This window comes from Thamnophis sirtalis, unplaced genomic scaffold, assembly GCF_051295495.1.
Source record: "Thamnophis sirtalis isolate CommonGarterSnake01/CBP01778 unplaced genomic scaffold, rThaSir2_p1.2 scaffold_7, whole genome shotgun sequence".
In the NCBI taxonomy this organism is placed as follows: Eukaryota; Metazoa; Chordata; class Lepidosauria; order Squamata; family Natricidae; genus Thamnophis; species Thamnophis sirtalis.
Window position 1 is genome coordinate 82,547,347 of NW_028261387.1, and position 144,179 is coordinate 82,691,525.

Consider the following 144,179-nt stretch of genomic DNA (forward strand, 5'->3'; position numbering starts at 1 on the left):
GGGTACTGCTTCAGCAGTTGCTGGACGCTACCCGGCCTCCCATTGGTTCCCCGTTAAACGAATGTTGTATAAATACCTTGGCGCGGATTTTGACATTTGGAATCGCTGTCAGCTCCTGTTTTGCTTGCAATAAATCTTGTTGAAGTCCTGGCTCTCGCGTCGTTCCTGCCTTGATCCTCTAAACTGGCGACGAGGGTGGGATCCAGCGATTCCCGAAGCAGAGCCTAGGACAGAGCGAGAAGGGATTCAGCCAGCCGCTCAAGCCGCGTCAAACCACCGGGGCGCGAACGCTGAATTTTTTTTTCTCCACTCCCTATCTACTCTCACTTGAACTGTCAAATTTTTTTTTTGGCGAACATGGCATCCGCCTTACCACCCTTCTCACCTTTCAGATCTGCTGGTGAAAAAATGATTTCATTTTCTTCCAAAAGTTCAAGTCTAGAAGCTTCCAGAAGCTATTCCCCCCCCCAAAAAAAATCTGTTGAGATTGACTTGTTCCTGCCTTATGAGGAAACCACAGAAAGTTCCAGAAAAACACCAAGAATGCATGTCTGCTCTTTTTGAGGGAACATAAACTAATCTAGATCTGGGAGGCCTATCATTTTAATAGATGAGCTCCTCTATCTTGATTGAATTCCACTTCAGCAATTTATTGTCCCTTTTCCAGCTCATCCCCAAATATGGGGCTGCTGTCATGGGAACCACCCCATTATGGGAGATTTTACCCACGTCTAATGCTTTATAATATATGTATAAAGACAGAAGGGAGTCCTAAGAGACACCCTGTAATGACTTCTGTTTCGAGGAGCAACTGTTTCCAAGCAACACCATCTGAAATCTACCTGGAGATAGAGTTGAATTGCTGCAAATAGTGCTTCTTATTCCTAAATATTCTAGGTAGATGGATTGAATGCCATTAAGAGGTTGAGAAAAGCTAATACAGTTGCTACTTTTGTTGATCCCCAAACAAAGATGATCCTTCAGGCCTATTGTAACAAACTCAACCTCTCAAGCCAGTTTTAAGTAGATCAAAATGTTTACTTCCTCTATGACTGCCAACACTTGGGATTGTCTATGTAAGATAAGTGCCTGACCCATAATTTTCTATTTTTCCTTAGATTCAAAAGAGGTTTCTTAGGCATTCTTGAGCACAGAGGCATTCTACTATTCTGCAGAGCTGTTTTATTAACTAAGACATCTCAAATAACTTTATGGGTAGAGTTTACAAACCAGGCTCAGGAAACATCAAGTGTTTTTAACATGTTTTTAATATCGGTTCTGTGGGCATGGCTGGGTGAGCATAGCAGGGGAAAAATACTGCAAAATCTCCATTCCCTCCCCACTCTGGGGCCAGCTAGAGGTAGTATTTTCCGGTTCACTGAACTACTCAAAATTGGTTCCACCACAAAACCGCGGTCGACTAAAGCGCGCTTGACGAAACCGCGTACCTGACGTCATCACAGCACGACGAAAAAAGCATGCTGTGAGCGCTAAAGCTAAAATTAACCCCTAAACCTAAACCTAACCCCCCGAAACCTAACCCTAAACCTAACCCTAAACCTAACCCTTAACCTAACCCTAAACCTAACCCTAAACCTAACCCTTAACCTAACACTAAACCTAACGCTAATGCTTAACCTAATCCTAAACCTAACCCTAACCCTTAACCTAACCCTAACCCTAAACCTAACCCTTACCTTAACGTGAATCGGCTTGCTTTCAAAGTGCTTTATAAAGCGCCCTTTTTTCTCCGCGGTCGCTGTTGTCGCGCTGCTGCTGATGTCAGCGATGCGCTTTAATCGGGCGTGCTTTAGTGGACCGCAGTTTTGTCGTGCCACGCTCAAAATTTCCACTACTGATTTTCCAGAACCTGTCAGAACATGCTGAATTTCACCCCTGGGTGGAACACACCTCTCCCAATGACCTGTCCATATTTTTGGGTGTCAACACTTAAATTAATCCATTGATGCGCAGTCCTTAAGTGCTCTCATGAGCCTTGCCTATCCTGTTTTCTGTTTCTGTAATAATTAAGGATAATTTGAAGAGGGGAAGAGATGGAGATGCTGTGGATTGTTGAGCGGCAAAGAGAAAATAAGAAACCTTGAAAGGATCAATCTCAGAGGTGTCAACCTCAATTTCATTGAGGGCCGCATCAGGGTTGTATTTTATCAGGGCATCCGGGAGTGGTGGTGGTATCCCAGGGTGGGCATGGCCAGCTTGACGTCATTCATTTTCAGCCATGATGGTCTCCTGCAGCCCTCTGCCAGCAAAAACAGAGCTTGGGGAGGCAACATGCAGTCTCCCTGGACTCTGTTTTCACTGACAGAGGGCTGCAGGAGGCCATCGTGGCTGAAAATCGACCCTGGGCAGACCGAGTGTAGCCCTCCCAAGCTCCATTTTGACTGGCAGAGGGCTGCAGGAGGTTGTTGTGGCTGAAAATGGAGCATGGGCATACCAAGCGCTGTGCTCCCTGTTGAGGACTCGGAAAGTCCTCAACTTAAGACCTGGTGGCTAGCAACAAGCCAGGCGGCGCCCTGATTGGCTGGGGCGCGGCGTCGCTTGTTGCTAGCCGCTAGGGGCGCACTCATTGGCTATCCCTCCTTGACAGCTCCGTTTAAATAGCTGTCAAGCAGGGAAGGTGCTGAATTGCCTGTAAATAGTTACCTTGATTAAACCGCTTGTTCTGACAGTCCTGGCTCCAGTCTCGTCCTTCCGTCAATCCTCAAAACTCCCAAGCTCCCTTTTCGCTGGCAGAGGCCCCACATGCCAATCTTTTGCTATTTCCAGGGCAGCCCCTGGGCCAGATCTAAGCGCTCCTCAGGCCAGATTCAGCCCCCGAGCCTTGAGTTTGACACCACACCCCTGATCTATCTCAATACAATACATTGCTTATAATAAACCACGTTTTGCTTTGCCGATTACAAGTGCTATGAAATATCTGCAATGAGAGATCACAAATTGGAAGCCAATGACAAAATATTTCCCTTGGTTTTATTATACAAATGCTGTTCCTGATTTACTTGTATCAGGTACATCATTGTCATGTGGGCGTGTTGTCATTGTGGTTTGCCGCAGAATCTGCTGTGAAATGCTATTATCTATGATGGCTGGGTATGATGTACAGTATTCAGATATCTTTCAAAAAGCCAGTTTGTTCCAGTGGCTAAGGCACCAGTCAAGAAATCTAGAGGCCATAAGTTCTAATCCCACCGTGAAAGCCACCTAAGGGGATTTGGGGCCAGTCATTCTCTCTCAGCCCAATTCACCTCACAAGGTTGTCGTTGTGGGGAAAATAGAAGGAGGAAAGTGTTCATTGCCTTGAGATATTTATAAAAATAACAAAAGTGGGCATAAATAAATAAAATAATAAATGAATAAATAATTTTTAAAAAGGTACTGGTTTCTGGAGGTTTCAGCAGAGAGTTTCAACTGAAAGGGAATCACACATTTTCTGAGCCAACCTCTCTCCACAACTTTGTTTTAGCTAAAATCTTGGCCTTGGTTGTAATCCAGATGACTTCCCATGCAGACATTATGGTCTCTGATTTATCACAGAGAATTATTACCTCAATAATTTAATATAAGAAGGAACATTCCAGGCAAACTAAGGTTTAATAAAGCAGAAATACAAATAAAAGCATCAAGATTAATACCCATGAGGTAGCAAATGAATCAAGTGTTTACGATAAAAAGCATGCTACTGAATCCTAGAGATGTATTAAAAAAAAATATTGGGAGAAACCAAGTAGCTGCAACCTTTTAATATAGCTTACTCATATATACCACATGTACCAGAAGTTATTCCTGTCTGGTGTTGCTAGCCTAAACTGTATGAATAATTTGCTAAATTTTAAGTAACACCAAGTCTACATTTTTTCCAATCTTATACAAAATGCTTTTTGCTAACTTTGTTATTCTTCATACCATCTTATTTGCAGACTCTAGCATATGCTGGCCAGTTGGTCGGTCTTCTCTGGCTGTTTTCTATGACAATGAAGGGTACAAGACTATCTCATCTAGTGGGTATTTAAACATGTAGAGATTTTTTTGGTAGAAAGTACCACTTTTTCCTGCCACAAGATAAGGTAGCATTTGGATGATCATAGCTGAAAATTGGGTCTTATGAATACAGGTAGTCCTCCAGTTATAACCGTTTACTTAGTGATGGTTCAAACTTACAACAGCACTGAAAAAAGTGACTTATGACTGGTTTTCATACTTAACAACCATTGCAACATCAAAATGTTAAAAAAAAAACAGACTCATTTTTATGACCATTGCAGTGTCCCAAGGTTATGAGATCCTCTTTGGCAGTATTCTGACTAGCAAAGTCAATGGGGAAGCCAGATTCACTTATGTTATTCACTTAATAACTGCAGGGATTTACTTAACAACAGTGGTAAGAAAGGTTGTAAAATGGGAACAAATATCATTTAACTGTCTTGTTTAGCAACAAAAATTTGGAGGTCAACTGTGGTTGTATGTCGAGGACTACCTGTAGTTGGTTGGCTAAACACAAGGATATCCCTGAACTGGAGACTAAGGTGGAAAATTGAAGAAAAATGCCTCCCCCTCTTATGGTTGGCAAGAAAGCTTTGATGAATCCATGAAGGCCCTCCAAAGATTATCTTGATTTGATGGCACTTGATATCATCTTCTCTGATAGCTGGTTTTCTAGAACAGCGCTTCTCAGTCTTTTCTTTAAATACCTTTTCTGGCCATGGACTATAACCATGGAAAGGGGTGGGTTGCTGTTGGCATTACTGCTGGTTCCGTGCGCCTGCAATTTTGCCAATGGAGGCAGCACATAACTCCCAGATGGTCCTGGCTCCCTCTCTGCCTCTGATGCAGAGCCCTCGTCCGAGCCTTCCCCAAGACTGGGCCCTGTTCCACCCCAACCTCTTCACTGTCCGACTCTGCTGCCAGCTCTGCAGGCCACCAGCGACCACAACACTACCTGGCAATAAGACATTCAAGATCAGAAGACGAGAAAGAACGTCTTTTTATTTGTTCTGACCTTTTAACATGACTTTCCCCCTCCCCCCTGTCTTTGTATCACTAAGATTGATGAAAAGTTCAGGGACCTCAAAAGCTTGCATGCTCTTTTCTTGATTGGTTATAGTACAGTATAGGATTTCTTCAGATGTGCCAGTTTGCTAAAACACTTTATGGATTCAGCACAGCTATTTTTGTTTTCTGTTGGGCTGCCCCCCCCTTTTATTTTGAAGGTGGAATATTAAATCTTATTTTATTGGTTATTTTATCCTCCCTGGAAATGGAGTGCTACCTTCTCTATCAGACAGTCGGATGCATTGATTTCATTTTAATTTAGTTAGTGTACACACTCTGTTATACTGCAGGTGGGAAAAATGCATTTTTTCCCTCTTTGAAACCGGCAGCTGACAGTATCCTTAAAGAAATTATTCTGAAATGCCTTGACAAGGCAGAATGGAAATTGGGCAGACATAAAGTATCCTTGCAAGTTCCGCCTTTGAGTCAGTTCTTCATTCCTGGTGATTGCCTGGACTAGCCTCTAAAGTTGGCAAGGTTTCCAGAAGTGGTTTGCCATTTTGACTTCTGGGGAAGAAATGGTGGACTGAAGATGCCTCTGGGAAAAATAGAGTTGATGCAAGGGTGGGCTTCAAAACTTTTAGCAAGGAGTTCTCTGCCCGGTTGCTGGGTGGGCGTGGCCATGGTGGGCGTGGCCTAGCCAGTCTTCTGCACCACAGCTGGGGTGTTTTTGTGCCCTTCCTGGGCTCCAGAGGGTTTTTTCAAGCCTCCGGGAGGGCGAAAATGGCCTCCCCAGGCTCTGGAGGCCGGAAATGGGCCGGTGAACTTCCTGAACTTCTAGTAGGCCTGTTTTTTGCCCTTTCCGAGCCTCCGCATGTGCCCTGCACTTACCTGCATCCAAAATGGGCCACGTGGGCACTCCTGGGAGGGGCAGGGTGGGTGGGGCCAGCCAGGAGTGGGATTTGGGGGTGCTCTGAACTGCACAGAATCTTAGATAGTGGTTCTCTCGAACTCCTGTAAACCTCCAGCAGTCCACCCCTGAGTTGATGACCATGGGTGGAATGAAGAGCCAGAGGGTGCACCGACTCTTTGATAATTCCCCTCTAAATAAGGAGAGGAGTTGAGATTGCCCACAAGTGCTCCAGACAGCTGCCCTTTGCAAGTAGATGGCAACAGACTGGTCTTCAGTGGGCTTAGAGCTCTTGGAGATGAGGGAATAGCCATCTTGCTCAAACCACAGTTGGTGCCTTTGAAAGAACATTAAGCGTGCATACTTCCTTTTCTAAACACATTTGGAAATTGCTTGTTAACAGCTTTTAAGCCATTAAGAAGTTTTGGATTTGGGTAAGACGTTTTATCGCACTAGGGTGATTTCCTTCAATCCTTAAGTGAAAGAAGTTTTGGCTACAAGTTTAAGAACTTACTTTTTTTCTTTTTGAATAAATGGCAAAAGGGTGATTAAAACTTTGATTTTAGAAAGTTAGAATGGACTAAGGGCCCAAATACATTTGAAATAAGATTTTGGAATTAACTATAAAGAATCATTCCTATGGGAAAAGGCTTCTGCTTTGATTTAAAAAATAATAATAAGATTTTAAAAATTGGACACTAAATGAAACTAGAGAGAATTAAATATTATAATTAAAGAAGAAGAATATCCAAACTTGACTCACCATGACAGAATGAAGTAAACTATTTTAATATTGGGCAGATACTGAAGCATAGTTTTGAACAATGAACTCAGAAATTAATTTCAATAGTATCTGCAAGATTTTAAATATGGTTTATAAGTGAAGGTTATTAAGGAAGAGAACAAGTTCTACCTGAAAGATTCAGACGGATTTGAAAGTGGATTGAAAAGTTTCAAGCTACAAGAATGATGTGGAACATGTTATTACTCTGCACATACCAAAAAAAACCCATCTAATATTTTAATAATTAAAAGGGATTTACAAATAATAAACCAAAAGAATAACCTAGGTAATTTTCCTATACTGAATTTACAAAAGAGATTTGCTTTGAAGAATTTTGTGGGAAGGAACAAAGAAAACATGAAGAAATAAAATTCTAGGGCATTGCTTGAAGATACTACCCATCAAGATTGTTAAAACTGCCATCTGTCAGAAATAGTATAGGTTGGATTAAATGACCTACAACAGTAAAGCAGGAGCAGTGCAGGGGGGACGTACACACGTGCCCACTCCCATAACTCTATGCATCCTCCCCCACACATGCATGTGTGACCTCCCATCCCCCCACACTCCCTCTGCTTTTGGCACACAATGGCACGGTGGACCTGCTTTCACCCTCCCCAGGCTCCAGATCAGGGATGGGTTTCAGGCGGTTCGCGGCGGTCCCCGCGAACCGGTTGGTCGGCGAACCCGGAAGTAAGTAACTTCCGGGAACGCCGAAGGATCCACCCGCCCGCCCGCATTTCTTACCCGGTTTTGACGAGTTCTGCGCTTCCACGCATGCGCAGAACGCATACAGCACCTGCGCGATCCTCCAGGAGCAGCTGGAGCATCGCACAGGCGCTAGTACGCATGCGTGCACTGCGCACGTGCACGAGGACGCCGCCGGCCCCGTTCCAACCGAACCGGTTGGAACGGGGCGAGAAACCCACCCCTGCTCCAGATGCTTTCTTGGAGAGCCTGGGTAGGGCAAAAAAGGCCTCCTTCCCTGGAGGCCTCCGGACGCCAAAAATGGCACATTTGCCAACTTCAGGAAGGCCCATTTTTCGCTCTCCCCAGGTTCCAGAGCCTTTCTAGGAGCCCGGGGAGGGCAAAAATGGCCTTTCCCATCCCCCAGAGGCCCACCGGAGGCCGGAAACAGCCTGTTTCCTGACTTCAATACGCGGATGACACACAGTTGTATCTGTCCGCCCCGTGCCAACTCAATGAAGCGATGGATGTGATGAGCCAGGGCCTTGAAGCCGTTAGAGACTGGATGGGGGTTAACAAGCTTGTACTCAACCCAGATAAAACCGAGTGGCTGCTGTGCTTCCCTCCCACTAATTGGTCAAGTGTTCCATCTCTCAGGCTGGGGGGTCAAATACTACGCCCCTCAGATAGGGTCCGCAACTTGGGAGTCCTCCTGGACCCACAGCTGACTTTTGAACACCATTTGTCGGCTGTGACCAGGGGGGCATTTGCCCAGGTTCGCCTGGTGCACCAGTTGCGGCCCTACCTGAACCGGGAGGCTCTCACAACAGTCACTCGTGCCCTTGTGACCTCTAGGCTGGAATACTGCAATGTGCTCTACATGGGGCTGCCCTTGAAGAGTATTCGGCGATTTCAGCTGGTTCAGAATGCGGCCGCGCGAGCCATCGTGGGTGCACCCCGTTTCACCCACGTAACACCTATCCTCCGTGAGCTGCACTGGCTGCCTGTTGATCTCCGAGTGCGCTTCAAGGTGCTACTTGTCACCTACAAAGCCCTGCATGGTATTGGATCTGGGTACTTGAGAGACCGCCTACTGCCAATTACCTCCACTAGGCCGATACGATCGCATAGATTAGGCCTCCTCCGAATTCCATCAGCCGGCCAATGTCGGCTGGCAACTACCCGGAGGAGAGCCTTCTCGGTGGCTGCTCCGACCCTCTGGAACGAACTCCCCGTGGAGATTCGTACCCTCACCACCCTCCAGACCTTCCACGTAGCCCTTAAGTCCTGGCTGTCCCAACAGGCCTGGGGCTAAAGATTTCAACCCCACTCGAATTGTATGACTGTTGTGTTTTTAATGATGTATCGTTTTTATGTCTGTGACTTGTTTGTCCTCCCTCCCCTTGAGTTGTGAGCCGCCCTGAGTCCCCCCAGGGAAAAGGGCGGCATACAAATAAAGCATCTCAATCTCAATCTCTCAATCTTCTGGTGGGCCAAGAAGGCCCGAAAAACAGCTGGCCGACATGTGCATGCACGCTGGAGCTCAGCTTGCATGCTCATCAATATGGCTTGCCACCCGGCAACCTACAAGACCCCTTCCAACTCTGTTAATCTGTATCTAAAACTATACTCCCCCTGCAAAAAACAGCCCACTGAGAAATGGGTAGAAATAATGGTGAGGAAAGGAATATCCTGAGAACTTAGGTGAAGAGAATAGAACGAAATCCCCCGGAAGATGGGCTACCGGGCCACCTTGGAATTTTTTTTAGCAAGAGCACCCTTTGTGATTTTCCCCTCTTATATTTCTTATTCTGATAATTGCAAATACTATTGGACAAGGGCTGTGATCTCTTGTCTGTGTATCTGCCACAGATGGCCCAGATTTGGAGAGTTCAGTTTAGTTTGATCCAGGAGGATTTGCATAGCCAGCTGTTTTTGAACTGCTTTACCATAAAATTGTTCGTGCTTGTGCTCAGTGGCTGCAGATTGTCTTAATGAATTTCATTACTGCCCCCCGGTTTACTTTTTGTAAAGAATTTTCTGTACTGAATCTCATACCCTGTTCTTTAATAAGAAAAATATGAGATTTCCTCTCTGCTTTTTCCAGACAATGCAGAATTCAAATGTGTTCCAGATATTTCATCCTTTCCTTGTTCCAGCCCCATAACCTTTGAGGCTGGATAGTTATGCCATTTTTAAAATATTTTTTGCAACCACTAATGTTTTTTTTATTAACTATGTTACCTAGTTTGGGTAATGAAATGCCTGCAAGAAAACAACAAAGCTCAGAGAGCACCAAGCATCCCCCCTCTTATCTCTCTCTTTATTAATACAGACACTTTGTGGGTTAAAGTCGCCTTCATTAGATGCCCTGTAAGAATTGACTTCTTACAGGGCATTTTTATTGTTATTCTAAACAGAGTTGGAAGGGACATTGAAGGTCTTCTAGTCCAACCCCTGCTTAGGCAGGAAACCCTACACCACATCAGACAAATGGATATCCAACATCTTAAAAACTTCCAGTGTTGGAGCATTCACTACTTCTAGAGGCAAGTTTTTCCACTGATTACGGTAATTGTTTTAACTGTCAAGAAATTTCTCCTTAGTTCTGAGTTATAGTTATAGTTTTATTGATTTGTATGCTGCCCACTCCCGAAGGACTCCGGGCGGCTTACAATAAAACAAGGGAGGGGAATAATACACAAACAACATTAAAATATACAACAGTCACAATCTCCGGGGGGCTGAATATTACGAGAGCTCCCCGGCCTGCTGGAGCAGCCAGGACTTAACAGCTTTGCGGAAGGCCGGGAGGATAGTAAGGGTCCGGATCTCCACGGGGAGATCGTTCCAGAGGGCTGGCGCTGCAACAGAGAAGGCTCTCCCCCGGGGAGTCGCCAGCCGACATTGGCTGGCAGATGGAATCTGGAGGAGACCTAACCTGTGTGATCGAATTGGTCTATGGGAGGTGATTGGCTTCTCTCCAAGATTAGTTTCCACCCATTGCTTCTTGTTCTACCCTCAGGTGCTTTGGAGAATAGTTTGACTCCCTCCTCTTTGTGGCAACCCCTGAGATATTGGAACACTGCTATCATGTCTCCCCTAGTCCTTCTTTTCATTAAACTAGACATACCCAGTTCCTGCAGCCATTCTTCATGTTATAGCCTTCAGTCTTCTAATAATCTTTGTTGTTCTTCTCTGCATTCTTTCTAGAGTCTACACATCTTTTTAATCGTGGCGACCAAAACTGGACACAGTATATCCAAGTGTGGCCTTACCAAGGCATTATAAAGTGGTATTAACACTTCACGTGATCTTGATTCTATCCCTGTTTATTCAGCCTAAACCGTGTTGGCTTTTTTGGCATCTGCTGCTCACTGCTGACTTATCTTTAAATGGTTGTCCACTAGGACTCCAAGATCCCTCTTACAGTTACTACTATTGAGCAAGGTACCACCTATATTGTAGGTGTGCATTTTGTTTTTCTTGCCTAAACTTTAAAGGTTCCTCAAGACTGGTTATTATATTTAATAATTAATTTAACCCTTTTATATCTTAAGTATGATAAGAAAACTATGCATATTTCAAACATGGTTGCATCACAGATCTGTATGGAGACTTTGTATTACTGGCAGATTCATTCTCAAATGATAAATGAGAATAAATAAATAATAAATGAGAAATGAGAATAAATGGCCAGGATAGAACTGGTCATTTTTAAATCAGTTAGTAGGCAACAGATAACGCCTACCTTGTCTTTTTAATAAATAAACAAAGGCATCAATAAAAGCCTGCAAACATTTGAATTTTCTAGTAACAATTTTAATGTGATCGCTCTGATTTGATCACAATAGGAAGAGACAGGGAAGTGGAAGGAAAAAGCTAAAGATCCTCAAATGAACTACAATTAGAATAAATAAGTTAATTGAAAATAAACCAAAAATGAAGACCCCCCCCCTCAAAGGTTAGATTCAGTGGATAACGGGTCACTTTTGCTGTCAATTTTCTGTGTTTATATGTTTCTAACTGAAGATGTGTCAGGCACAAAGAATCAGGACCATCTGTTAGATTGCAGCATACAACATTTATTCAAACCTACACACATAAGAATTCAGTCAACTAAGGCTCAGCACTAAATTGGCACTATGTAATGGTCAAAGGAATTCAATGGAGGGGGGGCTGCATTTGGATAGTTTGCGGCAATGTAAGGACTCTAAGCTGATGACATATTTAACTCCGTCCCCCAGCTCTACCTGTTCTTCCCCTACAAGTGTTGACAGGGAACAAAAGTTTTGAACTTCTGACCATCAAACATTATCTTCTCAGGACAAGAGTTGTCATCTCTACGAATACCATAATGTAAACCAGGAATGCATGTTTTCAAAAAAGAATGCACATTGTGTATCTTTTCCATACACAACATATCCTAAACGAGCATATATTCCAGAGAGTGGATTACAGTTTATTTGAAGAGGACAAATATCACATAATCTGATCCACTGAAATGCTCTGTTATTTTTTTTTAATGCAAAAATCATAACCAAGTTCTTTTTTTAATTTGTTCAAAACATGGATGGTGTATCTATTAACCATGGTGGGCGCAGTGGTTAGAGTGCGGTATTGCAGGCTACTTATGCGGAGTGCCGGCTGCCAGCAGTTCGAGTCTCACTGGCTCAAGGTTGACTCAGCCTTCCATCCTTCCATAAAATGAAGACCCAGATTGTTGTGGGCAATATGCTGACTCTGTAACCACTTAAGAGAGGGCTGTAAAGCACTGTCAAGCGGTATATTATTCTAAGTGCTATTGCTATTTTGTAGAGAAAACCGGTTTAGGTGAAACAAACCAAAAAAGGGAAGGCAAGCAATCCAAAGTATTGTAAAATTTATTGTTTTTAAGTATTGCAGCTTTTTAAGGATAGAATGACATATCATTGCCACTATTGGTTACTGTTACACAAGAAGCATTTTACAAGAGTTGTGGAAATTGGCATCAGAGTACATATTCATACAAAAACAGCTAAGTATAGATAAGTACTGCATTGCATGTGCTGTCTTTTGTTTACATAAGGTTTTTTTTTTAAGTTGAACAAAAATTCAGGATACAGGACTGCATATAATAAACTTCAAAGCCAAAAGCAATGCAACTGGAAATTGAAGAAAATATTAAAATACAATGAAATGTGACTATAAGGCAGGCAAATCAGGACTTTTAACGTAGTACTCCATGAGCTTCTATATTACAGCAAAATAATCTGAAAGCACAATTTATGGAAAAGTTTAGTTTTTCTTCCCCAATCCTTTTAGTTTGTGTATCGTATACAGGGGAAAATTGTGTGCATGTATGTTTGCGTGCATAGTGTTGCACAGGTCATACTAGAGAATACAGATTCTCATCTTGGCTAGAAAATTTTATGCTACATATCTAGCTTTTAAATTTGATTCTTAAAGAAGGAAAATTGTGGATTTTTTCCCCATTAAAGGTATCATTTCATGAATGTTTTTTCCCCAAAATTCAGCTGTAAGTAAAAAGATATTCTCAAGGGTGATATTTTTATTCTTCTCATCACTTATGACCAATTTTCACATCCTACCTTAATAAATCCAATTTCTAAATCTTAAGATTTACAAATGTAGAAACTGTGAATCGTGTATAATTTTAAGAACCTGCTCAAACCCGCCACTATTATTTCCAAATCCATTATTCTCCATCACAAGAGTTGTTTTCCACTGGATTTGGTCTTAATAATGCTTTTTGGCTTTCTTATGTACCAGGAAATATTGATCTTTTTTCTAAAATACAACCTGATTTGACCGTTAAACCTTTTAACAAATAAGCAGGTAGATACAGGTTGATAAATATAAAGTAAGCCTATTTTTTCTGCCATTCAACTTTGCTAATTTGACCTCTTTCTGAGCTGTCAGCCTTCATTCTATAGTCAAAGGCTAACATCTTATTGGTATTTTGTCAAATAATCTTTTATAATTCTGGCTTGTTGGTCAAGAAAGATCCAGATTCATAGAACTTAATGAGCGCCCCCTCCCCACCTGGCTTGGTTTTCAAGTTAATGGGAAAGAAGATAATTTCATAATATTCTTCTGTTTTTGATGAAAAAAGTCTACTCTGTAAAGTACATATAAAATAATTCTTAATATAATTTCTATCAGGAGTGAAAGAGTGTTGGGATCACGTTTGCAGGACTGGAAAAAATACAAAAGTTTATAAAGCAAGATTACCGGCTTATTGGTGCAATGGACTTCATCACAAAATTATTTGCAATAGATGCGGAGATGAAAAAATATGGTAGAGAAAGGTGAACTGATTCGGGAACCTTTAAAGCAGGTGTGAAAAAAGGAAGCCCAGTAAATAGGGACTCCTTGTTCAAGTGAATTCAGGTTTTTGAATTCCTATGGTCGCACTTCTATTAAGTGCGAGGGACCCAGCAGAATTCCTAGAATTGATTCACAATTGGTCAAAAATCCAAACAATTGCAGAATTGCACGGCATGGGAATAAATTATTTGCGATGATCAAATGTCTGCTTTCCATGTAGCAATGCTTGTCAGAAGAGGCAATGGCTTAACAACAACCTGTGAAGTTGCATTTGTGTTATGTTAAAATACACACTCAGCTTCCCAGGTTTTTTTTAGTGAAAGGACAAATGGGGTAATAGATACTTTCATGGCTGAGGCCCAAATACCTTGAATGGGGAGAAGATGTCCATCTCAATAAACTATTTTAAAGAGAGATCTCACTGAATAAGAATACACTGGGGCCTTCTTAACCCAAGATAGATGTTGAAAGCCCAAACGGGCAAGTCAATGGATGGATCTGCAACAATCATGGATATTAACAATGTGGTTGGTTGAGTCAACTAAATACTCCCATGGGAAGTATGGACACAAGGGGAGGAAGAGAAGATAATTAGCAGCTCAGAAAAAAATAAGCAAAGTTGGACATTTCATTTTGTCCTGGTGTAATAAATCCTATCTGTTTTCTTTGTTGGAAAAGATGCCATCTTTTTTTTTCTGATCCTGCTCTTGTCTAGTTAATAGAAGCTGACACAGAGAAGTGGAACTAAGTATTTTTTCTCCCTCATACCACTTCATCCCAATGATGGAAAAGTCACTTCTTTTCTTCACTGCTATGTATCAAGTCTTCTGATAAACGTAGAGAAGAGACAGGAACAAAGTTGGCAGCTGAGTTTTAGAATATCAGAAACACTTGTGCAAACTACTCCTTCCACCTCTTTACGATTCCTATTTATCCCTTTCTTTCTCCTCCACTGTTGCGTTTCGTTTGGCCAACCTCACAAGGCAAGTGAGGAAAGTTTGCTTCCACCATATTATGGGGGAACAACCCTGGCAAACTTAGAAAGGCTCTGGCCAACCGGTCATGCCCCCCCCCTCCACCCATGCCATTGCACGGCCATGATTGTAACGTGCACCCAACGATGCCAACTCAACACCAGTCCCAAATTTTGGTTCATTTTGTACAAGGCACTCCCGTGACTTAGTATCTTGCAGCCATGCTGATGGTTCTTTAATTATGGTAGAGAATTTAGGCATTGTATTTATGTATACAGGTGTCTAGTAAAAACCACAGATCCAAGGAGGGAGAAAAAAGTTTTTAAAAACCCACAAAAATTACTGTTTACTAATTTTGGCTCAAGAGGGTTTCTTTTGGTTGACACTCTTGATTATATTCTCTACCACAATTTTGCTACCTACTAGGGTAGGATATGTTCATAGCAGGTATTTATGCTACCTACCAAGCACATGGCAAAAGATGAGCAAAGAGTGCTTCATGTAAATAAATACATTAGACTGGATGTAAAGGAATCAAGTGTACAGACTTAAAAAAAAAGAGAGAAAACTTGAAATCCCAGGATTGATCGAAAAGAAAAGTGACCATACTATGGAAGTTCCTATCACTACCAATGATAGAATCTCCCCCTCTTTTATTTATTTTTGCAAAAGAAAAAAAAAGGGAGGCTTACTGTTTCTTTTAATAAGGCACTAAATAGACATGTTACATAAAGGAAAGATACATTTTTTAAAAAGTCTATAAATTCTTTGACTTTCACAGGAAGATAAGAGTTATTCCTTTTTATCTTTTAAAAAAACTGCAAATTGGAGTTGTTGTAAAGCTATTATTAAGGAGCTATATAGAGGGAGGTTGAGGTTGTCTATTCCTAGGTCCCCCCCCACAAAAGGTGGCATTTTCTTAAAATGTTCATTTCTATAGTTTCATTACAATCCCTTTAATATATATATTTATATATTTATATATATAAATAGCATCCCAAATTATTTAAAACTTTAAAACACGTCAGGTTGCTCTCAAGACTTTCTTCTTCTTCAAGTAATACAAAAATCGCATAAAAACAAGAGTTATTGCCTTTATATCTTTCATTTATGTTACCTTCCTAGTTAGCATCTGGCAAAAACCAAATTACACCTCCTTGTATACACATACAGTTCCCTCTGCTAATTAGGTCTGGAACGGTGTAGTCATAAAGTTTGCCAACTTCTCAACTGGGGCCCCCCGATAGCTGTTCCTTGATCACAGGGGTTCCAAACTGGGGTGGGGTGTGAGACGATATTCCAGGGGGTATGAAAACTTGGGTTTAGATGTTTCAAAATTATAGTGTATAGGCATAATTATATGCATATCATTATCTATTTTTGTAAGGGGTGCGAGAATATATCAGAAGTGTTTTAGGGGTGCGAGGTATAGAAAAGGTTGGGAACCCCTGCTTTTATCAGCAGCTAAAGATGTCCAGTGAGCTCAACGGCCTTTTTTCACAGTTTTGATCAAAGGCGGATGATATAATTAGAAACAGGAATATTGATACCCTTTAGTGATCAGCAAAAATCGAGATAGTTTGGAACTGGAGACACCGATGGGCCTGTTCTCCTCAGTCTGTGCAAATAGGGTGAGATCAAGTTTCTAACCTCCACTCTGTTCAAAGCTCTGCTGTCTACCCAGGATGGCTTGTTTTTGGAAAAACCGACTACCTTCCTAGTTAAAACTTAAAACGTTGTGCATTGTCTAGAGAAATCCAGAGATTGATAATCTGGAAATGTTTAAACAATTTCTTCTTCTTCCTCTTTGTCATTTATGCCTTTCACTTTCTGTTACTCAAATCATATATGAATTAACCATATGGATCAGTGGTGGGTTGCTAATTTTTTACTACTGGTTTGGGCGTGCTCCTGCACACCCTCATGACACTTCTGCGCATGTGCAGAAGTGTTCCCGGCAGGTGGGCGGAGGCTACCGCTACTACCGGTTCGCCTAATCCGGGCGGAACTGGCAGCAACCCACCTCCGATGTGGATTAAAAAACAACCAAGCAGACCTTTATACCTTAGAAAAAGGGTAAACAAAAGACAAAATGGTTTATCCAAAGAGAGGGAAGGAGGGAGGGAGGAAGGGAGAGAGAGAGAGAGATCGAGAGCGCAAGACAATGCTTTAAAGAAGCAGATGACATGAGCTGATTTGTTGGTTTGAAGGTTAGATGCACCCTTGATCCAAAAGGATCCAGAAAGTAGGTGCACCCTTGATCCAAAAGATCCTGATTGCAGATGGCAAACACAGGACAACATTGCTAAGAGGGTATAGATTTGCTTCTAGAAACTGAACATGATATCTTTTGCCTTGAATACATCATGGTAGCTGAAACATTTCCATCTACATGTCTCCACTATTCCCCAGCTGAAATAAATAAAACACGGTTAACAATCAAGGGCAGCAGTCAAGAGAGGAAGGTAATTCGACAAGGGTGATCTTCAGGACCCCGTCCTTTTCTTTCAGGATGGAGTGACACATGAAGATAGATGGAACTTCGGACCATGAAGCACAGGGCTGCCTGCAATTTCCTGAAAACCAACTATTAGGCCCAAGTGCCCGGCGCTATTGTGAACAGTTAAGTGGAATGCTGATTTAGTGGGGGATTAATGTCTTCCCTAATCTTTTTTTTTAACCCTGCTTTTTTAGTTTGAACCTGAAATTTGGGGCGAGTGGTTTCTTTCCTCCACTTAGCAGGATGCAAGGTAGAACTAGCAAACTGCATTTGGCTAATCTGCAGACTCAGATTAGCAGATGTAAAGAAGGACAAGGCTCATCTTCCTTTAACCGTGGGATAAACGAAAAGTATTTTAGAGTCAACTCCATTTGTGGACCCAAGAGGACAAGCGTAGGCTTGTCACTGGTCTCTCCTCCTACTTAAAAAATTATAAAAAATTGTTTAAAGCAGCACAGGGACCATGGCTTTGCCATGGGAGCAACCTTCACTGATAAAATTTACTTAAAATCTTTGCAAAAAGCAGGGTGGCTGGACCATGTTGTCAGGAACACTATGAATCTCAAAGGCAGGACTTCTGAATCTTAATGTTCCTTCACTCCTTTTATTATCTTAAGCAGAGAGAGAGAGAGAGCCATATTATTTTGTTATTAAAAAATAAAATGATGACAATTAAAAGCCAACACCCGGTCATTAAAAAAAAGAAAATAATTTAATGACCGGGTATGCTTTTATGGCTTTCCTGAAATTAACAAGACAATAAAAACAGAACAGCCATTCCAATTTGCCTTTTGGAGGGCTTGATTTTGCAAAACCTAGGTGCTTCAAAGTTCTGGAGCAGATAAGTAGTTTATCTACGCAAGAGATCGCCTTTGGTTTCAACCCTGAGACGAATTCTACTCTAATAGAAGAGGAGAACAAGCTGTAGAGATGTCAAGGGGAGAAGGTCTTGCTTAGACATTGTTTTAACTGCCCACCAGCCCAGGATGAATGGCTCTCCAGCCCAACTGGGATAACGCATGGTGCTTAACATTTTGCACGATTAAGCTCTTCATTTTTGAATCCTTATTTTTTTTTTCATGCTTTCAATAGCCATAAATCAATTTCACATGATAAATGTTCCCTTAAAAAAAAACAAAAAACCACAATGATTTCATAGGGAATGTAGGATGATGTAAGCATTATGCTGCTTGACAAGCCTGGGAATGAACACCCAAGTGCAAAAAAATAAAAATAAAAATAAAACCCAGTACAAAGAAAATACATAAGCATCGGATCAATGGAGAAACATATACTCACAGGTGTAGAAATGGCCTCTTCCCCTTTTGAAGCACACCCTCAAGCACAGAGGGGGAAACTGTGGGGCTTGGGCGCAATTTACCTTGTTCATTTCTTTTAAAGGGGCAATTTTTATACATGCTCGGCCCCTTCACAGTTAATGAAATACATGTATATATGGTGCGTTCTAGTCTCTTTTATAGGCATCCGTCTGTACTTGTCGATCGGTGTCAAGGAACTACCAGAGGTCTAAGAGAGGGTCATGTGACTCTGAAGAGTTAAAAAAAGAAAATTTCGCACAAGATGCAGTCCTTCTCCCCCCCTCCCCCCATGACTCTGTTCAGACCTCAATGTAATTTCCTCAACAGTTTTATGGTAGACAGGATATAAGAGATTTCTAACCAACACAAGCACTGACACATTTATATTAAAAAATAGTGCAAAATTTCAACATTTATATAAATAATTCTAAACCCCTGCTTTTGTTTTTTTTCTTTTTTTCCTATTGTTTTTCTCTTTCTCACTTTTTTTTTTTACAACGCCACACATGCTTTCTTGAGTTGGCTCTCAAAAGTTGCCATGTTTTATATTCTAAGTTCAGAAAAAAAACCACAACAAATCATTCCCCCCCCCCTCAATAGGCCTCTTCTAATATAAAAATACTCCTGCTTCCCACCCCCACACACATACAGTTTCTCTTATTTTTTTTTAATATATATATTTATATATATATTGCAGATTTTTAAACAAATGTTTTTTGTGCAAATATTTTTTTTTCAATCTTTAAAGTTAAGTGAAATAAAACAAAACAAGTCGTAGCATCCACACACGCGATTCAACTAGATACAAAACTGGGGAAAGGGAAATGGAGGAGGAGGAGGGGGAGGAGGAGGAGGAGGAGGAGGAGGAGGAGGAGGAGGAGGAGGAGGAGGAGGAGGAGGAGGAGGAGGAGGAGGAGGAGGGGAAGGACTGCTGTAGATTTATTTAGAAAGGGGAAAAAAATAAAATCAAAATCTTCCTATCAGAGCTCAACAAAGAAATGTTTTTGCAAGTTTTGTTGGCTTGTGCATTCAGACCAAACATAACATGTAAATATTTATACTACACAGAGGTGGAGAAGGGCATTTGGTTTCACCCCTCCCCCGCCTCCCCGTCTCCATATACTACCCCCCTCCTATTTATCAAGAAGTGCAGAGTGTTTCCTTTCTTTTTTCTTTTCTTTCTTCTTTTAAAAAGGGTGCCCTTTCTGTTTGTCCTTCTCTTTGTTCCACATTGTTGTGCTCTCGAGATTGCTGATGGGCGAAGGCGAAGGGAACGAAGGAACCCCACTGTTGTTCTGCTGGTGCTGGAAAAACGTAGATCCCGGGAAATGCCCGATGACCTCATTGTACGTGGGAGGAGGCCCTTCCATTCGGCTGTTGCTCCCGTAGCAGGTGGCACTGATGCCCGAGTTGCTGCTCGGAGGGCAGGGCCCACCGTAGACTGAATTATCTATCAGGTCACTGTCAAAGATGGTTCTGTTGGGAGGGGCTCGGACTGACTCCCTGTTGAGTTCCATTTGCTGCTCGGGGTCTCGGAGCTGCAGGGTACAGGGCCCCTGATAAGGAGGCGGCTCTTCTCCATCCGACAGGGAGATGGTAGGGGGCAGGTCAATTTCGTGCTGCATATAAGGGTAGGTTGGCTGGAATCTGTTGAAGCGGTCTCTCTGCAAAAAGGATGGGACTGCTAGTCTGTCGGTAGGCCTTGGTGTATAGACTTGCTGCTGGAGAGGAGGAAGAGGAAAAATACATGAGGTTGCCATGCAAGCCAAGGAGCAGGACTTTATCCACTATTTCATGTCCGTTCCTTACCTCTGTTACACCATTTCCTGATACTGTGCTTTCCGAAGGCCATAAGCTGCCATCCTAAAAAGTGGAAGGAAGACAGCAGGTTTTTAGAATAGAATAGAGAATGGAATAGAATAGAGAATAGAACAGAATAGAGAATAGAATAGAAAATAGAGAATAGAATAGAACAGAATGGAGAACAGAATAGAACAGAACAGAGAATAGAACAGAATAGAGAATAGAATAGCATAGCATAGAATGGAGAATGGAATAGAATAGAATGGAGAATAAAATAGAATAGAACAGAGAATAGAGAATAGAAGAGAGAATAGAATAGAATAAAAATGGAATGGAATGGAATAGAATAGAGAATGGAATAGAATAGAATAGAGAATACAATAGAATAGAATAGAGAATGGAATAGAAGAGAATACAGTATAGAATAGAATAGAGAATAGAATAGAGAATAGAGTAGAATAGAATAGAGAATACAAAAGAATGTAACTTTATTGTCACTATGAATGTACATTAATAGGTATATATTAAAATGAAAATTCGACACATTTAGCTCACAAAGGGTCACCACCTCCAATATAATTTTGTATTTATTTATTTTACTTATTTTTATTTTATTCATTTTATTTATGTTTTGTTTTGTAATGTTTATATAGTGTATATTGGAGGTGGTGATCCTTTGAGAATCAAGAGGTTTCACATGCAATCCTACACAAGGTTTATATTACCAATTTTGTTTTTTAACATCCCCCCCCCACTTTTGCAAAACGTAGGGACAAATATTTGATCCTGCCTATTGTGGAGAAGTTTGAGGAACACATCTGTCCATTTTGCACTCTGAAGAAAAGTCAATTGTCAGGCCTGGAAGCCATATTTTGCATGGGGGGGGGTGTTACGTGGAACCCTGACATCAATGATATTGAGCATAATGGGTCAAGAGACTATAGTTGTCTTAAGAGTGGAAGCTGGCAGAACAGATTCTTGTCTAATGATATTTCAGAAGGTTTTCAATGTGACAAAATTCAAACTGTGTTTTTCATAGGTTTAAGATCTCTCTGAGTTGCAAAGGAGGGGTATCACATTAGTGCTACAACCTATTTTAAAGCACACGCATATTAAAAATGATAAGCATTCATTAGTAGTGTGTGGCTTTCAAATCCAAATGCTGATTTAGGGGAAATTAAGGAAAGTGAGTGATTATTTATTTATTGAACTCTTCTGGCAAAACTACTCCTTTTCAAAAAAGTATTTTCAAAATACACTTTGATCTGCAACATACTATTGAGGGCATTGTTAAAAAAAATAAGAAAATAACCACTGATTGAAATATCTATTTAATCTTGTTATTCTTCAAGGGTTTCAAGGTGACATCCCTGTATTTTCTCTATTAAATCCGCATAGTAACCCTATAAAGTTGATTAAGCCCAGCCAAAGGGAAACAACTAGTCATCGAAGACAAAAAAAATCAACACAATTCCATATTCATCTTGCTGCTTTTTTTCAATATATTGGTTAAGTAATCAGGCCTTTATGGTAAACTATGTTTCTATCATTATTCTTTATTGGTGGAAGCCAGATTTCAGCAAGACAGCTCAATCCATGGCTTTTATTGAGACTAATGAGTATCAAGTATCCTTTGTTCTTAACCTCTTGTTAATTAGCAGTAGAAAAGACACAAAAAGAAATGAGTGTGATTTCCTTCCAAATTCTCCATTTCCCTATTATTTCTGTCTCTTCTTTCACTGAAATGCACTTAATGCTTTTTTTGTCAGGGACTGGGAAATTCCTATTGCAATTCCCCCCCCTCTAAGAATTTATAAGACAAAGCAAGCATTTTAGTGCATATTTAAAAGCTTAATCCACATTGTTTCACCTTGCTCTTCATGAATGTCTAAAACAGTTCTTCCCAGCCGAGCCCTGTTGCAATTCAAATGCATTTATTGGTCATTAAATTTAAGAGGACTGTCTAGAAAGTTGTAAATCACAAAAGAGACTCTTCTCAGGAGAACTGGTTAAAATGGGAGCTGTGGAATACAGTAAAGACAATTAGTTTTAGAACTTGGAAAAGCCCAAACGCACTGGAATCTAATCATTTATACTCCTTTAAGCTGTGTCATTTGCTTGCAATTTTCATATTCTAGCTCTATAGGATTATAAACATTAGATGTGGATTTTCCCTTTATCCAAATCTGAACTTCCCCAGGGGAATTTCATCAATGAGTTCTCGGCTTCTTCATTCAGACTTCAGGATCTGCAGCATATTGAATCAAGTATTTGCATGGCCACGCATGCCTTTAAAAAGAAAATGAGCAAAAATGAAAATTGTACCTCCAGTTGAAACCAGAAGAGGGGGTGACAAATTTATTGGTGTGCATCTAAACCAAACTACCTGATAATTGGCAATTATCACGCAATAAGGGAGTTATACAAACTTTGCATAATGAATGCAAATTGGATAGAAACTCCCAAAGTTATAAGTAGCAAGAGATAGGATGCTAATCTGTTCAGATCAGTAGAGAGAAAAAAGAGTGTTATGTTATATCCTGTTCCTGTCTATGAAGTTTTACCTGACTTCCCCCAAACCAATGTCAACTCTGGAGGGATGAAAAAAAAATTCCTCTATTTTTGCACTCTGATGGTTTCAGTGCCTCATGTAGGCAAAATAAGTTAAAATTAAGACGGCTTCAAAGGTGAAAGTATGCCGTGCCAGCTTGTCTTGCAGTATATTTAGGCATTAAATGCCTATCGAATGCATTCTGTTCCATTGTGTTTTAAAACTCTGCTCTGCACTCATAAAGCCCCAAGGCAGTGCTGCTACTCTAAGAAGGGGAAAAGAAGTGATTTATATGGAAATGAACCACTCCAGATGTTTTCCCCTTCCTTCTGTTTTATGGCAAATCTTATCACAAAAATGCCTCTGTATACGATAAGGGACTCCTTTGAAGTGAAAGATAACGGATTGCCAGCATTGATTTCATACGGCGTATTAATCTGGTTGCAGCATTTGACTGATGTAACTAATAAAAAAAATCCGTATTTCAGAAAGCTGTTGTGAGCTGCTGCAGAATTACAGATTCAGGTGGGACCTGAAATTTGGTTTCTCTTTTTAATTTAACATAAACAATAACCAGTGTACTAAAAATTAGGGGGTGCACCTTCAGATGGTAAGAAATACACTTGGTGTTTCACCAAGTGAAGATTCCATTAACAAAAGAAAAGCAAAGCAAACAAGCAATGCATTAATGCATGAAAATTTCCAGCAAAATTATTCCATTAACTTCTTTTTCAGGTTAAGGTTCCAGGGAAGTCATTTTACACTTGTATAGAGATGACTGTCTGATTTGTTTATTAATTCATATCCTGTTTTCCAGAAACTGAAGGCAGCCTAAGTAGCATTTCTTGCAATTTTCTCCCAAACAATACGCCTATAAGGATAGGCTACATGGAGATGCAGTGATTGGCTCAAAACCACCCAATAAACCTTCATAGCTCAGGGTAAACAACTTTTCCAAGTCCTAGTTCAATATCCTAACTAGGATAACTGCAACTTTGTGAAACCCACCGCAAGCTGAATCAGGGCCCTTCTGCTCCATGCTTCATGTTTGTCCTTTTATAATTCTAAAGTGGATTTCTAGATTCCAGCCAATTCTAGATTTACTGAAGAGTAGCCCAATGTATGTATGTGGCACTCACTTTCATGAAGACAGGCATAAAAACTTGTCTCAAACAATATGTAATAGTAGCTTTCAAAGGGTGTTCATGCTCAGACCAATCTTGGTCTGGATCTTGTGTTTGGAGACATCACAGGCTGAGTTAAAAGTGTGATCCTCCACCTTCCTTGAATTGGACAAAAATGATTATTTGCTCTTCCCATAGCTGCTCCCTGTTCTGTTGCATCTGTCCTCAATTGCTGCTGATTATGTGTATCCTGATTATGTGTGTGCTGTGCATAATACAGAAAAGGATTAGTTGAATTATATGGCTTGGTTAACCTTCCACTTCAGCACATCACTAGCTGAAAGGACAAACATCTGTTCTTTGGTGTTTTTTAAAAAATATATTAATGTTTTATGTTGTAGTTTTTATAGTTTGCAGCAGAGGTGGTATTCAGATGGTTTGAACTGGTCCAGACAAACCGGTAGCTCCAACGATCAGCTGGCACCGCCTACCCGCCCTATCCTGCCCTTTATTTTCTGCTTTCTAGCTCATCTCAATCTCGTGGCACAGCTGATTCCCCCCCCCCCCCCGCTGTTCTAGTTATCGTTGCTGACTTGGAAGGTAAATAGCTGAGCTTCTAAATGCTCTATTTTCAGTGCTGCCAGCAAACACTTTTGGCGCGCATGTGCACGAAGCAGGAGCAAAGTGTGTGCTCACCAAACCAGTTGTTAAACCGGCAGTATCCCATCGCTGGTTTGCAGGCCAGAGTCACTTTTTTGTAAGATGGGTAATCATATAAATTGTATGGATGGATCTGTCAATTATAGCACTGCAGCAGGTATAGAGTGGGTCTGATTGCAGGCATATCTGTTATCTCAAAACCCTAGCTGGCTTCTTATCTTACATCTATTCCGGCATCACCATACTTCAATAAGATTAAGCCATAGATTGAAAGGGAGCCCAACCAAAGTCAGATTTTCCTCTCCTTCCTTTCCCCTCTCTATAAAGGCTTCCTTTATACTGACTTACAGATTCTTTGGGATTATATTTTGGAAGCAATGGGGTAGGTAGGTTTTGAATTGGTTCACTCAACGGTTACACTATTTCAGCCATGCGCAAAACTAGCAAAGAGCCAAGCCAGCAAAGCTGTCTAACACTACTGAGCAATTCTGATACACCCCCCCGCTTAAATTTACTACCTACTGATTGTTCCCACCATTCTACAGGGGATGTAAAATCGTCACATCTATTCATCATATTTAGCTGATAGACAAGGATTTGCTGGAGAGAACTGTTTGCATGAAACTACAGGAGGGTGGCCAAAGAAATACAAAGGGAACATTTGTTTGCTCTATCACCCTTATGAAAATCAAGAGAGTTGTTGTGTTTAGAACAGCACAATGACAGACAACGGGGCTGATCAGAGGTTGCACCAGAGGCCCCGAAACAGCTAATAACTGCCTCACTGGTCCCAGTTACAGCTGGTCACCCAACATGCTATCTGATATAATGGGTGACAAAAGCAGGCTTGATGCACCTTGCAAGCTGACATTGGATGCTGCCACCTTAAAGAGGAAAACAATTCTTTTAGCAAGGATACAGCAGGGAATAATTTAAGCTTGTCTCACTTAAGAGTTGAGGTTGAGATGAAGGCAGTATCATGCAGATCTGGGCAGGAAAAAAAACAGGGATCTGAAGGTATGAGGACCCAGATTGTTGGGGGCAATATGCTGACTCTGTAAACCTCTTAGAGAGGGCTATAAAGCACTGTGCAGCGGTATATAAGTGTAAGTGCTCTCACTATTGCTCTGTTTGTGCCCTGGTTAGGCGCAAGGAGGAAAAACGCCTTTGATGTAAGTCAAGAAAAACCTTGTTGGGTTTACGAGCCTTGAAACAACATCAGGAACTTGATGTCTGGGTCTTCTCATCATGTCAGGTAGACAAGGGGACACGCCGGTCAAGATTAGCATGTAAGGAAGACGGTAAAAAGTTTCCTCAAATGGAAAGCTATACGTGGCAATTAATAAAAGACTTAGTCCTGAATCATTTCGAGCATATAAATTCACGAACCCTGCTGTCCCTTGGATCAAACTACACTGCCTGAATGCACAAAAAAGGCTGTTTCGAGCATTTTGGCTAGGTTTTTGCATGTGAAACAGCTCCGTTTCTGGTGTGAAACACACTGTTTGGGGCTTGAATTTCTTCCCAAATGCTCCAAGCAGTCAATCCTGCATTCAGAACAGGAGTTTCTCCCCTCTCCCATAAAATTCAAGTTGCGTGGGTTAAAGATCTGCCTGATAACAGTCACACACCTACTAGGCAGAGAGGACAGAGTCACAGTTAAACATAAAAATGTTTATATTTCATCATCCCGTGGCAGATTTATTAAGTAGTGAGTATATCATTGCCTTCTGCTCCCTGGTGTCTATTTAATTTAGCAGTGAGGAAAGCTATTGCATTATTCCATCTGCTTCTACAGTTCTTTAGGCTGATGTCAAGCTGACAGTCTTGTGTGGTGAAGGCAGTTAAAGGCTGCCACTGAGTTGAGAAGCTGAGACTTTTTGACCTTCTCTTTTTCCTTTCCATTTTTTAAGAGCTTTGTGCCTCCTCTACACACTGCTTTTGATCTGGATGAATTAATCCAGATTAAAAATTCTAGAACCAACCTTACACTGGTTCACATCTTAAGTCAACATTATGTCCCACTCAATTGTGACATAAAATTAAATCATCATCATCTTCTTTTAAAGACCCTGTAATCCCTGAGCTGAGTCTTTACTGGCCGGATGCCCTTCCTGTCACTAATGCGGAGATTGTTTAAGCAGATATATTCTCATTGTACACACAGAGAGAAATATCTGCCTCTACCTAGGATTGAACTCAGAGCCTCCTGATTGTGAGGCGAGAGCTCCACCTCTAGGCCACCATGCCACTCTGTAACATAAAATTAAATATAAATTGAAATCACATACAGGAGAATAGCACCCTTTGGGCTCTGATGGATTCCTGCATTACTTCGTTGTATAGTTTAATTTAGTTTATTTCAATTCATTATTAAGAAACTTATTTGGTTAATACGGTGGGGTTTTTTTGGGGGGGGGAGGTGGGAGATTAGAAATCTATGTGCAGGAGGGATGATCCACAAAAGAAGCCCACTAAAAATAAACATTCTAAAAGGGGAAAAAACATAGTAAGGTTTGGGATAAATTATTATAATTAGCTTTTAATAGATGTCATCTTTATAAAATCGTAAAGTAAAAAAATGCCCCTTTGAATGTAAATAGGCAAAACAGAAAATATAAAATTAAAAGGGCTACAGAGGGAAATTCCTGGTGAAAGCGGAATGGAGCGAAATGGAGCAGTGGAAGAATTTTATCGTTCAAAACCCCTTCTGTCTTAGAAGTGGGGGAGCCATGCTGTTTTGCAAAGCAGCTTTCTGGGGGTGCTTAAAAGATAAGTGCCCTTATAAACACTCCATGGATAACAGTTCTTGCTCATTCTTCTCTCACCCATATCAATGTGTGTGACATGTAACATAGGAATCTAAAGCTTTGTTCAGATAAGTCATTCACACTGTCCACAGAGATAACCTATTTGCCACCAAGCAAATATTCACAAGTGGGATGGGTGGGTGGGTGCTCTTGGCATATCCTGCCTCAAAGCCACAACAGAGTAAATGATACTTTTTTTCCTTCTGTTTAGACATCCAAACAAATTCTTAGCTGTATCAAATATAGGAGGTCCTTGGTTAATGGCAACTCATTCAGGACTGCTCGAAATAATTAAGCCTTGAACAAGGTCCAGCTGTTGTAGGACCTTGTAGTCATGTGAATGCTATCCCGGCACTTGCCAATCAGCTTGGATTTCTGACCATTACAACACCCCACAGTCCCGTGATCGTGATTTGCAACTGCCCTACTGTTTTCCCACAAGCAAAATCAATGGGGAAGTCGGCAGGAAGTCAACAGTTGTGGTTACATGAAGTCTTCAGTTAATGACCTGTGGAAATTTGCTTAGTGATGATAACTGAGGATTGCTAGAACTGCCAGCGCTAGGCGCTCTGTGTGTGTGTGTGTGTGTGTGTGTGTGTGTGTGTGCAGCATTGGTATAAAAAAAGGTTACTATCTTTCACCTTTAATATTTTAAGGGCATCGGGATCTGCATCATGCATTGGAGGAACGAGGAGACGACAGGCAAGATGGCAAATGGAGCTTCAAGGTGCTGTGCTTGCCATCTTGCCTTTTCGGACATCTCCTTCACCCCATCCTCGTGGACCGTAACGGTTGGACGGGCTGACAAATAGGAAAGTCTTAACGGATAACAAAATGAATTGGGGGGCCCCAACCTCCTTACCGATGATAGGTTTTCTTCTCTTCTCCGTCCTTGGCTGGGCCGATGGATGAAGGACCTTGCAGAAAGTTTGTAGTGATTCAGCAGGCACGTGATGACAACCACCATAACCATCATGACCACCACAATTATGATTATCTGTACAAACTCTAATTCCGCTATAAAAGAGAGAGAAAGAGAAGAATGATTGTATTTTAATAGGCCTCGATGCAAACCAGAGACAGATAAACAAGAGCAAAGGGAAAATTCTGAGGACAACAGTGGATGTTGACAACAATTAGTCATAAGAACTAGCACCTTACTATTATTTTCCCTTTTGGGGGCATGCCTTTTTTTCTAAGTGTAAGCTTGAAAATCAGGAAAATTTCTTTACTGTCCATTAACTATTCAGGGAAGCTGCCTGAGTGAAGAGCGAGAGGTAGATGCTTTATATAAGGGACAAAGCAATAATTTCTCTGTGTTGTCACAAAATGAAAGAAGAAGCATGGCTTTAAAAGGGTTTGCAGTATTCTGAACAGAAAGGATTTGAAAATGGTGTTTATAACATAACTTTCTCTACCGCCTCATAAGAGATCTTATGCAAAAGGAACCCGAGACAATATTCATGTTCAAAGTTCACCTACTGATTATTTGAATCTTTCAAAGTTTGAAAGATTAATCAAGTAAGACAACTCCCCCTGGGAAAATAATATTAATAATAAATGATAACAAATAATAATAAAACTTACATCTTACAAGAATGCCATCAAACAGCAACAGCTAGCTAACCTAAGTCTTTGCAAAGGCCTCGATAGGGGGATAAAAATGCCAAATCCAGTCTAAACATCTGGCTGACTGTGTGATGAATCATCATCATCTTCCTAAGACAGAATGCCAGTAAGGAAAAGTACTTCATAGTCAATTTCTGCAAAGACTGAAGGGAAAGTGGATAAAGATAAAACCTGGCAATGACCTTCAACTGGGATACTTTTGCATATCCCAAGTCAATTGGAAGGACTCGATAGGTGGACAAAAGTGCCAAATCCAGTCTGAACATCTGGCTATTGTTAATATTATTATAGGTAGTCCTTGGCTGATGACCACAGCTGGGAACAAATTTCATAAGTTGTTGTGGTCCTAAGTTGAGGCACCACATGACCCCCACTGTTTTTATAGTGATCATTAAGCAAATCACACAGTTGTGAAGTGAACCATATGGTTGTGTGAACCCATTTTATTCGCTGAACATTTTTTGCCGGCTTTTGCTAGAAAATGGCAAAAACCAGTGCAAAGCGTGATCACGTGATTGCAGTTGCTGCAACCAGTCCTGAGTGGGGGGCCAGTTGCCAAATCTTCATCATGGGATCACAGGGTTGATGTGGCAGTCATCACTTCAAGAATGAGTCATAAAGAACTTTCTTTTAGTCCATCATAACTTTCAAAGCTCATTAAACAACCTGCAATAAGTTGAGGACTACTTTGTAGTACAAAATCACCATCAGTCATTTCAAAAGCTATTTTATTTGGAGCAGCTTACATCCTGTGATTAAAAACCTTTCATATTATTAAAAACATCTGCCTATTTCTTTTCGGGAAGGACTCAATGCATCAAGGGTGTCAAACTCGCCACGTCACGTTGCTGTCGCATGACACATCGTGATTTTTTCTTTCTTTCGCGGAGCTGGGGTGTGCATGTCACATGATACATGCGGCCCATGGGCCGTCAGTTTGACATCCCTGCAATACATAGACCAAAATCCCAAATCCAGTCTAAGCATTTAGATGACTGTGTGACCAACAACAACCACTTATTGTCAGGTTCCGAAGGGTTAATGAAACCAGCCAAACACAGAAACAGTTTGTAAATGCAGTTTGTATTCTTTCTTCAGCACAAACTGACCAACAATAGCAATAGCAATAGCAGTTAGACTTATATACAGCTTCATAGGGTTTTCAGCCCTCTCTAAGCGGTTTACAGAATCAGCATATTGCCCCCAACAACAATCCGGCTCCTCATTTTACCCACCTCGGAAGGATGGAAGGCTGAGTCAACCCTGAGCCGGTGAGATTTGAACAGCCGAACTGCAGTCAGCTGAAGTAGCCTGCAGTGCTGCATTTAACCACTGCGCCACCTCGGCTCTACAAAGCACTAAGGCAATGAATAAATTGTCAGGGCTGCCACCCTGTGCTTCCCACCACCTTTTATAGCTACATTGGTAATTAAGATAAGCTGTATCCCGGGCATGCGCACACCCATCACCTTGTGACCCAGAGCGAAACCACCTGGCAATTAATCATGGATTGTTAGTATGAATTTCTTCAGTTTGTGTAGGTGGGACGGTGAGTTTTGGCAGCTGGCCCAGTCTTCTCCCCTGAATGCCAGCTCCAGGCCTCTGAGCTGGCCGGAGCTGACATGCGGCCCCCTACCACAGAGACAGCATCTGGGGAGCTATAAATTACAGTTAGTTAGGAGTTGAAGGGCCACTTTTCCTGGTTTTGTGGGATGTCTGTGGTGGAATCTCACTACCAGGTGGGGTGCCCTACAGTCCTTGCTATGAACCCAAGATGCCTCCAACAGGGGATAACTTTTCCATAAAATAAGGTATTGTAACTTAGCCAAAAATCATCACCACAATTTTCAACCAGTGATTCTTAACCAGAAAACAAACAATCTAACATGTAACACTAAACATACAGTGTTTAAAAAGTACTACCGGGAATGTCAACTTCAAATCGGCAGTTAAAAAAATACTTCTCCTTCCCCCACCTCACCCCCCTCCCCCCACAAATATCACAGTCACTTTTGCAGTGAATATATCAAGGCAACCTAGTGGAAGTGAGTAAGGTAGAAGCTGGAAGTGTGAGAATTTTTGAATTTACCAAACAAAAGGTGTCATCTGTTAATTACTAAAAGGGAAGTCCACAGTTTAATCTGAAAGTGAAAGGGTGGCTAATCCCCCCCCCTTTCAAATTTATTATAGGATTGTCTAAAATTCAGGGGAGGGGATTGTTTTAATTCTGACATTGTTCCTTTGGGATAGATACAGCCTTATCCTCTCACTTATTCAAAGACAGCCTTAAAAATGCATGAGCATTTGGCTCTTTTTTTTAACTCAACCATGGCCAACCGTCCATTGCACCCATCTTCTTTTCTCTATGCTTCAAGAGATTCCTTCCAGGGAGTCAACTGCACCAATCCACGGAATGACAACAGCCTGGCCAATGGAAAGCCCCCTCCCTCCCCCCCACCCGGGGCGTTTGCCCACCACTGAAACTGCAGCCGCCGCTTCCAAGCTGATCCCCAGGGGTCTCCGCATGCCAGACTTCCAGACGTAATTTAATTCAAGGCTCAGTTCAGCCAGCTGGCAGAGGCAGCTTGAATGACCTGAGCTGGCACAAAAGTGTCTTGCAAAGAGAAGCAGGAGGAGAGGAAGATGTACAAAGCTGTCAAGGAAACAAGGGCAATCAACAACAGGCTACTCGGAGAGTTGGAGGGAGAAGAGAAGACACACAAGCCTGACGCAGAAATAGGTTCCTGAGTTTTCCATTACAAATGCAGAAGAGCAGAAGCGGATGCCAGATATATCCATATCTGGCAGGTTTAGTCCAGGGAGGAAGCTGCCCCAATCAAGCTCTCTGTCCTTCTAAGGACCGAGACTCTTTATGGTTCTCCAGGTGGAATGGAGCAATTGCTCTTTCCCTTGTAGATGGCAGGTTGAAGGGAGCTAATAAGGGTCCATATCTTAATTGGCCTCCGGTTTGTTGCAGGATCAATATTTCTCAAAACTGGCAACAAGGTTAACTGGCTGGCTGTGGAATTTCTTAAATTGCACACATCTTAAGTTGCCCAATTTAAGAAGCCCTGGTGTAGATAAAGTGTAATAGGAAAGCTGTACATATTCCGATTACTTGGTTTCTTTAAAACGGTAATTACATTTTAAGAGTTGCTATCCGATGAACAGCGTGCAGCTTCGTGGTCTGTACTGGAGCTCGGTAGAGGCAGAGCCATGTTACATAAATGTTACATACAGCTAGTGAGAGGAGAGAGTTCATATTGTACACATGGCACAGATAAGGTAAACATAAAGGTTCCCCTTGCACATATGTGCTAGTCGTTCCCACTGCTAGGGGGTAGTGCTCATCTCCGTTTCAAAGCCGAAGAGCCAGCGCTGTCCGAAGACTTCTCCGTGGTCATGAGGCCGGCATGACTAAACACCGAAGGCACACGTAAGGCAGTTACCTTCCCACCAAAAGTGGTTCCTATTTTTCTACTTGCATTTTTATTTGTTTTCAAACTGCTAGGTTGGCAGAAGCTGGGACAAGTAACGGGAGCTCACTCCATTACGCGGCGCTAGGGATTCGAACTGCTGAACTGCTGATCTTTCTGATCGACAAGCTCAGAGCCTTAGCCCCTGAGCCACCACGTCCCCCTATGGCACAGATAGCTCTATCTTAAATACATGCTTCCATATGCACCGGGTAAGCCAGAACTTTGCATGTGATTGTGAGTGCCTGCAATGGGTGTCTTTAAACTTTTATCCCTGCCTGTTGTGTTCCAGCCCCATACCTCTGGACAATGACCTCCCCTGTGATCAGCAGGCTGGCTATTTTAAGACTGGGCATGGACTTCAGCGCTGCTGGCCTCCCTTTTCCGGGGGTCTCTCCTCATATCAACAAAACAGCAGACAACTTCTCCTCCTATCACCTGGCTGAGTGCAGGGTTTCCCCTGGCTGCTGCATTCCTCACAACAGCTGCCACAATTAGCAAGGTTGAGCAACTGACATTTCACTCCCCTGCATTTAGAAGGCCTGTGAACATGTTGTGACATCACTGCCTTCCTTCAAGGCCTGGAAGGGCAAAATTATTTCTCTGACCTGGAAATGACACAGAACTTGCACCGGAGTTTAATGAGTTGGGTTGGTCTGTGGACAAACTGCTTTCAGCCACCTTAGTTTCTAGCCTAGTTTATCTCCAAGAACAAACAATGTTGAAAACAGCTTCTCAAATCCTAAAGGTTCAGGGCCAATAAAAGCAAAGGAGAGACTGGGCAAATAGTCTACACCTGCTTGTAACTGTGGAGCAGGCAGTCCTGCCAGTTTTAAAGCACCTACAGATCTACAGCAAGATAGCATCCCAAATAATTGTGAACCATATAATTCAGCAGTTATGGCGTTATGATACAAAACGTCAAGATGGCAAGCACAGCTGTGCAATTTAAGCCCCCCCCCTTTTAAAAATGCATGACGTGCATGAAAAGAAAAGAAGCGAGGCTTCAATCACGTCCTTGTGGCAGCCATCTTGACTTTTTGGACACCCCTGCTTAACTCTCCAAAAAACTTTTATTTAACACTGCATCCGTTAATCGAGATTCAAACGATTCTCTTCTGGCAAACTAGATGAAAACAGAACATGAAAAGGGACCTGCGATGTTTTCGGTGTTTCCATTTATTTTGCAAGCAAGTCCTCTGCTCTCTCTTTTTGTGATCATGAGATACGTCTCAAAGCAGTTCAGAATGAAAACAATAAAACGACCGTCATGCAAAAACCATCACCTCCCATAAGATATTGTACTATGAAACATCTCTTATGCCATCACATACACACAATACACATTGCAGATAAATGTAAATCCATGGGATTAAACGATCTAGTTCTGTGAATCTGTTTTTAAAAAATTGCAACCTAAACAAACGACCCTGAGAACCATCTCCGTATCCGTACCCGAAAGAGGAAAGGCAAGCTGTACTTTGTGAAGTGGGGTGTTAAACTGTAGGTTGCTCCTACAAATTCTCCTGTGCTTTAGTTCCCATCCCTATTTTCTTTTTACATTTCAGACAGATATGCTCCCTGTAGCTCAGATCAACTCATTCACGTCATCTGTTAATTCTTAGATATTCCACTGCTTTCCTTCATATCTCCAGCTTTGGAACAAACCCCAAGTCTACCCAGATGGCATGCAGCAGGCATATCGTGGATTGGGAAAAGTTAAACTTATCTCTACCCCATTAGTTCTGCATGTGTCTGTGTGTGTGTGTGGGGTGTTATCGGGGGAGCCACCCAGTGCCCATGAGAGCCTGAAGGAAGCCTAATTTGCCGCGGTCCAAGGAACGAGGGAAATCTACCCAGCAACAGTATAAAACAATTTGCCATTTGGTGATGCTTCCCAAGTTTTAAGCGAGGGTATTAGCCCCTGCGCCTCCCCCCCACTTCAGCTGAGGATCATGCTGTGTGTGCATTGTTCCCCACCCTCTCCATCCACAACACAAGCTCTCACAGCGGACTGTCTGAAAGGCTTGTATATAAACAGAGCCACTCCAAAAATGGGGTGCGGCAGAGTGGGGGGGGGAGGAGGAGGGTTGGGCTCCCTCTTTGTCCTGCAATGAGATATATGTCCAAAAAGGGTGGTTGTGTTTGGCATCCAGGACTGAGCAGCGCGACTAGGCTAAGTGACAACAAAGCCGGGTCACACACACAGGGCTGTTGTTCCATTCAAATGTTTACCCCCTTGAGGAGGGATTGGGGGTGGTGGGGTGGGGCTCAATGGCTCCTTTTGTAAGCAGCCTAGTAGCAGCACTGCCTTGCCAAAAGACTCCAGGTTGATGTCTTTGGGCCTTTTGTTTCAGTGCAGCCAGGAGGAGGTCAGAGGTCACAGGAACCCAACAAGGAGGGGGGGGGGGAGAAACGACAATCTCCTTGTGTTCACTGTTTTTCACCCCTTCCCAGCTGGCTAAGTGCTAGACAGGTTTAGGCACTCTAGCAGATAGACAGTGCATCTTTTAGCCCGCAGCTTTTCAGAGCCACACTACGAGCCACGCTACACACTCGGTGCTGCAGAACACTTGGGACTCTTTGCCTGGTGCCTGAGACGGGGGGGGGGGGATGGGGGGGCAGGATAAATTATCTGAGTAGACCATGGAATGGGTTCTTTGTGCCTTCTCTTCAACTTACCCATTTTACAACTCAAAGGCCAAGATCCATTTACCCAAATTAACTTAAACCAGGTCACCGAAAACAGCTGCATTGCCCTACATACTAAGGATAGTTACTGTTAATCTTGGTTAATGGAGGAGTGGCTTAGCTTGGCGTGCAAATCCAGCCCTTTGGGTATTTCAAACTATTGTTGATATGCAGACGGTATGTTAATATGGAAAAGAGTGAAACATGTTTTGGGAATCACATCCATTTGTGTTTGTGTATATGTTTGTCTATCTCCCTCCTTAAGTAAATATACACCAGTCACGTACCCGGCTCTCTCCTTCATCTTCTGCTATTTATATATACAGAATATCCCGTCAAGAACGATTTCCAAAGGATTCTCCCTCCCCTTCCCCATTTGGAAAATCTCTCTCTCTCTCTCTCTCTCTCTCTCTCTCTCTCTCTCTCTCTCTCTCTCTCTCTCTCTCTCTCTCTCTCTCTCTCTCTCTCTCTCTCTCCCTCCCTCCCTCCCTCTGTTTGTGTGTGTGTTTTATTTGTGCTGATATTTGTATTTATCAGCATAAAATAAAATAAAATAAAAAAGAGAATGGAAGCAGTTAGCTTCCTCCCATAATTGGGGCATACCAGGGGTTGTGACTTTAAATAGATAGATAGATAGATAGATAGATAGATAGATAGATAGATAGATAGAGAGAGAGATGTAGAGAGATGTAGAGAGATATATAGATATATAGATATAGATATACACACACACACACACACACACACACACACACACACACACACACACATAAAAAGCATGTCTAGAATTGCCTGATTAATATTGTGATCACATCTTTTTTTCATTATGCAAAAAGGAAAGGAAAGGGAAGAAAAAGACACTACGGCCGTAATTTCCACTGGGTATTCTTAGACAACTTAGATTATGTACCCTCCAAACATTTGTCAGCATTAGCAGAAGGAACGGCACCGTGTTGCAAGGAAAACAAACACGGATGGTTTACATTAAGTAAATGATATACAGAATAAGTAGTAGAAGTAAATAGCTTCCATTAGAATCAACAGCCGGCAAGCCTCACAAATTAAATTCCAAACATACACCTCTGCCATTGCACTACACTCTATATGGGGGCTCCCTTTAAAGACTGCAGCTGGTGTAAAATGCAGTAACCTGTTCATGCGTGGGTGAGAGCTGGCAGTAATGTATGACACCAGTTTCGCAGATACTGTACAGCAGGGATGCCCAACCTTGGCAACTTCGAAGACCTGTGGACTTCAACTCCCAGAATTCCTCAGCCAGCTAGGTTGCCTGAGGAATTCCAAGATTTGAAGTGTACAAGTTTTAAAGACCCCCCTGCTGTACAATATTGCGTTGGCTTCCCATAGCCTTTGGGAGATAGTACAAATATCTGTTTTTAAGACTGGGTGCTTGGGAACGTGCAAAGATCACCTCCTCTAGGCAGAACCAACCTGTCCAGTTTGTTTGTTTCAAATGGGCATATGAAATCAGGAGGCAGAATTAGGAAACCTAATTTTCTGTGATTGCCCCATTGCTATATAATTGCTCACTTCTGAAGGGGTGGATGCCACCCAGACAGAACTTCAGAGGGCAGCCAAAACCCAGAAACCCCTGCAGATGATATTATAATCAAAACAATTCTGCAATGCAGAGATGGATAGGTTAACCCTAAAAATCAAAGGAAAAGAAGATTCGGATTATTTCATAACATGGGAATTATTCTATAAATGAATGACAGATACTGAGGTTAGAGGAGTGGAAATAAGTGAAATATGGTTTACACGAGAAAGAAAAACAGATGAGTAAAATTTTGTTCACCGTTATATAATCAATACTATAATAGAAGATAATACATGTTATAATACCATTGATGTTATTGCTTATTTGTTTATATATTATTGCATATTTGTTTATATATTATTGCATATTTGTTTATAATGATGATGATGTTTGTACGTTTGTAGGTTAACACCTTGGACACCTAGAGAGCACACTGCTCAATACAGAAAGGAAATGTATGATATAAAACAATTAAAATATTTTTTAAAACCAGGATTTTTCTGCAGAGGATAAAATTTATGTAAAGTAGTGGGGGAATCTAATTATTTGGATACCAGGTTCTGCTGTGAATTTGCAGTTTTTATCCATTTTATATTGCAGACCTCCAAGGAACTTTGCAGAGGCAACAGTTGATATATGTTGCTATTTCATGCATAGTAAATAATCATTTTCCTTGTTGGATTTTTTAAATTATTATTTATTTTACCTATGTCCCATATTTGATCCCTTCACTTCCAGAATGCATCCGGTTGTCACAATTGCAGCCATTCTTAAAAGTCTAAAAATCCCAAATGAGACATTGGCTAACTATGCATAAAAGGGTGTGTGCTGCTTTTCCTTCAAAACTGTGATTTAAACCACAACATCTGTGGTTTGAGATCTGTAAAAAAAATTGCTGCGTTTATAAAAAAAGGGAAGAAGTCGTATTCCTCACAATTAAAGATCAGAGTGAAATAATAGCATCCTGATAGGACTTGTGCCATAGATCGATCTTTTGTGAAATAGCCTAAGGCCTTTTAAGTATCTCTACCCAGAAGCTTAACAGGCCTCCAGGATTTAAAATGAAAAACAACTTGCAATGTTTTTGGAATCACGGGAGTTGAAGAGGCAATAAGTTGGCTCATGTGCTAAAAAGGGATATCACAGATCACAGATGTGAAGCACACTTTTGTGAGGGGTGGAAAGAGCATTTGAGGAAAACCGCACGGTATGACATCTTTCTTTTTCGCTTGCACTAGAGCAGTCTTTCTCAACCTTGGCAACTTGAAGATGTGTGGATGTCAATCCCAGAATTCTGGGAACTGACATCCACACATCTTTAAGCTACCAAAGTTGAGAAACACTGGACTGCAGTGATTTTATCAGTGATGGCACACTATGCATTGACTGTGCTGTTCTGCATATAGGTTCACATTAGGCTGAATGTAATGTTTGCGTTCCAATTAAAAACTGTATTAACCCATGCACATTAATTACTAGCTGATAACTCAGCATTGTCCAGGTTTTTATTTATAGGGGGGAAATGTCCGGACCAAATGTAATTTCTAATGTTGGATTTTCCCCCTTACCAGAGGGAATCCCCTTGTGGAATACTGTGAAGCCATGGCAACACCACTGAGCTGTACAGTAGAAGTCATTAACATCAGTATAGTACAAGCCATTTTAAGGCACAACAGGCTGTATTGTAACAGAACACCACCACCACCCCGAGGGGTGTTAGGGATGTCTTACCCCCACAGTATTTGTTTCCAGAGAGTAAGTCATCTGTGTACAGAGTTTGGTTGAAATTGTTTGAGCTGTTCCAGAATTATGCTGGAACATACACACACACAAACACACACACACAAACACACATACACAGAGCCATTTTTATATATGTCTATGTCTCTATATCTATCTATCTATCTATCTATCTATCTATCTATCTATCTATCTATCTATCTATCTATCTATCTATCTATCTATCATCTTCATTCTGTCACTGCTCAAGGTTATTGGTATCTTTCGTAAAGTGATTTTAATAGTGTTGCTACATGAAGTTGTGTACTCTTATTGTCTTAAAGAGATGCTGCTTTCAAATTGTTGATTTTAATGGCTATCCTATGCTCCAAATGCCAAAAGGTTGAAAAGCAGAGAAGGAAAAAAATGATGAAAAACTGCACTTTTAAATAAGCTCCATAATTTTACACTCTGAATGGGATATAAAAGTTACTGGATTCCAGAATAAAGATATAAAAAGTCAATAACCAATTGACTACTTGATTAAAAATAACTGATATTTTAAGAATTCTAATAGTTCTAGAACTAAATTATAATCAGATCAATAATATTGTCCCGTACTGTAATCTGACACACAATACTGAAAAAGACTTTTCTTGACCTCCTCATTCAGACATCATCCAAATGTATTCTTCTGAATGCATTATTAACTTTACAAAAAGAGTGATGAGTTAGGAGCATAAGCGAGCATCCTTAGATGAAACCTCTTTCAACATTTTTAGTAAAACATTGCCAATTAGTTTCTGGTATTAACATATTTCTGTACATGACTGTGTTTCTATATACACACCCATCTAGAATAAAAAAGGCAAGGCACAAGAGATCAACATTAAAAAAGAAAACCCCAGAAATTAGAAAATTGAAGTTTAGTTTTGAAATATAAACAATCTGTTAAAATCAAACCAAATCAATGACTTCAGACCTGTGATTCATGGCAGCTTCTCACATAATGTTTTAATCTTTTAAGCTATTACTAGAATATTTTAGGGACGTGATGGCTCAGTAGCTAAGATGCTGAATTTGTCGATCAGAAGGTCGACAGTTAAGCGGTTCGAATCCCTAGCGCTGCTTAACGGAGTGAGCTCCCGGTACTTGTCCCAGCTTCTGCCAACCTAGCAGTTCGAAAGTACATAAAATGCAAGTAGAAAAATAGGGACCACTATGGTGGAAAGGTAACAGCATTCCATGCACCTTCAGTGTTTAGTCATGTTGGCCACATGACCACGGAGAGACGTCTTCAGACAGTGCTGGCTCTTTGGCTTTGAAACGAAGATGAGCACCACCCCCTAGAGTTGGGAACGACTAGCACATATATGCGAGGGAAATCTTTCCCTATACCTTAGAATATTTTAGATTTTATTTTAAATATTTGTAAAACGAAAGGACGAAAGCAAAAAAGAGAAAAACTGGCACAACAAACCCGCTTGATAATGTGTCACACTAATTTGCAATATAGAACATTCTCATCTCATTCTGACCTCATCTTATCCTAGTGCCTGGGGGAAGACCCATGTCTTAAGTGTATTCCAGAAGGATAAGACAATTGGGACCTGTTGAATTTCCAGGGGAAGAGTGCTCTGTAGGTGAACTGATGAACAAATGAATAGCCTTCAGCTAATCATGAAAAATGTCTTAAGACCACCACTGTAAATGTTGCTTCTTTGGGAGAAGAAGATTGCTGTAGATTGCCCATGGTGCAAACAATGTCAATCATCCCACAGGGCCAAGTTTGGTGGCTCCTGGCCAAGTTGGGTAGATTTAGCAGGGTAGTCTAAGTCAATGAATGTTTCCCGCAAGGAAAGTGCGTTATATTCAAGCCTGACTAACTTGTTTTGACAGCTGAGGAAGAAAAATCTCACAAAATCTTGTCCCTGTAACTAAATACAATAATAAAGTAATAACTAATAATTTGCTGCTCTTTCATGACAAATGCCTGGATAACTGCTGAGGGACATATATACACAGACTCTCCCTATTATTATTTAGTTTCAATCCTCTTTTCACTGTTTTCTTCCATGATGAATTGGTCTTATGTTACACAATTGTGGTAGCTTCTCTCTCTATTTTAAAAAAATGCAACAACTTATTGTTATCTTCTATCTTACCCCATAGGTGAATCTTTTTCAAAAGCAAAGAACTCACAACAGGAGAGATTACAGCACCCCCAATGCACATATACAAAGACACCCTCGGGCTATAATTTACAGGCAGTTAAAAGACAGAACTGATTCTTTGACAGTTCCATTTCATTTTCATTAATTATATTTTCACAAGGCCAAATCCATCTGGTCAATGGTTAATGTGGACCACTAGTTAAACACAAATGGGGAGAATAATGCCTTTCCCCCAAAATCAACCTAGTAGCATTTTGCAACATTTACTGTATAAAAAAGCAATTTTTTGAGAAATGAAACAAACTGCATGAATTTATCATTCAATTCATTCATATCGTGTGCTTCCATGTGTGTGTGTGTGTGTGTGTGTGTGTGTGTGTGTGTGTATACACACACACACACACACACATATATATATGGGAGATATAGGCACACATGCACACCCACCACCCACACACCTTTTTGTAAAAAGACACATTATGTATTTGGGTTCCTAATCATTGTCACTTTTCAATTAGAGAAGACCTCATTCCATTTTTCCCTGCAATTTTCCCCAGGGAAAGATGATGGATGAAACAAGCTTTATGAGACAGGCAAATGTGGCTTCGAAATGCAAAGTAAGGTCACACTAATTTAATTTAGCATAATTTTTAACTCCTGAATATATTGCAGGCCCAGGTTCAGATACTGCGTGGAAGTGACACAACCTGCTTCTTTGTATTTTCTGTCTAGACAAACACAGATGCGCTGGGAATCTAGACAGCGGGGAAAGGGAGCAATGCATAGATTTGCTTTGGTAAATAAATATTTTCCCCCTCCACATTTGTATAGCATTATCAGTTTCAAGAACCAAATGAAAACACTCATCTATCACTAAGGGGCTGCCAGCACTGATATAATTGTCTCAGGAGTTTGTGCAACAGCCAGTTTTCTTCAATTATGGCTGTAAACCTCAAACCACTTTGCTCCAGTGAGACATAATGAGGCTTTCACAGAAATTGTGGTTCTTTACTGCCTAACACCGCACTGATTGCAACTCTTTACTGCTGCAATGGACAGCCTGAAAAAGACGAGCTGTATGTTGTGTCAAGGGGCCATCACAGCTCTGGACAAGGGGGTATAAAAACTCAGCTCCTGAAAAACTATTTATCTGCTTTCAAGATTCTTCACTAATTTCTTCTTGAATCAATTTGCTTTCCAAACTCTTGTGATAGTTTTAGGGATGTTTGCAAGGGGGCGGGATAATGAAATCACCAGCATGCTGCAAGCTCAGCTCCCTTTCTATGCAGGTTGTCATATCACCCATCCTTTAAAAGGAATGAAACTTGTTCTAATCTGCTAGCAATGAATGAAATTAAAAAGGAATGAAACTTGTCACTAGTTTAGGGAAAAGAAGGAGTAGGGGGTGACATGATAGCAGTGTTCCAATATCTCAGAGGTTGTCACAAAGAAGAGGGAGTCAAGCTATTCTCCAAATCACTTGAAGGCAAAACAAGAAGCAATGGGTGGAAACTAATCAAGGAGAGAAGCAACTTAGAACCAAGGAGAGAAGCAGCCTAGAACCAAGGAGAAATTTCATGAGAGCTAGATCAATTAATCAGTGGAACAGATTGCTTCAGAAGTTGTGAATGCTCCAACACTGGAAGATTTTAAGAAGAGATTAGATAACCATTTGTCTGAAATGATATAGGGTTTCCTGCCTAAGCAGGGAGTTGGACTAGAAGACCTCCCAGGTCCCTTCCAACTCTGTTCTATTCTATTCTATTCTATTCTATTCTATATACTTCTGGATTGTCTGAAGGCAAATAATATCTAAATATTGTAGGGATTCTGAGCATTTGAAGCTTCTAGTCCAACATTATTATCAACCAATACCCAAAAGTCCGAAAATGATTTAATAGTAGTCAACATTTGATGGTTTCAAAGATGCAGTCAACATTTGACAGGGTCTGACAGGTTAACAATCAGTATTTGACATTACTCATCAGCAGAGTTGCAGTAACAGCCAATATGGCATTTCACAGTATCTGACATGTTTCAATCAGCTTTTCTTTGTCTTCCAACAGATTTATAGGCACACTGAACATTTTTCATTTTAACACAATTTTATTAATCAGGAAGCATCCCTTGAAGAGGGAGAAAAATTACAAAGTGCTGAAATGAAAACATCTGATGACAACTTCCTGCTTTCAACTTCAAACGGTGCTTCAATGTAAAATGTTGAAATGGAGTCATAAATATTTGTACAGCTAGCAAATTCTATTTAAACTTTGGAATGTGTTTGGATAAAAGTGTTAATGACTTGTTTTGAGATGTTAAACATTACTAGCGTTAGTATCTTCACTGCATGGAAAATAAGACTGATCATGATTTAGTGGAGAAAAATTACATAAAAATACATATCTAAGGATGAAAAAAAAAAAGAACCACTTAGCTATATGTTGTGTGTGACTGTACAATGATATGGTACATATTACAATATGGAAGAAAGTACTTGTATTTGGGGTGAATTTTAAGGAGATTGTATATGAGAATAGATTGAAGGAACTTAGGGCGTTTAGTCTGGAGAAAAGAAGACCGAGGGAAGACATTGCAGATATTCTTGTGTGTTCTATACCTTGGAGGTTTTTAAGAAGTGGCTGGATATCTATCACTTAAAGTTAACTGGTGTTGCAGAAGATTGGACAAGCCTTATTCCTTTGTAACTCTACAGTTCTGCGATTCTATGAAAACACAGAAAATAAACATGTGTTTGAGGTTCACACTCCAGACAGTTTTACACTAAGGCAATGATAGCCAAGTGGGCGGGTTGAACATATTAAAGTAGGAGTTATGGAAGCTAGCTGAGCCTAAAATACTGGTTTCCAAAATGGAAACAAAAAGTGGTATGTATCCAAAATGCAATACATTCTGTTCTACCCTGTTGCTCACAACACAGGCAGTTTACACAATAAAAATAAAGCACCACACAATATGCAATAACTTTACAGATGCAACCCAGGTCCATTGTTCATGATAAAAGCCTATTGCAATAAGATGATTTTTACCGCTTGGTGAAATTTTAGAATCCTATCATTCTAGAATAATGGAATATTTGGAAAGTCCGGGGAAGATTTAGACTCCGGGGTGTCAAACTGGTGCCCCGTGGGCCAGATGCATCACATGCAAGCCACGCCCACTCCAGCTCAATGAATGGAAAAAAGTTGCAAAACATCACGTGATGGCAATGTGACATAGCAAGTTTGACACCCATGATTTAGAAATATTTGGGCTCAATGTGTTAAAAACTTAATGATCTTACACTGGGATATTAATTTTTCCCCCCAGAGCTAGGTACAATCCCAAATCATGGTTTCTATAACTATAGTTCATTCATCAAGCTACAAGTAGCTAGATTGACATATCATGTTAAATTAAAGCCCAGGACATATGGCTATGTTTTGCAACGCTGGCAATTTTTAAAATGTGCAGACCGAAAGTTGAAATCCACGCATCTTAAAAATTGTCAAGGTTGAGAAATATTGGCTTATGCTGATGACTTCCCAGAATAATAAAATCCACAAACTAATCAATTAGTGATTTCCAGAGGACTGCAGGAGTCTATCAAAAGGTAAAATAAAATAGATTGCAGCAGATTTTGTTGAAAAAAACTGTAGGGATTTGTCCACTGTAATTTCAGGCTGGGGAGTGAGCTTCAAGGTTGGGAATTGAAGCAAGATATGTTGGAGATATTTCAGTACAACGAAATGCACATAAATTGTGTCACAGAACTTTAGCCTCTTGATGACAAATTTCGCTTGCACAATTGCAAAATGCTAGGAGGTGTCAATGGTTGGGCTGAACGGCTAGACTGTCTTCACCACCCTCGTAGTTTCAATAAATTATCCACTTACATCCTGAGTACATCTTGAACCCTGGATTTTAGTTTCACCATCATTTCATGGAAAGGCTGCATTCATCCATACTGCTGAACCAAGTTTTACCTAACTATGGTTTATTAAGTAAATTACAATTGACTGGATTTGAAGTCAAAATTGGGTATTATAATTTAAAGTGATATAACATTAGCTCCAAATTTTCCCCCCATGTCTTCATTTCAGCAGCTAATTCAGATGGGAATAATGTGCTCTTACTACACTTAAAAGCTGTGAATTCCTATCAATTCACTGCAAGTGACTCAGAACAACTGACATATCACAAGGTATTTTCTTAACCACTTTTGCTGTAAACTGAACCATGCTGCCCATTTCCTGGTCCCCTGGATAACTTAAAAAAACTACAGGATGCTAGTTGAATTGGAAATCTTTGCCATCTTTCTATTTTCAGTCCCCAATCTAGCTGCTCTGTTTTGTGTTGGTATTTGTAGTACCAACTACAAATAAATTCAGCCAATTCTAAAAACCATTACAAAACCAGTGTTGGTTACAAACCTGTGTATGCTTTGATGCTGCAATGTTGCTAAATAAGAGGAGCAAATCTATTTCCTCCATGATAGAAAACTGGTCTACTAAATCATTCCTCCTCCTCCTCCTCCTCCTCCTCCTCCTCCTCCTCCTCCTCCTCACCCAGGCATACATATTTGCTGGCTAACAACCAAGTATGTGCAAGATCTAGTCATGTCTGGACTCCTGGCTGCCCACGAAGGCATGAGGGCGGGGGAGTGTCTCAAATTTATGAAAATCTAATTGTGTTACCCAAAGCAATCTGGGTGATAAGCTGGGAGTGATTCATTGTCATTCCCACCATCAGGTCCCATGTGACTGATTTGCAATGGGCATACAATTTCATTTATCTCAGTTCCAAGCACCGGTCAGGCAAGGTTTCTTCCTAATTGGAATGAAGACTTGCTGCTTTATAAATGTAGGCCAGAAAGGAACCACTTTGAAATGGGAGACCAGTTCCTTCAAGTGGCTTAGCTGGGACCATTGGCAGCTGAAAGAAAAACAGACAAAATCTGGTTTTTCTCCCCTCCAAAGTATCTATTTGTTTTTAAAGTGAAGAGTAATCTTAGTTGCTGCTTCTCCACCGGTCAAAAAATACAGTTCTTACTATTCAGATGAAAATGTGCTCCTTATAAGAGCAAAAGAGAGCCAATTTGATTTAGTGATAAAGGCTGTGAGTTCTAGTCCTGCCTAAGGCATGAAAGCTGGCTGGTGACTTTGGGCCAGCCACTCTCTCTCAGCCCAACCCATCTCCCAGAACTGTTGTTATTAAAAATAAGAGGAGGAAGGAGTACTAAATATGTTTGCCACATTATTTATAAAGTTAGAGCTCTATTTATAAAAAAAAATGGGGGTTAAAAATCTTTAAAAATTATTAAAATATTCAAAATCAGAGCCATTCATTGCAAATCCCTAATATGAAGATTTACATGTAATTTACGTGCCATATGCAATGTAAATGCAACCTAGATTGACATATTTTTAACCTTTCCATTTAAAAAGCTCTGAATGATGTGGAAGTATATTCACATTGCACTTCAACATAGACATCCCAAGAGTTGATAAGGCTGCTGGATTCATGCATGACATGAAACAGTGGAATATTGAACTAAGCCTTGTTATGCTAGATTTGCATTATTGTGACCTGTAGTAGACACTGCTGCCGAACTATGCCATGATTTAATAACCATAATGGCTGAATCCACATATCCATATTGTAGTTTTTGTGTGATGTGAGAATCTAGTTAGTAGCTAACCTAGGTTCACAGAATGAACACACACACAAAGTATAGAAAACAAAAAAGGAAATAATAAAAAGAGAATTTTAAAAAAGAAAATAAATTCAATGATGACTTCTGCCATTCTTTCTATCGAGCAATTGTCATCTTTCCCCCATCCTCTTGGTCTGGGTTTAATCCCCCGTTCCCCAACTCATTAATTCAATATTTTCTTCTTATAACAAGGTCAAGTAGGTTTTATTGTCATTTCAACAATATATAGTACACAGTGAGACGAAACGACGTTTCCCCAGGACCAAGGTGCTACATCAGACAACATAGATAAAAAGAAAAAGAGCAGGACACATATAGTTCTAAATCTAAGAACTTAGAGACAGTTGATGGCTTGTGGAAAGAAACTGTTACACAGTCTGTTTGTGCGGGCCCAAATGCTTCTGTACCTTTTTCCAGGTGGCAGGAGAGTAAAGACCGTGTATGAGGGGTGTGTGTGGCCAGCCACAATGTTTCTGGCTTTACAAATGCAGCGTGTAGTGTATATGTCCATGACAGAGGGAAGAACAACCCCGATGATCTTCTCTGCCATCCTCACTATTCACTGTACGGTCTTGCGATCCGAAATGGTGCAATTCCCAAACCAGGTGGTGATGCAGCTGCTCAGGGCGCTCTCGATGGCCCCTCTGTAGAAGGTTGTGAGGATGTGTGATGGAAGCTGTGCCTTCCTCAGTTTCCTAAGAAAGTATAGACGCTGCTGGGCCTTCCTTGTTATGGAACCGGTATTGAGGGACCAGGTGAGATTCTCCGCCAGATGAACACCAAGGAATTTGATGCCCTCTACGATCTCCACGGTGGAGCCATTGATCTTCAGCGGGAAGCGGTCGTGTTGTGTCCTCCTAAAGTCAACAACCATCTCTTTTGTTTTGTTTACATTCAGAGACAGGTTGTTGGCTTTACACCAGTTCGTTAACTTCTCCACCTCCTCTCTGTATGCTGTCTCATCATTCTTGCTGATAAGACCCACCACAGTCGTATCATCAGCGAACTTTATGATGTGATTCAAACTGTGCATTGCTACACAGTCATGCGTCAGCAGGGTGAACAGCAGGGGACTGAGCACACAGCCCTGAGGGGCTCCAGTGTTCAGTATGATGGTGTTAGAAGTGTTGTTCACGATCCGGACTGTCTGAGGTCTTCAAGTCAAAAATTCCAAGATCCAGTTACAGAGGGAAGTGTTCAGGCCCAACAGGGTCAGCTTCCCCATCAGGTGTTGGGGAATGATAGTGTTGAATGCTGAAGTCTATGAACATCATTCGTACGTATGAGTCTTTGTTTTCTAGGTGAGTGAGGGCTAGATGGAGTGTAGTGGAGATGGCGTCGTCGGTGGCGCGATTCGAGCAGTATGCAAACTGCAGTGGATCCAATGTTATGGGAAGCAGGGTCTTTATATGCCTCAAGACGAGCCTCTCGAAGCACTTCGTGATGATGGGAGTAAGTGCAACGAGATGGTAGTCATTGAGGCAGGACACTGATGGTTTTTTCGGCACGGGGACGATGGTCATTGTCTTGAAGCACTTTGGGACAACAGTGGTACTCAGAGAGATGTTGAAGATATTGGTGAAAACATTTGCCAGTTGGTCTGCACATCCTTTGAGTACTCTGCCAGGAATATTGGCTGGTCCCGCAGTTTTCCGTGAGTTTACTCTGCTTAGAGCTTTCCTCACAAAGCTCTAAGCAGAGTCAACAACAACATAGTCTATATAAGGTTTCCAGCCTATCAGGAAAAAAAAGAAGTCCAATTTGGTTGTTTTTTTCTCTCTGACCAAACTTATCAGCTTCACCATTTCTGCAAGTTCAGTTAATCCATTGTATAGACAGAATGAACTTTCCCCAACTTGGCTCCCTCATGCTGGCTTGTGACTCTCATCATCCCCACCCAGTGGGGGCCATTGGGAATTTCAGATCAACACATCTAGATAGTCTTCAGAGCAGAAAGTTGGCTTCCACGAAGCTCTTGCTTGTTACTAAACTGGATCAAATTCAAGCAAAACATTTGTCAGAAGTTTTCCAGGTCAGATGGGAGTTTCATAGCTCTTCAATGAAAGAACTGAACCAGAAAATATCTACACCCAAATTAAGAGAAATGCTCTCCCAGTTCAGGTGCTCACACTGGAAGAATGAAGATACATATAGTTGAAGACCAAGGCAAACTTTTAATGGCAACTTTCCCCCAAAACTATGAGTACAGCCTGACTCAGGAATGTGTTCATCAGTTACCTGAGAAATTTAATCTCTTTGCTGCTCTTTGGATGTTTTCCTCTCCACCCTGAAGAAACTGTCTACAATTAAGCTCTATTCCTATCATCCAGAGTGAGAACTAATACAGGAAAATCATTGCAACTTTCTGTAAAATCTCCGTTCTCTTGTTTTTTTTTTCTTTCTAAACTATGGGGAAAATAAATCCTTTGCTTATTTTTACATATCTGGCAATGAATTCCCCACATTCTTCTACCTGCTCTGTTATTTACTTCATTATTAATTCATAGTTGTTTTATTGGAAATTTCCCCCCTTCTTCCCTTTTAATCTCATTTGTGGAAGACTTTCATTACTTTTGTGGTTTCCTTGACTCTGCTAATTAACCATGCTGGCATCTGGTGGATGTGTATAGTTCTCCCTTCCCCTGATCCAGCCTCAAAGGTGTCCCTACTTTGCTGAAGTGTGTTTGTGTTGTGGTTCTTCACAGTGCATTCTCTGCTATTCTCCCTTTTCTCTCTCTAATGTACAGCAAGTCCACTTTTAATCTGGCAAAACATTCCTAAAAATCAGGAAATGAGTCACTAGAACAAGGAATGTGTTTGCCTGTTAAATCTTGGAAATTTGTAGTAACTCCCTGTGTTCGGATGGACGTAGCTTAGGAACTGGGCACATGGAATGGAAACTGCATTGCAGAAGTTGCTCCATTATTATATAACTAGCAAACAAGAACAATTGGTCAAAGAAAATGCAGGAGGAAAAATGCCAATAAGTGAAAAAAGGATGGAAATAGCAAGGATGAGAGGGACCAGGGAACCCTGCTTTAAATGGACAGAGGGTTGAGCTGTATGCTAACATTCCCCCACAGAAACTAGCTCTCTTTTATCCATATAAAATGAGTTCCTTTAACCAATAACATTTTGATGCATTGTGAAATTATGCGCCTGTTGTATGTACATTAATTAAAAGATTTTTTTTTTTGGGGGGGAGAGAAATTAATGGTTTATCTGACTATCCCAATGCAAACTGGGCTTTGCACAATTTTGCCTGACATCCCACAAAAGGCCTTGAAGAAATCCAGTGCCTTTCAATTAAATAAATGCACTGGATGGGTAGGCATGCAAAGAATGCAATTTTAAATCAGTACCAGCGTTGATTATTCCACTACACTCCAACACTGGTGGATTGTTGCTTGAGCAGAACAACTCCTGGGTTAAGCACTAACACCTGTGTGGAATTCCAGAGATTGTACCAGATAGACTAGGAAAGAAAAGCAGGGGGATAAAAGGATTACCAAGGATTCACACAATCTACATGAATTGTAGAATTGGAAGATAAATGGGAGCTTCCTATAGTTTATGGAGATGAGTAACTGATAACCCAGCTGAAGTTCTCTAAAACAGTGTTTCTTAACCACAGCAGCTTTCACTTGTATGGACTTGAACTTCCAGAATTTCCCAGCTGGAATGCTGGGAATTGAAGTCCATAAATCTTAAAAGTTGTTGAAGTTGAGAAACTGTGCCCTAAAGAATACAACCTTCAATTTTTCAGCAGGAAAATGGTGGAGGTGAGCAAAAGCTCCCTCCCCTCTCTGTGTTCAAAGTAATGGTTATGGGTTCAAAGTAATGTATTACTCAGCATAGGTTTGTAAAAAAGAAATTCCAAAGTACCCAAGACAATGGTTTCCAAATTCTTTAGCTTTAACAGAAATTTTTGACTCACTGTCTTACTTTGCAGCTGGGCAATGTGTAGTTGTCTAGAAATTATTAATCTATGGCATCAAACATTATTCACCATTACTAAGTTAATGCTACAGGACATTGTGGTTCACCATCATCTCTGATCATCAGAGATTCTGATATGGGTGATATAACAATTTCTTCTCTAAGAGGGGAAGCAAACAAACAGATACAAAAGACAGTAGTGTTAAACTAAGTATTAAGATATTTTTTGGTAATGGAAGCTGTTTAATAGTAGAACAAACTGCATCAACAAGTGAAGGACCCTTGTTCATTTGAGATTTTAATTAGATGGTAAGGATGCTCAACAGTAGATTTTCTGCACCAGTAAAGATAGGATTGGAATTATTTTTATGGGTCTATAAATTCTCTACCAGAAAACTTCCCCATGTCTAATACCACACCACCATGTTTACCACTATATGTGAATATCTTTGGCTATGATGACTAGAAATTATAAGACTTGCTGTCTAAACATACATGAAAAACACCATTACTGAGGAATTTTATTTCATGTTGTAGGAATTCTGAATAAAAGTTACCTCCTGAGGCAGCTGTTACAATCGTAGCTCATATTTTTCATAAACTTGCAACTCTGAATTATGATTTATTTGGGTTTATTTTAAGCCAATCTCAAGCCTAGAGATAAGTTGGGTAGCAAACTTTATGAGCAAAAAACCCCAGTAATACGGTAAAGTTATGAGGTGATAAAATATAAAATATGAACCTGATGGATGTTCCTGGAAAAAATGCTACTTGCAAATTAAAAATTACCAAAGGTGGCATAAGGCTAAACAAGAGTATTCTAGGCTACTTGGAAGTAAGACTACTTTAAAATTCAAGAGATTCTTTGCGATACATCCCACCTGCTGTGTGATTTTTGCATGTCTTGGAATTGATAGCAAGTTCAGAAATGCATAACAAACGCCTATAGTTGGAAGCTACAACTGGTTTTTCTAGAAATTGCTTACTATCACCCTGCCACCCAAATTAAGGACACCACTATCCTTAGAGATGTAGTCACAGAGTAATCCAGGAAGAGAAAATAAATACTACTGAGAACTGTCCCAGATTCCCAAATCCACACTTTAATCTACCGTTTTCCATTCTTGTGTGTGTCCCCCCTTCACATGAGATGAGCCCTTGGCAATGATTGTCACTGAACTCTAACACATGTGTTGGTTGTAAGTGACAAACATCAGGGTTTTAAAGAGTAAACAAAGCACCTTCTGACAAAATGTGAAGAGAAGAAATAAAACTGGTAAAATTACCAGTCCTCCCCAACTTAGATAGTGAAATTCAAAGGGTTTTGTAACTGAGTGTTGTGTCTAACCACTTCTGTTCCACGTTATTTATGCCCCTTAATATTCTGGTTTCCCATTTACTAATTTTGTTCCTATAACAGACAGAGTGTAGACGATAAAACAGCTGTTGAATTTGCCCTCTAGCCTTTTCTTATGCCAGAAAAATCTATCAATTGTATATGCTGAGTGAAAAGCGACAGAAAGAAGGGGGAAAAGAGCTGTAAATCCAGAAATACCTTCTCCTCTTTCCTTTTTGGAGTGTTAGTTAAGCTCCCCGTTGGGAGAGCGAGTACGTTCAGCGAAGAGTTGTGAGAGTTGTGTTGGAGAACACACAAACCAGCATACAGAGGCACTGCAGTTTAAATAGGCTTATACTTTTGTGGAAACCCAACTGTTAGATTATATTCCTAACACCGAGAATCCCTGCTTTGTTGTCCTTACCTACCCTAACGTTGACTCAAGGTCAAGTCCCTCAGGTTATAATGCTTGAAGTCCTTATTTAACAGGAGCACCTCTACATCAATAGGACTACTTCAAAGCATAGCATGCTTTGAGGATTATAATGATCACAAGCTTCCCTGGCTTCAAAAATGTTAAATAGCAATGGGAATGATACACCTCAGTCAACTTTTCTATGGACCTTAGGGGTATTGAAAGATTATTTGCAGTCTATCAGAGCCAGTTCCTTTTCATATAGTGTGTATAATTTTTTTAATTAAATATTGCTTTTGAAAAAGGAAGGTAGAATTATTCTTTTAATACAAACTAATATAAAGTAATAAAAAAGAAAAGAAAGAAAAAAGAAAGCTAAAAGTGCAAAGAAAAAAGTAAGAGAAAAGGAGTGGGGAGATGCAAAGTAGCTCCAATCTTTACAGCAGTTATAAGTACAATTATAAATATATCTCTTACTCTAGGGTTAGAACATAACTCTCTTCTGTCTAGGATAGATTATACTTACTTACTGTAAGCCGTAAATTCATTTTTTTTCTCTTTTTCACAAGTTTATAAGGGGTTTCCAATTGGCAGTACACACAATGTCTTTTCTCTGATTAAAAAAATCAACAGCCTTCTCAGCAAGTTCTATCATCTTCACCAACCATTCATCCGCTTGGGGTAATGTCAGATCTTTCTATTTTTATCCCTATAATAATCTCACTGCAGTTATTATGTACAACAACAAAGTTCCACAACTTTTTCCCAATTGTTTGTCCATCAATTCCAAAAGAAAAACCTCTGCTGTCAATTGTACATTAATCTTTAAAATCCTCCGAATCAATGTGTATATCTCAAACCAGAATTTTCTAGGTTTTGACATGTCCACCAAACATAATAAAATGTTCCTTCTTGTTGTTCTCATTTACAAAGTAAATTTAGAATGCCTTTATAGCTAGTCCTTGACTTACAACCATTCAAAGTTATGAGGGACTTCCAAAAGCTAATATTACAACCTGGCTTTGAAGTTATGGCCACTGCAGCACTCTTATAATCGACTGCAGGGATGCTACATGCCCACGCCTATCTCCCCCTTCATCTTGCCCCACTGAGTCCCTGCAGGCCTTTTATTCCAAGTGAGTCTTAAAATATTCAAAACCGTAAATTCTTTTGTCTACTTTAAATCTGTCTAATAATGGTAAATAAGAAAACCACTGAGAGCTATATCTCTGCTACCGATTCTTCTCTTGATTTTATTTTTACATTCCCCTTGACAAAATTCCAGTATCTTGCAATAAGTTGGCCATTTGGTTTGCATATTATTTTTCATTTATAAAATGCTTCTTGTGTGGAGATCCACAAAGATGCTTTTGGGCACAGCCTGAGTATATATCTAGTCCATATTCTCATCTTATTGATAGCAGGGCACATCGAACATAATAATGACTTTCAAAATGCACATCAACCTTGACTTTATCCTATCACATATATCAACCAGCTACTGATGCAAGTATAATCCAAATGAGAAACCTAACAGAGGAATTCTAAGTCTACCTAGATATTTGTAGGACTTACTTTTATGTAGGTCCAATATCTTATTTGTGGGTCACACATTCAAAAATCCAAGCCCCAATAAATCAAAGTGAAAAGGCAGAATTGCTCCTAAATAGATTGGATCAGAAGTTAATATATCTTTTGAGGGGATGAGCTGATGTCACGATGACACAACGGGCGATCTTGGAGCTCCAAGATCGCAGTTGATATTTCTGCTGTTTGACGGTCCTTTTGGACCTAAACTGTCCCATAGAGACAGTGATGGAGAAGAGTACGTCCTGCTGATCTCAGGGATACCGCAAAATCCCTGATTGATCCAGGAGAAGCTCTTATTTCCGCCGACAGAAACACAGCCATTGAAGCTGCTGAAGTTGGGGACAGCTCCGGAACAGAAGAAAATGGAAAGAGAAAGTGTGTCAAATTGGTGAGGAAATTTTATTATTAGAAAAGAGACTACCTAAAAAAAAATCAAAGGTAAATTAAAATTGAAGACAGAAGAGGGTAAACGGTGAAATTAAACCACATTAAACTTAGTGTGTTATCCTTTTTTTAAATCTTTTTTTTAATGGATGGAATTTTTGCAAATGTTTCCTATTTTTTTAAACTGAATGGATTTGTTTTTCTTCTACTTTTTCTTCTTTTTTATACCTATGGATTAAACATTTCTTTTTTTATAATGTTTGATTGGATTGTTTTTTCTCTAAGAATTTTTTTCTTTAAGATTGGAATATAAAAAAGATATAAAGAGGAATATAAAGAGGGCTGTAACAACAGAGGGAAAAGAAGTAACACTGCCACTTAGAGGCTGGAGGCTTGGAAACATTTTTTCTTTTCTCTCTTTGATCATTTGATTTACATTTCAAGACTTTTCAGCTTGTTTACTAAAAGTGATAGTAGGAAGAACACAGGTTGTTTATACAGGTGTTCTTCAGGAATTCTATCAGTAGCTGGTTTGGAGCAAAGACAAGGCCTTGACTTGAAAGATTATAATGAACTTGCTTGCAATCTAACAAGAAGCTTTGAACGCTATAGTGGCAGTGTTTACAAGTTGGGAGAATGGCACAATAGGAAAAAGAAATTTTAACATTGCAAATGATTATGTTTAAAATTCAAAAATATTAGTAGTAACAGAAAATTGAGAAGATATTGGAGAATATAGAATACAGAACAGTAAAATTGGATGGAAAAATTGAGGATGTTTATCAAATGAAGAAAGTGGAGGACAGAGTTCTAAAAATTGAAGAAAAAAATGAGCAAAGAGATAAGAAAATTGTAGATACTGACAGTAAACTGAGCATGGTTGGAAATGGTAAGAATGGAATATGAAATAGATGGACTGGAACTCTACTCCAGATTTCAAAGTATGGAAGAAGAAAAGACAGAAAAATTGATGGAAGTAAGGAGAGAAATCTTGACAGAAGCACCAGTGATAACCAAAGATAAGCTGATGGAAGGAGCAGGTGGAGGGTTTCGAGTTTTCATAAGATTCGAAAGGAGCAACAAGTTGCGAAGAGAAATCCTTACAAGACTTACCAAGAAAGTAATCAGAATACTAATGCTACAAATGGCAAGAGACATAAAACTGCACTATTACTGGAAAGATACAGGTTGATGTAATTAAAGCTATAATAAAAATTAAGTTAAACTTAGTTAAATTTAGAGTATTATGTATAAAATGAAGTGATAATAGTTATAGTCAAATACATGATTAATAATGATAATAATGCATATTTGTTTGATAATATGAAATTTTATATAATTTTATATAATTTTATATAAACTGTAACTGTAACTGGAGACCAAGAGGAGGTTTAAAAGCTTTGCTATTAAATACAATCAATTTTTATTTAGAACATGTTATAAAGATGTAATGTCATTAGATGATTTTAGGAGGATCTAATGGAATGCCATTATATAGTTTTACTTTAAAATTAGAATATTTCATATAAAAGGATGTAAAAACAATTATATGAAGGTTGAGGTACAATAATAGAGATGCATATAAATATATTTGATTTAAAATATGTGATTTGATATCAATTGTAAGTGATGACTATGAAAGGGATGCACAGAAATCTTGTAACCAACTGACACACTTTCTATAATTTGTAATGGAAGATGGTTTTTATGTTTTTTGTTCTGTCCGTTTATGTTTGTTTAAAAATAAAAACATTTTTTTAAAAAAAGAAGTTAATATATCTTTTAAGTGATTGCTCTACAGGACCACAGTGTGAGATATAATTAGACTCAAAGATGCTTTTATACTGGTGCAAAATTTAGCACAACTTCCAAAGCTCCTTGTGCAAGCAGACACATAAGAATGAATTCAGAACTTCTACACTGCATTACTATTTCAGGAACTTTCATTCTTATGCATCTTCCATTCTTATAAAACTGTCCAGTTTGCCATTTTTTCTTTGTACCTGTAGTTCTTCTGATCTTAAGCAAAATAATTTAAAGGAACTAGAGGAACAATTTCCTTTGGGAAGGTAAAGACAGAAAAACTTACTTGGATCTTATCTCTGTAGCAAATACATAAGTTATTGGAATACTTCCGAGCTCTCATAGCATTTGCAAGACCTATTAATTATTATCTTGTGCATCAGGTCTTCCAAACCAAGCTCCGTTCTGGTGAAGTTGAGACTGGCAGCAGTCCATAACACAAAACATTCCATCACTTCTGACCAGTGTCAATTCCTTTCTAGAGGCACCAATCTTTAATTTTAAGAACCACAACTAAATTACTTCTCAGACCTTCTGTAACAATGCTGTTACACACAATCCCATTACCAAATAACTACTACACCCAAAACCTCTTTGAAAATTACCTAGTCCAGCCTAGTGAAATGCAAGATTGAAACACAGCTGAAAGGCAACTAGGAGAACTCTGCTTAAGTATATTGAATGAAAGAGTTTGCCACTTTCCAAGGCACTTTGCTGTTCCATTGGACATCACGAATCCACAAGAATAACATTCTAACAACTTTATTTGAACTTGCCTATCTGGTAATTGGAGCTCAGAGGTTTGAATCCAACCTTATGGAAAAATAATGTTCCATAATCCATGCCAATTTATCACCATTTAAACCATCAGAAGGCACATAAATTTATATCTAACTCAATCCAATTTGATTATTTTTATGCCCCTGCTATTAAGGTTAGCAGAACATCTAATTACTCTAGCAAACACCAAGAGAGGCTATCGGGCAGGCTCCCTTATAAAAAGGAAACTAATAGATAGCAGGTAGAAAAAGATGCTTCTTCATTTGTTGGCCCACTGCTAAAATACTGTATTACCAACATTACCTACTTCTATAGTTGTACCTCAAATGGAGTTTACAAGTCTTTGTAATGTTGACTTTGAAGCATCCCAGATGATCTAATTGTGGATTTTTCTCTCCAGAGGAAAGATGTGCATAGAACATTTATGCTGCCATCAAGAGAATGGTTTTATATTTTGTTACTTGATCCATGTATCTGCAGTGCCATTAATAGTATATGGAATGTACTCAATTATACAATTCTGCCTCCAGGAGTTTTTAAGGAATAATGGACATCCCATGGCCCTCATCATATTTGTTTCTTAATCACAAGGTCTACATTACAGAAATATATTAATTTTACAAACCATAAACATTTGTTTTTTAAGGATAATCTAATCAGATGGGCATTTTTAAATTGGCATGACCTGAAAGTCAAGTAGACCTTTTAATTTTCTGTTTATTTGAATAAAATTAATTTGCAAATAGTCCATACCTCCTTTTTGATGTAAACTACCAATTTTGTGGCTGACAATTTTCAGCTTTGACCTAATATTTTTATAGGCACACAAGTCTGAACTCTCCATAACTGAGAGAAATTCTATTATAGCAAAGGGTCACAAACTGTAAATTCAGCCTCCTAAATGCTTTCTCTGCAAAATCAGAGAACTGGGAAGTAGAGAAGACAATTAGCCACTTGTAATTTGATAGTGACTCTCAATCCTTCATGCCATGTAACATTTATAATGAAAGAGAATATTTTTAAATATCATGGGCTACAACCAAGTGCAATTGAAACTAACAAGATTTTAAGAAGCAGGAAAAAAAGATGTGAACCATTTCAACTATTTATAACAGGACTGGGAGATAGGTAGACCTGTGGATTTTATTATAATACAACTTACAGTATTCCTTAACATTGGCTGTGCTATCTGGGGCTGCTGGGAGTGTAGTTGAACAATATAAAACAACCTTCTAAAACCAAATACTATAGCTTGAGCAAACAGATCTCTTCATTTTCTAAGAAGACAAATAATGGGCATACCTATAACACTGTTGAACACTTTGCTAGCAGGAAAAACTTCTGGAATTAATGAGCTAAGTTATGTTGGAGTTAACCAAGTTATGCTGGAATAATTTGCCTTTTCCGCCTTGTTGCTAGGGAACAAACACTTTATACTTCAGAGTTTATCTTGCAGATTGTGTAATCTCTTGTCATCACTGCCTCAGCATCTATGGTAGCATAGCATAAGATCATGCATCTCGTTTATCCTTCTTCCTTGGATTGTAAAACAGGTGATTGCCAAACTTCTGGACTCCATATCAATTACTTGGTGGATCATCTGGGTACAAGGTAGAGCCTCCTTTGCAAGATAGGTGCTCTTTGAATCTGTTTCAGTTATACCAGGTGGGTGGGGTACACTTATTAGCTTTGTCTTTCCCCATTCCTTGTAATGGGGAAAGACGCACTGAAGGCGGCGGTGGTGAGACCCCTCCTGAAGAAGCCATCCCTAGATCCAGCTGTCCTTAATAACTACCGCCCGGTCTCCAACCTCCCCTTTCTGGGGAAGGTTGTCGAGAAGGTGGTGGCCTTCCAGCTCCAACGGTCCTTGGAGGAAGCAGACTATCTAGACCCCTTCCAGTCAGGCTTCAGACCCGGTTACAGCACTGAAACCGCCTTGGTCGCATTGATGGATGATCTCTGGAGAGCCAGAGATGAAGGACATCCCTCCATCCTGGTCCTCCTTGACCTCTCAGCGGCTTTCGATACCATCGACCATGGTATCCTTCTGCGAAGACTGCGGGAGGTGGGAGTGGGAGGCACCGTGTTACGGTGGTTCTCCTCCTACCTCTCGGACAGGTCGCAGTCGGTGTTAGTGGGAGGGCAGAGATCGTCCCCAAGGCCCCTGAAATATGGGGTGCCGCAGGGTTCGGTCTTATCCCCCCTACTATTTAACATTTACATGAAACCGCTGGGAGAGATCATCCGTAGGCACGGGATTAGATACCATCAATATGCGGACGATACTCAATTGTATCTGTCCGCCCCGTGCCAAATCAATGAAGCGGTTGACGTAATGGGCCGGGGGCTCGAAGCCGTCATGGACTGGATGAGGATTAACAAGCTTGTGCTCAACCCAGAAAAGACCGAGTGGCTGTTGTGTTTTCCTCCCAAAAATTCGGCCATTAATCCAACACTCAGGCTGGGGGGTCAAATTTTACACCCCTCAGAGAGGGTTCGCAACCTGGGAGTCCTCCTGGATTCACAGCTGTCATTCGACCATCATATAGCGGCTGTGACCAGGGGGGCATTCGCCCAGGTACGCCTGGTGCGCCAGTTGCGACCCTACCTGAACCGGGAGGCCCTCACAACAGTCACTCGGGCCCTCGTGATTTCTAGGCTGGAATACTGCAATGTGCTCTACATGGGGCTGCCCTTGAAGAGCATCCGGCGACTTCAGCTAGTACAGAACGCAGCCGCGCGAGTGATTGCGGGTGCACCCCGATTCACCCGCATTACACCTATCCTCCGCGAGCTGCGCTGGCTACCTGTTGATCTCCGGATGCGCTTCAAGGTGCTATTGACCACCCATAAAGCCCTACATGGCAGTGGATCTGGATACTTGAGAGACCGCCTTCTGCCAATTACCTCCCTACGGCCTATAAGATCTCATAGGTTAGGCCTCCTCCGCATCCCATCGGCCAGCCAATGTCGGCTGGCAACCACAAGGAGGAGGGCCTTCTCAGTAGCGGCCCCGACCCTTTGGAACGAGCTCCCCGTAGAGATTCGTACCCTCTCCACCGTCCAGGCCTTCCGCACAGCCTTGAAGAACTGGCTCGCCCGTCAGGCCTGGGGATAAGGACCACTACCCCGCCCGAATGTTGTATGCATGTTGCGTATTATTTTATTATGTGTTGTTGTCGTAGTATTGTATTGTATTGTATTCCCCTCTCCCTGGTTTCTGTGAGCCGCCCTGAGTCCCCCCAGGGAAAAGGGCGGCCTACAAATAAAAATCAATTCCAATTCCAATTCTCCAGCAAAAGTTAAACGACTATCTAAAAATCAGACTGAACCTCTTCTCCATGCTGTATGGACTTAAATATATGGGCAATGAATCTCATGGAAACTCTGAGATGTACAAGAATCCTAAAGGGCTTAAAAGACTTCAGGAACATCCATGGGAATAAATGGCTACCTGCTTCAGAGGTTATCTTGATAATAAGAAGGGATAAGAAGCAAACTGCAATAAAAAACTACAAACCAATTGCATGTTGCACTGTTTCTTATTATTTATTTCTACAAATAAAATGGCTCAAGACTTAAGCTGGGTTATTTCTTCCAAGAAAATTAAGTCTTATTCATAGGAATAGCAAAACAATCTATGCCTAACAATCTGCATAAAATATTATGTGATAAAAATAAGACAATAAAAAATCATACTCTAGAATGGAGTCCTTGGTGCTCTTCGAGCTTGGTTGTTTGCTTGCAGATGTTCCATTACCTAGCTAGGTAATATCGGGACTAGTGAGTGTGAGGTTTACTCCCTGTTTATATGCAGTGCTTTGCCCTGCTAGTTTGGTGAGGATGTGGTTTCCTCCTTAATGGTTTTAGTACTGCCACTGAGTATGGTAATTAATTGCAGCAATTCACTCATGAGTTATAGAGACAATATATGGGCTTGTGCATGAAACATACGTGACTTTCAATTCCAACAGAAGAAATTGAACTGTGGCATCTTTAGTACTCACTGAGTTTGGTTGTTCGCTTACAGATGTTTCATTATCCAACTAAGTAACATCATCAATGCCTGTAAGTAATCATTAGTAAGTGATGATATTACCTAGTTGAGTAATGAAATGTCTTCCAGTAAACAACCAAGATCAGAGAGCACCAAGGACACCACATGACATTTAATTGAAAGGCATATATCTCTATACTGTTGGAATACCTGAAATATCAGGTTAGGGTTAGATTGTGATGGAGAAAATCTACATGGTTGCTAGGAGTCAACAATGACTTGATGACACATAATCATATATTTATATACTGGGGTGTGGTAAGTACTTTCAATTAAAAATATTTTTAAAAAAATCAGAAAAGACTCAGAATCTGTTTTCCCTCTCTCTAAATCATTCAGAAACCCAGAGAACGGAACTGTGCCTCATTAGTCATTAGCAATAGATATTTGTACTAACTACCATTTAGGAATTTCATTTCCTGCTTGATCAAATACTACTGAAAGAGGCAATTACTAAATTTGTTTCTAGTTATGAAAATAGATGCTTTTTGTTGCTCAACCACATCTGTCTCACCAGCAAACTGTCTGCTTCAGATTCCCTAAATAATAAAGAAAAGGAAACATTCATCTCTTGGAGAGCTTTGCTCCTGCTGCGAAAAGTTAAGTCAGATGGATGACACATATTTTTTTTTAAATAATATGAAATAAAGTGAAAACTTCATGCAACTTTTTTTTAAAGAGCACCTCTATACAGAGGGAAAGACTTTTACATCAGTGTAACTGCCTTTACCATAAAGAGAAAGCATCTGGTAGATTTTTTTTTTATTTCAGTTATATGACATTTGTGATTCCCTGCACTATGATACAATAGCATAGCTCAAACTCAGGTTTAATATTAGTGAATCAAAATATTCCAAAAGCCATGGTATCCAATGCAGGATTTAAGGTTATAAAAGCTCCTAGGTAAAGCTTGGAACTTGGTGAGTGTATGCTAAATGTATCTTTATCTCTTTCTTGACATGATTATTTTTCTCCTCTTTTGGCCAGCTTTCTAGATTCCATATGTACTAAATACTAAACAGAAGCTGCTCTGTGAATTTATTCTTCTGCTTTGGCATGCAAGTAGACCTCACTTAATGGCTATTACTCAGTGAATATTCCAAGTTATGACAGCCCCCTCAAATTACAATCCAGTTGTGAAGTTCTGACAGTGGCAGGTAAGAAACGCACGTTCCTCAGGCGAGCAGCATAGGCCACACGTGACTTGGGGAGGGGATGCTGCACTGCAGCATAAAACTACCACAGCCCAGGAGCCTTGGCCTACTCCCTGGCCGATCAGCATATGCAAACCTGTCATGGTCCACAAGGCCTTGGCCTGGTCTCCAGCTCACCAGACCTGGAAGCTTCCGCCTGCTCCTCAGGTCCCCAGCAAATGCAACTCTACCTTGGCCTGAGAGGTGAGGCCTATTGTAACTTAAGAATGAAGACAGAGGCTCTGGTTCGGTAACGCTGTAACCAATTTAATATAACAGTAACTATTAAGAAAGTATCTAAGGAAGACCGGCTGTGAGCATGGTAGAAACAATTGTAACAAAGATTAGACCGGTAGTCTGTGGAGAAGGTTGAACGAGGTTGCTGACGGCGGGGCTGTGCCCCAAGTCTGTCCACTTGGAATTGGCGTAAGTGATCTGGCAGAGGAGCGAGTTCATCAATGAGATTTGTGATGTAAGATGGTTGTTGCAGAGGAGGCGGTGCCAAAGCGGTTGAGGCTTGCGTGGCGGGTAAACCGCCAGTAACTGTCAATTGCGCGAGGTAGCGTTCGATTTCAGTTGATGAGGAATCTGCTAACTCTGCGGCGTGAGCCTCATCTATAGCGTATATCAATGTGACTTTAGGCTTACCTAAAAGTCTGCGCCTAAGGAAAATGTCTTTCAGGCCACAGACAAACTGTTCTGCTAGGTTTGCCTCCAAATCAGGAAACTCGCATTGCGCTGCGGCGACTCGCAGAGCCTGCAGAAATTGATTAACTGTTTCTGAAGGCTTTTGAACACGCCTGCGGTACGCAAAACGTCTTGCAATTTGCGAGGGAGTAGGAGCATAATACGCCTGGAGACCGTCCATTTAAGGCAGCGGTTTGCCGCCGCTGTGGGAAGAAGGGACACCTAGCCCAAGTCTGCAGAGCCTCCCTGCCTGTTCCGGCTGCAGCTATTGAACCACCGCCAACTTATGGTCCTCCACCTCCTCCAAGAAGTTCTCAGCCCCGCAAGCCTACACAGCGACAAGAAGACTGTTTTAACGTCACTCAAGATTCCTCGCCTCTTCCTGACATCTCAATCAACTCATCCTCAGAGGGTACGGACAAAATCTTTATCCCCCCCATTGATTGAAGGTCAACCATGCAAAATGGAAGTGGATTCCGGATCCTCCGAATCGCTTGTCATCTTGTCATCTGGTATTAATAAACATCATTACTCTCATGATCCATGGCTCCTGCGTTCCTTTCACCTCAATCTTTAAAAAGGCCCACCTGCTCTCTGGCTCACAAAACCTTTGGAGCCTCAAACTGCAGCCCAACTCATAAAACTTAGGAAGCCTCAGCCTGCTCTCCAATCCCGAAAGCCCAAAAAGTCTTGGCCTGTTTCCTGACTCAGGGAGCCTCGGCCTGTTCTCCAACCCACAAGGTCCAGGAAAGTCTGGGCCTGCTTCTCAACCCACAAGACCCAGAAAACCTTGGCCTGTTCCCCAAGTCACAAAGCTCAGGAAGCCTCGGCCTCTTCCCCAGCCCACAAGGCCCAAAAAGCTTCGGCCTGTTCCCCAGCCCACAAGGCCCAGAAAGCTTCAGCCTGTTCCCCAGTCCACAAGGCCCAGGAAGCCTCAGCCTGTTCCCCAGCCCACAAGGCCCAGGAAGCCTCGGCCTGTTCCCCAGCCCACAAGGCCCAGGAAGCCTCGGCCTGTTCCCCAGCCAACAAGGCCCAGAAAGCTTTGGCCTGTTCCCCAGCCCACAAGGCCCAGAAAGCTTCGGCCTGTTCCCCAGCCCACAAGGCCCAGAAAGCTTCGGCCTGTTCCCCAGCCCACAAGGCCCAGTAAGCCTCGGCCTGTTCCCCAGCCAACAAGGCCCAGGAAGCCTCGGCCTGTTCCCCAGCCAACAAGGCCCAGGAAGCCTCGGCCTGGTCCCTAGCCCACAAGGCCCAGGAATCTGGATTTTTTTTCTCTGGTTCACCATCCCTAGGACTGTTCTCTCTCCCACCAGTGCACACAAAGCGCCCCAATTTACTTTCACTGTTTTTATCCAGCTACTGAGAGGTGTGCCCAGCCTATGGAAGGGATGGCCTTCTTACCAAGGTCTTTTTCCACATTATACAAAGCTTGGAGAACAAGGCTTCTGAAGCAGGGTGGTTCTTTTTGCCTCGCCTGCCCCAGAGACCAACCACTTAGAGATGCCAAGTGGTAAAGAACAAGCCTAGAAGAAAAAAAATTAAAGCCTTTTTCTACTTCCCCACATTCCCTTTACAATCCTGTCTATTCAAAAGGGATTTAAATCCTGAGTCACCTCTTGCTGAGGTGGATGGCATATAACTTTAAGCAACAAATATGCTTAATACAATTATCATTTTTCAAAATCCAAAGTATGTTTCTATAGTGGTAGGAAAAGAAGATTGCGTACCTGGATAGAACTGAACACAGTTAATTGTCCTTTAGAAACACTCGCCCAGTTTGCATTTATTTTAATGACAATTTAGGGAGCTTCCATTTGACAGGAGCCTCGGTGGCAATTAAGCTACTTGGTTGAAGTAGAAAGGTGCTGATTAAAGGTTGTTTTTTTTTCTTCAAAAAAATGCATTAAGAGCAATCATCCATCGGATACGTCCCATGCAGAAGGACTGATGTTAATATTCTATTACCAACTTTTGGCTCAGTGAGGTATTAACAAACCTGCTTACAATCTGTGCTTGTTAAACACAAGTGCAGGGTACAAATCACTGTTTATTTGATTGCTTGACTTAATCCCCAACTACTTGAGATCTCAATCTGTACAAGAACTAAAAAGTAAGTATGGGGGAGGGGGCGTTGTGTAGAGGCAAATATTTATGGCTCCTTTAGCAAGGTCAACACCAACAATGGCTCTCCCCCTCTCTTGCCCACAAGGAGTGAAAGGAAACAAAGCAGATGAACTTTCTTTCTTTTTTATTGCAGAGGAAAGCCTGGCTCATCTTCCATCTCTCCCCAATCCCTATCAGCCTTCACAGATGTAATTTTAGCTTTTCAGAGCTGCTAATATTTCTCCCCCTTCTCTTCCCCTCCCTGTTACTTCTCCTCCTAATGACTGCATATGAATGAAAAAAAAAAGTTTCTGCCTCTTCTTTTACCCTTATTTCAAGGCAGGGGAGGAGAAAAATCACAACATGCTTAGACTGGGTGACTTTATTGTGATGAAAGGTGGAAATAAGGAGGAGACATGCTTGAAGGAGGTGGAGAAGGGAGGAGAAGAAGAACAGAGGGGATACAAGCCTGTGCAGAGCCTGAGCCCCCCCCCCCTTTCCCTTTTAACAATAAAGAAGCAGCTATGGCAACAGGGTTAATTAATGCATCTCATTTGCATAACTAAAACCTTTCCAAGCCCATTCAGAGAGCCTTGTCTCCATTCTTAAAATCTGGCGGAGGGAAGCTGCATTTTTCTCGCCAGCAACTCAAAATGCAAACACATCGGAGAAGGGGGAATGATTTCAAAGAAGTGGCTATATATCAGATTAGAAATGTACGGTAGGCTTAGAAATGTGATCTGCTTAAGTAACTTTAAATGAGAGTTTTCCCCTGACTCCCTTTCAGAGGGAAGAGGTGGGGGTGGAGATCAAGGGGGGAGAAAAATCCCATGGAGAACACGAAGAAGTGTGTGTGTGTGTGTGTGTGTGTGTGTTGGGGGGGGATGGAAAGCTATAATAAGATAAAATAAAAAACAGGGTAGCATTGAAGCTATCCTATCCCCAGGTGAGGATTTCAAACAGAAGGCATGAAAATACTCGGACTCTCATATAACCAGAGGGGGAAATGTCTTTTCACTGCAAACACGTATCTGAATGATGTCTAGACAGTCATAAAAAGGGCAATTAAAGTGAAGCTAACTGGAGTAGGCTAATGTCTCCTCCTGAGAAATGGAGTGGGTTTTTTTTAAAAAAAAATACAGTATTAGGTTTTCATTCCCCCAACTCCTTTAAAAAAAAGCAAGGGGGGGGGCAAATAAAGGGGTAGGAGAATAAAAAAAATGCACCAGTTTAAGGCAGTAAAATTCATCTAATCATTTCCCCCCTCTACCTTATGCTATTTCCGATATTCTCCCTGCGTCTAGACGGCCATAACAATGGGCATTAACCCCCACAAGATGCACAGTGGCCATTTAAAGGGACAGCACAGTGTTTCTCAGTCGTGCACCATTTGTCTGATTTGAGAGGATATCAGCAGTTTATTGTTCAAAATCATATTTGTTTCTTCTTCATCCCTTCCGTCTAAAACTTTCATGAACCAAACTGTTGCGTGAAAGAGCCACATTTGCTAGACATTATTTAAAACACATGAGCAGACTACTAAAATTTAATTTAAACAAGGGAGAGATTTGTATAGATCCTGCTCTACTCCTTTTTAATGGATCCAAGATAGTTTGCAATTTAGAAAGAGCTGTAATTTAAAACAAAAATAATACACTGGTCTCGCAGTTCCATAATTGCATAATTTTATTATATTACTTCTAGCAACAATTCATTTACAGCTCCTCATGGCCTTTTCATTTTGCCTTACAAACACATTTCGTTTTTTTTCTTTTCTGTCCTTTGTCACCTGTTATCAACAAGATTGCCAACAGATCAAGAAATACTGTTTATTTATTACGAGTTCCATGTGCAGAAATTAGCTAGTAGATGGTATTAGCATTAACTGTTGATAGCTGTAGAGCAAGCAGTCTTGACAGAACACATTTACAAGGACTGCCAACAGTTACCTACACCAGTGTTTCTCAACCTTGGCAACTTGAAGTCCTGTGGACTTCAACTCCCAGAATTCCCTAGCCAACAAGATGGTGACCTCTTAACTGCTATTTTTTAAATCATATTCTGAAAATCCTATATTTTCTATGAATTATTCATTATTCTTCCTCTAAAATAACGGCCTTTTTCTTCTCCTTCTCAAAATTCATTCTGTACCTTCATTGTGAATGTGGCCCTGTATTTCTAATGGCACATGATTTAAAATTTGCCCTAGCTTGTAGCATGCCAGTTAAAGTATCTGCCCTACTCTAACTCTTATATTTATATACATGCCATTTATACTCTTGTTTTATACATGCCATAAAACAATACATGCCATACATGCCATTTTATGCATGCCGTAAAACAATCATTGTACCAAAAATCAGTAATTTATAAAGGTTTTGACAAAAATAAATTATGCATTGGAGCCAATGTGACAGTACATCACAAAATTATGCCTTTCTACAAGGGTGATTTTTTGTGATGTTCCAGTTCAGATATAATTATCCCCCTCCCATAAATTGTGGACTCCTGTGTTTAAAATATATTGGCCATGCAGTGTTTATGAAAACACTTGTTTTTCACGTTTTCTAAACTGGTAACTAAGTATATAATAATAGGAAGCCTACTTCAAGACAAGGTCAACTCCCAATAAGGAGATCCTTGTAGTTACCTTGACAAAAATAAGTAGTTTGTCAATTCCATCTTCTGGATAGTGTGTTTTTGTTATTGTTTATTTTTCAGACTTGCCTAAGGCTTTGGATTTTCCTGATGCTGATTAGCTTCCAAAGTCTACTGGGAAAGGAAGAGCATTTTCACAGACAGCAATGGGTTTTATTTTCTGAGAATGCTTGTGAGGCCAATAGGCTATCATGGAATTGAAGCTGAGGCTGGAGGTTTCTGCATGGTTTTACACCATAAAGTTTCCATTTTTCTAAATAAATAAGCAAAATTAGGGCACCGAGTCTAGCAGTTGCTAAGAGGTGTTGTCCCTGGGTGCATAAGGGTCTGCTGGCAATAAATTACCAGCTCCTTCAGGACTGATGCTCTGTGTTGTTAATATTACAAATGACAGCTGTATCATCACAGCCGTGTGCCTTTGCATATTTTGGTGTCTGAGAGGACCAACGAATATCTGATACATACCACACAGGTCTGGCTTCCATATTATCAGCCCATTTTGATGTAGCTGGTAACTTTAGACCAAAAACTCAGTTTTGAATCATTAGCATTCCACGCCTGATTCTATCATTAAGGTTCTTGTAAAGGTGCTAAACCTAATTCTGATTAAGCCAAATTCTGTGTCTTGTTCAAAATCTTCCAACAGTTCATAAAGATGATGATGATGAGGAGGAGGAGGAGATACATATGGGCTGGTACTATCTTTTTTCCCAAAAGCTTTCCTTTCTAGCTATTTTCTAAGTAGGCACCTTGGAAGATTGATCTGTTTCTTAGTGATGCACTTCTCAAATGTTTTTGCACCTCTCCATTGCTGAGCAACTGAAAGATAAAATATTTTTAAAGTCTATGCATACGTTTCTACTAAGCAATATCATCTGTGTCTTTTCTTTCCAAATATGGAAAATTCTAGTCACTGCCCATCTCTCTCTCCTGTCCATTCTTGTGACTTTGCTTGAATGCTGCTAATACTGTAACTGCAAAACACATTCAGGCAAAATTGGGCAGAGCTATATGCTTAGGCAAAGAGAAGGATGTCACTAATTAGGCCATTTCTTTTGGGTACTATTACAATTTTTTTAATTTTTAATTTTGCATTTTAAGAATTAGACTTGGAAATCTGTAACATAACATTCAAACAGAGAAGCGATATTAAGGCTATTCTTCCTGGGCTTCCAAAATGTACATAATCAGTAGAGTGCAGCAGAAAGATAGAGGGGAAAGAAATCTAACTCCCTGCTGCCATCTAATGTCTGTGCAGATTTTTGTAGCCTGAATAAGGTTGTTAGGGTGATAAACTGGAAACAGCTTAATGTTAGAAGTAAATTCTAGAATTGAGATCCTCCCTTCAAGGAAGAAAGATTAGCATGTGAAAGATATGATGCTTAACAGATCCCTTGCAGCTCACCATCTGTCCTCACCATAAAAAGATTTCCAGTCTCTCCAACTGTAGTATAATCTCCAGATTAATTGGGCAACAACTTCAACATGATCTCCAGTCAGATTTGGAAAGTGCTTCCTCAACTCACATTCTGCGAAACTCAGCAACCCTTCTGTTTCTGCAAACCAGCATCAGTTGACATTAGATTTTATCAAACTCTACAAGGGCTCCATCCATGGAGTATCATCTACTGGGAAGTCCTAGAATCTAATAGACTGGTTGGGGGAAGCAAACCATCCACCTATTTGCTATAGCTAAATATCAAACCAGCACATTTTTTGAGTATGCAAAAAAATAAATATGTAAAGATCCTTTGACTGATAGAGAACACCTGGATCATAACAACACAAAAGAAATTTATGGCAAGCAAAAATGGAAGGGAGCTATTACTCTCCTGTCCTTGCTTGTGAATTGCCTGAATGAATCTGGTAGGCATTGTGTGACATGAATGCTGGACTTGATATGCTGTTGAACTTTCATTGTATTATGTTTAATCACCCACGTTGGCATCCAACTGTACAAGTTGGATCATGTTGTATATGGTGCAATCCTATGCATGGGTGCTCAAAACCAAATGCAGCTTATCTCCAAAACAAGTCCTTTAATTACTTAGTTGGAAGCAAATCCAATTACACTGAATGGGAGCTAAATGAATAAGGATATATACACCTCTTCTTCCGCACACGAAAACAATAAGAAACACACACAAAAAAATAATCTTTAGGATTTGTGACGCAAGCACTGGTATGAATGATAGAAGGAAACCAGTCTGTTATGGAAATCATAAACCACATTTGCTTCTCTTTATCACCATTGATTGTACTATCAACATCAATAATTTCACCCATACTTCTACTGCAAGTCCCTTTCCCTCCCTAACTTGCTTGTTTCTTAATTATTATTTTAATAAGACTTGTGCTCAATCCCCATAGCCCAAGGGCTACAACTGTTAGTTAGACTGAATTTCTCTTTACCCTGAATTGACACAGATGCATTAAGCTGTCGGAAAGAAATTGCTAAAAGAAGTGGAGAATGCACCTGGATTATTTCCCTCTCCGCTTTCAAGGATCAATAAATTATATTCTTCCAAAACCCATATTGTTTATAAGTAGCAAAACCTACAACCTTATGTAGATTGTAGACTTTCCTTTAATAATGTTCCTATGTAATTTGCAACTTCCTAGGAATAGAAGACTGTTTTGGAACACAGTTAAGAATATTCTGAATGAGTTCAAACATGTTTTTAATTCACCAATCAGTCAATGACAGAGTTCACTCACTTACATAAAAAAGAAGGAAGCCAATAGTAACTGTCCCTGTTTGCTTCTAGAACCTAATAATCAAAGATTTATTGCTAAGGAATCAGCAAGTACTTTGAGTAGCCACAACTTTAAACCTAAATATTTATCTAGAGGGCCATATAGTAGATTGTTAACTCTACTGGTTTTATTTAAAAAAGCAACTTTAATTTTCATGGCAAAATCCACATCAAGAGGACCAGATTCCATGTCCCTCTCCACCACCCGTCCCAACACTATGTCCGCAGAGTTGGAAGAGTTCTGAATAAAGTTTGCAATTTGTAAAAAATAAGATAAATGCCTCACTATTTAAAAATAATAATAATGAAAGGACAGAATCTACGCATGCAACAATATTGGCTCAGCTGTGTTGCCATGGGAGTATATTTGCTGAGATTCTTTGCATTTAAAGTTCTGTTAATATGTTTTAACAACACCCCCTTTCTAAAAGATTGAACATCTTGTGTGTGGAACACAAAAATAGACAGGGGAACATTCATTCTTCTGTTTCCATGAGTTTTTACACTGCTCTAATCTGAATTCAGCAATTTTAAAAGAGGACATTTTTAAAATTAACATTATTATTATTACTGTCATAATTACGTTTCATCTTGGTCCTCACAACAATGTGGCAGCTTGCTTGAGATGTATTGGCATAGGCTAAAAGGTTTCTGTTTAGCAGTGTCAACTGAGAATTAGTTACATGTAAAAACTAGAGTGGGAGTAATTTTGACTGCATTTCAAAAGTACGTTTCTCTTTGGAGAAGCCATGGTAAAGATGAAAAAAAAATATATCTTGTTTTTACAAGTGGGATTTGCTATCTGTGGATGAATCCTCATTTTATTTCCTAACTTCTTATGGGAACTATCCACTGATCAGGAGAGAGAAAATTGGTTGGCAACATTATCATAACTTTATGACCTCTGCTAACAAAGAGAATGAAAATGTCTAGACCTTCGGTCTGAATGCAAGAGAAGGCAAGTATTGTATCCTTGAGTTACACGGCTTGCTCCAGAGAACCAGTTTTGAGGAGACAGGGAGAAAGAAAAATAAAACAACTTTGCAAGGAATCTGGTGCGGAAATAGGAATAAAGGATAGATACATATCTTTTCTAATCGGGAAATAGGGGGACCAATTTAACACGCAACAGCGAAAGAAAACCAAACCATAGGCCATTTCTAATTTTGGCTTGTTTGGATCTGCCTCCTTGCACTCCAGTTGTGCAATGTTTGGACCCTCCCGCCCCCCCCCCGCCCTTTCAAATTTTATCCTTCAAGTTGATCTTATGAAAGCGGAAAGCATATATACAGTATGCTTCTTGAGAGGTGTAACTCCCGTTAAGTTCAATGGAATCTATTTCTAAGCACGCATGAAGAAGTTGTGTTAGGTCCACAGAGGGTGAGTTTCAGCCTGCTCTCTAACTCAGCCAAATGAAAGAAATCTGATGGAAACATCCCCTCCCTCCCTCCCTCCCCCGTCCCTGCCTTTTGCACGCTGGGTCCTGAAATGTAACACTCTGGGACTTTTTCTAATGAACAACTTGGGTTTCTTTCAAAGCAGGTTGTTACAGGGCATCCATTTTACATGCTCTCCATGTATCCTGTTCTTACCCGTGTAAGAACAGGACTTTAAAGAAGTGAAATATGCAAACTCACTTGATAAAGTGATTCAGCCAGCAAAAGGCCGCACATCCACTAATTAACTTGTGTTCCCCTGGATCTGATATGAAAAATATTAATTCTGGCATTCTATTGCATTCAAGATGGCTAACTCTACACGAATCACGGAAGTCAGGCACGCTAGAATTTTTATTCCGGCAAACAGATTTTAATATTTGTCAACATGCAGATGACAAAAGCTGAATCTTTCTGTCCTTATAGAGCTGGAAATTAGAGCCAGGGCAGCAAATAGCAATAGCACTTAGACTTATATACCACTTCACAGTGCTTTACAGCCTTCTCTAAGAAGGTTTAACAGTCAGCCTATTGCCCCCAACAATCTGGGTCCTTATTTTACTGACCTCGGAAGGTTGGAAGGCTGAGTCAGCCTTGAGCCTGGTGAGATTCGAACTGCCAAATTGCAGGCAGCCAGCAGTCAGCAGAAGTAGACTGCAGTACTGCGCTCTAACCACTGCGCCACTACAGCTCTGGTGATGGAATCTCAAAGTCTCCAAGCCTTGCTAGGAGGCAGAGTTTAGGGCAGGGGTGGGGAACCATGGGCCTTTTATGACTTTGTGGCCTTCAAGTCCCAGAATTCCTCAGCCAGCCATGCTTCTCAGCCATTCTGGGAGTTGAAGTCCACAAGTTATAAAAGGCCCATGGTTCCTGACCTCTGGTTTAGGGCACCAACTGTGCCACCAATGTATGCTGCAATATCAGCTGACTTCAAAGGTCAGTCCCAGGACCTACAGCTCTCTAAATCCTCAAATCTAGTTCTTTGGTCTGGGGTAATTTGTTTCTGTTAACTCTGCCTGGCTCTTGCTCACCTTATTTCTTTGATTTATATCCTATATTTGATTTATTTCCCCCAGAAGCCTCAGGTAGCATACCAGAGACCTCTTTCCCCCAGCTTTATTTCAGTATGAATTTGGTGAGTCTGACAAGAGGGACAACAGTAATCCAGTGTTTCAGCTGGCTGGGGAGTTCTGGGAGTTAAAGTCCACACATTTTCAACATTACTGAGGTTGAGAAACACTGCAGGAGCCCAATCTCATATTTCATGGCCTCATGAACATGGGTTTGATCATGGGAGCCCTCAGCCAATCAAATAACCTGAATAATATCACACCAACTTGCCTGTTGGATCAGATATTGCCTATTGCTCCTTGTTTGCTGCTGGACTTTACTTCCTGATTGTTTGGACTCTTCACCTGTTTCTAACCCTTTGGGATAATCCACATGTTCCTGAGACTTTGGGACTTTGACAGAGCCAGTTAAAACTTGGCGAGATCCCTCTGGAAGCAACTGTCCCATGGTTCCTGCTTTCCCTTCAGGCTCTGATTGATACCTAGGGCTGAAAAATATATCTTTCAGTGACACCATGCCAATGGGTTTTTCCATCCCTTCTTGTAGAAATGACAACCCAATGAAATGCAGAAAGGACAGGCTATCTAATACAGCGATGTCAGCTTACACATATTGTAGGTGAAATGGTACAAGGAAAAAGAATTGGAGCAGCACACCATGGCAGACTTTGGAGATGGACTATTAATCCCTATCGCTTTATATTACTGGCGCTGGCAGGGATTTCCCAGCCCACTTGAAGATCCCTGGGACTGAAATGGGACTATTCTGCAATTAAGTATGATATCTATCATCCCTTACAGCATGTCTCAGACAAGGGACAGCTGCTGTTTTTACCAAATACATGGCCTGCCATATCTAGTTCCAGATGAAAAAGTGGCAGCTCATGTCTATGAAATCTACAGTGAAAAAAAATCTCCTAGTTTACAACATGGAACTTGTTACTTCAAGGTTTCCTATATATTTCTCGTAATGGTTTCTCTACTAATCACTGAGAGAAGATGCAGTTCCTCTTAAGAAGTGCCCCACTCCATCACGAGTAAAAGAGAACGGAGTTATTGCTTTGTATTTTGCCTGAATATATTATATTTTTGGAATGCTTTGGGGTAAAAAAGGGGTAAAATGTATCATTTGTGCTAGGTGTCATCTAACCTCTCCTAAAACATTTGCTTCTCCCTCTCCCCGGGAGCGTATTTATGCGTGGCACGACAAAACCGCACTCGTCAAAATAGCGGTGATAAAACCGCGTCGCTAAAGACACGACGTCATCACCGTGCGTCATCACTGCTGCGACAAAAGCGCGGCAACAGAAGGGCACTTTAAAACAGCGCGGTGGCAGAAAGCCGATTTTAATTAAGGTTAGGATTAGGTTTAGGGGTTTGCTTTAGGGTTAGGTTTAGGTTTAGGTTTAGGGTTAGGTTTAGGTTTAGGGTGCTGAGTGCTTCGGAAGGCGCGGATTTGCCCTCTGCCCTTATGTCAGCGCGGTAAAGTCGCATTTGCTTTAGCGATTCGGACGGCGCGGATTAGGGTTTGCGCTTATGTCTCCGTGGATAAGGGCTTCACGGTATTGTGGTGGAACTGTATTTATGTATGTGTTGATCCTGCATCGACCAATTTTTCCTTTCAGAATCGGGACAATTTACCTCCCATTGAATTAGTGGAGGGGAGGATTGCTAAGAATTAAACCAGGCTGCCCAAATCCTTAGAAATCAAATCACTTTCTCCACCACATAATAAGTATTAGGAGGAAAGGATGATGGCGACAACTTCTACAATGCAAGCCAGCAAAAGAAACGGCTTCTCATGGAAATGTATTGATTCATAACTGTAAAATTAGTCTACAGTTTGTCCATTCCCAGCGGGAACTTTTATAATTAAGAATGGGTTGTGCTTTTTAAGCCATAGCTGAGAGTCTTTCAGCTATGAGATCTAGCATAATAGAATGAAAGGGATGAAAGGACTTGAAGCCACTTAGTTCAACACCCTGACAGTTCGGATATTGCAATGGCCCTCGAACCCAAGAGTCTCCAACCTTGTGAAATTTACGACTTGTGGACTTCAACTCCCAGAATTCCTCAGCCAGCATGTGCTGGCTGAAGAATTCTGGGAGTTGAAGTCCACAAGTCGTAAAGTTCACAAGGTTGGAGACCCCTGCTCTAACCTCTACATAAACACCTCAATTGAAGGAAATTCTATCATCTCCAGAGTAGTCTCTCTGTTCTACTGTTGAACAGCTCTGTTTATTACGATCCCCCCATCCCATGAAGTCCAACTACGATCTGCTTCTTTAAACTCATTAGTTCTATGCTGACTTCTGGAACTGTTTCTGAACAATTCTGGGCTGTCTTTTGCATCTTAGTCCTTCAGATCCTTGGAGACAGCTATCCTGATGTTATCCTAGTGGCAGATTAAGCAATGCAGTTCCCTGCAGGCACCAAAGGCTACATTCCGAGCACCGCATGATTTTAATTTCTTTTTCATTCTTTAAAAAAAAAAAAAATGAAAAGAAATAGCAAGCTAGCATTCAGCGGAGCGAGTCATCAGTTTCTTGCCTTGCCTTTTTAAACAAATTTGCCACATGGAAAATCTTATAAAATAAGAATGGTATACAGCTGTAATTCTTTGTTATTGGACACTAAGAGCAAAAAAAAATAATTAAATATATTCTTGGATTAAGCTTGATTTCTCAACTACACATCCCTTGGGGGTTTTGTTTTGTTTTTGGCAAAGTCTGGAGGGGATTTGTCGCTGCTTTCACCCAGGATATTTTCAGTTTAACATCCAGCCACCTGCTCTGGAATTCCTAGGGTTGTAATCACCGAGAAGGAGCAGACCATGAGCCAAGGGAGACCTAGGTACGGTGCTGGTTTCCAGACATAATTTGGATGAGTGCCAAGGCATATTTTTCACCTGTTGCCGAGAGAAGGAGGTGCTACTGATCAGCTGAGAGCTGAGATGTTCTGGTTCATGTATTATGGATTCCCTTCATGAGGGCCCATCTTAGGGCAGCAAATGTGCTATATGAAGTGAGCAGCAGGAACAAACTATGACAAAGAAGGCTAAAGCACTTGAGATCCCTTAGATTATATTTCCTATGGGAGAGTGTCAGAGTTTGGCAGCGTGACAATTATTATGAGATAAACCCAGGAGCAAAATACAGCAAACAGCACCTTTAGACAATTAATAGTAGTTTATATACAAATATATACAGACATATACATCGTAGATAAATCCCTTACCACTCAGCTACAGACACAAGGAGAGAAATGAGATACACGACGAGAAAGACGCCCTCTAATGGCCACCTAGATAGATAGATAGATAGATAGATAGATAGATAGATAGATAGATAGATACCTACAATTGGTGAGTCATCCTCATTGCATCAGCTACTGCATCAGCTTACAGTTTACAACCTTACATCAACTGGCAGCTATTAAATCCTCATTGCCTGACAGAGAGTAAGATGTAGGTCTCATCTCAGGATTATTCCATACTGTACCAGCACAGATTTTGACCAAGTTTGCATCCGGCTGGTTTTGTCTCATTTAAGCAGGCTTGAGCTTGGCTAGAAGTTGGATAAGTGACTTCATTTCCCCAGTGGTATTATAGTGGTCTGCGGAAAGCAACAAAGCAGGAGCCGCAACGACAATAAATGCTGCTCCAACCTTCTGTAAGGACTGGAATTAAGGCAAATTAAAGTAAAATTGTTAATAATGCTGCAAATTTATGAAGTTAAATCAACCTTCTGGTAGCTCAACCTTCCCTCCCCAAACAGCTGTTTGTTTTTTCAGATGCATTGAAAGTAGAACTGCATCTGAAAGAATCTCTTGTCACTCGTCAACCAACTACAAAAGTAACCTGGAACCGTGACCCGACAAAAGCGCGAACGTCATAAGCGCGCCGACAACACCGCGGCGCTAAAACCGCGATGTCAAAAGCACGCTGACAACAGCGCGCCGACAACAGCGCGCCGACAGAAGCGCGATTTAATTTAAGGTAAGGTTTAGGGTTAGGTTTAGGGTTAGGTTTAGGGTTAGGTTTAGGGTTCCGTTACAGCGCGCTTCTGTCGGCGCGCTTCTGTCGGCGCGCTTTAGGGCTAATTAGTCGCTCATTCGTCGTGCGGTTTTGTCACCGCGCTTTAGTCACCGCGGTTTAGTCAGGCGCGCTTTTGTTGTGCGCGCATTTGTATTGGAACCACCTGGAACTGCCAAATTCCACAAAGGGTTTGTGAATAACAGAGAGAAAAGGCCTGTCTTAATCCAAATAGTTAATATTCTCAGAAGTCTGTCCTTGTTTTGTTATGCCGGACAAGCTTTCTTTTTCTTTACTATTTCATCTAAAATAAAAATGTGTCTCTCCCATTGTCTATCCTGGGCACTGCAAGCAAACAGAGAAAAAAAGGAACAATTATTTGCAATAACTCTTTCCAGAAGTATTTATTTAAAATGACTAATATGGCCACCTATGTCACACAGTCATCCTAGGCTGCTCAAAACAAGCAGTAAAAAAAAGAGAAGCCATACAATTTATCATGACCTTCCCATCTAGATGTCAGAACCACCCATATTGTCAACCTCTTGACTCATCTCATCCTAGCCCAATGTTTGGAGGAGTAGCCAGGTCTTTGGCATCTTCCTGAAGTGTAAACAGATGGTGGTGGAAACAAAGCTTATGGGGATCTATTCCAAAGGACTGGGGTAGCTACAGAGAAGGCCCACTTCCAAGGTCCCATCAGATGGCAATATTTAAGGAGGGAGACATAGAGCACACACACACTCTGTATTTAATCTAGTAGAACAAGCAAATACCCTCAGGGATTGGTAGTCCCGGAAATAACCTGGTCCTATGTCATGTAGGGCTTTAAAGTTGATAGCCGACATCTTGATTTGCATCTGGAAAGGAAGTGGAAAGAGTGCAGCTCAAGGAACATGGTATAGCATGGGTGAACCGAGAAGCACCCAGAGCTGCATATGCTGCCAGATTCTGGACCAATTGCCGCTGTTCTGACCGAGGCTTCCCAGGGGCATGAAGCAAACTCCTGGTCCCGACAAAAAACGCTTTTATTAATTTTCTGTGAATTCTGCTCATTTACATCCAGCAAAGTCTTTCAAGGGAGGATTTACAGTCACAGACCTTCTCTGGCTTGGCGAGCTGCCAGGCCAATATCTGCAAAACTTGGCAAGGACTCTCAGAGAGTCACAAATAAATTATGTGAACAAATTGTCTCCCGCAAACTCCATTCCCCTTTCGCTCCTTTTTTATTTCCTCTGGGAGGGGCCATTCATCGTCCACCTGTGTCCTTATTCCCAAGTCGGCCCCTGTACTTTAGCTGTTCCCTTTGTCTGGCAACTCTGTGCATGAGCACACTGGGAAGAGGCTCCAGCTGTTCGTCTGCCTCACTGATGTCTGACTCTGAAGGCAGCTGATAATTGGCATACGGCTGTGGCCCCATCTCTGCCTCCAACACAGAGCCCTCATCAGAGCCTTCTCCAGACCCCAGGACTCCCCCCCAATCTCCTCACTGTCCGAATCTCCTGACAGTTCCACTGGCCGCTGGTGGGCAACAACAGCCGTGGCACGACAAAACCGGGGTCCACTAAAGCGCGCCCGATTAAAGCGCGTACCTGACGTCATCAGCAGCGCGACAAATACAACCGCGGAGAAAAAAGGGCGCTTTAAAAAGCGCTTTTAAAGCAAGCTGATTCACGTAAAGGTAAGGGTTAGGTTTAGGGTTAGGGTTAGGTTAAGGGTTAGGGTTAGGTTTAGGGTTAGCGTTAGGTTTAGCGTTAGGTTAAGGGTTAGGGTTAGGGTTAGGTTAAGGGTTAGGGTTAGGGTTAGGTTTAGGGTTAGGTTTGGGGGGTTAGGGTAAGGTTTTCGTGTTAATTTTAACTTTACCGCTCACAGTGTGATGTTTTCGTCGCGCTGTGATGACGTCAGGTATGCGCTTTCGTCGAGCGCGCTTTAGTCTACCGCGGTTTTGTGGTGGAACCACAACAGCAGCTTCTAGATGGCTTTCAATGGCAGTTCCATGTTCAACACATTGCAACAATCCAATAATGAAGCAGCCAAGTCTCTCATTGGAGGTGGAGCTCTTTGGAAGATGCCTCCTGCTATAAAATGATTAGCACCTCATGAAACTGAGGACAAGCAACCCCAGGTCCATACAATAAGAGGGCTACGTGGAAATAATTCAGAACGCAGGCTTCAGCTCCTGTGCATGCACAGCATCTTTCTACTGCTCATTAAAGTAGCCACTTTTTTCTAAAGCTCCTGCCTTGATACCGAGTCAAACAAGGCAGCATCTTGAGCCTCAACGGCTTATGAAAGAAAATTCCAAAATTTCAAGTATGTGTGCAATATGCACTAAATCCAGGACTTTGAACAACTTGAAACCCTCTGTATAAATGTGAAGAACATCGTCTTATGATAGGTTTCAAGCTCTTATCGGCTTTCCTAAAAAAAACTCAAAAAGTAGTATATGCTCATGGTATGAAAAACATGAAAAAGAATTTCAACCCTTTTTATGAGGCTTTTTCACAATAGCAGTATATATATAGCCCTCTGCAGGAAACCTTGCCAGAGCCTAGACATTTCTGAAATTCTCAGCTGAGTTACTTTACCTGGGAAAAAGGTGGCGAGATATGCAATGCCTGAAGACATCTGAATGAAAACAAACGACCACAAACAAACTTGTCTGTCAGCATACCCATTCTTTCTGTCTCACAAACCTCACATGTGGCAAAGCTCAAGAAGGGCTGCCAGGAGCCACTTATACGCTTTGGAATGCAAATGAGCAGGGCTTCAGGAAGTGCAAAAATGGATCCGTAGCCCCACACGTGTCATTCACAGCAAAATTGCTTCTCCAACCTGACACCCTCCGGAGGCACAGAGCTTATAAACTCCTTCAGTCAATCTAGCTGCTACATTCTGCGAGTGGCAGACCCAGTATGGCAGGTGAGTAAAAAAGTGTACAGGTAGTCCTCAAACCTACGACCACAACTGAGCCCAAAATTTCTGTTGTTCAGCGAGACATTTGTTCAGTGAGTTTAGCCTCATTTTATGACCTTCCTTGTTGTTGTTAAGTGAATCACTGCAGTTGGGAGTAACCTGATTGTTAAGTGAATCTGGCTTCCCTGTTGACTTGGCTTGTCAAGGGGTGGGGCGCAAAAGGTGATCACGTGACCCTGGGACACAGCAACGGGGGATAATAAATATGAACCAATTGCCAAGCATCTGAATTTTGATCATGTGACGATGGGGAGAGTGCAAAGGTCATCACTGTAAGTCTCTTTTTTTCAGTGTAACTTTGAACAGTCACTAAATGAACTGTTGTAAGACGAGGACTACCTGCATTATAAATCATGCTAGAATAGTGGTGGAGTGGGGTCTTGATCTTAGGACAGTGATGGCAAACCTTTTCGGCACCAGTGGTGGGTTCTGGATTCCGTGTGTGGAACCAGTGGTGGGTTCTGGATTCCGTTCCAACTGGTACAGTTGGAACGGCCCCGCCATCACCCACATGGACGCACACGTGTGCAGCGCACGCATGCATCATAATTGCCTGTGATGCCTTCACAAGCCTCTGTTGACATTCCAGCTGCTCGGCGGAGCGCTGCGCAGGCACTGTATGGGCCATGCGCATGCGCAGAAGCGCCAAAGGTTTAAAGGACAGGTTAGGAGCTCGGGCAGGCAGGTGGGCCCTCCAGAGCACCATACCGGAACGGTACCCGGTGCTCTGGGCAGGCTCTGGTATGCCTGTACCAGGGCGTACCACCTGCAACCCACCACTGGTGTGCACGCATGTGCTCCAGCCACCAGGTCTTCAGGTTTCCAGCATTCTGGCTAACATGAAGACCAGCTGGCATGTGCACAGCGCCGGAAACCAGAAGAGCAGCTTATACGCACAAGCCCACAGAAGGGGCTCTGCATGCCACTTCTGGCACGTGCCCCATTCCTTAGCTAGCTAGGAATTTCACACTAGACATCCAGTACCTTTCCAAGCCGTTTAAATGAACTGAGTCCATCAAGTCATAATTGTTGCGTCTCTTAAGCCCATTCCATAAACACTTGAAATGATCTCATGAATAAAATGCCAAGTGCAATGCAGCTGGTATTTTCTTTGCTAGTCGGTTTAATTTTTTTATTTTTCTTTCATCATAAAAATCCCAAACTGAAAATTGCATCTCCTGGCAGGGGTTATAAATATCCGAATGTTCATAAACCTCGGCATGTGTCTGCAAATATTAGCAGTATATCACCTTAGAAATGTCCTTGCTATAAGTTGGTATTAAGGTCTCCCTGACACCTGAGCAGTGCAGTTCTGACAAGCATTTTTGCCTTCTGACATGCTAATTGTACTTTCTGTCCTGTGAATACCACTGATTTCTTTTGCACATAGGACTATCTTTGGAATTAGTGAAGGGAGGGTTCTTTCTCTTCACATTAAAAAAAAATCCCAGAATGACCATATTTTTCAAAGTATAAGACGCACCGGAGTATAAGATGCACCAACATTTTGAAGAGTGCCTTTAACCACTACAAGTAATCCTCATTTACTAACTGAGCTGTTTAGTAACTGTCCAAAGTTATGAGAGCGGGGGAAAAAATCAGCTTTTTGTGAACAGTCCTCGTATTTACGACCATCATGTCCTGATCCGTGATCATCATCTGCATCCTTCAATTGGCTTCCAAGAAGCAGAGTTAATTTAATTTAATTTAATTAACCACATTTATATGCCGCCCAATCCCAAAGGACTCCAGGCGGCTTACAAAAATAAAGAGGAAAAAAAAAGACACATAACAAACACGTAACAAAAGAAAACGGTTTAAAATAGCAACACCTCATACATTCATTCTAATCGGGGCTGGACCTAAACAGTGATACAAAATACAGAAGTAAAATTGCCAGACATGGTCAAGTGATGACTCACTTAATGACTGTGGAGTTTTGCTTAACGACTGAATGGGAGGAGATGTTGTAAGCCCGACGCAGTCACGTTATTTTCTGCTTAGCAACACAGTTGGCAGTCTCGATTGTGGTCGCTAAACGAGGGTTATCTATGCTCCAAACTAACGATCCTTATTCCCTCTAAATTGGGCATCCGGCTTTTTGAATTGAGCTGGATTCATGTGGCTGGGCATATACAGAACTGCACAGCAGAAATAGTAATTCATCCAACAGTTCTGCAGCAAACTATCCTCCTGAAATGGCTTTGTAAGGGCCAAAAAGCAGGGGTCAATTCCAGAAGCATCTGTCGCTTTGCAACAACATCTGCAGCAGGGTTAAGCCAGTGACAGTAGCATCACAACTTTGTGGTGCACGCCCTACTTCTCTTCAGCGTGCTGTGTGCCATTGCACATATGTCCTACAGGGGTAGCCCATCCCTTCTTTTCTCAATCTGACGAAAGCGGGAAGACCTTTGCACACGACGGATGCTTTGTTATCCGCGTGGCAAGTTTATGACTTCATTCTTTTGCAAAAAGGTGGCAAATCTTACATAAGCTGTGCTGAACCTAGGCACTAACACTTTCGAAAGGCTCCGAAAAGGGGGAACTCTGCCTTGCTCACTTCTGTGCAGACATGCGGAGGAAAGGCAGAGGTGTCACTCATCCCCTTGGTTGTTTCAGAAGGTTTTTCAAAATTAAGACTGGAAAAAGATTCTCTACTTTTCAGATAGCCATAAAGAAGCCACCGACTGAACACTTTGAGGGATCCTTGGTGCTCTCTGAGCTTCCTTGCTGTCTTGCAAACGTTTCATCACCCTCACTAGAAATATTTAACTCCCAGTTCCTGATTTTTAAATGTTGCAGGGATGCAGAGTGTGCTAGTGAGCCGTGTTTCTCAAAATGTGACCCTGTAACCCCCAAAGACTCAGGTGTTCTCAAAATCAAAACCTGTTTGCCATCCTTCTTTTTAAATTACACAATATTAAAATCACACAAATGATCATGAGATGTTGTAGAGGCACCAAAATGCATCCATTTTTAATACTGTAAATATCAATAAATATAAATGCGTCAGTTAGAACAATTAATCAGTGGAACAACTTGCCTCCAGAAGTTGTGAATGCTCCAAACCTGCAATTTTTTAAAAAGAGGTTAGATAACCATTTGTCTGAAGTGGTGTAGGGTTTCCTGCCTAAGCAGGGGGTTGGACTAGAAGACCTCCAAGGTCCCTTCCCAATCTGTTATTCTATTCTATTCTATTCTATTCCATTCTATTCTATAAGCCACATAAACAAAAGCCCTGTTGGGATTCTCCATAAGTTTTAAAAGGAGGAGGGAATCCCGAGAGAAAAAGTTTGAAGAAACCCTGCTCTAGAGAAACACCATCCTGGATAAAGCAAGCTTTGCCCACCCCACCATACAAAACATACAACTTGTAAAAACCAGCTGCAGGAGAGAGAAAGCCTCCAAAGATGGATCACTTTGAACAACACAATATAAAAATACAACTACTACTCTTACTTCTTGGACAAAAGGTTCATGGGTGTTTAGTGAATGATAAGCCCGGCCTCCACAAATGTTGATTTTTTTTTTTTTACATTTATTTTTTGTTTCCTCTCTCGAAAAATTGCCACCTTAAAGTCAGCCTACCAACAATTTGAGGACAAACTGTAAATAAGATTTCCCCATAAGGAGCTCTCTTGGAGGTCACAGCACCTGAACTTTCCACTAGTCGCCATGTTATCATTAGCCTGCCCTCATCTGATAAACCTTTATTTAAATTCAACATCTCGGACCATTTATCACAGGGGAAGGAAAGAAAATTGAAAAACAGATCTCCGAGATCAATGCCAACAAGTGTATTACCATTCCTTGCCCTTGGTGACCTATTCCTCAAAGGAGAAACGATTTGTTTAAACTTTGCAATGGCAATAGTTACTCACACAGATTTAGTTGTGAACTGAATTAAGGGCAAACACCATCCAAATTCTATGTGTGTTAAGAGCACAGGTTTATGGTGGAAGATAACTGTGTTGTGTTTCTCAACCGTGGCAACTTTAAGATGCGTGGACTGCAATTCCCAGAAACCCCTAGCCTCCAAACATCTTACAATTGCTAAGGATGAGAAACACTGATCTTATAACCTACAGTACATTAATAGAAATACAACATGGATTTTGAAATATCTGTATGATGGCCAATCTGCTGCTGACCTGTTAGGAAATGAAAATAAGACAATTGTAATAGAACTTGGTGCGGAGTAAGGAAATAAGTCTAAACATGTAAACTTTTTCATTAAAAAATTCCAGGTTTATAGATGAAAGCAACAATTAAAAGCCTGTTTTAAAATGTGAAGTCTTTTGAATAAGTCAAGAAAGAAGTCAAACTCAATCACCCCATCCCACAGAGATCTAGGATAGCTTCAAGGGGAGGCCCAAATATAAGTCACCATGAGACAAAATCACAGCAATTGTAGGTGAAACTCATGTGATGAAAAACCACCAGAACACAAAAGAGGTTAGATGTGATAGCAGTGTTTTATTTAAAATAGATTTAGATGGTTATCAAAAGAAATAACAGAAAATGAAAAAGAAGTAACATTTCTGTAGTGGGATACTTAACTGGCTTTGAATCAGGTTTGGAAAATAATTAAAAGAAAATTAAGAAAATAAACATGTTCTTTTCCTAACCAAATAGTAGTGTCTTTGGGAGAAGAATGACTAATTAGAAAAACTTGCAAAAATGTTTGTATTAGACCAAACCTAGGAAATGAAGAAAGAATATACAGGATTATGAGTACAGACATTGAAGCCACAACTGAATTACTGATATAAACTAATAAAGGTAAAGATAAAGGTTCCCCTCGCACATATGTGCTAGTCAAGAATGACTCTAGAGGCGGTGCTCATCTCCATTTCAAAGCCGAAGAGCAAGCACTGTCCGAAGACCCCTCCGTGGTCATGTGGCTAAATGCCAAAGACACATGGAATGCTGTTACCTTCCCACCAAAGGTGGTTCGTATTTTTCTACTTGCATTTTTACATGCTTTCGAACTGCTAGGTTGGCAGAAGCTGGGACAAGTAACGGGAGCTCACTCTGTTACCTGGCGCTAGGGATTCGAACCGCTAAACTGCCAACCTTTCTGATCGACAAACTCAGCGTCGTAGCCACTGAGTCACCACATCCCCTATAAACAAATAGATCTGTCTAAACTGTTGGAAATTAAAAAGACTAAAGCTGCTTTAAAGTTAATGTCAAAAGTATACCTCACTACTGGGAGGAAAAACCATTTGTAAGGACTGCATGCCTGTAGTAACTGCTAAATGGTGGCTGCAGACATTTTAAGTCTGAATAATTAAACAGCCACTTAATTAATTTCCAGCTATTTTAATACTGTGTTTTGCTGATTGGTAATTGAGTAAGCCTGGCTTTCCACATGTTTTGTTGAAAGCATATCCCAATGGGTTTTACTGCGAAGTTGGCTTCTACAGAATTTGAAGCAGCCTGAAATATCCAAGATCTAATAATTTACTTCATGTTGGATTGCTCCTTTATTTGGTTCAAAAAATAATAATCTGGTGGCACAGAGCATCCATGTGTTAACTAAAAAGTTAAGCAGATGTGGCGTTGTTAACGCAGCTGCATGGCAGACTGCCTAAGGAACCCATGGAAATTGCTTTGGAGGGGGGAAAATCCCTTTAATTTTACACTTATAGTCTACTTAACAGCAGTGCTTGATTTATTTTTGTATGCATGTATCCTCCCGTCTCTCTTCACGGGAATATTATAAGTGGAAGCCAGGCTGCACTCTCTTTTCTCAAGCAACATATTTTCTTTTTTTTCCAGGTAACCCTACAAGGCAAGAAATTATGAGCCCTGATCCTCTTTGGGCTTTTGAGACACTCAGAGGATCTGCAATTTAAAAAAAAAAGATAATTTAGCTTTAGGGAAAAGGGACCATTAGCCAGGAGTGAGTTTTCATAATGCCCAGACAGGTGAAGAATGAGAATGAGAAACTCAGAAGAGTTCTGGGGCAGGGAGAAACTGGGATTGTTTCATATGAGAAACTGGGATTGTTCTGGAGGGCCAGACCAATAGAGCTGTGAAAATACACAAGTTCTTCTAGAACAGTGTTTCTCAACCTTGGCAACTTGAAGATGTCCGGACTTCAACTCCCAGAATTCCCCAGCCAGCTGGGGAATTCTGGGAGTTGAAGTCCAGACATCTTCAAGTTGCCAAGGTTGAGAAACACTGTTCTAGAAGTACTAGAAGCGGGATGGTGAACCTGTGGCACACAGAGCCATTTCTGAGGGCACGGGAGATGTTACTCGTCAGCTCTACACCAACTTATTTCGCCCTTGACTTTTGATTGTATTTCGCCCTTCTGGAGGGCCTTTCGTGCAAAATGGAAGTCCGAAAACGGGCTATATTCGGCTTCCGGAGGGCCTCCAGGAAGGCTTTTTCACCCTCCCCAGGGTCCTAGAAAGGGTCTGGAGCCTGGGAAGGGTGAAAAATGGGTCCACCGTGCCATAGTGTGTCAAAAGCAGGGGGAGCGCAGGGGGAAGGGCACATAGAATTATGGGTGTGGGCACACACGCGCATGCCCCACACAATCCCCACACTTTTGGCACGTGATGGCAAAAAGATTAGCCATCACTGTACTAGAAGAAACATGGGCCTTCGCTTGCCTCAAATGATTTACCGTTTTATTTATTCTAAAGCAGGAAGACCTATTTTCCCATTGCTGTTGCAAACTGCATCAGAAAATGTTTCATTATAAACACTATAAAGTATCCTGACTTCTAAGCCGCAAAGAGCCCTATCTTGATAAAATAATATGGCATTTTGGCTGGCCATCGATGTTCTTCAGATGATATTTTAATGGAAAACTAAGAAAAAGCATCTGGGTGTTCAAGTGAAATATACTAATACAGCTAGTCCTCAATTGATGACCACCACGGAGCCCAAAATTTATGTTGTTAAATGAGAAATTTGTTAAGTGAGCTTTGCCACATTCTACAACTGTCCTTGCCACATTTGTTAAATGGATCACTGAAGTTGTTAAGTCAGTAACATAGTCTGGCTTCCTCATTTTCTTTGCTTGTCTGAAGGTTGCAAAAGAGGATTACATGACCTTGAGACACTGCAACTATCATAAATACATCTCAGTTATCAAGTGCCCAAATTTTGATTGTGCTGCAACGGTCGTTAAATGTGAAAAATGGTGATAAGTCACTTTTTTCAGTGCTGTTATAATTTCGAACAGTCATTAAACAAAAAGTGTATGTCAAAGACTACCGTATTTTTGGGAGTATAAGACGCACCAAGATTTTGAAGAGGCAAATTAAAAAAAAAGTTTTTACACTCTGCAGACCTCCCAAAAACAGCCTTTTTTGCTCGCGGGGGGGGGGGGGGGATGAGCCCTCCCCAGCCCCCAGGAGCAATCTGGAAGCCTCCTAAAGGCTATGCACAACCATTTGGGTGAAGGGGGGGGGTTCGGAAAGCCAAAAATGCTGTATTCATTGTATAAGATGCACTCAGATTTTCACCCTCTTTTTTGAGGGAAAAATTTGCGTCTTATACTCTGAAAAATACAGTACTTGTATTTTGCTGAATAACATGCTTGAGTCAAAATATGGCACAGTATATCAAAGAAACCCATTACAACAACGGCTGTGAATGAGAAAAATTATCATAAGTCACTTTTTTCAGTGCCATCATAACATAGAATTGTCACTAAACAAACTGTTGTAAGTCAAGGACTATCTTTACAGCCATGAAAGTCTCAACAAAACAGGCGGAAATTAGAATAAGTTATTCTGTTATTTCCTAACAGAAACCTTTTGTTATGAAGAAATTAAATTTCAGCACAAAATATTGACCACTGGGATATAATGAGAGTGAAATTAAAATTTAGTATTTTATGGTATATTCTAACCTAATCTTAAATTTCATATGGATTTTTCAGAGATGCAATATGTCTACGGAGTTTCTCAGTCACATGTAGGTCATGGTTATCCCAAAGGTGTTTTTCAAAGATGCAACAGTATGCAGACTTCCTCTTCACTTTTTCCAAAGTTAGGCAACCCCTTTAAAACCCACTATAGAAAAATACGTTTGAAGCAGGTGATGATGGGTTTACTCATATTTCAGTGAAACTCAAATATATATAGTACACAGACACACAGATACAGACACACACACACATATCAAAGGAATCAATTTTCACTCTTTCCCCAAAAAGCCTTTCCTTTCAGCCCTAAGTGAACAATAATGTCAATAATTTAATCAAAAGAACAAAATTATATCTCTCTCTCTTTCAGAAACATTCAAATATGAATTCTGTTTATAGACTATGCACTTTGTAGGAGACTTCAGTAAAAATTCCTAGACAGATAGTCAGGAAAAATGTAGACCTGCCTAAAGCAATAATGACACAAACATACTTCAAAAGCCTTTGGAAAACAAAGCAAATATGCTTTGCAAAGTAGAACAGTCTCGTCTACCCCGCCTTCCTGCATCCTGCTGTCCTTTTTGTTATCATAAATAGGGTTTTCATAATCACCCATCTTTTAAATGCAAAGACCATTCTGCATTTTTAGCACTGTTACAAAATGTATGCACACGTTTGAACTAAAAATCTCCATGAGCTGAACAGAGACAAAATCTTATGGTCATGCTTTTGAGGAACTAGATTGTTGGGGGCAATATGCAAATAATGCTTCTACATTATAAATTGCCCAAAGAGTGCTGCAAAGCACTATGGGGCAGTATATAATGCTATGGCTACCATCCTGACCATACATCTTGATTCCTATGCTTCCACTGTAGAAATGGGACCTGAAGTCTGTAAGTGGCAAAGTACCCTAACACCAAATCTGAGATCCACTTAGCTATTTAAGAGTCAATATTATATATATATATATATATAATATTGACTATAATATATATATACACACACACACACACAATAATATATATATACACACACACACACACACACACACACACACACACATATACTGATATATATTTATCAGTACAAATGCAAGACACACACATGCACACACACACACACACACATATATACACACATACTGTATATATATCCGAATACAACAAGACCAGCATGTGTGTGTGTGCGCGTGCGCGCATGCTGGTCTTGTTGTATTCGGATATATATACAGTATGTGTGTATATATGTGTATGTGTGTGTGTGTGTTGCATTTGTACTGATAAATAAATAAAGGATTTTCTGCCTGGATGGCTCCTAGGGTGAGCCGAAAGACAGAAAAGGGAAGCAGTACGCTCCCTCCCACATTTGGGCATACCAGGGGTTGTGACACAATACACACACACACACACACATACACACACACATGTGTGTGTGTGTGTTTTCGTAGATTTTTCACAGGTGTAGGTATGCTGGTCTTGTTGTATTCCGGTCTTTTCCCATGTAAGATTGAGATTATATATATGGAGGGAGAAAGGGAGAGATAGATAGATAGATATGTAGGGAGGGAGGGACGGAGGGAGAAATAGTGAGAGAGAAAGAAAGCGAGCGAGAGAGAGAGAAAGCATTTTTGAATAATTCTATCTATCTATCTATCTATCTATCTATCTATCTATCTATCTATCTATCTATCTATCTATCTATCTACACACACACACACACACACACACACTTATTTATAATAATTAGGCATCAGCCTCTAGTATCTTTTTCTACAAGACTGTTTCTGAACCAGAGGGGTATTCAGCACAGATGCACAGAAGGTGCATGCGAGTGAACGGGTGAGCATGGGGCGAACCAGTAGTAAACCTATGCGAAACCTACCTCTGTTCTGAGCCCATGTACATTTCCACAGACAATCTCCGAAAAGGAAAGTGATGTACAATTGCAGCCCAGTACTTTTGTTTTAGAAATGTACTGACCTGCTCAGAAAAAGAAAGGAGAAGAAAAAATAAATTGGAGAACTAGATAGCATCTCAGAGAAATTGTGTGGAATAAATTCATCAGGTTGCTTTCTGCTAAATGGTTTGGCTCTCCACAACTACTAGAGCAAGCCACAATGTGGTAGCATTCATATCATGCTTTTGCAAATTCCAAGGGAGCTCTCCAACCCAAAACAGCCACTTCTCCAATGATTGGCTATATACAACAATCGTGAACTAAGATGGAGGCAAGGAAAAAGAAAACACCCTACTTCCCCATTTTTTTTCTCAGCAAAACCCTCCATTACTTTCAGTATAAATTTGCAGCCTTATAGAAGGGCCAGAAATCTATTTCTAGACATTCTTCAACAGAGGAAGTGCTTTATTTTAAATCAGTTTCACTTTCCCCAGATCATGTCTCTGTTGCTTAATAAGAGGAGATAAATAGTCACATTCAGAGTGCAAGGAGAAGGCTTATCCATGCCTGGTTTCACACAGCTAATGCTCTTCTCATGCCTCCAGTTTATGGTGGCTATGGACACAGCATGTTCGGGATGTTTGGGTGAGATGTAAATTGTATGATGGGCTGCGTCAGTCTAAGGGTTCCAACATAAAATAATAGAATTGGAAGGGACCATGGAGGTGTTCTAGTCCAACTCCTTGCTCAAACAGGAAATCCTATATCATTTCAGTCAAAAGCTTGTCCAATCTCCTCTAGTAACCCTAGGGGCTAGTAACCCTAACCGTAACCCTAACCCATGACGTCTGTAGGCAAGTTGTCCCACTGGTTAATTGTCCTCACTGTCAGGAAATTTCTCCTTGGTTCTAAGTTGCTTCTCGATTAGTTTTCATCCACTGCTTCTTGTCCTCTTCTTGGTGCTTTGGAAAATAAATTGACCCCCTCTGTCTTTGTAGGAGCCCCTCAAATTGAGGGCTCCTTGTATCCCCATTCTGCATTTCCATCCTTTGGGGCTGCTGATAATTGATCACTCAGGCCTGATCAATGGATTACTAGAGGGAAACTTGGATGAGAGGAGGAGATATCATCTCCAGCCATGCATGTTTGGGCGAGGACATCTCCCCAGCCAGAGAGCCTCTGATAGAACCATCCATAGCTTGCTTCTCTTTAGCTAAAGCTGCCTACAGGTGAAGATGTATTTATTGATTAAACTTACATGCTGCCCATCTCACTGTTACAGATGGAGAGAAGGAGACAGAGGGAGATTCAATTTTGGTCACCACAATACAAAAAAATACGTTGGACTCTGGAAAGAATGCAGAGAAGAGCAATAAAGATGATTAAGGGACTGGAGGATAAAAGATACAAAGAACATTTGCAGGAATGGGTCAGAGGTGGGTGTTGCCCCCAGTTCGGCCTGGTTCAGCCCAACCCGTAATTCAGGCTTGAGTCGCAGAACCGGCAGCGACCCAGGCCTGCCACGCCCCTAAACCAGTTCACTCACTTCCACTGGGCCGCCACCATTTTGGGTTTTAGTGACTGCGTGTGCACAGTTCACTGTAAATTGTTCTGCGCATGCGCAAAGAACAATTTACCTTGAACAGCAGATGCACACGCAATGCGCGTATTGCGCTCGTGTTGCGAACTGGTAGTAAAACCGGCAGCAACCCACCCCTGGAATGGGTATGTCTAGTTCTGCTTGGAAAAATGACAGATCTTTACACAAAAAGGACTCCCAAGAGCCAACAGATCTTTCCGAATTGGAACAGAAAGCTTTTATTTCAATCAGCCAACATCACCCTGAGCATGTCAAAATTAAAAGGTTCAGCTACCTTACATCAAAGTGACTTAGCCTACTTTAAGACAGATTAAAGATTAATGGACACGAAAGCATTGAGCTACGCCCAGAAAGATGTGTTTATGTAACGGTTAGCATTACCCAACTGGTTTATTCACCATGGTAAATGGCACCCGTTCCATCACCCTTCATACACCCACCTCTTTTCCCGTCACCATAAATAGATCTGAAAAGTTTCTGGAGATGAACATGACCCTGTCTGTTTGTGCACTTAGCCATGTATGATTCATTCTTGGCTAGTGGCAGCTCCGCAGAATGACTGAAAGATAACTAGTTGACAGACAGACCAATGGATGACTCATGCTTTCCATAAAGCTATACCTTTGGCCTTCTATAGATACCAACTGCAAAGCTTGACAGGGCAGGGGGGTGGTGGTGAAATGAAAGGAACAAAGAAATTACTCATGCCCTTTGCATAAGGCTAAGTAAAGTTGATTAATGAGCTGCAGATTTATTACTAGAAGTAGTTTGCATGTTGGGCCAGGAAGCAGTAGAACAAAACCTGAGATTTGGAAGACATAAGCAGCTGAGGAGCACAGTACCGCATTTTAGTCATCTTCTTTTGAAGGAAAAGAAAAAAGAAAATAAAGAAATCACCCAGGGGCAAGTGACTAAAATGATTTAAGATGCTGAATTAAACATTGGAGTAATCCAAAATCAAAACCAAACTTAAAGGATGAAGAGCAACTAAGGTAGATTTTGCTAAAGTTTTATAAATCTTGCACAGTATACAGACACTAAAAAAAGGGACACAGGGCAAATTGTTCTGGTTGACTGAAGGCAAAGTAAAAAAAAAAGATTAACCTCTATATTACAAAATCCATTGCGATAGGATATGGTGGATTGGGGGGGGTGGAAAACTGGTTAATGGAGGAGAGATCTATCAATTGTTATTAGCTATAATGGCTGTATAAACTTCCCAGGTTTTTGAGCAACAGTAGAAAAAAAAGAGGGTGGTGGGGAATATTAGGGTCACATCCTCCTTGCGGGGTTCTGAAAGACATTTAGGTCGCTGCTCTGAGAAACAAGATGTTGTGGCCCACCAGCGACCAGTGGAGCCAGCAGCAGATTCGGACAATGAAGAGGTTGGGGAGGTACATAGGCCAGTCCTGGAGTCTGGGAAAGGCTCTGATGAAGGCTCTGTGTCGGAGGCAGAGAGGGGGGCCAGAGCTGTTTGCCAGTTATCAGCTGCCTTCAGAATCAGACATCAGTGAGGCAGACGAACAGCTGGAGCCTGTTCCCAGTGTGCGCATGTACAGAGTTGCCAGACGAAGGGAACAGCTAAAGAACAGGGGTCGACTTGGGAGTAGAACCACAGGTGGACAATGAATGGCCCCTCCCAGAGGAAATAAAAGAGGAGCGAAAGGGGAGTGGAGTTTGCAGGAGACAATTAGTTCGCTTATTTTGTTTGTGCTCTCCGAGACTCCTTGCCAAGTTTTGCAGCTATCGGCCTGTCAGCTCTCCAAGCCAGATAAGGTCTGTGACTATAAATCCTCCCGTGAAAGAGTTTGCTGGATGTGAATGAGCAGATTTCACAGTAAATTAATAAAAGGGTTTTTTGTCGGGACAAGGAGTTTGCTTCATGCTCTTGGGAAGCCTCGGTCAGAACACAAGATGCTTTAGGCAGAAGACTTCGGCTCATCTTTCCTCTATTTAGTCAGTTTGCAATTCACTTGCTGACTATAGCTTGAAATACCAACCGGTGTATATTAATTGGCCTTCAGATTCAGAGTAATAGATAGAAAACTCTTAATGAGTTCAATGCGGTAGGGATGGGTCACCCTTCCTACAAATACTGCCCACCAAAGCATCCATTTCATGGAGTTCTTGGGCTACTACAACCTGAAATTAAATAGAAGACATTTATAGATGCTAACCTTCACTACCTCCTTTGTCATAGGCTCCTTTTCTCAGGCCCCCACAGCTGCAGTCATCATGCAAAAATCATGTCATGTAAGTGACTAAGTTTAATAATGATGATGCTTAAAGAAAATGCAGAGTCAATCCATTCTAAGTGCACACTAGTCAATGATTCGTTATCCAATAAGAAAAGATCCTGTATGTAATGCCACAGCATGACCTAAGGCAATTTGTCACACAAAGCAAATTAATAATGTAACCTTCACTGGGCAGTCTGCTTTTGCTTTCACAGATCAGTGCAATTGATGAAAAACTGAAGCACTCTTTCAAAAAGGAAAAAACAACAACCGACTACCTTGTAAACTTGCTTACATTTAAAGAGTATCTAGATCTAGAAAAATCTGTTTTCTTGCAGCGCTAACTTATAAAACTCTTATCATTCTAGTTTAACGTCTGGGAATACAGGCAGTCCTCCACTTATGACCACAATTGAGTCCAGAATTTATCTTGCTAAGTATTTGCTAAGTGACCCTTGCCCCATTTTACGACCTTTATTGTCATAGATGTTAAGTGAATCACTGCAGTTAAGTTAGCAGCAGTTGCTAAGTTGATAAGTAAATCTGGTTTCCCCATTGACTTTGCTTGTCAGAAGGTCCCAAAAGGGGATCACATCACCTTTAGACACTGCAACTGTCATAAATATGAGTCATTTGCTTATCTGAATTTTGATCATATATATATATATATATATATATATGTGTATGTGTATGTGTATGTGTATATATCGGTTACCAAGTGCCCAAATTATGCTGCAATGGTCGTAAGTGTGAAAAATGGTCATAAGTCACTTTTTTAGAGCTTTTGTAACTTTGAACAGTCACTAAATGAACTGTTGTCAGTTGAGAACTACCTGTATTGGCAATTGTTATCAACACAGGCAGAAGTCAAGGTTTTATACAGTCCCCAACAGTAGTGATGAGTGCACTGTTGGAAGAGCTGTAGTATCAGATAGTGGCAGGTCATCATGGAGAAAAAACACCTATGTGGTTAGTAAAGAGTCAACAATGACTTGATGGCATGTAATAGCATAGCAATTAGACTTATTTACTGCTTTACAGTGCTTTACAGTCCTCTCTAAGTGGTTTACAGATCAGCATATTGCTCCCAACAATCTGGGTCCTCGTTTTATCAACTTGGAAAAGGATGAAAGGCTGAGTCAACCTTGAGCCAGTAAGGATCGAACTCCTGGCGGTGGTTAGTCTGCAATCCTGCATTCTAACCACTGCGACACCACAGGCTCTTAATCATCCTCCATCATCATCCTCATAACCAACCCTAATGCTTAGTATCCTCAAAGCAGGAGTTTCAATGTTTTTAAAACATAAAAATATTCTTTGTGAAGCATTCTAGAAATTTCAAGCACACTCGTACAGCTTTAGCACCGTGAGTAATTATATCTGACTTACATAAATGTAGGAGCCACTTTTGCTTTCTGTTGGGAAAAAAAACCATAAATAAACATAGGACGATTCTTCATTTTAGAGGTTCAAGATAAATGTATGCTTTTGATGTAAGGAAAAAAAGAACCGTGGATATTGCTTTAATACCCTTTTAATTTTGGCAGTGAAAATACCCCAGTAGAGTTTAGAACAGGGGTATCAAACTCAATTTCATTGAGGGCCGCATCAGGTTTGTGTTTTACCTCGGGGGGGGGGGGCAGGTATGGCCAGCTCGACATCACTCCTGTCGGGAGTGACTGTGATGGGCCGAGTGCTCTGCCAGCGAAAACAGGCTCCCAAGCTCCATTTTCAGCTGCCACGGCCTCCTGCAATCCTCTGCCAGTGAAAATGGAGCTTGGGAAGGCTGCATGCGGAAGCTCGAGAGCCCATTTTTGCTGGCAGAAGCACCAGGGGCTGGTCCTTTGCTTTTCCAGGGCAGCCCCGCAGGCCAGATCTAAGTACCCTGTGGCCTGGATCTGGCCCCCGAGTTTGACATCTGTGGTTTAGAAGGTAAGAGTAGAAGTGAATAAAATTGGAGGTGAAAAGGGCCATTCAAGGCTCTTGAGTCCAACCTTCTACCCAATGGTCCAATGATCAATTCTTAACATCTTCAGAAAATTGGTATCCTCCATTCAAAGATTCTTGCGGGACTGTAACTTTGTTGCTTGTATCCTTACAATTTATATTGATATTGTTTCCTGATGGCTTATTTGTACCCTGTGACTATCATTAAGTGTTGTACCTTATGATTCTTGATGCATGTATCTTGTCTTTTTATGAGAGCATATGCACCAAAGACAAATTCCTTGTGTGTCTAATCACACTTGGCCAATAAAGAATTCTATTCTATTCTATTATTCTATTCTATTATTCTATTCTATGCTATGCTATTCTATTCTAATTCTATTCTATTCCATTCTGTTCATAATTCAGGAAGAAGATTCCTTAGTCTGGATAATGTCTATTTGAAAACTTAATGAGGGGATGATTTAAATATTTGGGGGATAGGCTTTTCCGAGGGTAGAAAGCTGTTACAAAGAAGGCTTGATTGCAGGCTCACTGTTAGTGACATTTCCTTGGTGTTGTGACCTTAAGTCTTCTTTCCTGATTTATTGGATGGGCATCTTTTGTGTAATTGTTGTTAGCTAAGGCTGATGGAAGGCACCAGATAATCTATGCCTGTTAACTGTCCTTGTGTAAGTCCTATATTCCATGCTGAAAAGTGAGGGCATAAAAGTGTGATCATGATTTTTGGAAAGGAAAACCCAACATGAACAATGAACAGAGAACAAAGACAGCCTCAGTAATGGGTTACTAAGTTGTGGGTTTTAGAGTCAATGCACTTCATTTCCTGAGTGGATTTGTGAAGGATTCAGGAAGACAAACGCTGCCTTGTTGGGTTAACCTTCTGAGATAATCTTATCAAAAATGCCATCTTGGTTGAGAATACAAACAACCATTTACTGGGCAATGGGTAATTAGCTATGCTTACAACAGTGAGAGCAGCTGATTTACCAGGGCAGGGAAGATTAGCAGCCCTTGTTCCTACTATTTCTAAAACCCTAAAGGAAACTACATTTGGGGGGGGGGGGTGACTTGCAATACTTTTTCAGTTGTTCCTGTGCTTGGCCTCATGTTGACTTCTGGGGATCAATTAACATTAGCAGTAGACTTATATACCGCTTCATAGGCCTTTCAGGCCTCTCTAAGCGGTTTACAGAGAGTCAGCATATTGCCCCCAACAATCTGGGTGCTGCATTTAACCACTGCGCCACCTTGGCTCTTTAGGGATTCAACCCTGCTTATTTTTGAGCTGGCCTTCAAACACAGTGTGAAGTCAGTCTCTTCCAAATGGAGACTTAGTCCAAGACTAGTGGTTAATTTTAGCATTGAAAGATTCAAACAAGTACAAAGTATAAAGTGAAAGTTACCCTATCAATATTGGAATCGATTCACATCACAAGTTGAAGGCCCATTAAGGATCTGTATTTGTATGCGAATTTGTGGCACAGTTTGGAATCCTTCCAATTCCTGAACGCAACTATTTTCAGGAACACTGAGTTATCTTTTGACTTGCACACTGTAAGTGTCTCTAACGGGATTCAGCGTTGACCCAACTGTTATCTTCAGCAATTCCCCATAGCTTTCAGGGAAGTCTAAATGGCTGCCAACTCAATATTTTTAGTTCACGTATATTTAGAAGCCCATTCAGAGAATATTCCGTTCAGGGAATATTTCTAATCTTACACATATCAACAAAGGGATTTTTTTTTTAATGTACATGTTCTTTCTAAAAAGCACCCAGGATCTATTTATCTAGACAGATCACTCAGATTAATAACCTCCTAACTGGCTATTTTCTGCTAATCAACATGAGGCAGAGAGCAGCAATGTACAAAACACTGTTTGAAGTTTTGAGGAAAGAAATTAACATTTTTATATAGAAATGCTGCCAATTTGGAAGCTCAAGCTGCTCCAGACAGATACCTGATGATTAAATAAGTTCCCTAGAGGAATATAAACACGATTCTATGTAGATAACCGCAGTTATAAAAAGTCATTGGACTGTGAAGACCTGAAACAAACTCGGTGCAAAAACGAACAGTGGTTGGTGTTAGCTGGGTTTCTTCCCGCCATGTGGAAAGGATAGGAAGCTTTCATTCCAATTTCTCATTCCAATTTATGAGCCAAGGTGGCGCAGTGGTTAAATGCAGCACTGCAGGCTACTGCTAGATCAGCAGGTCAGCGGTTCAAATCTCACCGGCTCAGGGTTGACTCAGCCTTCCATCCTTCCGAGGTGGGTAAAATGAGGACCCAGATTGTTGGGGGCAATATGCTGACTCTCTGTAAACCGCTTAGAGAGGCCTGAAAGGCCTATGAAGCGGTATATAAGTCTACTGCTATTGCTATTGCTCCCCAGCCATGCCGGAATCTTCCATCCAAGCTTTAAAAAGAAATCAGGCTGAACTATCCTTTATAGAGAATTCATTGGCACATTGCATTAAGACACAATGTGTTCTTTGGGGTTTGGCCTTTGTTTTAAATTCTTGGTAGATGAATAGGCAGCTCCTTCTTCTAATCTATAGTAAAGAAGGCCAATTTTCATTCAATTCTGTCTTCAGCTTCATGGCTTTAGAGCAGGGGTCGGGAACCTTAAACACTCAAAGAGCCACAAAGGTCCTAACCGGAAGCCCCCCCATTCAATTCTGGAGCCGACCGAAAATCCGTTTCCCCACCATAGAGTCTCCTCCTAGCGCGGCATCCTTTTTTCTCTACCTGTCCTAACCGAAAGCCCTATCAATTGTGGAACTGACCGGAAAACCCGCCCCTTGCCATAGAGTCTCCCCCTGGTGCCCCCTGCTTCCCCCCCCAACCGGAAGCTCCTCTCAAAATTGTGATGCTGACTGGCAACAGGGAGCCACAGCAGAGGGATGAAAAAGCCACATGTGGCTTCAGAGCCGTGGATAGTGACCCCTTGCTTTAGAGGAACAGAATGTTTCATTGCTCATAGAATGGACCTACATGTGGTGCAGCTCTGAGACGAAGTTGAAAACTGGGCAAAGGAGTTACAAAGAACCAGCCCAAAAATATGAAAGAAAAACCAGAAGTCTCTTTTGTCATTTGGACAAAAGAGCTGGGCAGAAGGAGGCTTGAAAGAGAGGGTCTCTGAAGAGATATTAAAATAATTTAGATTGGGAGGGTCTTGTGGATAATTGAGGAGAACCTTAGGAAAGCGGGATAAGTGACTAAGAGTAAGAAGAATTACACGCTAAAAGATAAACATTTGAAGAAGCAGATAAAGCTGGGGTACAATCACGATATGGCAATAATACCAAGGTAACAAAATGATGTCCTCATTTATGCAATCCAAAATTATAAATCCTTTGTTTACAAACTTGGGTGCCTTTTACATATCAGTTTAAATGAAAAAAATAAACAAGTCATATTACAGCTTAGTATAGTGTGGGAATTATGGTTTGAATGGTGTCAACATGAAAATAAAGAGAAATTGAGATTGGGACTGTGGTTCACTGACCAATGCAAGAGCAAATAAAATCTGGGAAGTTTAGGATTGTGAAATAAAAATAGCAGAAGGCTATCTGTATCCATAATCCATGTAGCCATGGCAGTTGTAGCTTCTCATATTATGCGGATCCACTGCTCGACAACCTTAGGCAGCAATAAGTAGTAAAATGAACTGTTTCTGCAGAAGACTCTTAAACAGAGCAGGTGAAAACCTAGCAATTGCATCCATACAATTAGTTAACCGGCTTCTACGTTTTCTTCATCCATCGATGGTTAAAGGAGTTATAATTTAATGTAACACATGCATCTATCTTCTATGATCTGAATCTTCTAAAAGGAGGCCCTTTTAGAAAGAAGCAGGATCTTAATTATTTCAAAACCACCTAAAAGAGCTGAGCAGACCATAAAGGAAATATGCAGGAAAGCAAAGCGGTTGAGGAATTAGAACTTTTATACAAAATGAATCGAATAGCTATTTTTCAGGCACACGTACCACTGCTGAAATATAACTTTTACTCCACTGAAACAACTGCCCTGTTTTAAGAAAGCTTGCACAAATAAATCCCCAGAGAAAAAGAATGGAGTCAGTACACAGAATTAATTATTCCTAGGAACCATCAGAAGCCTGGCGGATGGAAGAAAGACGTGGCCTTAATCTACCATTGTGAACTATTTGTTATTTCCAGACACTGCCAATAGCATGCACTCTCTTGACCTCATTTCACTTTGTCTGACTGATTAGGACCACATCAGAGATGTCTGGCTGCCTAGGAAAGCGTCACACAATGAACAGTTGTTACACTGGGTCAGAGTACTTGCCGGTCTGTACAGTAGTCAAGACTTTGAACTTGGAAAGGGAGGAGGGGGTGGTGGAAAAGAGACTCTGTTTAAGACTCATTCAAGAAGGCAAGAGGGAAGCTGGCTAATTCCTGTCTGCAGGTGCTAAAATGAAATGAAAGCCCAGCTGAACCCCACTCTTCCCAATTAACCTACATGTGGATTCAAGCATACACAGCGAGGTTAACCCCTTAAAAAGGAGATATTTATTAGACCATTTTAGAATCTTCTTTTTTCCCCACTGGCTTCCAGATTTGAAGCCAGGGTTTCAGCAAAACTGGAATAGATTTCTACTTCTTTCTCTATGTGTCCATGTCTATATTTGTTCCCTCTACATGCCCCCCCCCCACTCTCCCTCTCCCTTTCCTCTCTCTCCTCTCGCTTCCCTCCCTCTCATTGTATGTATGTATCAGTGGTGGGTTGCTAATTTTTTTACTATCGGTTCTCTTGCATGCACAGAAGAGTCCAGGCGGGTGAAGGGAGCTTCCTGCTGCCGCTACTATCGGTTCACCTGATCCAGGCCAAACCAGGAGCAACCCACCTCTGGTATGCATGCATGCATGTATGTTGATGCTGTTGTGGCTCAATGATCCCTTAACATATATTAACTGAGTTCATACAACAGACCAGGTGGTGAAAAGAATGGGATGGTTCATGCTATAGCATGTTGTGAGAGACTTGCCATTATCATAGAATATTGTATGAATCAGATTTGTCATCTTGCACCATAATTCGGGGACTGTATTTAATCTCAACACAGCAACTGTGTTTTGCTCATTTGGGTTTAGTGTATTCTATGAATGCCACTATTAGGTTGAAAGGACTCCTTTCAACAGAGGTGGGCTGCATCAATATGTCCATCCATTTTCCTTGGCCACAATATTGGGGACTGTATGGAAGAACATGGCTATTGTCTTCTTCCAGGATGGAATTGTCTGGCTCTTTCCCATCCAAAGAATAGCCAGGGCCAACCCTGCTTAGCTTCCTAGCTCAGATAAGGTCAGCCAATCCTGCCACCTGCTGAAGCCATTAGATCATATTATTGAACAAATCATAAGTGGCTTTAAGGTGACCTTTCTGCCACTGTTAAAGGTAGACGGGTTATTTTAATAACCTTAGCAATTATTGATAGAATTATTGTGGAAGTAATTCTAAATTAATTAAGCGAGGGGAAAATCAGTATAAAAAATAAATCCAAACATCAAAGAGAACAAAGAAAAGACTTTAAAGCTCATTGCATATTTTAAAAAGTGCCATATCAGCTTACTATTTCAGTCATAAAGACTAAAACACCAAGGTTAACGTTTTAAGGGTGGTTTATTTCAAGTAATGCTTAACGTTTCAAAAAGGGGTCATCTTAAATTACAAGGCAGGGTTTTAGTGCCTGGATCCAAAGCAAGCACAGGCATATCTGGTAAATCGGAAATGAGTTTAAGGAAACTTACTTCCGGTTAAATTTCTTTTGAGCTTCAGCCAATACTACTGAGAATAAACATGCAAAATCCAAAGCTCTTCATTAGACTTAATACACATAATACTCTATTGTGCTCTTGCCCAAAGTCAATCTTAAACAAACTCCCAACAGTTTTCCATATTAGTTGCCAACATTAAAAGAGGATCCTGAAAACCTAATTCAAGCTTCAAGCAAAAATTTGGAAAAAGGATAAATGGTTCCCAACAAGAAATGCCTGCTGTCTGTCATTAGAAGACTTTGTCCTTCAATGGAAGGCTGAAGGTGGGACTGATATTTTAGGATATTCTCCCCCCCCCTTGCAGTGTCTATCAACTAAAAAATTAAGTTCGTTTCTCAGCTACAGAGGGAGAAGAACGCCATAAGACATGGCCACTTGTATTCAGCTTTGATATCTATGGTGCAACATTATGATGACAGTCATATACATTCTAGTTCGCATATTATGTCTGGAATTGATATTTGGGTATTAATCCATATACACAGAGCGAAGCACTCCAGTGATATTCAGTAGAACCTATTTAGTATGGAGTAGTTCCACGGTGACTTTTATTGCAAGCTGGGCAGTGAAAAGTGTTTTAATGGAGGCTTTCTAAAGCTGATTCCTATCTTATGTCTTGGGGTAGAATTCATATCAATCAACACTCCCAGTTCAACATATTTGAATGGCACCAGACTATGGGAAATTGTTTCAGAGCGTTTTTCATTTTAACAGGAAAATTTGGAAAATAGATTTCAGAAATTTGAAATGGGGTTTACTCTAAAAAAAACAACAAAAAACCCCAACAACATATTGGGTAGATTTTGCAATAACCTCAAATATAATGCACATAAAAACACATAAGCACAAGCCCACATATTCCCCTTCTCTAATTAAGAGGTCTGGAAGTTCCAACAGATTCAGGCAAATTTATTTGTTCCAAAGCATTTTTTTTAAAAGAAGACTATGTCAAAATCAGCTTGCAAAAATGAGTCCCTCTCCCATTTCATTCCTGCCTGTCTTGACAGCTAAAGAATGCATGCATTTTATATGCATATTACATATTGAATGTTGTTCGTCTTAATGCTAACCTTGCAGGTCGAAATCCCCTGAGTATCACTTCATCAGGAGTGAGAAATGAAGTCTATTTGGAAGAGCAGACAACTAAATTAACGAGACTGCCTTGTGTCAGCCAAAACATCATTACAGCTGATTAGCTGAGAGGAAGGAACTGAAAATAAAGGTGATGAATTTGAAAGGAAAAGAAAAATATATAGACAAGCCCTGGGAAAAAAAGGGAGGCAAACATTTGGCGATATAATACATAGCAGACAGAAGCTCCATACGTATTTTTATTAGCAAAGAAAATATTGTCGGGTGTTGGGAATCTTTGGATAGGTAAACAGTCAAGACCTATAGCCAAAAAAAAAAAAAAAGAAAAGAAAAAAAAGGGACACTCTATCTATCTAGCAGCAAAGGGGAGAAACATCCATTTTAATCGCTGCAATACTTAGAAGAATCACATTTTCCATGGACATTGATTTTTAATTAGCTGATTTTAAAGAAGAAATAATTGTACACTAACATCTCTGACAGAGGGGAGAAGACGACACTGTTCCACAATAATTATTAGCCTGCTGTGTCTGGGAATCTGTGATGTAGTAGATACATCAAGGGCACTGGCAGGCTCATAAATAAGGAGGGTATGGCCATGTACTGCGTGTATTTTTTGCATCGATTGAGTTTAAACAGCAGATCCTTCACCAGAAAAAAAGGGGAGAAGAGGCAATCAGCCAAATTCATCACAACGATGCAGTATTTTAAATATTCCAGTTCTGGGCATTTCCCCAATGCCTCACTGTGTTGGATAATTTAAAAATGGCAGGGAATGGCAATTTTTGTCCATAATATTACCGACTAGAAAGGAAGAATTGGAGAACAGATTTCTGCTTACAAAGCAAAGTCAGACATGCCAACAAAATAGGAAGTCTCACTGTAATCAACAGAGCTCAGGTCTAAGTTATGGATAGGAGGGAAACAATTTCTCCATCACCAGAACAGCAAAATGTTTAAAAAGCTCTTCTCTCATTCAATTCCCCCTGCCCCCTTTTTTCCTCTTCTTTTTTTGGAACTGTAACAAAGATCTGTTATGATTGCAGAACAGAATAAAATGCAGATGTGGGCAGGAAAGAGAATTGATGTTATTCCTTTAAATATTGGGAACTCTGTGACAATATATTTGCTTAGCTATCTTTACAAGCACAGGCACACTGGGGAGGGAGGGGGGGAGACTAACTTTGTCTGACTTAGTCTTTCCACAGGCTAGACAGAGCTGTAATCTACTTCTCAGACAGAGTGATTACTATTTATAGTCACAAATTCTGGTTTGCTGGACATAACAGTTTGCATTCTCAACACATACGCGAGACTCCTTGGTGAGATGCCTTAATGGCTAAACAATTATTCTGTCATGTCATGATGTGCTGGCTATAAGTATCCTTCGCCACAACTCTGGAGCCAGAACTGTGACAGAGCCCAGCAAAGCTTTTTTTTTAAAAAGTCCTATTGGATCAGACCACAACTCACCATCAGTCAGCTTTAGTCCTCTGTTCCCAACACTGCTGGGCTATGCTCACAAACTCTCACAGTCCTATTCTACTGTTGGGGGCCAAAGATATACTGTCTTTAGCCAAGGAGGCTTCACCTCCACAGAATTGTCACTTATTCAATCTAAAGCTTCAGGAACAAGATAATAATAATATTTTTTTAAAAAAATCAAGGGCTTCTCTTTCCATAAATCAAAGCATGAAATCATTGCAAAAGAAGAGCGGGAGGTGCATATAAATATCCGCGAAGGTGAAAGAGTTATTCATACAAAACGGTTTAGGTCAGCTGGAAGGGAAGGGTCTGGAGGGGAAGGGGACTCCCATCTGCAAAGTTCAGGAAGAGCAGCAGATTGCAGGAAGGCAATTTAGGGAGGCGGGGGGACAAAAAATCCCAGAGGCAGCGACAATAAAACCCAAAAGACGGTGCTGTCTAGTCTTGGGAAAAGAGATCTCCCCGGCTCGCCGGTTAGAACCTCCAATCCAGCGTGTGCTTTAAATAGCCCGAACAGGCTGTTTTACCGTCTGGCTTGGGAACAAAGTTCCCGGGGCGATCAAAACTCACTGGGGAGGATCGAGTCACCCCCACCTCCCTCGTTTTCGGCTCCTTTTCCTCTCGTAAAGGGGGTGGGGAGAGATTCAGCCGCGCAGCCCAGCCAGACAACCAGCCTGGAAAGCCTTCTCCGGCGCGTTCCCACGGTCCTTTGGGTCTCCGGAGCGCGAACGGAAAGGGCCGATCAATGGAACGACTCCGCTCGCCTCTCTCTCGCTCTCTCCCGCCATCTCTCCCCCCCCACCCCCCCGCCTTCCGTCTCCCGCAGCCCCGCCGGCGAAGCTGAAGGGCAACACACACACAAACCAAGCGGGGAGGATTTGATCCAAGCTGAAATTTCTCCCTCTCCCGCGCGCTCAAACCAACTCGGGTTTCCTGCTTTATGACTGCAAGCGACGAACGTTGCCCCACTGCAGATACGGTACGCAACTATCTGCTGGGAAAGACGCTATCCGACAGAGAGAGAGAGAAAGAGGGAGGGAGGGAGAAATAGAGAGAAAGAGGGAGAGAGGGAAGGAGAGAGAGAGAGAGGAAACGAAGCGCCCCGGATTGCAAGAAACGCAACTTTTGAAGGGGAGGAAATGGAGGGAAGGGGTGGGAGAGGTAGGAGAAAAGAGGAGTGGGTTACAAGAAAGGGGAAAAAAGGCTGAAGAGGGGGTGGGACGTAAGAGAACTTAAACCACCCAAGTCTCAGGCTCTTGGTAAGAAGGGCAAAACTGTTCGCCCGGAGGGTTTTCTTTCCGCGTTAAAAGCCGCAGGATCGGACCTCCCCCCCCCCCTTTACGAAGCTGCAGAAGAGGGACGGCGGGGAAAGTCTAGATCGCATTTCAGACGCTTGGAAAGTCTGGATCGCATTTCCCTGAACGGAACCACGCAAGGCGATCGGTCAGGTCGCTGTCTGGATCCAAATTCCGCCCCCATCCCCCAAAGTAGGGAGAGAGAAAAATGAGAGAGAGGGGGGGAAAGACAGAAAGACAAACTGAGAGAGAGAGAGAGAGAGAGAGAGAGAGAGAGAGAGAGAGAGAGAGAGAGAGAGAGAGAGAAGCAGAAAGGGAGGGGGAGAGGGAGAAAGGCAGAAAGAGAGGGGATAAAGGGAGAGGGAGAGAGAAAGAGAGAGAGAGAGAGAGACGAAAGGAACTGTAAAAGCAATAAAAATAAATCGAAGAAGTACTTACTGATCTCCATACTCTGAAACAAAGACCGTTTGCAGTTACAAGTACAGGAGACATTAGGCTGGTTAGGTCCGCCGGTATTGTTGAGACCCATCAAGTTATACATTTAAAAAAAATCAGCCGGAGAAACAAAAGGAGCGGCGAGACCTCAAAAGGTCTCCGGGAAGCCCGACATAAAGACGGGAGCGCTGGCAGGAGGAGGGGGCGAAGGCTGAGAGAGAGAGAGAAAAAGACGGGAGAGGAAACCGAGGCAAATGTAACTGACTTTAAAAGTGAGTGAGTGAGTGAGTATGTGTGTGTGTGTGTGAGAGAGAAACCTTTGCGGAGGAAGGAGGGAGGGGGGAAATCTCAACATAAAAAAGAGCACCCTCCTCAGTTTCACGGGGCTGGGGGCGGGGTGGGGAGAAGGAGAGATGTGTGGGTCTCTAGCTTCAGAAGCTGGTCAGAGAAGGCTGGAGCTCTGCGAGGTGCGGCTCGGCCCCCATTTCCCCCGGCAGACCTAGAAGTTCGCACACGGAGCGGACCAGACTTGCGACTTTGTTTCTCTCTCTCTCCCCGTCTCCCCTCTCTCGCGCTCGCCTTGGCCAGGCAAGATGTGAGTTCCTCCCTCCTCCTCCTCCCCCTCCTCCGCCCCCGGCCCCCCCTCTCCGTCCTCTGCTCCTCATTCAAGTCCAAGGAGATTCAGTTTCAGATGGGGGAAAGAGAGAGAGAGAGAGAGAGAGAGGAGACTGAAGCAGACAGACGGGGTGACGTCAACGCTAGACTGGAACTGCCCTTTCCAAAGGGAGGGGGAAAGCGCGCGCGCGCTGGGGGGGGGAGGAGGAGGAGGGAAGGAATCTATTGGGGAAGGCGCGGTAGACTGGGAGGCGGGCTGGCGGGTTGGGAGGGGGGGGAAGGTTCGGGCAGGACCGGCCCCCGCTGCCCAATGGCAGGCGGGAAGAGCCTGCTGGCCCCTCCCACAGCTCGGGATGTCGGATCTGCCTCTTAAAGACAAAGGTGCTCGGAGTCTGGCCAAAAAAAAAAAAAAACACCCAGTCGGAATGGGGGGGGGATCATCCTTGGGGGGGGGGGGAAGCGGAGGGAGAAGAGTACTCTGCCAGGCTTCCGAGGAACCGAGGGAAGGAGATGTCTTGGTGGGAGGTGATGGGCATCAATATGCTTTTCTTTATGTACGAAAGCAAAGGACCCTTGTCTCTTTCTGTCTGTCTGTCTGTCTCTCTCCCTCTCTGTCTCTCTGTCTGACTGTCTGTCTCTGTGTGTGTCTGTCTCCCCCCCCCCGTCTCTGTCTCTCCCACTCTCTGTCTGTATCTCTGTCTGTGTTTCTCCCTCTTTCTGTGTCTCTCCCACTCTCTGTCTGTCTGTCTGTCTGTCTGTCTCTCCATTTCCCTCTCTGCCTGTCTCTCTCTGTGTGTGTCTCTCTCCCTCTGTGTTTCTCCCTCCATCTCTCTGTCTGTCTCTCTGTCTGTCTCTCTGTCTGTTTCTGTGTGTGTCTCTCTCCCCCCCCTTCTCTGTCTCTCCCACTCTCTGTCTGTCTGTATCTCTGTGTCTCTCCCTCTTTCTGTGTCTCTCCCTCTCTCTGTCTCTCCCACTCTCTGTCTGTCTGTCTCTCCATTTCCATCTCTGTCTGTCTCTGTGTGTGTGTGTGTGTCTCCCTCTGTGTTTCTCCATCTCTCTGTCTGTCTCTCTGTCTGTCTCTCTCTGTGTGTGTCTGTCTGTCTCTCTCTGTGTGTGTCTGTCTCCCCCCCATCTCTGTCTCTCCAACTCTGTCTGTCTGTATCTCTGTCTGTGTCCCTCCCTCTCTCTCTCTCTCTCTCTCCCACTCTGTCTGTCTGTCTCTCTCTCTCTCCATCTCCCTCCCTCTCTGTCTATTTGTCTATCTGAGTGTCTCTCCCTCTGTGTTTCTCCCTCCATCTCTCTGTCTCTCTCTGTGTGTCTGTCTATCTCTCTCTCTCGCTTTCTCTTCCCTTCTTTATCCCTTTGGTCAATAAAATGTTCCTAAATCGCCCCAGTCCCCAAGTTATGAAGAATAAGTGAGGTCCAACCGGCTTCCATGAGGACCGAACTTGGTAAGTGAAAGGATGCTGTTAGAAAAGGAGGGAGAGAGGGAAAGAGAAGCAGCCTCTAAATGCTCCGCTGTGCCAAATCAGATGGGGCATCAGTTAAAAAGGAACTTGACTGGGGAGATTGGGGAAATTGAAGGCCCGAACACCTAGAAATCATCAGGTTGGGGAGATTTTATTACTGCCCTCATCCTTCTCATTTCTAAAGCCTCATTTATCTCTCCCACGTAAATCAATGGGGGGGGGGGTGTCTTTTAACCTAATGGGAAGTCTTTATATCCTCCCCTCCAGATATGCAAAGAGAGCCCTACAGTTCTATCCTACTAATTTTTGTTTATTTGAATTTATTGGCCATTCAACTCCTATGGACTGCCCAGTTAGAAGTGAAGAATTCACTTTAATCTAAGATTAAGTTTCACCATAATCTAGGATTTGAGGAAACAGAGTGGGAGGATATCAGATGAAGATTCCACACTTTGCCAGATCTCAGCTCCAACCACTCAGACATCCGATAGATAGCAGCAAAGGGTAGAGAAACAAGTAATTCTTTGCTGTCATTTAGAGATGTCTGTCTGTCTGTCTGTCTGTGTCTGTCTGTCTATCTATCTATCAATCTATCTATCTATCTATCTATCTATCTATCTATCTATCTATCTATCTATCTATCTATCTAATCTATATAATCTATATAGTTTCTATAGCCACCCATCTCTATCAATGACTCTGGGGCAACTTACAATTTTGAAGATATATTGGTTGTAGTGCATTAAACTTACATGAGATTTGTCTGATTTTGATTCAGGGTGCTTTGGAAATCTAGCCAATTGTGGTTAATTAAAAAAAGTGTCTAAATAAATCAAGGTTTGGTTTAGTATGACGTGCAAATTTAGTCTACCTTCATAGCAACAGGCTGTCACACTGGACTTTAAAAACTATAATTTGAGAATGAACAAAGGGTTGAAAAATTTAGGCCAAAATATACCCACTTACCAGGTGCTACATGACAATATTTTTGTGCTGTGACATCTAACATAATTATTGCCTGCAAGAGTTACAGTGTGGTTACTGAATACCAGATACTTAGATAAACCCTATTTTATTATAAAACTTTTAATTCAAAAATTACCCATGTAAACATTTCTTTATACTTTGGATCACATCGTGTATTAGGATGTTGTAAGTGTGTACTTATTTTATTGCACAGTGTCTTACTGCCAAAATGCAAATGCAGTTTAGTCGGTCATGTGCCAACTGTACAGGTAGAGTTAGAGCTAGCTGAAAATTTAAACTATTAATAGTTTAATGAATTAGTATTACCAATTAACATTGATAACATCAGCACATATGATTCTTAACACACCCAAAGCTGCTTCTTAGTAAAAGGGCTAATAACTATTTGTGTAGCTCTTTCTTGATGAAAACAATATTATAGAGCTTTGCTATTATTTTGGATTTTTTAATTGAATCATTTTTCTAAGGAAAAAGGCCAACACAGTGTATGGCATGACGGTAAATGAATTATCTTTTAAGGAAGTTAAAATAAAACTGGCAAAGTATTATGTCTTTGTGTAGAGCTACTAGAACTCTGGGAAAACCACTATTAGGAGGCAGGAAAAACATTTTGCTGCATCATGTCATCTGGATTTTTGCACCCCAGATTCTTCCTTAAGCACATCCATTCTGAGGTCCTAGTCAGCATACTGGAAAAAGTATATTGCAGAACCCCAAGTACAACCCAAATTATTATAATTTTTAATAATATTTTTTATTTTCAAAACAAACACAACACAAAGAATCCTCCTTTACATACTGTAGAAAGTGTATCAGTTGGTTACAAAAGACTTTCGTGCATCTCTTCCACAGTCATCAACCATAATTCATATTAACTCAAGTATTTTAACTCAGATATTTATACATATTACCATCATCATACCTCCATTTTCATTTGACTATAATTGTTTAAACGTCCATCATAAAATATACCAAGATTTAAAACATAACCACATACTGGCATTTCATTTGCTATTTCTAAAATCATCCAATAACACTGAATCCTTATGGCCTAGCTAAACATCCATAATATTTAGTAACAAAAATTTCTAATCCTCCTTTCCAAATCACTGTTTACAATTTGCATCCAGTTTCCTTATGTTGTACACATACATATATATATACGTTGTTATCATTATCCCTCCTTTATTTGACTGTATCCTGTATCATAACATTTTTCCCCCAATAATCAAAACTTAACTATATTTAACTTAGTTCTTTTTTATTAGCCTTTATATATAACCCAAAAGATTTCTAATCTTCCTTTCGTGGGTACCTTCAATATTCATATCCAATTATTACTTATCATAACAATACATATGTATACATTATTATCATTATCAGTTATTTATTTGACTATATCTATTGTCACTAAATTTCACTAAGTTTAACTAGTTTTAAATTATATACTTCCATCTATCAACCTGTATCTTTCCAATAGCAAAACAGTCTCATGTCTTCTGCCATTTGTGGTATCAGTCTTCTAATCATCTCCTTAATCAAATTTGTATGGACTCCTCTTAGCAACTCATTGCTTATTAAGTCTCTCATGTAATTTCAATGCCCTTCTTCTGTTTCCTTAACCAGCTTATCTTTAATTGTCAGTAGTGTTACCAATGATGTTGCTAATAAAATTTCTCTCTTTAAATCCATTTAACAAAATTCTTTTGTTTTTTCTTCTGTATCTTGCCATCTGGGATAGAGTTCCCCTCCATTTAATTCCTCTTTCAGTATTCCACTATTTCCATTTCCAGACTACCCATAGCTGCTAGGCTCAGTAGCTGTGAATTAATTCCAGAACCAAAGACTGCTTACCCTTAATAGTAGGTGCTGAAGTGGAAGAAAATTCTTGCCCTTGTCTCCCATTTATAAATTTTCCTTCCTGGACTCATCTAAGAGAGACACTGACTGTTGTAGGAAATAGAGGTTTGGAGGGATCCATCAAAGTTTTTAAGTTCTTAGAAAAGAAGGCAGAGCTGGGGTGTTAGAATTCTGGATTGTAATCATTTATGAAGGCCAGAGGTAGTCCTACTTTCAAAGCTACACACGTACACATTTAATATATTGGTGCATCAAAGAGAAAGGAAGGCTCGTCTTTTCTTTTGAAGGTTGCAACGCTACACTCACTCTGCTGAACTCAGGTGTATTTACTTCTGAGCAGGTACGCACAGAATTGCATATGAAAGGAGAGTGGCATAATCTGAAGCATTTTCATATCTAGTCTTAACTAGGTATATAGAGAGTCCTCATTCGAAGTTATGACAGACCTCCCTGGGGCTGCTTATGCCCCAATTTCAAAATCCCCCCTATTTTCCAAAGCACCAGAAGGCAAGACAGGAACCAATGGATGGAAATCACTCCAGGAAAGAAGCAACCTAGAACTAAGGGCTAACGGTGAGAACAATTAATCCGTGGAACAGATTGCATTCAGAAGTTGTGGATGCCCAATCACAGGAGGCTTTCAAGAAGAAAGTGGACAGCCATTTGTCTGAAATGATATTGAGTCTCCAGCTCAAAATGGGTTAGACTAGAAGACCTCCAAGATTCCAATTCTGTTATTCTTTGATGTTTATGATGGCAGCACCTGCCCTATTTTAACTATGTGCTTCACTGAAAGTGAATTATTTTTTACTGACCCTGATTTTTACGGATAACTGATCCCTCCCTATCTGCATGAAAAACTTACAATGGGGATTACTTGAAAGAGTGAATCTGATTTATGTTGGCTCAGCAACGGCCCAGCGATCTTTTCACGCTGATTAAAGGTGTTGTGGAAATCTATAATTTGGAGGCTTACCAGGATCTGATTTGGTTCTTCTAAAAGGATTATTTTTAAAAGGACACTTGGCAACAGAAACATCCTCCCCTCTCTTATTCTCATTATCATAATAAAAGCTGGACCACTTTTTAATGCTTGGGTTCACAAATCACATTTAAACAGATCTATGATTTATATTCAACAATAGCTAGTTTTGTGATCCTGCTCATTACAAACTAGATTAGCAGAGCTTACTTAGATCCCATTACAGGTAGTCCTTGAGTTATGACCACAATCGACCCCAAAATTTATGTTGCTAAGCAAAACATTTGCTAAGTGAGATTGTCCCATTCGTGACTTTTCTTGCCAGAGTTGTTAAGTGAATTGTTGCATTTGTTAAGTTAGTAACATGGCCGTTAAGCGAATCCAGCTTCCCCCAATGACTTTGCTTGTCAGAAACCTGATGGGAAGGTTACAAATGGTGATCACATGACCTGGGGACACTGCAACCGTCATAAATATGTGCCAGTTGCCAAGTATCCAAATTTTGATCACATGATCATAAGGATGCTGCAACGGTCGTAATGTGAAAAACGGTCATAACTCACTTTTTCCAGTCCTGTTGAAACTTTGAATGTTCACTAAATAAATAGTTGTAAGTAGAAGACTACTTGTGTTATAGTTTTACACCTACAGGTAGTCCTCAACGTACGACCACAATTGAGCACAAATTTTCTGTTGTTAAGTGAGACAATTGTTAACTGCTCTCAACACAGCAATCAAGCATTAACTGTGATATCAAAGATTGTTTTAAACATAATTTTTATTAAACATATCAAAATATAAAATACAAATGAAAGTAACGAGAAAAGGAGGTGGGGGAGAGAAAAACATTAACTTCCAATTCTTTTCAGTATAGTAGAATAAATATAATAACATTACAACTTCAACTTTTGACTTTTGCATGCTTAAAATGTATTAGCCATTGCTATAACAACAAACTTGTCTAATCAGCAAATCCCAAAGTCAACTTATTTTTTTCTATCTCAAGCAAAAAATCCAGAAGCTGTTTCCAAGTAGAAAATTATGACATGAAGTATTTTCCCTGTTGAGAGGGCACACAATCATGTACTTTGTATTATCTTGGAAAACTGATTTAAGGCCTGTGTTCAATATTGTTGAAGGATATCAACAATATTTGTCAGAAGGATCTTAACAAACTTGAACATTGGGCACTATCTAATAAAATGAAATTCAATGGTGAAATTCAGTGGTTTCTTGCCTACATTTAGGCAGGAAAAACGAAATACAGTATAGATGGTACCTTGCTCAATAGTAGTAACTGTGAGAAGGATATTGGAGTCCTAGTGGACAACCATTTAAATATGAGCCAGCAGTGTGCAGCAGCTGCCAAAAAAGCCAACACAGTTCTAGGCTGCATAAACAGAGGGATAGAATCAAGACCACGTGAAGTGTTAATACCACTTTATAATGCCTTGGTAAGGCCACACTTGAAATCCTGCATCCAGTTTTGGCCGCCGCGATGTAAAAAAGATGTGGAGACTCTGGAAAGAGTGCAGAGAAGAGCAACAAAGATGATTAGGGGACTAGAGACTAAAACATATGAAGAACGGTTGCAGGAACTGGGTATCTCTAGTTTAATAGAAAGAAGGACTAGGGGAGACAAGATAGCAATGTTCCAATATCTCAGGGGCTGCCACAAAGAAGAGGGAATCAAACTATTCTCCAAAGCACCTGAGGGCAGGACAAGAAGCAATAGGTGAAAACTAATCAAGGAGAGAAGCAACGTAGAACTGAGGAGAAATTTCCTGACAGTTGGAACAATTAATCAGTGGAACAGCTTGCCTCCAGAAGTTGTGAATGCCCCAACACTGGAAGTCTTTAAGAAAATGTTGGATAGCCATTTGTCTGGAACGGTATACGTTTCCTGCCTAGGTAGGGAGTTGGACTAGAAGACCTCCAAGGTCCCTTCAACTCTGCTATTGTATTGTATTGTATTGATATAAGACCCATGGTGGTGCAGTGGTTGGAATATAGTATTGTAGGCTGACTCTGCCCTCTGCCAGGAGTTTGATCCAGACTGGCTCAAGGTTGACTCAGCCTTCCATCCATCTGAGGTCAGTAAAATGAGGACCCAGATGGTTGGGGGCAACATGCTAATTCTGTAAACCTCTTGGAGATGACTGTAAAGCACTGTGAAGTGGTAAAGAAGTCTAAGTATCAGTAGAGATTCTCAGTCATCCAGGTCATGGTTGTCCCAAAGGTGCTTTTTTCAGGAGGTAACTGGGCTTTCTCGTTTTTTTCTTTGAAGACATTTCGCTTCTCATCCAAGAAGCTTATTCAGCTGCGACTGGATAGTGTGGAATGAAAGGATCTATATTCCTTACAGGATAAATCTTTAAATCCTTCCGTTCCCCACTCTCCTGTCAGAACCAGTTGCCTCTTGAAAAAAGCACATTTGGGATAAGTCTAAGTGATATTGCTATATTCCTGCAGGTGTCAGCATGCAGAAACAAGATGGCAGCTCTGATCTTCTGACTTTTAAATTGTAGAATTCTACAAAGTTTTGACCCTCTGTGTTGGGTTGTCAGTGCCTGAAAACTTTGCTGAAAACTTGCCCTTGGAGTTCTAAAGGTAAAAGTTCCCCTCGCACATATGTGCTAGTTGTTCCCGACTCTAGAGGGCGGTGCTCATCTCCGCTTCAAAGCCAAAGAGCCAGCGCTGTCCGAAGACGTCTCTATGGTCATGTAGCTGGCATGACTAAACGCCGAAGGTGCATGGAATGCTGTTACCTTCCCACCAAAGGTGGTTCCTATTGTTCTACTTGCATTTTTACATGCTTTCGAACTGCTAGGTTGGCAGGAGCTGGGACAAGTAACGGGAGCTCACTCTGTTACGCAGTTCTAGGGATTCGAACCGCCAAACTGCAGACCTTTCTGATCGACAAGCTCAGCATCTTAGCCACTGAGCCACCGCGTCCCTTAGAGTTCAACATGGTGACAAAAGGGAATTGAGTTATGATCGCCTCCATCCAGGTGGCTTTATTTGACTTCTCAGTCTAGCATTAGAGGCCTGGGATTTCCTAGTGGTTTCCAGCCCAGGTTCATCCCTTTCAGCTTTTTCCAAGATCAACAAGGGTGTCTCTTAACACATTATTATTTACTCTGTCCATTCAGGGGAATCTTTTACATCCACCTTGCTCCACCTGGCATTTTTTGGGGGATGGGTTCCGATTTCATTCCTTAGATTCCTTGGTAACACACAAAGACCAGGATTGTGGGAGCTGTAGCCATAGCACATCCCAGTTAGGCCGTAGCATGTCAAGGGGATGTCAAGGTTGCTTTTCTGTTTGTTTATTCAATTCAGCAGAATTCTCTCCTTTTATTAATCCATTCCTGTGTTTAAGAATGTAGGTCATTAGGGAAGAAGTCTGAGGAATATGTATGTAACCAGGCTGATACAAAGTCAAACAACTAGACTGTTTAGTCTGTTTCATTAGTCTGGCTTGCCAGGATCAGCTTGTTTATTTATTTATTCAATCAATTTATATAGTCTTGCCTTAGCTCTGCCGGTTAACTATGAATTTTAAGTGTATTACGGAGCCTCAGGTCCTCTGCACGCAAAGCATGTCTGCGGCCTTGCAGCCACCATACTTCTGAAGGTTGGATAGGCACTGAAAACCAGTTCCCCGAATAACTTTCTGAAATCTGCATCCAAGACATTGTAAAATATTGGACAGGACATCCATGCACACGATGAATGTTCAATCCAATAACCTTCTTACAGTGAATTTTGGTTTCCCCCCTCTGGCAAGAGTTGTGGAAAATGAAATGGAAAAATGACTCAACTCTCTCCGAATGGAGACTGCTGGGTTTATAATTCATAGCCAGTTGTCACTGTTCAAAGTTTCTGTTAGGACATTCGCTGGGATGCCTGCCAAGAAGAAAGTAAGTGTGTGTGTGTGTGTGTGTGTGTGTGTGTGTGTAGTATGTGCCTAAGAAAGGCTTCTATGAAGGATATTGAACGCCACTGTTTTACAATCTTGAATATTTAGGTTTACAAAACATAGGTAAGGTTTTAAAAAAAGAAACCCTGGCAGATTTGTGCAACGTACTAAGCTTGGTTAATATGAACGGCTGCTGCAAAACTGTGCCTGCTGTTATTGTTCCCCTCTTCAAAGGGAAAGACAGCAAGAGTGAATGTCGAACCTAGAGCGGGATTAATTTGTTAAATGTGTCTGAGAAAGCATTTGTCAGAATTCTGATGGAAAAAAATAGCAGAGGTAACATTTGGGAAATACAATGGGAATCTCTGCTGTGCTGGGCATATATGTAGATCAGAATAACAGAATAGCAGAGTTGGAAGGGACCTTGGAGTCTTCTAGCCCTAGCCCTGCTTAGGCAGGAAACCTTATACCATTTCAGACAAATGGTTGCCCAATCTCTTCTTAAAAACTTCCAGTGTTGGAGCATTCACAACTTCTAGAGGCAGGTTGTTCCACTGATTAATTGTTCTAACTGTCAGGAAATTTCTTCTTAGTTCTAGGTTGCTTCTCTCCTTGATTGGTTTCTACCCATTACTCATTGTTCTACCCTCACTTGCCTTGGAGAATATCTTGGCTCCCTCTTCTTTGTGGCAGCCCCTGAGATATTGGAAGACTGTTCTCATGTCTCCCCTGGTCCTTCTTTTCATTAAACTAGACATACCCAGGTCCTGCAACCATTCTTCATATGTTTTAGCCTCCAGTCCCCTAATCATCTTTGTTGCTCTTCTCTGCACTCTTTCTAGAGTCTCAACATATTTTTTACCTTGTGGTGATCAAAACTGGATGCAGTATTCCAAGTGTGGCCTTACCAAGGCCTTGTAAAGTGGTATTAACACTTCAGGTGATCTTGATTCTATCCCTCTGTTAATGCAGCTATTTGTTTTCCTCAGTAGGTTATTAAGAAATGTCTGAATGTAAAGGAAAGGAAATAAAATTTGTTTATATTTGTTCATTGAGAAAAAGTGCACAACAAAGCGAATAAGCCCGATTTATGGAATGGTTTGCGTTTTTATTTATTTCATTAGTCACCCACTTCCAGTGGATTCTGCATTGAGTCCAGTGGTGGGTTTCAAAAATTGTTCGAACCTACTCTGTGGGTGTGGCCTCCTTTGTGGGAGTGGCTTGCCACCCATGTGACCGGATGGGAGTGGCTTGCCACCCATGTGGCCGGATATGAAGATGACGACGACACTTGTCAGAACCACCTTAAATTACCTCACACACAGCACTGGCATGCATAAGAATATGATGTAAACTTGTCTTTTAAAAGGCATCTTTGGTTTGCGTTAAAACAACTTCAACACACGCAATGTTCTGATTGTACCACAAACGCAGTAGTCATCTTTACCTTTCACAGAGGCACTGAGTTTTATAAATATGAGCATGATAGTCAGTGGTGGGTTTCAAAAAATTTCGGAACCTCTTCTGTAGGTGTGACCTGCTTTCCGGGTCCACTGGTGGAACCTCTTCTAACCGGTTCGGTAGATTTGACGAACTGCTTCTACCGAATAGGTGCGAACTGGTAGGAACCTACCTCTGATTGAGTCCAATGCATGAATCTGCAGCTGAAGGTTGAAATGTGATATAACCCATACATATGATGGAAGTAAAGCATGAGAATAACCATAATGGTTCAACATTGAGCAAGGAGTAAGAATAACTGCAATGGTTCAACATTGAGTAAGAAGTAAGAAAGGGAAGATTGCTTCATATATCTACGGATAAATGTATGAAGAATGTTTATGGTGAGAGCAGAGATACAGTAGAGAGATATGTTGGTTGGAAACTTGAAGAGACTGGTATTTTTGTATGCAAATGATGCGGTGTCTGTTAGCTGAGAATCCAAATGATTTGCAGCCAGTGGTAGTTTAGTCAGAATGAGAAAACAAATTAGGATTAAATTCTAAAACAAAACTATGAAAATAAGAGCAATCTTGAGAGGCGGAGGAAGACCAAGGAAGTGGTTGGATGGAGCCAATAAGGTTTTCAGCATGGAAAAATAAGGCATTTAAGGAACAGAAGACAATGAATAAAGCAGTGTATTGTTGTCCTTAGCAAAGATAATTTGCAAGGGTAGAAATGTTAGTTAATAGCAATAGCATTTAGACTTATATACTGCCCTATAGGGCTTTACTGAACTATCTGCATAGTTCAGATACAGATACAATGTCAGCATATTGCCCTCAAGAATATGGATCTTCATTTTCCTGACCTTGGAAGGATGGAAGGATGAGTCAACCTTGAGCCCATCAGGATTGAACTCCAGACTGTAGGCAGAGTTAGCCTGCAATACTGCATTCTACCCACTGTGCCATCAGAGCTCTTTTTAATCATAGAGTCTTAGTTAGAAGTGACTTTAAAGGTAATCTAATGCAACTCCCCTGCTCCGCAAGACCTATCAGACCAGATTATCTCTGACAGATAAGTTGTCCAGTCTCTTTTTGACCGGTAACAGACCATTTTATGTTGCTGTTTGTCCCATTGGAAGTTCCTCCTGATGGCTAGCTTGAACTTTCTTCCTTGAAGTTTCATCCCATCTATCCATCCATCCATCCAACCATCCATCCATCCATCCATCTTCCTTCTTTCCTTTCTTCTTTCTTTCTTTTGCTATAACCCTTCAGATAGTAATAGCACTTCGACTTACATACCGCTTCACAGTGCTTTACAGCCCTCTCTAAGTGTTTACAGTCAGCATATTGCCTTCAACAATCTGGGACCTCATATTATTTGATATTTGAAGACTGTTCTCCTATCTTTTATCCAGATACAGAATTCAGTAACTCGGGATAATCTGGCATGACCCATTGATTTGATTTGATTTATTGCATTTCTATGCCGCCCTATTCCCAGAGGGACTCAGGGCGGCTCACAAACCAAAGTAAGGGGGGGGATACAAACAGGAGGAAAACAACGGACAAACACTACAACAATTTAAAAACAATCAACAACCACACAATTCGAGCGGGGACGGAGAACTCGTCAGCCCCAGGCCTGTCGGAACAGCCAGGTTTTAAGGGCTTTGCGGAAAGCCTGAAGGGTGGTGAGGGTCCGAATTTCCACGGGGAGCTCATTCCAGAGGGCCGGAGCAGCCACAGAGAAGGCCCTCCTCCGGGTGGTAGCCAATCGGCATTGGCCGGCGGATGGAATTCAGAGGAGACCTAGTCTGTGGGATCTAATAGGTCTTTGGGAGGTAATTGGCAGAAGGCGGTCTCTCAAATACCCAGGTCCAATACCATGAAGGGCTTTATAAGTGACGACTAGCACCTTGAAGCGTATCCGAAGACCAATAGGCAGCCAGTGCAGCTCGCGGAGGATAGGTGTGACGTGGGTGTACCGGGGTGCACCCACAATCGCTCGTGTGGTAAAATCATGTTGATTCAAGCGTAGCACATCTACCTAAATTCTCACAACATGCTGCTTGATCATCTGTTGGAAGGTCTTGGCCAGTGTAGATGTCAAGGTCTGTTATTTTATTGGTTGTCCTTCCACATTTTGAAGCTTCAGATTTCAAGGAGTTCTGAAAGGTTACTGAGAATGATTCTGAGATCACTTCCATTGGTTTCTTCAGAATCTTCAAATAAACTCCATCTATCCCTGGACTCTTGAATTCATTCTTTTATTCTGTCCTGGTTAATTTTGCAGTAGTGGCTAATAGCATCGTCATAGTATAGCAATAGCAATAGCAATAGCAATAGCAATAGCAATAGCAATAGCAATAGCAATAGCAATAGCAATAGCAGTTAGACTTATATACCGCTTCATAGGGCTTTCAGCCCTCTCTAAGCGGTTTACAGAGTCAGCATATTGCCCTCGGAAGGATGGAAGGCTGAGTCAACCCTGAGCCGGTGAGATTTGAACAGCCGAACTGCAGAACTGCAATCAGCTGAAGTAGCCTGCAGTGCTGCATTTAACCACTGCGCCACCTCGGCTTCCAAGGTCAGTATCATCCAAGGTGAGATAACGTCTGCCCACATTACTGTAATTTTGGTACAACGATTGTTGGATGACTTATGAAGAAATGAACGCAACTTGCAGAAATTATCCTTTTCTATCATAAATGTCAGTTTCGTCATTTCCCCTGAAACAAAACAGTGCCCATTAGGGTTCCATTTTATTTCAGAAGGAAGATAAACACAAACTAAGAGTTAAGAAGTTGCATCTTATCATTTGTTACTGCTTTCCTATTTTCTTTTTCCAATGGTTCCTACACCCTTTGGCTTTTTAAAAAAATTTCTAACTTCTAATTCTTGGTGCTCTTTTAATGTATCTCTCAAGCTTCACCCCATTCTGAATTTTAGGCTGTAGACTTGGCTGTAGTTCCTCCATATTATCTTGTAGGCTCGGTTATGTTCTTCTCCTTGTGAATGTCTTTTTTCTCTACAGTATTTTATATCTCTTCATGAATCTTTCCAGGCCCCAATACATTTCCCATTTTTCCTTCTTGTGGGCATTGTTTTTGAGCCATTCATACCTCATTTTGTATCATTTTCTTTTCTCTCTGGGGTGAGGAAGGAAATTTCATATAACTATTTGTCAGGTATATTATTGCATGAGACTTTGTCAGCTGCCTTTGAATGTACAGGATCTCATTGCTTCCATGTTTGCTGGGATCCCAGGTGTTCAGTTTTGATTCCCCCATTGCCTGTTCATTCAAAACAACAATCTCAGCATCTGCTTTTGAAAAATCTGGATGGTGCTTAACATCAATGCGTTTAACACTCTCTTATAGAGCAGACATTTTTCCCAGATGTGTTTGCATGCCACAAGATGAACAAATCGTCTGTAGCTAAAGAAAGGAAAGATGCATTATTGTGGCTTCTGTCTACAAAAAGTGGGTAATATAATCCAATGTTCACAAAAACCTTAAGCCTTCACTTACAAATATCAAAATGTATAGAAAGTATTTCAGAAACATTCAAGTATGCTCAGCCATAGTATTTGCTGTAGGAACTGTGTTAGGTTACAAGAACAGGGATATGTGTTGATAAGGTAGGCTGAAAAAGATCTGAAGATTTGGGTTTTTCTAGGAATGGTTCAGCTGACAAGATAATACAATTCACTAGACAATAATGATAGAACAAGTAGTCCTTGACTTACAATAGTTCATTTAGTGACCGTTCAAAGTTACAACGGCACTGAAAAAGGTGGCTTAGGACCATTTTTCAGTTATATCCTCTGCCTCATATGTATGATCCTGTGACCAACATTCATATGATTGGCAATTGGTTCATACTTATGACCATTACAAACTCATGTGATCCCCTTTTGCGACCTTCTGACGAGCAAAGTCAACGAGGAAGCCAGTTTCATTTAACAGCCAGGTCACTAACTTATCAACTGCAGTGATTCACTTAACAATTGTGGCAAACTGTAAAATGGGGCAGAACTCACTTAACAAATGTCCCACTTAACAATAGAAATGTGGGGCTCAATTGTGGTCGTAAGTCAAGGACTATCTATAACTAGAGACCACGTATGCAAAAGGACCACCTTTATTTTAAAGAGTTTAGTTTGTTTAATTGGCTCCCAATTGTTGGCTCCACAACAGTTCAAAAAGTCAATGAAACCTTCGGGATTAGGAGCTTCTCTTCCTTGGTTAAATTCAATATTTCTCAAATTTGGCAAAAAGTCTGTAGAGATTCTCAGTCATCCGGGTCATGGTTGTCCCAAAGGTGCTTTTTCAGGAGGCAACTGGACTTCCTTGTTTTTTCTTGTGAAGACATTTTGCTTCTCACCCAAGAAGCTTCTTCACCTCTGACACGATAGTGGGGAATGGAAGGATAATATTCCTTCCCATTCCATATTCTTGCCTGCAAGGAATATAATCCTTTCATTTCCCACTATCCTGTTAGATCTGAAGAATCTTCTTGGATGAGAAGCGACACGTCTTCAAAGAAAAAAACCAGAAAGTTCAGTTGCCTCCAGAAAAAGCACCTTTGGGACAAACTTGGCAACTAAAATATGTGGACTTCTCATGGATTCCCCAAGCCAGTGGAAGTCCACCCATGTTAAAGTTGCGAAGGTTGAGAAACACTTCTCCAGAGCATGCGCAGGCATGAAGATAACAGCTGTTGGCAACGCCTGAAAGCAGGCGCACCTTTTCTCAGGAAAATGGGTCTGCAGCATAATCCTGGGAAAAAGTATGTTTTGTTTAAGGAGTTGCCAACAGGTGCTACCTGTGCACCTACATGCATTCTGACACACCTTTTTTTCCTTTTGGTTCTAAAGGGCTGCACAATTCTATGAAGTATGTTGTCCTGTTGAGAGCAATAGGATGTAATCTTAATGCAAAGTCTACCAAAGTCTACATTCAGCAAATCTTCCTGCCGGTAGGACAGCATCTAACTACTGTTTGTAGGCATATCTTTACTTTTAGGTTTGCTTGATGTTGTGGCAATCCAACCACTGTGCTTTGCAAAACACGATTAATGACCACAGCTGCATTTGGACATCTCGAGGATGCAACTTATAGATGGACCCCAAATGTTCAAACTCTTAAGGTTTGGAGGACTTTAAGAGATGAAATAAATATATTAAGATTTGCTTTAAGGCAACCGTTGTGCCAATAGCATCCCACCCCTCCCCAGAATAAACTGATTTGAAGAAAGCAAAGTGTTAGAGCAGGGGTGTCAAACTCGTTGCCCGCGGGCTGGATGCATGACATGCTGGCCACACCCATGCCAGTTTAATCAAAGGGAGGAAAGTCACGATACATTGTGTGATGACAATGTGATACTGTGAGTTTGACACCCCTGTGTTAGAGGGTAAAATATTTAAACGGTAATGATTTTGCTCCTTAATTATTATTTTTTAAAATGTTTAATGCACTGGAGGCTCAGCAGATGATCAGGGGGATCATAAATTGATTCTGGGAGTCCACATTTACTTTACAAAATCCAAGTTATCCATCTTTGGCTTGGCGTAATGCTTGAAGGGACGCAGTGGCTCAGTGGCTAAGACGCTGAGCTTGTCAATCAGAAGGTCGGCAGTTCAGCAGTTCAAATCCCTAGTGCCACGTAACGGAGTGAACTCCTGTTACTTGTCCCAGCTTCTGCCAACTTAGCAGTTCGAAAGCATGTAAAAATGCAAGTAGAACAATAGGAACCTCCTTTGGTGGGAAGGTAACAGCGTTCCGTGCACCTTCGGTGTTTAGTCATGCCAGCCACATGACCACGGAGATGTCTTCGGACAGCGCTGGCTCTTCGGCTTAAAAACAGAGATGAGCACTGTCCCCTAGTGCCGGAAACAACTAGCACACTTGTGCGGGGGAACCTTTTAATGCTTGATTCCAGTCACTGTGGCTTGTTCAGCCAGCCACAGCTTAACATAGTATTTGAATTCAGTAATACAAATTGTTTGTCTTCCCCCCACAGTGTAAATTTTCCATGAAAAAGTGTGTTTATCACATTCCCTGTAAAGATTAGTTCTGCAATATTCTTTTCCTATACGATGGCTTGAACCCTATTATATAGGAAGGAAGGAAGGAAGGAAGGAAGGAAGGAAGGAAGGAAGGAAGGAAGGAAGGAAGGAAGGAAGGAAGGAAGGAAGGAAGGAAAGATATTCATTCCGTTTTAGTCTGTCAATAGTTCAATTTGTTTTTTCATAGATAAGTGCCAGGGAACAAAATAAGTCCAGGAATTACATCCATCTTTGCCCCAAGATTTAATCCAAAATTAGGTGTTTTTTTCCCCCCCTTCCACCAGCAGAGAAATAAACCTGTGTGAAAGAAGGAATTTAAATTTTAAAAATGCTGATGTAAGCTGAGCCATAGCGGTGTGAACAAACTGCTAAAATACTTTTGAGAATCCTGCTACTCAGAGATAAAGACAGCGCTAGGATATCTTGTAAAAAAAAGAGAATGTTTTCCCCATAATTCGTGATAGGTATGATTTAGTACTTGGAGTTTGTTAAAGGCTCTTTGTCTTGCTCCTCTGCTCCCTGGTGAAGGAACAATGCCAAATGTGCTAATAGAAGCAAGGAGGGTTGGCCTAAGGAAGTAACATGCAAAAGTAAAAAGACCATGCACGCTTAGAAAAAGCACAAAGCACAAGTCCTGGATTTTCTTACCAGCAAATGTGAACTTTTATTACCTACCGCAGAAGATGAGATTTGAAGAGCATTAAATATGCCTTTACAGTCTCTAGAGTCTGTTTGGAAGCTCTAGCTGATGAAAATAATTGATTTTTTTAAAAAATATATACATATAAAAGATGTAGAAACAGACTTCCAGAAGATTGTTTAATCTTCACACTTTTGCCACCTGGCAAAGTGTGCCTGGCTTCAACAATGCTTTTTTATTTTTTAAAAAAATTCAGGCATTGAGAAGAAGAAAGGTCTTGTATCTGAGAGGAGAAGTAAGATTTAGAAGGGTAAGCAGCTGAAAATGTTAGACGTAGAATTGGAGATTGAAGCGAGAAAACTCACTAGGTCACAGTAACCAGTTCTCTGGCAGTGTTTCTCTCCCACTTGTCATGTCTGTGTGCAGAGGGAATAAAAACATCTTTGTTGTTAATGAAAAACAGTTGCAGGAACTGGGTATGTCTAGTTTAATGAAAAGAAGGACTGGGGGGGGGAGACATGATAGCAGTCTTCCAATATCTCAGGGGCTGCCACAAAGGAGAGGGAGTCAAACTATTCTCCAAAGCACCTGAGGGTAGAACAAGAAGCAATGGGTGGAAACTAATCAAGGAGAGAAGCAACTTAGAACTGAGGAGAAATCTCCTGACAATTAGAACAATTAATCAGTGGAACAGCTTGCCTCCAGAATTTGTGAATGTTCATTTTTTTTTCATTTTATTATGCATTTATAGGCCGCCCTTTTCCCTGAGGGGACTCAGGGCGGCTTACAATAAAAGGGGAAGGGGAGTGTAGGACAAATACAAAAAGAAATGTGAGCAAAAATAAATTAAACAATAAAACACAACATTCACTCGACATTCGGGAGGGGCTAAAGTAAAGACTTATCCCCAGGCCTGACGGGCTAGCCAGATCTTGAGGGCTGTGCGGAAGGCCTGGACGGTGGTGAGGGTGCGGATCTCCACGGGGAGATTGTTCCATAGCGTCGGAGCCGCAACAGAGAAGGCTCTCCTCCGAGTAGTCGCCAGTCGGCACTGACTGGCGGATGGAATACGGAGGAGGCCAGCTCTATGCGATCTGATGGGACGCAGGGAGGTAAATGGCAGAAGGCGGTCTCTCAGATAGCCAGATCCACTACCATGGAGCGCTTTATAGGTGGTGAGTAGGACCTTGAAGTGCACCCGGAGATCGACAGGTAGCCAGCGCAGCTCACGGAGGATCGGTGTTATGTGGGCGAACCGTGGTGCGCCCACGATCACTCGCGCGGCCGCATTCTGGACTAGCTGAAGTCTCCAGGTGCTCTTCAAGGGCAGCCCCATGTAGAGCACGTTGCAGTATTCCAGCCTAGAGATCACAAGGGCTCGAGTGACTGTTGTGAGGGCCTCCCGATTCAGGTAGGGCTGCAACTGGCGCACCAGGCGAACCTGGGCAAATGCCCCCCTGGTCACAGCTGAAAGATGGTGGTCGAAACTCAGCTGTGGGTCCAGGAGGACTCCCAAGTTGCGGACCCTGTCTGAGGGGTATAAATTTTGTCCCCCCAGCCTGAGTGATGGTACGTTGGACAAATTTTTGGGAGGAAAACACAACAGCCACTCGGTCTTGTCTGGGTTGAGTATCAGCTTGTTTGCTCTCATCCAGTCTTTAACGGCCTCAAGACCCCGGTTCATCACGTCCACCGCTTCATTGAGTTGGCACGGGGCGGACAGATACAACTGTGTATCGTCCGCGTATTGATGGTATTTTATCCCGTGCCTCCGAATGATCTCACCGAATGTTCCAACACTGGAAGTCTTTAAGAAGATGTTGGATAGCCATTGGTCTGGAATGGTATACGGTTTCCTGCCTAGGCAGGGGGTTGGACTAGAAGACCTCCAACGTCCCATCCAACTCTGCTATTGTATTGTATTGTATTGTATTGTATTGTATTGTATTGTATTGTATTGTATTGTATTGTATTGTATTGTATTGTATTGTATTGTATTGTATTGTATTGTATTGTATTGTATTGTATTGCATTGCATTGCATTGTATTAATGCCAAAAAACCCGAACCACAGGTGTGCCAATGCTTTTTCATTCTCAGTTTTTAACAATAAAGTTCCCAAGAAAATCACCTGAAATAAATTTCAGATGTAAAATGGTTAGGGAAAAAGGGATAGTTTCAAATCTTCAAATCACTGAGCCATTTTTTACGTTTAAAATACTCTCTCTCCCCCCCTCTCTCTCTCATTCATACACACACACACACACACACACACACACACACACACACGTGTGGTGGGTTCTGGATCCCGTTGCAACCAGTATGCTGCGACGAGGCTGGGCGTCCACCATGTGCATGCGTACTCTGCACACATGCACACCCACCACCCATGATGCTCCAGCTGCTTGGCGGAGCATCGCACAGGCACCATATGTTGCATGTGCATATGCAAATGGCTCGGTTGTGTCAAACACAGCTCAGGAACCCAGGCAGGCGGGTGGGCCCTGTGAAGCACCATACCGGAACGGTGCCTGCTGCTCCCAGCAGGCAGCTGTACACCCGTATTGGGGCGTACCAGCCGGGACCCACCACTGACACACACCATATCTATACGTTTCACAGACGTTAGAACTATATTTGTAAAGATGTTTTCCATAACCAGCCAGTTCCATATACCAATTTGATACATTTTCTGGAGAATTAAAAAGAAACCATATTCCTAATATTTATTATAAATCCCTTCCCATGGTCAATCAAAGAGATTGTCAGTAAATCCTTGTAGAGGCTTTGTAGAGGTGTGTGATTTATTCTGCAGGGCACTACCTTTGCTTATCTGTATACTACTAAGACTCTAGTGTGATGGTTTGCAACCTTTAATTGGGCGAAATGTTGCAAACCGCCAATGGGTTAACTTAACAGAAAGCATCCAAAATCTGGGACTCGTGATTCCTATGGGATTGAAATTTGACGAAGTTGTGGCTGCTTCACTGCTCCGTGCCATCATGGTCAGCTGTGGTTATGTGACTGTCATTTTCAATATTTATTTATTTATTTATTTATTATTTGTCAACAAGTACAAGGAAACAAGTATGAAAACACATGGAAAAAAATGGCACAAATAGATGGATATAAATAAGCAAAACATAGCCATAAACACATTAAAAGGGTACATATAAATGGGGACAGTAGAACAGGGACGGTAGGCACGCTGGTGCACTTATGCACGCCCCCTTAGGGACCTCTTAAGAAACGCGTAAGGTTCATGGTAGACAGCTTAAGGTAAAAGGTTTGGGGGTTAGAGGAGCTAACAACAGGATCAGGTAGGGTGTTCCACACATTTACTACTCTATCGTTTTTTCTGCAATCAAGATTAGAATGGATTACATTTAGTTTGTATCTATTGATAGCCCTTGTGTTATTGCAGTTGAAGTACAAGTAGTCATTAACAGGTAGGACGTTATGGCAGTAGAGCCGAGGTGGCGCAGTACTGCTAGAGTGCAGTACTGCAGGCCACTTCAGCTGACTGCTAGTTCAGCAGTTCAGCGGTTCTAATCTCACCGGCTCAGGGTTGACTCAGCCTTCCATCCTTCCGAGGTGGGTGAAATGAGGACCCGGATTGTTGTTGGGGGCGATATGCTGACTCTGTAAAACCGCTTAGAGAGGGCTGAAAGCCCTATGAAGCGGTATATAAGTCTAACTGCTATTGCTATAGATTATCTTGTGACCTAAACTCAGGTCAGAATGTAGTCGGCGTAGTTCAAGGTTATCCAGGCCTAAAATTTCTAGCCTGGTGGTATGCGGAATTTTTTTTAAAAAACATTTTAAATTTTATTTTATTTTATCAATTTCATATATACATTCACAATTATATGATCTCATAACTGTTATTAATAATATGTATTTATAACAATTTTCCCTACTGTTAACAATATACTTGAAGATTGCTTTTTTAACATCCCATAGATCCATCTTATCTTACAACGGTCCTACTTCTTCTTCCCTCCCTCCCTCTTTCCTTCCCTCGTTTCTTCTCTCCTACTCCCCTTCCTTCCCTCCCTCCTTCCCCTTCCCTCCTTCCCTCCTTCCTTCCCTCCTTCCTTCCTTCCCTCCTTTCTTTTCTCCTTCTCCCCTTCCTTTCCCCCTTCCTTTCCTCCTTCCTTCCCCCCTTCCCTCTCTCCTACATTCCCTCCTTCCTTCCCTCCTTTCTTCTCTCCTTCTCTTCTTCCTTCCCTCCTTCCTTCCCTCCTTTCTTCTCTCCTTCTCTCCTTCCTTCCCTCCTTCCTTCCCTCCTTGCTTCCCTCCCTCCTTCCCTCCTTCCTACCCCCCTTTCTTCTCTTTCTTCTCTCCTTCCTTCCTCCTCTCCTTTCCCTTCTCTCCTTCCCCTTCCTCCCCTTTACCTTTCCCCTCTTCTTCCCATTCCTCCCTTCTTTCCTCCTCTTACATTCCCTCCCATTCTTCCTCTGCCTTTCCCTTCCTCCTATGCGGAATTTTATTATGAGCAGAGGAGTGGAGTACGTGTCTTGTAAAAATACCTCTGGACCCTCTCTAATGTTTTAATGTCCGAAATGCAGTGTGGGTTCCAGACAGGTGAGCAGTATTCAAGGATAGGTCCAGCAAAGGTTTTGTATGCCCTAGTTAGCATAGCGTTACCAGAGAGAAATCTACGTAAAATAAGTTTGGCAACTCTGAATGCCTTTTTGGCAATGTAGTTACAGTGAGCTCCGGGGCTTCGGTCTTTCGCAATGAATACTCCTAGGTCTTTGACAGAAAGACAAAGTTCCATGACAGTTTCCCAAACAAACGTGCAATCCCTTGCTCCTTCTGGGAAGGGAAGCAGGGGTGGGTTTCAACCGGTTCGCGGCGGTCCCTGCGAACCGGTTGGTCGGCAAACCCAGAAGTAAGTAACTTCCGGGAACGGTGAAGGGCCCACCCGCCCGCCCGCGCTCCTTACCCGGTTTTGACGAGTTCTGCGCTTCCACGCATGCGCAGGACGCATACAGCGCCTGCACGGTCCTCCAGGACAGCTGGAGCATCGCACAGACGCTAGTACGCATGCGTGCACTGCGCGCGTGCACGAGGACGCCGCCGGCCCCGTTCTAACTGAACCAGTTGGAACGGGGTGAGAAACCCACCCCTGAAGGGAAGGGAAGCTTCTTGAATGAGACGTGAAATATCTTCAAAAAACAAACAAACAAGGAAGTCCAGTTGCCTCTTCAAAAAGTGCAACCATGGTTTGGGACAACCATGCCCTGGATGACTGAGAATCTCTGTAGACATTTAAACATGTAATCCCTGTGTGCAAATCAGATTCTTCCTTCAGGATCTGGTTCTCCTCTTCCTCTACCAATAACTTTGGCTTCCTCAATATGATCTCTAAACTAGATTCAGATAACGTTTAGGTCCCTTGGGTCACAGAGAACCCGAAGCCAGAACTTTGGAAGACCAACTTTGGAACAAAAATGACAGCATGTACAGTTTGCACATATTTTTACACTTATAATACAGAGACTGAATCATGAATAAATCATGGAGTTTATCAAGGCACATTTGCACATGTTTCATCTGAAACCATTAAAAGTTGACCTACTTAACTAATCTTACAATTAACACTCACACACTCTAGGTCTTCTGTGTGGGCATTAGTCGCTCTTGAAATACAAGGACCATTGTTCTTATTGTTTTTTGTTTTTTTTTCTTGTGGGTGTTCAACTGACAATATATTTATATTTATTTTTTTTGTTTATTTTTTTTAATTTTATCAATTTCATATATACATTCACAATTATATGATCTCATAACTGTTATTAATAATATGTATTAATAACAATTTTTCCCTACTGTTGACAATATACTTGAAGATTGCTTTTTTAACATCCTATAGATCCATCTTATCTTACAACGGTCCTACTTCTTCTTCCCTCCCTCCCTCTTTCCTTCCCTCATTTCTTCTCTCCTACTCCCCTTCCTTCCCTCCCTCCTTCCCCTTCCCTCCTGCTCTCCTTCCCTCCTTCCTTCTCTCCTTCCTTCCTTCCCTCCTTTCTTTTCTCCTTCTCTCCTTCCTTTCCCCCTTCCTTTCCTCCTTCCTTCCCCCTTCCTTCTCCCCTACATTCCCTCCTTCCTTCCCTCCTTTCTTCTCTCCTTCTCTCCTTCCTTCCCTCCTTCCTTCCTTCCCTCCCTCCTTCTCTCCCTCCTTCCTACCCCCCTTTCTTCTCTTTCTTCTCTCCTTCCTTCCTCCTCTCCTTTCCCTTCTCTCCTTCCCCTTCCTCCCCTTTACCCTTCCCCTCTTCTTCCCATTCCTCCCCTCTTTCCTACTCTTACATTCCCTCCCATTCTTCCTCTGCCTTTCCCTTTCTCATATTCCTCTCCTTCCTCCTCTCCTTCCTATCTTTCCTTCTACTCCTCCCTCCATCCACTCATTGTTCTTATTGTAACTGCAGATAAACATCAGTCTTACTACTACTTTCTCTTCATCTATTTCTCTGTTAAAAAAAAAGATGGTCTAAGCCTGAAAAATAGCATTTTAGTCACCCTATCCCTAAATACTTGCTTACCGAGTCTCCTGTTGTTCGTCTTGGGTTGTCTTAATCAAAGGGTGTTTATTTTGACAAATCAGTACAATTTACATCTTAACCTTTTTTTCTTACAAAGAAAATTATTGTTTGGGTAGCTGACAAGTAGAAATCTCATATAAGTTATTTAAGCAAAGGTACCTTAAAAATAGAATTGTTGAACTAGCAATTTGTATTTAAAAAGTTAAATAATTACATTATTCATAGCCAAGAAAGGCCACATGGGAAAAAGCAGAAAAGAAATTTCAGTTTTTTGAATTATTTTGACTTTATAAACCACTGTAAGCCATGTATTAATAAAGTTTTGAAACATCTTATCTGAACACGCAAACATTCTGAGTAACATTAGTTAGGTTCTACCTACACCTTTATTTGTTGAATTTCATTTCTCCACTAAATCGAGAGATCAATTCAGATGAAAATAAGGGTAAAATATGAATTTGTCAATTGTTTATTTAAAAATTTAGGCCAGTTTTGAAAAACAAAAGTACTTAATGGTAATGGAAAGTATATATTATCAGTGTAAAATAAATAGCGCCAGCTATTAAAAACAACTTTGGCCACTACAGTATGTCAGGTTACAAGCCAAAAGCTTGCCAGTGAAATGACCATCAAGATGAAATCCATTCTTTTCCAGCAAAGAAATTTGCAGAATTTGGGAGCATCAATTACTATGAGCTGTGCCACTAATGATAGCAGGACAGAGACCAAATTCTTTTCCATTGTTTTTAAGATATCAGAATTCTCATAGGAGGTCATGTGGTCTTTCAAATAATTGTATCTCCAATTATGTAGGAATTAATAGGTTATAAGCAGCACTTTGAACTGCACTCAGAAATGGACTTACAGCCAATTATACCTATAACAAAGGGATAGTTTGCTCCTTGTAATTAGGATGCAGAACAGGTGACTAAGCATCTATTTCCTGCAATCCAAGCCAGCAAAGCCAATTATGAGTTGGGCTAAAAATGATAATTTATCAAAATGTAACACCTATCCTCCGCGAGCTGCACTGGCTGCCTATTGGTCTTCGGATACGCTTCAAGGCACTAGTCGTCACTTATAAAGACCTTCATGGTATTGGACCTGGGCACTTGAGAGACCGCCTGCTGCCAATTACCTCCAATAGACCGATCAGATCCCACAGATTAGGCCTCCTCCGAATTCCATCCGCCAGCCAATGCCGACTGGCGACTACCCAGAGGAGAGCCTTTTCTGTGGCTGCTCCGACCCTCTGGAACGAGCTCCCCATGGAGATTCGAACCCTCACCACCCTCCAGGCCTTCCGCAAAGCCCTTAAAATCTGGCTGTTCCGACAGGCCTGGGGCTAAAGAGCTTTGACCCCCCCCTCAAATGGTATGGTTGTTGTGTGCTTTTAAATTGTGTATTGTTATGTTCGTCTTTTTTATCCCTTGTCTGTACCCTCTTCCCTGACTTGGATTGTGAGCCGCCCTGAGTCCCCTTCGGGGAAAAGGGCGGCATATAAATGCAATAAATTTAATTCAATTCAATTCAATCTAGGGAGATATAACGACACTTCTACAGTACCCTCCTACTGTAATCAGTTTTGATCAGCAACTTAGTCATATCCAGTGGTGGAATTCAAATTTTTTTACTACCAATACCGTAGGTGTGACTTGGTGGGTGTATTAGGGGAAGGATACTGTAAAATCTCAATTCCCACTCCATTCCAGGGGAACGTTACTGCAAAATCCCCATTTCCTCCTAATCAGCTAGGACTCAGGAGGCAGAGAGCAGATGGGGGCAAGGCCAGTCAGAGGTGGTATTTACTAGTTCTCCGGACTACTCAAAATTTCTGCTACTGGTTCTCCAGAACTGGTCAGAACCTGCTGAATACCACCTCTGGTCATATCATTGCAATAGTGGAGAATATCTGTAGCTCGCGTGTAGGACGAGGATGAAGAGTTTGTCCTCTGAGTTTGTGGGTTGGTTTCTGAACGGTTCATTACCAGGCTAGGTAACATTTTCAGTGGAGATTTAAGAGAAATTAAAATAATTTAGAATTTTAAAGAAAGAAGAGTTTTGAAGAAGCCCTCAACCGTGGAGTGCCATTTTCTTGCATTTTTAAAAATATTATGAGATAACCAGAAGTTATGGATGCCCTATCTTTCATTATGCTATCCAGAGGTGGGCGTCGCATAAGGTAAGAAGCGGTTCATCCAGCACCAGAAATGTGAGCATGCGCATGCACACGGCTCCAAAAACAGGGTGATATATGGTCAAAATAGCACTGGGACAGGTGGTTGGAATTACTGCAAGGGTGGGTTTCAGGCGGTTTGCGGCGGTCCCCCGAACCGGTTGGTCGGCGAACCTGGAAGTAAGTAACTTCCGGGAACGCCAAAGGATCCACCCGCCCGCCCGCCCGCGTTTCTTACCCGGTTTTGACGAGTTCTGCGCTTCCACGCATGCGCAGAATGCATACAGCGCCTGCGCGATCTTCCAGAAGCAGCTGGAGCATCGCACAGGCGCTAGTACGCATGGGTGCACTGCACGCGTGCACGAGGACGCCGCCGGCCCCGTTCCAACCGAACCGGTTGGAACGGGGTGAGAAACCCACCCCTGAATTACTGGTTTGCCCAAACCGGCTTGAACCATCCCAAACTGGCAGTAGCCCACCACTGATGCTATCTATATGATGGTCAGAAGCCTCCTTAGCTTCCTATATGCCATTAATTCCCAGGTGGAGTCCTAATGACCAGAGGATTTTTTTTCAGAAGCGGCTCTGTTGTGACTATCTGTCCTTGAGAAATTGTTGGAAGGCTTCTCCTTCCTCTGGAGAAATTCCTCACTCAATTTGGCAGAGGATTTCAAAAGGCTCTTTGTGCCTGCTTTTAAGACACACACACAAACTATGTCTAGAGTATCCCCACTGAAATCAGAAAACATCACTGACTTATAAAAGTTAAATGCAAATCTTTTTTTTTTAAAGCCACTAGAAAGTGTCATCTTAAAAGCAGTATTTCATCTTCAGGTTATTGTAGAAGAAACTATAAGAGCAACATCTATTAGAGCATGCTATGTAGACCATAAGGGATGTGGTGGCTCAGTGGCTAAGGCGCTAAGCTTGTCGATCAGAAAGGTCAGCAGTTCGGTGGTTCGAATCCCTAGGGCCATGTACCGGAGTGAGTTCCCGTTACTTGTCCCAGCTTCTGCCAACCTAGCAGCAGAAAAATAGGAACCACTTTGTTAGAAAGGTAACAGCATTCTGTACGCCTCCAGTGTTTAGTCACGCTGGCTACATGACCATGGAGATGTCTTGGACAGTGCTGGTTCTTTGGCTTTGAAACGGAGATGAGCACCACCCCCTAGAGTTGGGAACAACTAGCACATATGTGTGAGGGGAACCTTTACCTATGTACACCATATTAAAGATAATAAAGCTACCATTTATGCAGATTTGAATCATAATCCTTTGTCTATTAAGATGTAGGTTCCACTGTGTTCAGTTGGACATATTTTGAGCTGAATGTAAACAGAAGTACAAATGTATTAACTAGTTAAAATTAATTTGATGTATGACTAGGATTTCTATAATTATGTGTCAGCCCTACCTTAATTTGCCTTAAACATTCTTGGTGGCTAGGAATTGACATCAGAAGGAGCAGTACATTGAGTGAGCAACTTCACATTTTATAAACAAATACATTTCTGTTGGCAGAACACAGTTTCTAGGAATATGTTTCTTCGTGACCCGTCAAAACCGCGGTCCACAAAAGCACGATCGACGAAAGCGCGCATTTGACGTCATCACAGCGCGACGAAAAAAATTAAAAATTGAAATAAAAATAAAATTAAAGCAAGCTGATTCACATAAAGGTAAGGGTTAGGTTTAGGGTTAGGGTTAGGTTAAGGGTTAGGGTTAGGTTTAGAGCGTTAGGGTTACGTTTAGCGTTACGTTAAAGGTTAGCGTTAGGTTTAGCGTTAGGTTAAGGGTTAGGTTTAGGGTTAGATTTAGGCTTAGGTTAAGGGTTAGGTTTAGGGTTAGGTTTAGGGTTAGGTTTGGGGGGGTTAGGGTAAGGTTTTCGCTTTATTTTTACATTTTTCGATCACAGCGCGATGTTTTCGTCGTGCTGTGATGACGTCAAATGCGCGCTTTCGTCGACCGCGATTTTGTCGTCCGCGGTTTTGTGGTGGAACCGTGTTTCTTATCCCTGAAATGATTTATAACCTAAAAAGTATAATTCAACCTTGCTTAGTCTGGGCCTCTTCCATAGGTGTGGGCTACAGTCCTCAGCCAGCAGAAGAGAGCTGTAATGTATGAAATTAACTTCACCGAATGTCATGGCTTAATTATTTTCAAGATTTAATGAGATCAGGGTTAAACTATGTACTCAGTCATGAACATAGTAAATACCCTTGGGACAATGGCTATTATTGCTGCTTAACTTATTTTGCAGGGTTGTTATGAGCACCCTAAAAGAAATTGAGGACACAAATAGGGTAAACAAAGAAGATTAATATTCTAGGTACTTAACACCTCCAATTTATCAGTCCCATCAATCTCTCATGAATTTACAATATAGACATTTGAGGGATATTGGTATTTCTTCCTGCCCCTCTTCAATTTCAAAATACATGTAATGCTATCTCAATTTTAGTTGGAGATGAGAGGTTTACCGCCTGGCCCACTGAGGCATCTGTACTATGGATTAAATATGAATATTTAAAGTCAGCCTAGACACCTCATCTGAACCCATAAAGGTCATCAAAAAGATCTTGAATGATTTATAACAATCTTTGTTATATTTCTCATTTCTCATCTCAAAGCAGAACTGCAATTATCTTGTTGGACAAAGAAATTGTAATAATAACCTTGAGGGACACGGTGTGGTATTTCTTTCTCTCTGTCTCCCCCATCCTGCTGTTGTCCTGGTCAAGATAGAAAGTATAAAGTGTATGTAGTGATGTGTATTCATTTGTGATTGTGAATGTTTTTCCTTTCTTCCCCTCTCTGGCAAAGCAGTTTTAAAGAAAGTTGTCTTCTATAATGATTGTAACAATAAATGTTTATATGGAGCCTGGAGTGGTGCAGTTGAAAAGTCCAATTAAAATATTTCTCAGGGGGAAAAAACAGTTCTGAATACAGCTTATTCAAAAGCAGCTCCAATTCCTCCCAATAATTTTGCTTATTGAACATGTATTTTTCTTCTCTCAAAGCTGAGAACTTTTGCCATGATAGTCTTGTGTGTTCACAGGTGTGTATGCTTTTTGCACTCAGGTATACTCTCGTGACCACTACAGGAACATTGGGCTCTTTTACAAAGATAAGGCATAGCTGAAAAACAGATGCATTGCATTTAATCAAAGCAGAAAAAATAGTTCACCAGCAGAAAATAAAATTAAATCATATGAACATCATTGTTTTGTAAATGTTCATAGAAAACAACCGGATTTGGTTTTCTAGACAAGAAAATTCAGAACACTTGGTTAAATAATGAGAAAGAAAAGTGAATGATTTATATTAGATGTATTTATAAAAAAATAACTGAGACAGAAAGATGTCTATGGATGTCGTAAGGATACAGTCAACAAAGTTACAGTCCTGCAGTCATAAGTGGGAAGAGATGGAAGATAGGAATGATGAGAAGACTAATAGCAATAGTAATGCAGCCTTAGTGAATGGTTTGACAGTGGTTAGGGAATTATTTGTTTAGCAGAGTGATGGTGTTGGGGGGGGGAGACTGTTCTTGTGTCTAGTTGTCTTGGTGTGCAGTGCTCTATAGCATTGTCTTGAGGGTAGGAGTTGAAACAATTTATGTCCAGGATGTGAAGGGTCTGTAACAGTGGTGGGTTTCAAAATTTTTTGGAACCTACTCTCTGGGTGTGGCCTCCATTGTGGGAGTGGCTTGCCAACCATGTGACCTGGTAGGAGTGGCTTGCCGACCATCATGTATTCTCTCTCTCTCTCTCTCTCTCTCTCTCTCTCTCTCTCTCCTTCCTTTTGTCTCTCTGTCCCTTTTTTCTTTTTTTCTTTCATCTCTCTCACTCTTTTTCTTTCTTTTTTCTTTCTTTCTTTCTTTCTTTCTTTCTTTCTTTCTTTCTTTCTTTCTTTCTTTCTTTCTTCCTTCTTTTCTTTCTCTTTCTCTCTCTCTTTGTGTCAGTCTCTCTCTCTCTCTCTCTCTCTCTGTGTGTGTGGCAGTGGTGGGTTTCAAAAAAATTTGGAACCTCTTCTGTAGGTGTGGCCTGCTTTCCGGGTCTACTGGTGGAACCTCTTCTAACCGGTTCGGTAGATTTGACGAACTGGTTCTACCGAATAGGTGCAAACTGGTAGGAACCCACCTCTGGTCTGTAAATATTTTCACAACCCTCTTTTTGACTTGTGCAGTGCACAGGTCCTCCATGGAAGGCAGGTTGGTACTGTAGCAATTGTTTTTTCTGCAGTTTTTTCTGATCACCGGGCTGCCAGCAGTTTGGCAGAGTGAATCTCGCCAGGCTCAAGGTTGACTCAGCCTTCCGAGGCGGGTAAAATGAGGACCCAGATTGTTGGGGGCAATAGGCTGACTCTGTAAACTGCTTAGAGAGGACTGTAAAGCACTGTGAAGTGGTATGTAAGTCTAAGTGCTATTGCTATTGCTATTTTAAGTTTAGATTTCTTAATCGTTTTATAGCTTTTACAGTACACCTCCCCTTACACTGTTTTTCCTAAGATCGGTAGTCATATAAATATGGTAAATGATTGAATAAATAACAGGCTTTGCAGTCTAGGACCTCTGTAGTGCAGTACTCTAGGGGAAGTTGCTTTATATCTTTTTTTCCCCCCTTTTAACACCGAGCGACCTCTGCCCTCTGGAATGAGCTCCCCCTCCCCCGAGATTTGAATGGGCCATCAGCATCCCAATCTTTTGAAGGGCCCTGAAGATCTGGTTTTTTGGCCAAGGCCTTTGGCAAGTGTGATTGAAGAAAGCCCTTTTCCCATTGTTGCCAACCAGGTTTGTTCTCTTCATCATCTTCATCCTTGTTTCTGTTTTGTGTGTTTTCTCGTTTTTAACACTGTGTCAACCCGCAAAGTCACTGGGAGTCAGGCAGCATATAAATTTAATTAATCGATTGACTGATTATTACAGCTGATGGCATCACATAGTTAAAAACACCCTTTGTTTTCCCAACCGGCTGTAGCTCTGTGAAAACAGTGAACAGCACAGCACATTCGGTCAAGCCTTGGCTTGATCTGGCTGCCCCTGTTGCCTTGCTCACTGCAGGGTGTGTTGTGCTATGCTTCTATCCTCCTGGTCCCTTCCTTCACAAGGCTGGTTCCCCCCATAATAGAAACCTGCATGCAATTATTTCAGAAGAGCAGAAGTTGGCCAACAGAGCAGTAAAAGTATCTCGCAGAAGACGCCCTGCCTGATCCATTCCTAGTTTTGAGCTCTGAGCACATGCCGTCTTACTTAGTATATCCTCAACCCCTTAAAAGTGCTCACACACACACACGCAGGGTCTATTTTAAGTTGAGAATTTCAGGGTGCTAAATTCTGCGTTTGAGCACTTCCCTACACACACCTGTTTCACACTCCACATGAAAAGAACATCTTTGCACCGTCCTGGGAGTGTCCTCACTGATGGCATCCTTCCTTCGCACAGAGCTCACCCTGAGCCAACTAGCGTGCCCTCCAGCTGATTAAAGGGAGGGGGGGCATTCCCTCCAGCCCCCCCTGATTCTCGTGCTTGCTTTGCCTTGACGGTTTCCAGGGTGGGAGAAAAACAAACAAACAGCTTATCTTTAAGCCTGGTGAACTGGGGACAGATTACCATAATGCTTAACTTTTATTAGTTTGACAGAAGTGCAGTAAAATGGTTCCGAGGCTCCATGATGCGACGGCTTCAGGAGGGGGGGGAGAGCAGAGGAAGGGAAAAAATTTCCGCTAACATAAAACCATTGGCTCAAAAATCAGTACATGGCAGCCAAATTACCCTGTTTCCCTGAAAACAAGACCTCCCCAGATAATAAGCCCAATTGGGCTTTTGAGCGCATGCACTAAAATAAGCCCTCCCTGAAAATATTGCAAAACAGCAACAGCCATGACGTAACCATGCTCGCCCCCTCCTGCACCTCAAAAATAATAAGACCTCCCCCAAAATAAGGCCAAGTGCTTATTTCGGGGGGAGGGTGTCAAAAGAAAATAAGACCCTGTCTTATTTTTGGGAAAAATAGTCCTCTTGGGATAGTCCTCTTCTTACAACCGTTCATTTAGAGACTGTTGAAGTTACAGTGGCATGTAAAGTGACCCACAACCAGTCCTTACACACCTGCCTGCCGCAACATTTTATTTATTTTTTATTTTATTTAGAAAATGTATATTGCCGCCTATTCGCACATGGCGACTCTGAGGTGGCTTACAGGAATATGAAAACATCATATTAAAAAAAAACTAAAAATAATCAAAGATTATATTAATTCATCAAATAATAAATGAATAAAATAATATAATAACTCCCCACCCCGGTGACAACACATCCCACAAGCCGTTTCATGGTCAGGTGATTAAGATTGATTAAAATTCAAGTGCTTGGCAATCAGCATATATTTCTAATGGTTGCAGCATCCCAAGATCATGTGATCGTCATAGAGCCGTGATGGCGCAGTGGTTAGAATGCAGTACTGCAGGCTATTTCTGATGACTACCAGCTGCCACCAGTTTGCAGTTCAAATCTCACCAGGCTCCATCCTTCCGAGGCTGGTACAATGAGGATCCAAATTGTCGGGGGCAATATGCTGACTCCATAAACCGCTTAGAGAGGGCTGTAAAATACAGTGAAGTAAGTTACTTACTTAGATATAAGTCTAAGTGCTATTGCTATTTGTGACCTTCCCAGCCAGCTTCCAACAAGCATAGTCAATGAGGGAAGCCAGTTTTGCTGATCCACCGCATGATTCATTCAACAGCGGTTGTTCACTTAACAACCATGGCCAAAAAGATGCTAAAATTGGACATGATTTACCAATTGCCTTGCTTAGCAATGGAAATTCTGGTCCTAATTGTGGTCCTGTTGAGAATTCCCTTTAATCTCAATTCAGAATTTAGTTAAACCTGACAACTTCAGAAGGATGCGAGGATCCCCCACATGACCACGGGGATGTTGCAAAGACAGGTGGTGCTGATCTCAAATTGGTGCAAATTCCCACATTGGGAACAGGGCTTACAGCAGTGGTGGGTTACAGGTGGTACGCCCCGGTACAGGCATACCAGTACCTGCCTGAAGCACCGGCTATCATTCCGGTACGGTGCTCTAGAGGGCCCACCCGCCTGCCCGAGCTCCTTATCTGTATTTGAGCTCTTCGGCGCTTCCACGCACGTGCACAGAGCACACAGCACCTGCGCGACACTCCGCCAAGCAGCTGGAGTGTTGCGGAGGCGTTGCAAGAGGTAAGGATGCATGCGCACGCTGCGCCCATGTGTGTGCGTGCTGCACGCGTTCATGTGGTGGACGCCGGGCCCGGAACCCACTACTGGCTTACAGTCAAAAATTTGCATATCAAAGGAAGGGGATGAAAGGGGAAGAGATAGCATCTTCCATTTGGAATCTGAACATCAGAAGTCAACGCCTTTTCTGACCAACAACTATTATTAAAAAGCATAACCTTTTGTGAGCTGCAGCTCAGTTCCTCAGATGTTGGAAAGGCAGAATTTCCTGAATCTTATACATTCAATTCTTAGCCATTTAATACAGGTAGTCCTTGACTTACAACGACAACGGAGCTCAAAATTTCTGTTGCTAAGTGAAACATTTGTTAAGTGAGTTTTGCCATATTTTACGACTTTTCTTGTTAAACGAATCACTGCTGTAGTTGAGGTAGGAACATGGTTGTTAAATGAATCTGGCTTCCAATTGCTTTTCAGAAGGTCGCAAAAGGGGAATCACATGACCACCTTGGGACACTGCAACCTTCATAAATATGAATCAGTTGCCAAGCATCTGAATTTTGATTGCATGAGACCATGGGGATGCTGCAAAAGTCATAAGTGTGAATAAGTCACTTTTTTCAGTGCTGTTGTGATTTCAAACAGTCACTAAATGAACTGTTGTAACTCGAGGACTACTTGTAGCAAATGATGGGGAAGGCTAAGACAGGAACTGTAGCCCCACATATATAGAGGATATCAGATCGGGGGGTGGGGAGGGCCCAAGAAAGTAATTATTCCTAAAACGAAGGCAACTCTGACTGCTTTAAAAAGATCCAAATTTGGTATTGCTAATTATTAAACACATTTTTTTTTTAAAAAAAACCCTGCATTATATTAAATCGGGCCGCGGCAGGGTAGTATGGAGGTGTATCTATCTATAGAAAATCTTGTCCCACAGCATTTTAAAAAGCGGCATTTCTGACTCATTCCCATTTAGTAACATATTAAAATGCACATTGCAATAGCTATTTTCAACAGGGCTCCATTAACACTGTAGGTAAGAGTGCGGTTGCCCCCCCCCATTCAGCTGTGAAATTCTTGTAAGAAGTGCAGTGAGTGAGAGAGAGAGAAAGTTCCCAAATTGGCAACAGGTATTTGTTCTCACTTTCCCTTCTGCTTAATTTATCTCCCATACTTTACAAAACACACACACACACATCCAAATCTGGATTCCTCTCTGTACTCTCTGTCAGATTAGATATTTAGAGCTTAGTTCAGACAAAACGTTAACTTCTATACTTTGGAACAGTGATCCCCAAACCTTTGGGCACAAGAGACCCGTTCTCTTGTGAAGAGCAGATGGGATATTCAGCAGGTTCTGACCAGTTCTGGAGAACCGGTAGCAGAAATTTTGAGTAGTTCGGAGAACTGGTAAATACCACCTCTGACTGGCCCCGCCCCCATCTATTCTCTGCCTCCCGAGTCCCAGTTGATCGGGAGGAAATGGGGATTTTGCAGTATCCTTCCCCTGCCAGGCTCACCACACCCTCCAAACCATGCCCACCAAGCCATGCCCACAAAACCGGTAGTAAAAAAAAAATTGAATCCCACCACTGATGAATAGAGGGTTTCTTGCGGACCAGAGGGCATGTGGTTTTGCAAATTAGCCTGCAACCAAAGGATTGGGCTTCGCTTGTTTACATGGCCTGGTTGCTGGCATGCCACGCCCCGGTACCAGTCCACGCCCCGGGAGTTCAGGCTCCCTGCTTTAGAGCAGTGTTTCTCAATCTTGGCAACTTTAAGATATGTGGGCTTCAACTCCGAGAATTCCCCAACCAGCATGCTAGCGAGATGATGGTTTAGCAATGCCAAATCCAGCTCATTATGATTTATTCAATAAATCAAAATTGAACAGGCCATAGCTTAACATGATGTATTTAAAAAAAGGCAAAATAAAAATATGTCGACTATTCCTACCAGCCTAATAGGGCCAGGTGGCTTCCTACGAAGCAGGAATGAACAAGAACAGCCCCAAATGTAACAGCATTGACTCAGCCACCTTATCTATCTATCTATCTATCTATCTATCTATCTATCTATCTATCTATCTATCTATCTAGCTATCTAGCTATCTAGCTATCTAGCTATCTAGCTATCTAGCTATCTAGCTATCTAGCTATCTAGCTATCTAGCTATCTAGCTATCTAGCTATCTAGCTAGCTATGGCTCTGTGTGTGTGTGTGTGTGTGTGTGTGTGTGTGTGTGTGTGTTCCAGCATAACTCTGGAACACCTTGAGCAATTTCAACCAAACTTAGTACACGGATGACTTACTCTCTGGAAACAAATGCTGTGGGGGGTAAGACACCCCTAAGACTTTTCGGGGTGTGTGTTCTGTTACGATACAGCCTGTTGTGCCTTAAAATGACTTCTACTGTACAGCGCAGTGGAGTTGCCATGGTAACAGCTTCACAGTACTCCACAAGGGGGGTCCCTCTGGTAAGGGGAAAATTCCAACATTAGAAATTATGTTTGGTTGGGACATTTCCCCCTGATAAATAAATACCCAGGCTATCAACTAGTTAAGGCATAAAATACATATTGGTCGTCCATGCATCGTCCATGTGTGAACCACCATTGTGGTTCACACAAACCGACCATCCAGATTTTAGTTTAATATTGGATTTTGTGCTGACTGCTGGTGACTGCCTGGACCAGCCTCTATAATTTTCTTGGCAAGACTATTAGATACACAGCTAAGAATGCAGACATTAGAGGTAGTCCCAGTTTAACAACCCTAATTGAGACTGGTGACTCTATTGCTAAGAAAAGTGGTCATTAAACAAAATATTGTGTGACTGCTCTGTTTAGAAATGGCAATTCTAGCAGTCTCGGTTATGGTTGTTGCATAAATCACCTGCGGTCATTAAGCAAGACATGGTGTGACCACAATTTGTAACCTTTGGCTGTTTTGGAAACTGGCTGGAAAAAAATCCGCAAATGGTGATCATACAAACACACTAGATGGCTGCAAATGTTATTGATGCATGAGGCTTGCCAGGTGCCTGAATCGCAACGATAAGGATGCTGCTATGATTGTAAATGCACGGCCGTCATAAGCCCTTGTTTTCAGTGCTGTCCTAACTTGTTGGCAAACAGATGATCAAGGCATTTGTTAAGTGAGTTTTGCCCCATTTTACGACGTTTCTCGCCACAGTTAAGTACAGTTGACACAGTTAGTTACCACGGTTGTTAAGTGAATCTGGCTTCCCCTACTGATTTTACTTTGTTGAAAGGTTGCAAAAAGTGATCACATGACTTTGGGACACATCAGCGGTCATACATATGAATCCATTGCCAAGCATCTGAATGTTGATCCCATGATCGTGGAGCTGCTAAAAAGGTCGTAAGTGTGAAACACGGCCCTAAGTCACCTTTTTCCAGTGCCGTTGTCACATTGATTGGTCGCTACACAAACTTGTAGTAGAGGACAGATAAGGCACTAGGTGGCTCAGTGGCTAAGACACTGAGCTTGCCGATCAGAAAGCTTAGCAGTTCGGCGGTTCGAATCCCTAATATAGGTTTCCTGCGTGAGCAAGGGGTTGGACTAGATGACCTCCAACGTCCCTGGTTACTCTGTAGTAGAAGCAGGTCAGAACTCTTGTTACTTCTTGTCAATCTCAGATCAGGACTAAGCGAAGACGAGAGAAATCTTGAGATTCTGCTTATAAAAGGGTGAGAACTGAGGTTTATTTTTCGCCACCTATTTTTACCCTGGAGGGCATTCGGCACAGAGGGTTAAAGCTGCCCAGCCCCAAAAAACCTTCAAGCCATGCAGCGTTTCCAGACGGTACTTAGGACGTAGCTCACTTGCGGGTCTGCTCCAAACACCCGGAGGCAGGTAAAAAAAAAAAGGCGAGGCCGTCTGCTTTTATTTATTTATTTATTTTTGCCCTGTGCAATCCGGATGTTTCCCATCCCGGCGGAGGAAGCCCGCAAACGCCTGTCCCTTTAAGACGTCTCCGGAGGCAACCCCGCCCCGGCGTGGATTCCGGACGTGGTTTAGAATAGCGCAGACTAGGATTTTCCCGTCTGAATACTCGAAACGTCTCCGCCTCTTTCGCTTCCCCCCCACCCGCTTCTCCCCCCCCCTTGGCCAATCCGAAGTTCAACCCTCGCAGGTGGACGCTTCCCATTGGTTGGGAGGGGAGTTAATCAGCGCCCGGGGTAAAGAAGGGACTCGGCCTGTCTGAACCGCGGCGGCTTTTGAAGCCACGTGGCTGGCGGAGGGAGGGGCTGTCTGGAAAGGCAGACACAATTCATTACCCGGGCAATCAGCGCTGTTGAAAAAAAAAAAAAACCACAAGAGGGGGGGGTGAGTTGTCTGTTAACCTCAAATTGACCTAACGCTTTCACAAAGGAATAAACAGTTTCTCCTCTCCACTCTACCCCCCCCCCCGGCCCCGGTTCGTCTTCTCGAAAGCCGCAAGCTGGAGAGCCTCCCCGTTAAACGCTTTGTGTCTGCTTGGGATAAGGGAGAGGGAGGGGGAAAGAGCCCCCCCAAAATCGAGAGCGGATCCCAGCTGCCGCATAAAGCTCAAATCGGTCGAATTGGCTTTTTCTGGATTTAGCCTGAAAAATAAAATAAAATAAATGACACCCTCCCCCCCCCCCCCAAACCACTCATTGGCTCTTCTGCGCTTTGCTTGTCCGACTTTGCCGAACCAAACCGTTTTGTTCAGCCGAAATGTGCAGAGTGCTTAGCCTTGGGAGGAGGTGGGGGCGGCCCGGTCTGTAGATTCGGATTTAGGGCGCGGCGGAGAAAGTAGAAGCAGAGCTAGTTAGAATAGAATTGAATAGAATAGAATAAGACAACAGAATTGGAAGGGACCTTGGAGGTCTTCTAGTCCAACCCTCTGCCTAGGC

General features: G+C 41.5%; 1 protein-coding gene across 2 annotated transcripts; it reads right to left on the minus strand.

Moving 5' to 3' along the window:
• Window positions 1–12,258: 12,258 nt before the first annotated feature.
• PMEPA1 (prostate transmembrane protein, androgen induced 1) lies at window positions 12,259–106,044 on the minus strand. 2 transcript variants are annotated; one of them, XM_087720504.1, is made up of 4 exons: window positions 105,330–106,044; window positions 28,325–28,479; window positions 20,324–20,377; window positions 12,259–20,232 (listed from the first exon to the last, which is right to left on the minus strand). In XM_087720504.1, the coding sequence occupies exons 1-4, from the start codon at window positions 105,430–105,432 to the stop codon at window positions 19,702–19,704; spliced, it is 843 nt and encodes a 280-aa protein (XP_087576630.1). In that variant the 5' UTR covers window positions 105,433–106,044; the 3' UTR covers window positions 12,259–19,701. The 2 variants fall into 2 exon arrangements, with proteins under 2 accessions (XP_087576630.1, XP_013912124.1); XM_014056649.2 differs by having other exon boundaries at window positions 12,259–20,235.
• Window positions 106,045–144,179: the final 38,135 nt, after the last annotated feature.

Coding starts and splice junctions, on each gene's coding strand:
- PMEPA1 (XM_014056649.2), bottom strand. CDS start 105,432: ATGTATAACTTGATGGGTCTCAACAATACCGGCGGACCTAACCAGCCT. Junction 28,480..105,329: donor GTTTCAGAGTATGGAGATCA/GTAAGTACTTCT, acceptor TCTCTTTTATAG/CGGAATTAGAGTTTGTACAG. Junction 20,378..28,324: donor GAGAAGAAAACCTATCATCG/GTAAGGAGGTTG, acceptor TCCACTTTTTAG/GATGGCAGCTTATGGCCTTC.